Source organism: Trichosurus vulpecula, chromosome 7 (genome assembly GCF_011100635.1).
Source record: "Trichosurus vulpecula isolate mTriVul1 chromosome 7, mTriVul1.pri, whole genome shotgun sequence".
Lineage (NCBI taxonomy): Eukaryota > Metazoa > Chordata > Mammalia > Diprotodontia > Phalangeridae > Trichosurus > Trichosurus vulpecula.
Genome location: NC_050579.1, coordinates 213,221,390 through 213,364,913, shown reverse-complemented (window position 1 = coordinate 213,364,913; position 143,524 = coordinate 213,221,390). Strand labels below are relative to the sequence as shown.

General features: G+C 35.7%; 1 pseudogene; it reads right to left on the bottom strand.

Moving 5' to 3' along the window:
- Positions 1-41,031: 41,031 nt before the first annotated feature.
- Positions 41,032-133,939, bottom strand: LOC118857803 (annotated as a pseudogene).
- Positions 133,940-143,524: the final 9,585 nt, after the last annotated feature.

The window sequence follows — 143,524 nt, the reverse complement described above, 5'->3', positions numbered from 1 at the left end:
AAGAAACAATTTGAGTATTGTGCAAACCCAGTCAGAATAACCCAAGATCTGGTAGCTTCTACATTAAGAGATTAAAGGGCTTGGAATACGATATTCTGGAGGTCAATGGGGCTAGGATTAAAACCTAGAATCACCTACCCAGCAAAACTGAGTATCATGCTCCAAGGCAAAATATGGATTTTCAATAAAATAGAGGACTTTCAAGCGTTCTCAGTGAAAAGACCAAAACTGAATAGAAAATTTGTCTTTCAAACACAAGAATCAAGAGAATCATAAAAAGGTAATCAAGAAACAGAAATTGCAAGGGACTTACTAAAGTTGAACTGTTCTGTTTACATTCCTCCATGGAAAGATGACATGTATGACTCATGAGACCTCAGTATTAGGGTAGCTGAAGGGAATATGCATATATATATATATATATATATATATATATATATATACACACACACACACACACACACACATATATATATATATACACACATATATTATATATATATATATATATGTTTATGTGTATATATATAAGTGAATGTGTATATATATATATCTGTGTGGTGTATATATATATACATATATACATATATATACATCAAAGAGAGAGAGAGAGAGCAGACACAGGGTGAGTTGAAGATGAAGGGAAGATATCTAAAAGAAATAAAATCAAATTAAAGGATGAGAGAGGAACATGCTGAGAGAGGGAGATAGGGAGAGATAGAATGGGGTGGATTATCTTGCATAAAGGTGGCAAGATGAAGCAGTTCTGTGGGAGGAGGGGAGAGGGCAGGTGAGGGGAGAATGAGTGAACCTTGCTCTCATAAGATTTGTCCTGAGGAGGGAATACCATACATACCAATTGGGTATCCTACCCCACAGGAAAGAAGAAGGAGGAAGATAAAAAAAGGGGGGGATGATGGAGGGGAGGGCAGATGGGGGTGGAGGCAATCCAAAACAAACACTTTCAAATGGGGGCAGGGTCAAGGGAGAAAATTCAATAAAGTGGGATGGGTTGGGAAGGAGCAAATTATAGTTAGTCTTTCACAACATGAGTATTGTGGAAGAGTTATATATAATGATACACACATGGCCTATGTTGAATTGCTTGACTTCTTAGGGAGGGTGTGTGAGAAGGGAAGAGGGGAGAGAATTTGGAACTCAAAGTTTTAAAAACAGATGTTCAAAAACAAACAAAAAAAAAGTTTTTGCATGCAACTAGAAAATAAGATACACAGACAATGGGGCATAGAAATTTATCTTGCCCTACAAGAAAGGAAGGGAAAAGGTGAAGGGAGGGGGGTGGGATAATAGAGGGGAGGGCTGAGTGGGGAACAGGGCCACCAGAATATATGCCATCTTGGAGTGGGGGGGGAGGGTAGAAATGGGGAGAATATTTGTAATTCAAACTCTTGTGAAAATCAATGCTGAAAACTAAATATGTTAAATAAATAAATTTAAAAAATTAAAAAAAAAGAAAGGGAAGAGGAGGCAGGTAAAAAGGAGTGAGCGAATCTTGCTCTCATCAGATTTGAATTAAGGAGGAAATAACATACACACTCAACTGGGTATCTTACCCTACAGGAAAGTAGAGGGGAAGGGGATAAGAGAGTGGGATGATATAAGGGAGGGCAGATCAGGGGAGGAGGTAATCAAAAGGAAACACTTTTGAAAAGGGGCAGGGTCAAGGGAGAAAATTGAATAAAGGGGGACAGTTTAGGATGGAGCAAAATATAGTCTTTCAGAACATGATTATTGTGGAAATGTTTTGCATATTGATACCTGTGTGGACTCTATTGAATTGCTTGCCTTCTTAAGGAGCGTAGGTGGGGAAGGAAGATGGGAGAGAATTTGGAACTCAAAGTTCTAAAACCAAATGCTCAAAAAATAGTAATTTTTACATGCGCCTGGGAAATAAGATGTAAGGGCAATGGGGTACAGAAATCTATCTTGCCCTACAAGAAAGTAAGGGGAAAGCTGAGGGGGAGGAGTGGGGTGCCAGAAGAGAGGGCAGAGTGGGGAAAAGCACAAAGAGAATATATGCCAGCTTGGGGTGAGAGGAGGTAGATATGGGGAGAAAATTTGTAACTTGTAATCTTGTGGAAATCAATGTTGAAAACTAAAAATAGTAAAAAATAAAACAGATTGTGTTTCATTTCATTGTTTTTGTTGCTGTTTAGCATAGTTTGTGTTTCTATAAAACAACGAAGCAGCTGGTTACAGTGGAGGTATTGGAAATTAAAAACTATTAGAATGATATTAGAGGGAATCTTTGGGAGAGGAAAGAAGAAAATGGAATCAATGGTAAATGTAAAATGGATTCAATGGTAAATGTAGGTAACCTTGTCAAAGAGAAGGGCTGATTTTTCATTCGTGATAGGAGTATATGAGTAAACAGTGATGGAATACATCAAAGTGATGTGAGATGAGGAAGAATGGAAAAAGGAGTGTTATTAGCTAATTCTTTTTAGTGTATTATGATGAAAGTTCTCAGATGAGAGCGTTGGGAGACAGATGCCTTGGCAGACTTCAAAAAAGATTAAATGTTTTAAAACTACCTCTGTAAATAGTGGAAGAGTAAATTGATTGGGGATTTGTAGGATGCTTACTTTGCCTCAGTGAGAAAACCATTGAGGTTGGGAAAAATAAATTTGTGGTAGATTCAAGGAACATAGTACTCATGACTTTTCATTGCTCCATTAGAAACAGGTGAATAGGAAGAAATGAGGTACATGGAGCAATCTGAAGTTGAGCTTTGCCAAGACTGAATCAGTGATAGGACAATCAAAGAGACAAGGATTTCAAGAGTAGAGGATACAATAGATTTGAATTGACTCACCAAGATAGAGAAGGGAAGGAGTGAAATCAGTGCAGTAATGTTGGCCTAAAAACATGTCGGTGGTGGTAATGGAAAGCACAGAGAAAATGGTGTAAAAGATTAAAAATCGTAAAGTAAAGGAAAGATAAAATAATAAATCTTCATCGGAAAAAAAGAATTTTATAGTTCATGATCATAGAAATGAAACATTTATGGGTAGTGGCAAACTCAAAGGTATGACCATGTCTCTGTGTGGCTGAAGTAAAGTAGAAAAGTGGATCATAAGAACTGAGTAAGTTGAAGAACAGAGAAGTTAGAGCGGGAGAACATAAATATGTATTGGCTGAAGTCCATTAGCATGACGGTCAGAGTTGGAATGGATATAGAGAATATAAGTCTGTCTCTGAACTCATTGAGTAAGAGAGAAGGCAGGGAGGACTGAAGGCCTCAGTGAAGTATGAGATTATTAGTGTTGTTCTGTCATTTCAGAAATATCTGACTCATGACCCCAGTTGGTGGTTTTCTTGGCAAAGGTACTGGAGTTGTTTGCCATTTACTTCTTTACCTCATTTTACAGATGATGAGACTAATGCAAACATAGTTAAGCAATTTGCCTAGATTCACACAGCTAATGTCTGAGGCCAGATTTGAACTCAGGAAGAAAAGTCTTCCTGACTCCAGGTCAAGCATTTTATCCACTGTGCCACCTAGCTACCTCATTGTATGACTACCAGGATTTCAATTAATTAGATAAACTAGGATGGTGTAATGTTGAAAGAATGAGTTTGGAAATGGCAATGTGTACAAGGAATATACTACTATTTCAAGTAAGACCAGTGAGGTATGGATGATACAGTCATCACTAGAAAGGATACTGATTGGAGCAGCATAATTAATAGACAACCAGGCAAAAATGAGTGTCAGAGAATGGAGTGATGAATGAATAGATATTAAACCTATAAATAGATATTTATTATGAAACAAGCATTTCAGCAGGCACAGTGTAAGAGGAAGCTATATCTGTATTTGGGCATTGAAAGAATTGGATTCAAGGGCTTTGTTTTAAGAGATGTTGGAAATAGGGGAATGGGTGTATAATCAACAAGGGTTTCAAAATCACTTGTATGATGAGAGCATGAAGAGTGAAGTTATATTGAACATGTAGGAATTAGAAGAGGCAGTGCATCAATGGTGAAAAAAAAAGGTCTGTTTCAGGAGGCATATGAATAGACTATACAAATATCTCCCTCAAGTACTTTATAGCAGATGGATATTGTTTCCCATGGTAAGAGCAAGTGTAGAAAAAGGTATATCATAGGCACATCAAGAGAAAGGATCTGTACTGGAGAAGCCCCACGTGGGGCAGGCAGAGGATGTCTTGTCTCAGAGTAGTCTATGCCTAGATAATGCTAATTGGCTAGGTATTGTCCCAGAATTTAGCCTTGCCCAAGGGCTAGAGAAGGCTTTGGTAAATATTTATTTAACGTTCAGGGGATATTGGAGGCTACTATTCTAATATTGTTAAATAGAATGAATCATAAATTGGATAGTCTCACACTCACATTTTGTAAGTTGTTGTGTGTAAAAGTGTGAAATGAGTGACTTGCTCTCTATGGTTCTCAGATCCAGAAATCTTCCATCTTTCATATCTGCTTCTGTATGAAGGCTGTACCACCTGACTGTCAATAATGTGTAAATTCACAAACTCATAAAAGTAGGGATTTAGCTCAGAACCTACCACCCTCCCATCCACTCATATTATACCTCTTCTTTTTAAGCTTTCTGTATTCAGTGAAATATATTCCTATGACTTTGGGAAATGAAGTCTGCCTTCTACAGAAGTAATTAGTGTTTATTTAGATAAAATTTTATGATTATTATTCATTTTTATTCTCACAAAAACCCTAGGAGGTGGGTGCTATTATTATCCTCATTTGACATATGAGGACACTGAGACAGAGGTTAAGTGATTTGCCAAGGGTCCCAAAAGAATGTGTCTATATATTTGAACTCAGGTCTTTCTTACTATGAGTCCAACAGTCTATCCACCAAACCTCTTAGCTTGCTACAAATTCTCAGACATTACATTACTAAATGCATTTACTATTAGCATAGAATTAATGAACAAAGATATAGTACCTAGTAACTTAAAAATAACACACAATAAAACATCTCCCAAGAGATATTCCAATTCCATTGTTTATTCCTTAACTTCTCTTTTCTTTCTTATTTTTTTTAAATAAAGAACAGTTCACTTTGGGAGGGAGAGGATAAAGGGATATTTTAAGAAATGAAAGTGATGAAAAACTAAAGGGGAGTTTTGGGATTAAATATGGGGAAGGAAGTCAATGCAGAATTAGGGAAGGGATGGAAAAATGGGATAGCATCTTGTTGGAGTACCAGATTCTAGAGAATTTTTTTTGCTATTTGGTGGAAAAGGAGTCAAGACTTGAAAATAAATTTGTGATATACCTTCCCTTATTATGAAATATCAATCAAGAGTCTAGGTTAGGGTGGTGGAGTCAAGATGGTGGCTGGAAAGCAGGGACTTGCTTAAGTTCTCCTCCAAATCCCTCCAAACACATGTGAAATTGTCTCTGAACAAATTCTAGAGCTGTGGAACCCATGAAAAAGCAGAGGGAAGAAAGTCTCCAGCCCAGCACAGCCAAGATGGTCACTGGGAAGGTTCTATCACATGGTGCTAAGAGTGGAGCACAGCCCAGCATGGGCTGCACCAGGACAGACCATATTGGGAGTTGGCCAGAGCAAGCCTTAGGGCCCTGAATCACTGAGCTGTACCAGTTACCAGACTTCTTAACCCACAAATGCCAAAGACCACAGGGCAGGTTAGTGGGTAAACTGCTGGATTGATGTCACACCTGTCTGGCCCCAGCCTTGAGAGCAACAGAGGTGGCATCGTGGTGGCTGTGGCAGCAGCAGAAACCTCCTGTGGCTGCTTCCAGAGCTACAGTGTCAACTTCTTCCAGAGTCCCTGGCCACATGGTAGGAGGAATCTAGGAGCAGATCAGAGTGGGAGTACAAGGAACACTTTGCTGGTGGAGAGGCAGGTTATCTTACTTTGCCCTGCTTGGATCTGGGTCACAGCCCTGGTGAGTAGTTCTTGGGGAAGGAGGAGCACTGCTGCAGCAGAGCTTGCAGTGACAGTGGAGTAGAAGTAGCTTTGAAAATGGCAGTGTTTGGACCCTAAAGCTTGGGACAAAGTACTCTCTACTCTACAAGCAGATATACCCTGACTAAAAGCTCAGGGGTTAAATAGTTGGCTGGGAACATGAACAAGCAGCACAAAAGGACTCAGACAATAGAATCTTCTTTTGGTGACAAAGAAGATCAAAACATATAGCCAGAAGAAATCAACAAAGTCAAAAATCCTGGATCAACAGCCTCCAAGAAAAATGTGAATTGGTTTCAGGCCATGGAAGAGCTCAAAAATGATTTGGAAAAGCATGTAAGAGAAGTAGAAGAAAATTGGGAAGAAAAAAGAGAGTGATGCTAGAAAATCATAAAAAAACAAGTCATTGACTTGTGAAAGGAGACCCGCAAAATACTGAAGAAAATAACACCTTAAGAATATACTAACCCAAATGTCAAAGGGGTTCCAAAAAGCCAATGAGGAGAAGAATTCCTTGAAAGGCAGATTTAGCCAAATGGAAAAGGAGGTCCAAAAGGTCACTGAAGGAAATACCTACTTAAAAACTAGAATGAAGCATATGGACGCTAGTGACTTTATGAGAAATCAAGAAATTACAAAGGAGAACCAAAGGAATGAAAAAATGGAAGATGTTATAAAATATCTCATTGTAAAAACACCACTGACCTGGAGAATAGATCAAGGAGATATAACTTAAAATTATTGGAATACCTGAAAGCCACGATCAAAAAAAAAGAGCCTAGACATCTTCTTTCAAGGAATTTTCAAGCAAAAATGCCCTGATATTCTAGAATCAGAGAGTAAAATAGAAATGGAAGGAATCCACCCATTGCCTGTTGGAAAAGATCCCCAAAAGGGAAAACTCTTAAGAATATTATTGCCAAATTTCAGAGTTCCCAGGTCAAGGAGAAACAAAGATACTGCAAGGAGCCACAAAGAAATAATTTGAGTATTGTGGAAACAGAACTCAGGATAACACAAGATCTAGCAGCTTCTACATTAAGGGATCAAAGGGATTGGAATACATTACTGAGGTAAAAGAAGCTAGGATTAAAACCAAGAATCACCTACCCAGCAAAACTGAGTATCATGCTCCAAGTCAAAATATAGACTTTCAGTAAAATAGAGCCTTTTCAAGCTTTCTCAATCAAAGGACCAGAGCTGAACAGGAAATTTGGTTTTCAAATACAAGAATCAAGACAAGCAGGAAAAGGTAAACAAGAAAGAGAAATCAAAAGGTATTTACCAAAGTTAAACTGTTTTGTTTACCTTTCTACATGGAAAGATGAAGTATATAATTCATCAGACCTTGTCAGTATTAGGTTAGTTAAAAGGAATATACATACATACATATATACATACATATGTATGCACACACACACACACACACACACACACACACACACACACATATATATATATAGACAGAGGGCACAGGGTGAGTTGAAATATGAAGAGATGATATCTAAAAAAAAACAAAATAAAATTAAGGGTTGAGAGAGGAATATATTGAGAGAGGGAGAAAGGGAGAGATAGAATAGAGTAAATTACCTCACATAAAAGTGGCAAGAAAAAGCAGTTATAATGGAAGGGAAGAAGGGGCAGGTGAGGGGGAATGAATGAATCTTGCTCTCATCATATTTGACTTGAGGAGGAAACAACATACACTCTCAATTGGGTATCTTACCCTACAGGAAAGCAGGGGGAAGGGGGAAGAGAGGGGAAATGAGAGAAGAGAGAACAAATAGGTGGAGGAGGTAATCAAAAGCAAACAAATTTGCAAAGGGACAGGGTCAAGGGAGAAAACTGAATTAAGTGGGACAGGACAGAAAGAAAGGAAATATAGTTAGCCTTTCAGGAAATGAGCATTGTGGAAGTGTTTTGCATAATGATACAGGGCCTATGTTGAATTGCTTGCCTTCTTAGGCAGGATGGGTGGGAATGGAAGACAGAGAGAGTTTGGGACTCAAAGTTTTAAAAGTAGATGCTCAAAAAAAGAGTTGTTTTTGCATGCAACTGGTAAATAAAATAGACAGGCTATGGAGTATAGAAATCTGTCTTACCCTACAAAAAAGTAAGGGTAGAGGGGATCAGAAAAAGAGCCTAGATACCATCTTTGAAGAAATTATTAAGGAAAATTGCCTTGATATTCTAGAACCAGCGGGTAAAATAGAAATGGAAAGAATCTACCTATTGCCTCTTGAAAAATATTCCAAAATGAAAACTTCAAGGAATACTGTAGGCTGAATTGCAGAGTTCTCAGGTCAAGGAGAAAATAATGAAAGCAGCCTGAAAGAAACAATTTGAGTATTGTGGAAACACAAGCAGGATAACACAAGATCTAGCTAAGTTATTTTTTATTACTTTTCTTGTGTTGGCTCAGACTACCCATGAGCAATTATTTTTTTTCCAACTGTTCAGATCTGATATTATTTGTGTGAAGACTATTTTACAATATGTTCATATATTTCTTGGGTTTATCTTGGGAGGTATACATCCAAGTAGTTTATATTGTCAAAGGTTATTTAAATGGAATTTCTCTTCTGTTAGTTCCCAAGATGAATGTAAATTCCTAAAGTTGCTTACAGTTGCATTTGTATAGGACCCCATCCCCCAACAAATCCTATAAATTCTAGGTTTTTCCTCTTCCTTCATTTTTGCCCTTTCCTTCACTTAATCAATTTCTCTTCATTGTCAACCTCATCCATCACCATGGATTTTTTTCTTAGGGTAGATATGCTCTGTTATTCCCAATTATTCAAATAGGAATGGAAAATTGAAGGAAATAGAATGACAAATACTCTGCATATGGTCTACTTTAATCATCAACTTGTTTAGGATCTTTGTTTCCCCATGGGAATTCCCTTTATGCATAGGGATGACAAAGGGAAAATAATTAAGTAAATTGTCTTAGAGAGTTTTCTGGGCCTCAAAGAGGTTAGGTAAATTGTATATGATAATAGCTATTAGCTTTTCTAATTGTCAGATGTTAGATTTGAACTCAGACCTTTCTGAATCAAAGTCCAGAAGTCTATCAGTTGGACTTGACAATGATGAAGCATAAACATATACAGAAATTATAAATGCACTCATTATTTGTTGACAAAACCAAACACGTTAAGCTCAGTCAATTTTTCTCCAAGAAAAATTTGATTATAATGGAAAAATGCCAACAAACTTGAGTGGCAACATGTTGTAGCAGAAGGACGTAAAGTTAGGGTACCTGTATTCATATCGAATTTTATCCACTTATTAGCTATGTGACCTTCAGTAAGTTGCTTAAAATATTTAGGCTTCACTTTTCTCATCTATACAATGGAAATATTTTATTAGACTCATTAGAAGTTTTTTTTTTTAAATCAGCTCCCAACTTTGAATTTAAAGCTATACAAAAATTATGCATTTATAACATTTCCAAATCATTCCCAAAGTTTAAGGTTCATGAAATATGATATCTCACTCCTAACATTCCACTCAAACACAATGCACATTGTCCCAAGATGTTCTATAATAAAAGTTTCTCAGAAAAGTAACCTAGAAGAAGAAATCTAGTAGTCCAACAATTGCAGCTCATTAGGAATGACAAAGAAGGAAGAATAAAAGCTACCCCAGTACCTGTATGCCTAAATTCAAAGCCCTGAAAATCAAGACTCTGGAAGTCATTAAAGAGATGGAATCATTTCCTTTCTCATTTTAAATTCCCCTTACTCCTCTCATCAGAGATCATGTTTTTGTGAGATGGCAAGAAAGATGTTGTCATGCTTTGTTTCATCCTCAGGAAAAAAGAATCAGCTTTATACTGGGTGGTAAATATTATTTTCCTGGAGGACCACTAGAGATTTTGGATACAGAACTGAATTTTGTTTCTCTGTATTTCAATATTTATTCTCAAAAGCCAATGTTGAACAGACTCGGAGATGTGCTGTCACAGAAAATAGTAGAGTCCAGTCAAATTTTAGAGAAATCCTACTTCAAATTTAAGAGAAAAAAACATTATCATAGTCTTCAGATGACATAATTGAGTCTTAGAGCATTTGTGACTTTCCACAAAGCTAGTGCCTAAGCTATGTTATGACATTATGTTTTATTGTGATGAAATCCATCTGCTTTCAAATCCTTTTAACATTTAGCTTTAAAATCTTATTCCACGTATTTAGTTCAGGTAGATATTCAAACTCTGTTGGAGGCGAGTTGTGAGAAACCCAATTCATAAGCAGTTTGTATATACTTAGATGAAAGTAAAAGTTCAAATTTATGCTAAAGGAACAAGCTGACAGGCCTTTAAAACTACAGTTTTCTTTTGTACTTCAAATTTCAACCCTTCCACAGTTAGAGAAAGCTGCTTGTGAATTTCTTGACTGAGTAAGAACTAATGTCAGAGTTCGTTATTGAAGTGCATGGGTCAGTAGCTAGAGAGCAAGACTTGGTTTCAGGAAGACAAATTCAAATCCAATCTCAGACATTTAGTAACCACTTACCCTGTCTGCCTCAGTGACTGCAACAATAAAATGGGGGTGACAAGCCTACTTACTTCCCAAGTTGAGTGTGAGGATAAATTGAGATATTTATAAACTCTTTTGCAAATTAAAGTGATATATAAATAATTTGGTAGTGGGTCATGGGTCTGAAGATATAAATTAGGAAGAAATTTAGCTAACAAGTGTTGCATTACTCCAGAACATCATGATGTTCACTGTCATAGAATCTCAGAAGTGGGGAGAATTTTGGAAACATCTTTTATCTATGAATAGATGGAGATTCTCAAGAACACTTTGCACTTCTAAAAACCATTAATAATTCCCAATATCTTTTGTTTCAATTTGTTTACATTATTTATATTGGGTGTTTACTGGTAAAAATTTAATAACTGGCTCTTTGGAAAAAATAATATATTATTATTTTTTTCCATCAATTTCTTAAGTCTAGAAAATTGATAAGGCAATAAATAAAGCCCTGAGTTATAGCAGGTGCTAATTTCTGAGCTGCACATGCTCACACTGAAAATTTTACAATTAGCTATAAGAGCTGGTATAAGCTGGACCCAGCATACCCTTAACTATCAATATTTACCACATCAGAAGTAAAAACTGATTAAGTGTAAATTTTTTGTTAACTCATTTAAAAAAATGACAATGAATTCATTACAAATGAAAAGAAATATGATTTTTGACAAAATAAATATATTTCCAAGATCAAAAAGACATATTGTTTTGCATATTTTTGCAAATGTAAATTACAAATTGCTTTTGCACCATTAATGCAGATGTCAATAGAATTGTTCCAGTCTAAACCTCTAGATTAAAAAAAAAAGTATTCAACATACTATGAATATTTCAGCACCATTTGCATTTTTTCCCAAGCATTCACAGAAAAGATCTTTTTCCATTATTTAGTTGGTGCAATAACATGAATAAAAGCAAAACAGCAAGCCCAGCCATGTCTTTATATTTCTTCATGTGTAAGCCAAAAGCACAATTCTTTAGATGAGATACTGGTTCAGTCTTTTTGTTTGCATCTAAATCTTTAATTCACTGGTCATGTAGGCTCTAGAAAACTCTATAGTATACTCATGAAAAATGTGAATTACAAAAAAGGGAAGTAATTCATTGGTATCATTATGAAAATGGTTTTGTTCTCAGGAACCCACAGGAATCCCCACACTATAGTGAAAACTACTGCTCAACAGAATTGCTGAAAATGATCATTGAATTAGTACTTAAAAATCCAAAACATCTTGAAAGGAATTATTCCTTGTCATGTTAAGACAAGTTCATAATTATTGTTAGGTAGAATGAATGAATGCTTTTGTATCATGATAACTACTATTACTAAGTTTGTATTTACCTTTCTCTACATTCTGTGAGTCTATGTTAAAAAAAAAAATTAATCCCCTTTCTCTTACCTGAATGTAAGCTCTTTGGGGCCAGGGTTCCTTTTCTTTGTATTTCTTTCTTTTGTGTATTTGAATCCCCAGGGCATAACGTAGTGCATGTCTTGTAGTAGTCACTCATCAAAAACTTGTTGATTCATTGATTTCTTGCCAAGATTAATTTGGCACAACTCTGCAAGACCAAGCTGTATGAATAATCAAATGAAACTTTTCGTGTTTATTTTATCCAAATATTGTTCCTAAGCAACTAAAGAGACAGCTAATCATTGCAATTCAGAAAAAAAACCAAAATAACAAACCTTAATTATATAATGATATAAACAAAAAAGGCGAAAACACATTAAGTATTGTTTTTCACATGCAGCCAATTAGAAAGCATTTTGACATATGTGACAATGAAATAAAAATTCATACACAAGTTGAAAGCCATTACCTCTTAGATTTGCTTCAGTCTGTAACTTTTTTAGTTCAATTTTTCATTTATTAGTGATGAAAATGGTTTCTTTGGATTATTGCTAGGTAGTGTTGTTCCTTGTAGAGTGAAAAGCACAGTGGATTGAGAGTCAGAAGAAACCTGCTTCCATGTCCTAGCTATAACAATTGACAGATATGTTACCACAGGTAAAAGATTTAACCTCTGTTAGCTTCAGTTTCTCTTCTATAAAATGAACATAATAATTATTGTGTTTATGGGGTTTTGTGAAGCTCAAATACAAGAATTTACATAAAGTATATGTCTCGTCTTTTTTTGAATAATAATTTTTGAATGGAAAAATAAAGATTTGTACAGATACAAATTGAAGAAATATTAGAGAATGAGAAGCAAAAAAACAAGACATATAAAGACACATACCATCATGATCATGTAGGAAAAAAAATTCTTTCCTTTGTAAAAATGGGAAAATGTGGGTTCATTAAGTGTATTAGCAGATTAATATTGTTTTTTATACAACTGACTTTCTTTTTTCTATTTTCCTTTATTATTATTTTTTTGGAACAGCAGAACACTGGCTAACAGAAAGAAGAGCCATATATTTGGAATGAAGGTGATATAAAAAAATCATATCAATATTACAAAGAAAGAGTTTTTATAAACAAATCTCCATACAAATATTTTCTATTTACCAATATATTTTAAATAAAGGAATTGGGAAAACTGTCTGAAGCATAATTCGTTGTCTTTAAATTGTAGAAGGCTGGGGGTGGAGCCAAGATGGCAGCAGGAATGCAGGGACTTGCTTAAGCTCCCCTCCAAGTCCCTCCAAACACCTGTAAAAATGGCTCTGAATAAATTCTAGAGCTGTGGAACCCACAAAATAGCAGAGGGAAACAGATCTCCAGCCCAGGAGAACCTGGATGGTCATCACAAAGAGTCTATCACACAGTGCTGAGAGTGGAGGGCAGTCCAGCATGGGCCACACTGGGACAGACCAGACCCAGAGTCAGCCAGCTGGAAGATGCCTTGGGACCATGAAAAAGTGAGCTGTGGCAGTTAAAAGACTTCTCAACCCACAAAGAGCAAAGAGCAGGTTAAGGGGAAACTGTGGGATTGTGTTCAGAATGGTCTGGCTGCCAACTCTGGGGGTAGAAGAGGTCACACAGTGGTGGCAGTAGCATAAGCAGGAAGCTCCTGAGGCTGCCTCCAGAGTTCCAGCATCAGCGGCTTCCCAACTCCCTGGCTCGCACGGGGAGAGGAATCAAGCAGAAGATCAGAGTGGGAATGTAAAGAGCACCTTGTGGGCTCAAAGGCAGATTCTCTTGTTGTGCCTTGCTTGAATCTGAATTGATGTCCGTATTGGCGGTCCTTGGGGGAGGAAGAGGACTTGTGTGGCAGAGCTAGGGGTGATGATGGAGTAGAAGTAGCTCTGAAAACAGCAGTGCTTGGACCCCTAAGCTTGGGACAAAGTACTCTCTACCGTACAAGCAGTCATATCTTGACAAAAAGCTCAAGGGTCAAGTAGTTGGCTGGGAACATGAACTGACAGCGAAAACAAACACAGACTCAAACTCAAACTCTAGATTCATTTTTTTGTGACAAAGAAGATAAACTCATACAGCCAGAAGAAGTTAACAAAGTCAAAGAGCCTACATCAAAAGCCTCCAAGAAAGATGTGAATTGGGCTCAGCCCAAAAACACTTGGAAAAGCGGATAACAGAAGTAGAGGAAAAATTGGGAAGAGAAATGAGAGTAATGCAAGAAAACCATGAAAAACAAATCAATGATTTGCTAAAGGAAACCCCAAAAATAATGAAGAAAATAAGACCTTAAAGAATTCACTAACGAAATGGCAAAAGAGCTCCAAAAAGCCAATGAGGAGAAGAATGCCTTGAAAGGCAAAATTAGCCAAATGGAAAAGGTGGTCCAAATGACCACTGAAGAAAATACCACCTTAAAAATTAGATTGGAGTAAGTGGATGCTAGTGACTTTATGAAAAATCAAGCTATAATAAAACAGAACCAAAGGAATTAAAAAAAATGGAAGACAAGGTGAAATATCTCACTGGAAAAACCACTGAGCTGGAGAATAGATCCAGGGGAGATGATTTAAAAATTATATGGACTACCTGAAAGCCATGATCAAAAAAAGAGCCTAGACATCATCTTTCAAGAAATTACCAAGAAAAACTGCCCTGATATTCTAGAAGCAGAGGGTAAAATACAAATTGAAAGAATCCACCAATCACCTCCTGAAAAAGATCCCAAAAAGAAAACACCTAGGAATATTGCTGCCAAGTTCCAGAATTTCCAGGTCAAGGAGAAAATACTGCAAGCAGCCAGAAAGACAAAATTTGAATATCATGGAAACACAAAATCTAGCATTAAGGGATGGAAGGGCTCAGTATGTGATATTACCAAGGTCAAAGGAGCTAAGATTAAAACAAAGAATCACCTACCCAAGAAAACTGAGTATAATGCTCCAAGGCAAAATATGGATTTTAAATAAAATAGAGGACTTTCAAGCTTTCTCAGTGAAAAGACTAGAGCTGAATAGAAAATTTTGACTTTCAGGCACAAGAATCAAGAGAAGCATGAAAAGGTAAACAAGAAAGAGGATTCATAAGGGACTTACTAAAGTTGAACTGTTTTGCTTGCATTCCTACATGGAAAGATGATATGTGTAATTCAGGAGAACTTTCTCAGTATTAAGGAAGTTGAAGGAAATCTAGACAGAGGGCACAGGATGAGTTGAGTATGAAGGGATGATATCTGAAAAAATGAAATAAATTTAGGGGTGAGAGAGGACTATATTGAGAGAGGGAGAAAGGGAGACATAGAATGGGGTAAATTATCTCACATAAAAGTGACAAGAAAAAGCAGTTCTGTTGGAAGGGAAGAGGAGGCAGGTGGGAGGGATGAGCAAATGTTATTCTCATAGGATTCTACTTGATGAGGGAATAACATACACACTCAATTGGGTATCTTACTCCACAGGAAAGTAAGGGGAAGGGGATAACAAAGGGGGATGATTGAAGGGAGGCCAGATAGGGGGAGGATGTAATCAAAAGCAAACACATTTGAAAAGGCACCAGTCAAGGGAGAAAATTGAATAAAGGAGGATAGGACAGAATGGAAGGAAATATATTTAGCCTTTCACACACAAGCATTGTGGAAGTGTTTTGCATAATGATATATGCTTGATCTATGTTTAATTGCTTGCCTTCCTAGGGAGGGTGGGTGGGAAGGGAAGAGGGGAGGGAATTTGGAACCAAAAGTTTTAAAAGCAGATACTTAAAAATTATTTTTTGCATGCATCTGGGAAACAAGATATATAGGGAATGGGGCATAGAAATCTATCCTGCCTTACAAGAAAGTAAGGGGAAAAGGGATAGGTGTGGAAAATGGGGGTAAAGAAGGGAGGGCTGACTGGGGAATAAGGCAATCAGAATATATACCATCTTGGTATGGGGGGTTAGGAATGGGGAGAAAATTTGTAACTCAAAATTTTGTGGAAATCAATGTTGAAAACTAAAATATTGAATAAAATATATACATAAATTGTAGAATATTACAAATTTCACAAACATAGCAATGATCAAACTAATAAAATCTGAAGCAAGTGGTCTATAGGCCTACAATAAAATATTAAAACTGAAGAACATAGAATGATTTATAGTGCAATTATATTAAATGCCATAAGATTAATTTCTTTAATATATTTCACATTTTCTGTAACCTCAGTTATATGACTTCACATTTTCACTGTAATACCTTGGTATTTTAAAGCAAAATGTTAAAGTTGCATAAAAAGAAAATAAATATATGAGAATTCACATATCAAATTTTAACACATTAGCTCCCTTTCTTCAATAGTGACATGCTAACAAATAGATATTTTTAAAAAATAAATATAGTCCTTTGCATTCCTAAACTATCACTATCAATTTTATTTTCTTCCGGGATTATAACATAACATTTATTATAACTAATAATCATTTCTGGATTTTTTTGTTGTATTACTATTATTATTCATTTGAAAACAAAATTTATCATCAGTGTCATAAACTTCTTATTACCCTTGTGCTATACCTATATTCTTTTTCTTTTTGCTAGGGGTGAGGTAGGACAATTGGGGTTAAGTGAGTTGCCCAAGGTCACACAGCTAGTAAATGTGTCAAGTGTCTGAGGCTGGATTTGAACTCAGGTACTCCTGACTCCAGGGCCAGTGCTCTACTCACCACGCCACCTAGCTGCCCCTATTCTTTTAATATGTAGTTATTTTGACTTGCTAAAAGTAGTTCTCCCTTTATTTAAAAAAAAAAAAAAGTAGCCCAAAGTCAAAGTTGTTGTTAGCTGAGATAAGTCAAGACTAGCCAATTTCATGACTTATCTGAGGTCATCAAATACAAGAAATTAAAACCTTTATATCTCTTGTCAAAATACTCATTTTCAGATTGGGAGATGTGCTAGGAATATTTATATAGACGCTGGATAAAAATTTACTGGGGTAATTTTGTTTTCCTTTTGTATGCCTCATTGATCAATTTTTTCTCACCTGATAGCAATCACTTTATTTTGGAGTTCTTTTGGTGTTACTGAATATCCTTACTGAATGTGTTAAGCTTGCTATTTTCCAAACTAGCTACGGGCACAACTCGAATATTTTCTGTACTTCAGTTGAAAAACTTGGAAAGAAGTTGCTTTGTCTTACATCTATAACAATTTCTGCAAAGCATCTTTGGCAGGGCAGTATTTGAAAAGAAGATATTTCTACACAGACAAGAAATTTTCTCTTTCATAACTAATTTATTAAAAAAAGACATGCAATGTTACTTTGATTTTGGATCATTTACTGCAGCCCTCTCCTCTTCTCTTCCTTTCCTTTTTTCTCCTTTCCTCCCCTCTCCTCCCTCTTCCTTCCTTCCTTTCTTTCACCTGTTTTCTACTCACTTCTCCTCCCTTCCCCATTTCTTTCCCTCCAAACTTTCCATCTTTCCTTCCTTTTTCCTTTTTCTTTCATTCCTTCTTTCTTTCCTTCTTTTGTTTTCTTTTGATATAATTGTCTAAAAGCATAGTTGTATTTTTCATTTCTCTTTTTCATAAATCAAGTAGTTTGTTAATTTTCCAACTCTCAAAAATAATAATAATTATAAAAATAAAACAAGCCTATACTGCTTCCCATCTATTAACCTTCCATATCCACCTAGTCTTAAGTTCTTGCCAAAGGGTCCCAGTTTTCAAGATATTTTCAAAGCCAAAAAATGCAGAAAGATTTGAAATATAAATAATTTGAAACAAATATGATTGGTACCAGGCACATTCAGTTAAAATTTCCTTGAGGTCAGAGAACATATATAACCTAAGCCCCTCAAACCCCAAACCACTCAGTACAGTAGCATGTCCTGTATAGCTATGCATAGTATTGAATGGGACAAAACTTTCTGTAATCTGGTGAGGAAGATTCTAATTAATAATTTTCTACTTAATTAAGATTAACCATACTCAAAGGAAACCAGATTATATTGATAATGAGACAATCCAGATAAATGACTGTGTAGTAAAAATGGGTTCAAATAATATTTAACAATAATAACAATCAAAAACTTTCCTTCTTCGCTAGGACTCCAGTGTCAACAAAAGTTGAATGATTGGGCAACTGTTTTGCATTTTGTGAAAACTCTGCTCCAGGATTTGAAAAGCTTGGAAGGCTTAGAGCATATTTGTTGGGATTTAGTGCTAAAGCAGCTCCAAAGAAGAGACTCTGCAAACAGTTTCTTCTAAAATGAAAAATGGTTTCATAACCTCCAGAAGTTTTTATTGCTACTTAATCCAAATTATGTGTATCCAAACCCCCAAAGATGTCCTAAGCATTGCAAATTGGATGATAAAATTAATTTTAGTTTTGTAAAATATTTCATATTAGCTGACTTAGATTATCCATATCCACAGTAAGAGAATTTCCTTGTGACTTGCATGTATTAAAAACAATTTAGCTGCTTACAGCAGGGTGCTTTTGAAGCTGAGCTGGAAGTCTGAGTCCTGTAATAACCAGTTTGCTTTGTTGGGGCATAAGGGTTGGTATAATAATAATCTTCTAAGATGACAGAGCCAATGAGGATGATTCTAATCATTTAAAATACATGTGCCATTATTCAGAACATCAGAGAGGAGAATGAATAGATAGCTCAGGGCAAGTCTGCTACAATTACTGGAAATATAGCTCACAAATGCAGAGTCCATTGATAGGGAGTCATTAATGTCATCGTTGTATATGACAGATAGTACATTTTTATCAGCACATTTTAATGTGATGAAATAGAATTTTCTTTTATAAGAACAAACTTTAATAAAAAGTTATAACCATTTCTGCTCATGTTTTAATTTTATCTCTGTGTGGTATTGCATAAATGGAAAGCATAAAAATGAACAATAATTAAGAAGTTATAGTGTGCACTTTATTCATATTTTTATCATTGTTTAATAATTTTATGTATGCCTTCTATCTTGAAGACTATTTTTAAAAGAAATGAAACCTGAAAATGTTAACAATATATTTTGGAATGAAAAAGAGAGACAGTTAAGAGTCAGACTGAATATAATGAGAGCTTCTTGGTGATTGTGCTAGATTGAAGAAGTTTAGTAGGAATTTATAATAAGGCTGTAAACCAGAGGAATAATTAATAATAGTATGGCAGCTTATATTTGTGATAATATTCAAAATGTATCTGCAATACTTCACAAAATTCTCTGAGGTAGGTGATGTTTGTGTTCTCATACTCGTTTTATAAAGTTCAGAAGGATTGAAGAAATTATTAATGGTGACAGAGACAATAGCTGATATAAAAAGAAAGACTTTGGTACATAGAAAGTTGCTGCCTGTTGGGTGGGAAATGACTAGCCAGAGGATTTTCAACATCGTCTTCCCTTACCCTTTGGATTAGGTAATTACATAGTTATTCTCCTTGATATTTGGCATCTAGCAGAAAAAAAAAATATATTTCCTCTTTCAGAAAAATAAAAATCTTTCTAAGTATGAGGTACCATAATGTAGATACATGTCAGTATGATTGTGAAATCTGAAAATGTGAAGAGGATGGAAGGCAGATTTCTCCTATATGCTATAAAACACATTCTCCATAATATTGAACTTTATCATACCTGCCAACGAGGTTTGTATGTTGGAAGCTTTTCTACTGGCTAGTGAATATTGCTTTACTCAGAACCTTGCACATCTCCAGCTAATTCTTAGCATACACAGAACTTTCTTAGAGAATGCAAGAGGGGAATTCAGATTTAATCAAGCTCAGACTCAATCTGGCTCAGATTGTTCTGGCCTGCCTGCTTATCAATACAAGTGACATAGATGCTTGTGTTCTTGAAGAGTCTATTCAATATGGTGAATCTCCAATAAACTTTGTTTTTCTTTGGCTGTAAGAAGGCTTGGGTTGAATTCAGAAGTTGGGTTGGGTAAGAAGGCTTGGGTTGAAGTCAGAACCCTGTGTGCCAGTATTTTGGGGTCCAAAATACACCTAAACATCAATATTTTGGTTCCCTGAGACCAGAAAGACTGTTACTCTCAAGTTCATCTCCAGCCAAGACTGGAAGATAGGTAAGCCTCCCCCTCCCTATTTCCTTGTGGCCCTCCAAGGATCTTGGAGGTACTTTTCAGGTCTGACCTCTCAGATCACGTTAGGTCAGACAGCTAAGAGGCTGCTTTGTACTTAGCCTGATGTTCTCTGGTTCTTGGTCAGTGGTTGTTTTTGATGCTATGGACCCAGGAACAACTTCTGAAGCATGGAGGAAAAGGACAGAAGCCCTATCTGGAAGTTTATGCCCAACTGTTTCAATTTTCTCAGTGCTAGGGAATTGGGAAAACTTCAGGTCCCTTTCTGTGTTTTTTTTTTTGTCTTGTTTTGTTTGTTTCTCAAGGCTTACTCTCAGATCCTCCTTTACAGGAGGAGAGACTTCCAACCCTCATGCCTATAATAGGTCAATCCTTTTCAATTCCCCAAACTTTGCCTTTTGGTTGTCTTTTACAAAATTGAGGAATAGCTAGGTTTTTTTTTTTTCAAAGAACGTAAAAAGAAAAAGCTGGTGTTCTTTTGCAACACTATTTGGCCCCAGTATCACCTAGAGGACCACTAAGTGGGGCACATTTTAGGGACTTTACAACACAATGCTCTCTTGTAGTTAGAGTTATACTGTCCCTGAGAAGGAAAATGGATAAAAATTTCCTATGCAATGGCTTTTGTTGAACTCTATTGATACCCCATTCTCAGAAAGGATTGTAAGATGAAGATGCTGGTATCCACAGCTGCCCCAAAAAGGTGCAGAGAGTCAATTGGATATTTTGGATGACCCCTTTATTATGATCCTCAGGGTTTCAGCACCCCCACCCTGCCTCCATTCCCACCACCTTCCCACCTCCTATCCCCACCCCAATCTCCCCCAGAACCTCCTGCCACTCCCCAACCTCCCCTGATCCTCCTTGTGTCCCATGCCCCCGATCTTTGGCCACCCCTTCTTTCCCCTGATTTCTCTCCACTATTCCTCTAGCCCTACCCCCCTCATTTCCTGCCTTCTTTACCTTCCACATCTCCTACTCTGAATCTCCTCCCATGGCCCCTGTGCCCAAGACAACCCCTATTCAGGTTCTGGCCTTGTGCACTGCCCCCACAGCAATCTCTTTGGTTTCTCTCCTTCTAATCCCTTCCCATCCTCAGGTACCAGCTTATCTTTCACCTTGCCAGCCAGATTCCCAGGACTTGCAGTCTAATCCAGTTCAGCCAACACTCCCTAGCCCCTCCCTCACGAGAAGTGGGACTTCCTATCACCCTCCCTAAGGTCCTGTGGGTTTGTAAAAACAATTCTTCTTGCCACTACTGTGGTTGTGTAAGACCAATAACACCAGCACAAAGGAGGGCTGCTAGCACAGATTCTTTAATCTGCTTTTCTAAGGAAAGCAACTGTAAGGGGTTAACAATCTTACTTTAATTAAACATACATATAACATACACTTAGTTCAGGGGAAAAAAAAGCCAGCATCCTGAATTTTCAGAGAAAACACCAACAGAAATTACAAACAAGAATTACAAGCAGAGAGAATAAGAGAAATGAATAGACAGGCTTCTATCTGTCTGACTAAATCACAATATATAGTTGCCAGAGAGAGAAGCACCAACATCTGGGTTTTCAAAGCAGAGGGGGAAGGGAAGGGAATCTCTTAACTTCTACCCAGAGTCTCATATGGTCAAACCATGGGACCACTGGAAACACAAACCTCAGATCACATATGCACTTCTCAAGGCCTTGGGACTTAGCAAAAGGGTGTGGGGTCCAGGGCCTGGGGTTTTCTTGTTTCTTAAGCAGGTCATAAAACACTCTTGTTTCAGTCAAAGACTCCAGATTGAAACAAAGGTAAGACTCATCAAAGGCACTTGATTACCTCAGTTCTGAGAAGCATTCCAAAGCAAAAGACAACAAAAAGTCCCACTTTGCTTGCCATTACATTTGAAAGGGAAGACTCATCAGAGTTACCTGACTGCCTTAATACTGAGAAGCACTCCTAAAAAAGGGGGGGGGCAGAGCCAAGATGGCACTGGGAAAGGAAGGAATTACAAGAGCTTTCTCACAAATTCTGTCAGATAGGTCTAACAAGTGATTCTAAGCAAATTTAAGAGAGTTAGGAGCCACTTGTAGACCGGGAAGGGAAGGAGCACTGGGAATAAAGATTGGCACCAGACCAAACCAACTGGGAATAGAAGAAGAATCCACCCAGTGCGCAGGTCTGGGAGCTCTCTGGGGGAGCTAGCGCCAGAGCAGGAACAGTCCCAGGACTGAAGTACCAGCTATGGCCTCAATCAAGCAACAGGTCTCTCAGCTCAGGACCAAAGTCTGTTGGAGCACAGAGCCTGTGGCCACTGGAGCAGGGAGACTAGATGCCTTCAAACCACAGTCTAAAGGTTTGAATCTTGTCTTCTTGAACTTCTGGGAGCCATGATGTCCAGGGATATTGGCTCTCATCCCTCCCTTAAGTAAACCCAGAGAACACTACCTGAGGAGAAACAGAGGAACCAGAAGGAGCACTTCAGTAGCAAGAGAAGTTGGGGAGAGGGTACTTCTGTGGTGGTGGAAGGAGACTAGTGCAGGAAGAGAAGTGCCTCAGCAGCCCTCACCTCAGCAGAACGAAGAGAGCAACTGAGTGCCAAGGGGTGTAGTTAACTAAAATCAACACAAGGACCCCAGACTTGGCTTTGCACAGCTAGGGCAAGTGGCAGACACCAACAGAGGCAACAGCTGAGACCAGTCCTGCTGTAGGACAGGAAGAGGAGACTCCCAGCTGCCAGACCACCCCCCCACACACACCTCACAAAACCAGAGGTCATAGAACATAAAGTCAGTGAGCAGACCCACAGATTCAAACACAAGAACCATGGGAAAGAGCCTCAGAAACAGAGATCCACTTTAGAAGCTACGAGGGAAAAAAAAAACACCATGAAAAACTCGCAAAAAGCCAAAGACCATTGATTCATATTATGAAGATAAGACTCTGGGTAGAAGTCAAGAGTTCCCCTTCCCCTCAAAATGCCAATTCAGAAGAGCACAGCATGGGCATTATACCCACATCTGAAACTTTGAAAGGGAAAATGAGCTGATCTCCAGACCAAAAAGCATCTCAAGGAGTACTTTAAAAACCAAATTAGAGATGTAAAAGGAAATAAAAGGAAAATTTGGAAGAAAAAAATTCACTGAGGGAAAAAAAAATCTTTAAAAAGTAAAATTGGAAAATTGGTTAAGGAGAATCAGAATATAAATGGAGAAAATGTCTCATTGAAAAGTAAAATCAACCAAATGGAAAAGGAGATAGAGAAGATAAAGGAAGAAAACAATACATTAAAAATTGCAATTGGGCAAGTAGAAGCCAATTACTGTATGAGACATCAAGAATCAGTCAAACAAAATCTAAGGAATGAAAAACTAGAAGAAAACGTGAAATATCTGATTGGAAAAAACAAGTGACCTGGAAAATAGATCCAGGAGAGACAACTTAAGAATTATTGGTCTACCTGAAAGCTATGATGAAATAAAGAGCCTGGATAGTATCTTCCATGAAATCCTTAAGGAAAATGGCCCAGAGGTCCTAAAACCACAGGGTAAAATTTTCATCGAAAGAATCCATCAATCACGCCCTGAAAGAGATACCAAAATGAAAACTCCAAGAAATATTGTAGCCAAATTCCAGAACTATGAGATCAAGGAGAAAATACTGCAAGCAGCTAGAAAGAAACACTTCAAATATCATGGAACTACAGCAAGGATCATGCAGGATCTTTCAGCTGCTACATTAAATGACAGGAGAAATTGGAATACGATATTCTGAAAGGCAAAAGACCTTGGACTACAACCAAGAATCAACTATTGAGAAAAATTGAGCATAATTTTCCAGGCAGGGAGATGGACATTCAATGAAATAAGGGAATTCCAGACCTTCCTGATGAAAAGGCCAGAGCTCAATGGAAAATTACATCTCCAAATACAAAACTCATGACAGACATAAAAAGGTAAATGGGGGAAAAACCCTAGTTAATCAGTAAGGCTAATTAGTTACATCCTTACGTAGGATTATTGCATTTTATAAAGGTTATATATATATATATATATATATATATATATATATGTCAATATTGAGAATAATATAGTTATTTTGACAGTTGAAAGGGATATTCATAGACTGTGGGTATCAGTATAAAATAACTGACATAACCATAAAAATATAATTAAAAGATATAAATGTATCATTCTGGGAGAAGAGTTACGGAGGTAGTAAAAAGGGTAAATTACATCACATGAAGAGGCATAAAAACATATTAGAATAGAAGGAAAGAAGGGAGGGAGAATAGCAGTATTTGTGCTTTATTCTCATCAGATTTGGTTCAAGAAGGGAATAACATAACCTGACAAGTATAGAAATCAAACTGCTCCTACAAGCAGTAGGAGGGGGAAAAGGAAAGAATGGGCAGTGGGGTGGTCAGAAGGGAGGAAAGAAGTAGGAAGGGGAAAATGATAAGATAAGGGAGGAGAATCAAAAAGGAGGGTAAACTGAGGTAGGTGGAAGTCAAAAGCAAAACTCTGTTGAAGAGTAGAAGAGAAAAGGGAGAAATAAAAACATAAACAGGGGGGAAATAGCATGGAGCAAAAGACAGAGATAATAATCATAACTGTGAATGTGAATGGGATGAACTCTCCCACAAAACAGGAGACAGCAGAATGAATTAGAAACCATTATCCTACAATATGCTGTTTACAAGAAAGACACTTGAAACAGGGGGATTTACACAGGTACAATATATTGTGCTTCAGCTAAAGTAAAAAAAAATGCAGGGGTAGCAATCCTAATCTCGGACAAAGCAAAAGCGAAGATAGAGCTAATGGAAAGAGATAAGGAAGGACACTGTATCCTGCTAAAATGCACCATAAACAATGAAGCAATATCATTATTTAACTTATATGCACCAAGTGGTATAGCATGTAAATTCTTAGAGGAGAGGTCAAGGGAGTTACAGGAAGAAATAGACAGCAAAACTATAATAATGGGGGACCTCAACCTCTGAAATCAATAAATTTAACCTCAAAATAAACAAGAAGCAAGTTAAGGAGGTGAATAGACTTTTAGAAAAGGCAGATATGATGGACCTCTGGAGAAAACTTAACAGGTATAAAAGGGAATATACATTTTTTATCAGTGGTAAATGGTACATACTCAAAAATTGGTGATATAATAGGGCATAAAAACCTCACAATCCAGTGCAGAAAGGCAGAAGTAATCAAAGTATCCTTTTCAGATCATGATGCAATAAATTTTTCTTTAATAAAGAACCATGGAAAAATAAGCTAAAATTAATTGGAAACTAAATGACCTAATTCCAACAAATGAGTGGGCCAAAGAACAAATCATAGAAACAATTAATAACTTCATTCAAGAGAATGACGGTAATGAGACAACATACCAAAACTTATGGGATGCAGCAAAAGCAGTTCTTAGGGGAAGTGTTATATCTTTAAATGCTTACATGAATAGAATAGAGAAAAAGGAGATCAATGAACTCAGCATGCAACTGAAAAATCTAGAAAAAGAACAAATTGATAACCCCCAATTAAATACCAAATTATCAATACTGAAAATCAAAGGAGAGATTAATAAAATTGAAATCAAGAAAACTATTAAATTAATGAATAAAACAAGAGCTAGTTTTATGAAAAAAGTTTAATATTGATAAACCTTAGCTTAATTTGATTAAAAAAAAGAAAGAAGAAAACAAACTATCAGTATCAAAAATGAAAAGGGTGAATTCACCTCCAATGAAGAGGAAATTAAAACAATAATTAGGAATTATTTTTCCCAACTGTATGCCCATAAATTTGACAACATTAGGGATATGGATGAATATTTACAAAAATATAAATTGCCCAGGTGAACAGAAGAAGTAAAATTCCTAAACAAACCCATCTCAGAAAAAGAAAGTGAGTAATCCATGAATGAACTCCCTAGGAAAAAATCTCCAGGCCAAGAAAGTTTTACATGTGAATTCTATCAAACATTTAAAGAACAATTAATTCCTATACTTTATAGACTATTTGGGAAATTAAGTGAAGGAGTCCCACCAAATTCTTTTTATGACACAAATATGATACTAATACCCAAACCAGGAAGAGTCAAAACAGAGAAACTAAATTATAGAGCAATTTCCCTAATGAATATTGATGCTCAAATTTTAAATAAAATAGTGGGAAAAAGATTGCAGCAACTTATCAGGAGAATAAAACACTATGACCAGGTAGGATTTATTCCAGGAATGCAAGGCTGGTTCAATATTAGGAAAACTATTGGCATAATTGATCATATCAACAACAAAACTAGGAGAAACCATATGATCATCTCAATAGATGCAGAAAAAGCCTTTGACAAAATACAATGCCCATTGCTACTAAAAACACTAGAAAGCACAGGAATAAATGGAATCTTCCTTAAAATTATAAATAGTATCTACCTAAAACCATCAACAATCATTATTTGTAATAGGGATAAGCTAGATGCATACCCAATAAGATCAGCGGTGAAACAAGGATGTCCACTATCACCTCTATTATTGAATTTGGTACTAGAAATATTATCTGTAACTATAAGAGACAAAAAAGAAATTGAAGGAATTAGAATAGGCAAAGAAGAAATCAAATTACCACTTTTTGCAGATGATATGATGGTTTACTTAGAGAGTCCTAGAGAATAAAGTAAAAAAACTCCCATATTTCCCCATGGATTAGAAACACCCTTTTTCAAAAATTTGGGCTCTAAAAACTGGGCGCGTCTTATACCGTGGTTGTAGATTTTTTTTACTTGCATTTCCCACTTTTCCTGCTTGTTGTCTTTGTGCTCATTGTTTTGCATTTGTTACTGCTATATTAGGTTACATTTTTCCATGTTCTGCTCAGAAATGCCTCAGAAAATATTTTTGTACAGTTCTGAATTCAAGATAAAAGTGATCCATTTCGCAAAAGTGAATGTAAATCTTGCTGTTGAACCTAAGTTTGGTGCTCCCCCAACTGTGAAAACAATCCAAGACTGGCTACAGGAAGAAGAAAACCTACTGAAAACACCAGGGCAGAAGGCCATGAGAGGCAAGTCATGAAAATGGCCAGATTTAGAGAGGGAATTGAAGATATGGATTGAAAAGCAAAAGGCAATTGGAATTCCTGTATCCACAAGGATGATTCAGCTCGATGCAAGAAGAATTGCTGATGGAAAAGAAGTTACCGATTTCAAAGGAAGACACAATTGGTGTTTCATGTTCATGAAACAGCATGGACTGAGTATGTGTACATGCACCAGACTTGCCCAAAAGATTACCTTGTAATTCCCTTTCTGAGTATGATCCATTGGCTCCTTTTAATTGTTAAATAGGATTCAAAGCACTCTAATTGCCACCATATTTTCTGTACACCCTGCCTCCAATATACCTTTACAAGCTTATTATGAATGACATTCCTTCAGGAACTCTATGATCCAGCCAAATTGCCCTTTTATGCTTTTCCTCACAGATTAAATTCTTATCTCTGAGCCTTTGCACAAACTATCCCCCCATGCCTAGAATGGATGGATAGCCTCCTCATCTCCACCTCTTGCAAGCCTTAGTTTTCTTCAAAGGTTATCTCAAATAATTCCTCCTATATTCCTCCTATACTTTTGTTTTTCCATCCAATTAGGAACATGGTTTTGGGTGTTATGGCAGGATGCTTCAGAAAAGGGAAAAGCTTGAAGCAGAAACAACAATTATTAGCATGTAATAATATGTATTAACAAAATATGATGTATAAAGCATTAAGAATAGAGAGATAAGACACTGGACTTAATCAAGGAATCTAATACTTAAGTGATTGTTTTGGATATAGGATCACAAATCATCTGACTAATTAACTCCCTTCCCTTGATATGATCAAATTAGTTAGTGAATCACATGATTTAAGGCTCTAAATGAACCTGACTGGTCTTTCAATCCAACCCATACACCACTATGGCATGCCCACCCCATGGGCATCAAGGAAACTAATACTTTGGAGTTTTTTTTTTCTTTCTGATATCAAGCTCTAAAAACGTCTATGTATTAATACTGGTTTTTCAGTTTGGGAACAAAGAGAAGTATAATCCCTCTGTCACAAGAAATCCTTACAGATACATAAGGATGGCTATCATATTCTCCATGATGGTTGTTGATGACAGGTTAAAAATGCTGAGTCTTCTAATGATCCTTGTGTCATGATCTCAAAGCACTTCACTGTTCTGTTTGCCTCCTCTGTAAAGACCTCAATTTACCAAATGTTTTAAACAAAGGTGCCTAGCACTAAACGCAATTCTCTAGATGATGTCTGACAAAGGAATAGTACCATTATCAAAGCCTCAAACTACAGTAAGACATTTGGGACAACCAGAATATATCTTTGTCATTACCTAATATTGTTATCTATAGTTAAAGATAGAGTGGGATAGATATGCATATAGATTTACACACACACACACACACACACACACATATATATATATATATAAACACATAAACACATATATGAGAATATGAGCACATATCTGCATCAGTGGTTTGTATGCCTACATATATCTATATGCGTACTTATATGTATATTTGCAAATAATACAATTTCCATATATGTATCAAATAATCTTTTCTATATTTGAACAAAGATATATCATGATATCAGAGTCTGAAAACCACTTCACCTATATGTTAAAATAGAAGAATGCTGCCATTGAGAATAGCAATATCACATTCCATGTAATAAACTGAATCAATGTTAGAATTGAATTAAATCCATGATACATCCTCTTTGTTTGAGTGTCACCTTGGGAAATTAAGATCCTGGACCAACAATAAAAATCCATTCTATTCACAACCATGAAGATACCTGCTTCAACAGCTGCCATGTGCACTAAGCATAGAAAACAATTCTATAGAGATAGCTGCTGATTTTTTTTTCTTTTGTTCTAAAACATGTTTGAGATGATTACTGTTGTGTTCAGTTTTTTATCTGTTTTTTTTTTAACAAATTCACTTACATTTTTTCTACATTCATTTCATCAATTTCACTTCTGAAAGAGGTCATCAAGCAAGGATATTGTATCTCTTGGTCACAATTCTCCTTCCTAAAATTCAGTTGACTTTCATTCCATTTTGCTGAAATGTGTATGGTTGTGCTGAGCTCCATTAATTTCAAGAGAATCAAATAGTAAAAAAAAAAATTTAAGGCGAACAGCTATTACATCTTCTGGATTTTTGTTTTGTTTATATTTCTTATCTTTTGAATTAGGAATGAAATGAGCAATGTCATTAATCATTTTTCCCAAAACAAAATATGCAGCTTTTTGCTTATATTCTTTTGTTGTCTATTGTAGTTGTAATGCTAACCACATAGTTTATTTTGGTCAAATCCTGAAAAAAATAATGTCTTTCAAACCCATCTTGGTCCTCATGCAGAAAATGAATCATCATAACACATGGGCCTTTGACTCTCCAAGATATGCCCCCCTAAGCGTGAGTCAACAACAAACTTTTCATAACTGCTTATTACGTGTCAGAAATTGTCTTAAATGATAGATGGTACAAACAAAAGGAGGAATTATGCCTGCTGTAAAGGAATTTACATTCAAAATTTTGAGTGATATATAAACAAACAATCTACTTAAATGCCAAGTTTAGACGGAGTAGACAGAAGAAGTTGTTTGGAGGATAGTGGTGGTAGAAGAGCTGGGAAGATCTCTTTGAGGACTTTGGATTTGAGTTTAGTATTGAAAAAGCCAGGTGTAGCAACCATGTGTGCAGCTGTTTGTGAATTTATTTTGCCTGAATGCTGGAGGTGAAGGACTTAGCAAAACTACAGATTTAATATCATATGAATTTGTTTAAAATGATATGAATATGTTTAAAATTAGGGGGAAACATACATTGTCAGAAAAGATTACAGGTTCAGATACAGGGGGCATCTTATAACTTCTATTATTTTCATTTTTAAAATGTTTTATTTTATTTCCCACAAGTAAACAATTCTAACATTCTTTTTCCAAAACTTTGAGTGCCTAATTCTCTGCCACCTACATCCCTGTATACACTTTGATAAGACAAGACACTTGACATAAATTGCACCAGTGAAGTCAAGCAAAATATATTTCCATATTAGATATATTGCAAAAGTAATCACAGATAAAATATACACCAAAAAACATAAAGTTTAAAAAGTATGCTTGGGGGGCAAAGCCAAGGTGGTGGCATTAAAACTGGAATTCACTGGGGCTCTCCCCGAAATCCCTCCAAACACCTGTAATGACTCTAAACAAAATCTAGAGGCACAAAACTGAGAAAATGAGAAAGTGAATCAAATCTCCAGCCCAGGAGAGCTTGGATGATCCCTGGGAAGGGTCTATTGCATGATTCTTTGAGCCAAGTGCAGCCTAGCATGGGATGCACTAGGACAGACCAGACAGCCAGTGCATGCCTTAGGACACTGAATCAATGGTAGGTGTGGTGGTTTCTTTTTTTTTTTTAAATTTAAATTTATTTATTTAACATATTTGGTTTTCAGCATTGATTTTCACAACAGTTTGAATGACAAATTTTCTCCCCATTTCTACCCTCCCCCCCACTCCAAGATGGCTTATATTCTGGTTGCCCTGTTCCCCAGTCAGCCCTCCCCTCTATCACCCCCCTCCCCTCTCACCCCCTTTTCCCTTCCTTTCTTGTAGGGCAAGATAAATTTCTATGCCCCATTGCCTGTGTATCTTATTTTCTTGTTGCATGCAAAAACATTTTTGTTTGTTTTTGAACATCTGTTTTTAAAACTTTGAGTTCCAAATTCTCTCCCCTCTTCCCTTCCCACCTACCCTCCCTAAGAAGTCAAGCAATTCAACCTAGGCCACACATGTATCATTATGTATAACCCTTCCACAATACTCATGTTGTGAAAGGCTAACTACATTTTGCTCCTTCCCAACCCATCCCGCTTTATTGAATTTTCTCCCTTGACCCTGTCCCCTTTCCAAAGTGTTTGTTTTGATTACCTCCACCCCATCTGCCCTCCCCTCCATCATCCCCCAAACTTTTATTTTTTTTTATCTTCCTCCCTCTTCTTTCCTGTGGGGTAAGATACCCAACTGAGTATGTATGGTATTCCCCCTCAGGCCAAATCTGATGAGAGCAAGGTTCACTCATTCCCCCCTCACCTGCCCTCTCCCCTCCTCCCACAGAACTGCTTCCTCTTGCCACCTTTATGCCACCTATACTTCTCAACCCACAAATACCCATGGCAGTGCAGCAGGTCAATGATAAAACTATTGGACATAAGTAAGAGATGGGTGCAGTCCAGCTCCAGTCCAGGGTGGCATAGGTGACAGAGGGCACAGTGGCAGGAGGGCAGTGACTCTTCCCAAAGGCTAGACTCACAGACAGTGAGGGGAATCAAGTGGCTGATCACAGTGGTAGTGCAGGGATCTCTTTGCTGGTGCTGACACAGCATTCTTTTGCTTTGCCTTGCTTGGATCTGGGTCATAGTCTTGGTGGGTAGTCCTTGGGTGAGGAGGAGCGCTGGTGTAGCAGAGTTTGTGGTGGCTGTGGAGAGGGAGTCTTCCTGGTGGTAACAAGGCTGAAAGAAGGGATTGCACTCACAGACCAGAGCAGAAGCCAGGAGAGGAGTATCATACTACCTCAGAATATAATTGGTTCTGAAAACAGCAGCACAAAACCCCTGAAGGATGGGACAGACCAGTCTCCACTCTGAAAGCAGTCATAACCTGACAGAGAGCTCAAAAGTCAAGTGTTTGGCTGCGAAAATGAGCAGGCAGCAGAAAAGGACTCAGACTATAGAATCTTTTTTGGTGACAAAGAATATCAAAACATACAGACAGAAGAAGTCAAGAAAATCAAAGAGCCTACATCAAAAGCCTCCAATAAAAATATGAATTGGTCTGAATCCATGGAAGAGATCAAAAAGGATTTAGAAAACTAATTAAGAGAAGTAGAAGAGGGGCAAAGTCAAGATGGAGGCTGGAAACCAGGGACTAGCGTGAGCTCCCCGCCGAGTCCCTCCAAAAACCTATAAAAATGGCTCTGAACCAATTCTAGAACTGCAGAACCCACAAAACAGTAGAGGGAAGCAGGGCTCCAGCCCAGGACAGCCTGGATGGTTTCTGGGTGAGGTCTATCCCATACAGAGCTGGGAGCTGGGATCGGAGTGGAGCAGAGCCCAGCGTGAGTGGCACGAACCAACCAGACCAGGAGCCGGGCGGAGTGTGCCCTAGCGCCCTGAATCAGTGAGCTGCGGCAATTACCAGACTCTTCAACCCACAAACACCAAAGACAGTGGAGAAGGTTAGTGGGAAAAGCTGCAGGAGTGAAAGGAGTTTGTGGTTCAGCCACCGCCCCCAGGGCAGTGGAGGTGGGGCACCTACAGAAGTTCAACTACAGTTGCCCCAGGACCATCTCTTGGGAAGAATTAAGTGGCAGATCAGAGCAAGAGTGAAGAGCCTGCTGAAGATCTAAGTCAACGCCTGGTTGGGGGTTATTGGGGAAGGAGGAGTGCTGGGGTGGCAGAGCTGGCACATCCACCCAGATGAGGAACATAGTTCTCTAAACTCTACAAGCAGTCATACCCCACTGAAAAACTCAAGGGTCAAGTTAGTTGGCTGGGAATATGGCCAGGCAGCAAAAACGCACACAGATTCAGTCTCAGATTTTGTATTCTTTCTTTGGTAACAAAGAAGACCAAAACATACAGCAAGAGGAAGTTAACAAAGTCAAAGAGCCTACAACAAAAGCCTCCAAGAAAAGCATGAACTGGTCCCAGGCCATGGAAGAGCTCAAAAAAGGATTTGCAAAAGCAGGTTAGAGAAGTAGAGGAAAAATTGGAAACAGAAATGAGAAGGATGCAAGAAAACCATGAAAAAACAAGTCAATGACTTGCTAAAGGAGACCCAAAAAAATACTGAAAAATACACTGAAGAAAATAACACCTTAAAAAATAGACTAACTCAAATGACAAAAGAGCTCCAAAAAGCCAATGAGGAGAAGAATGCTTTGAAAGCAGAATTAGTGGAATGGAAAAGGAGGTCCAAAAGACCAGTGAAGAAAATACTACCTTAAAAACTAGATTGGAGCAAGTGGAAGCTAGTGACTTTATTAGAAATAAAGATATTATAAAACAGAATCAAAGGAATGAAAAAGTGGAAGACAATGTGAAATATCTCATTGGAAAAACTACCGATCTGGAAAATAAATACAAGACAGATAATTTAAAAATTATTGAACTACCTGAAAGCTATGATCAAAAAAAAGAACCCAGATATCATCTTTCAAGAAATTATCAAGGAGAACTGCCCTGATATTCTAGAGCCAGAGGGTAAAATAGAAATTGAAAAAATCCACAGATCGCCTCCGCAAATAGATCCCCAAAAGAAAACTCCTAGGAATATTGTTGCCAAATTCCAGAGCTCCCAAATGAAGGAGAAAATACTGCAAGCAGCTTGAAAGAAACAATTTGAGTATTGTGGAAACATAACCAGAATAATCCAAGGTCTAGCAGCTTCTACATTAAGGGATTGAAGGACTTGGAATACAATATTCCGGAGGTCAATGGAGCTAGGATTAAAACCAAGAATCACCTATTCAGCAAAACTGAGAATCATGCTCGAAGGCAAAATATGGATTTTCAATAAAATAGAGGACTTTCAAGCTTTCTCAGTGAAAAGACCAGAGCTGAATAGAAAATTTGACTTTCAAACACAACAATCAAGAGAAGGATGCAAAGGTAAACAAGAAAGAGAAATCACAATGGACTTACTAAAGTTGAACTGTTTTGTTTACTTTCCTACTTGGGAAGATGATATGTATGATTCAGGAGACCTCTGTATTAGGGTAGCTGAAGGGAATATGCATATATATATATATATATATATATATATATATATATATGTGTGTGTGTGTGTGTGTGTTTGTGTGTAGGTATGTACATATGTATGTGTATACATATATAGACAGAGGGCACAGGGTGATTTGAATAGGAAGGGATGAGAGAGGAAAATATTGAGAGAGGGAGAAAGGAAGAGATAGAATGCGGTAAATTGTCTCACATAAAAGTGGCAAGAAAAAGCTGTTCTGTAGGAGGGGATGAGGGGGCAGATGAGTGGGAATGAGTGAATCTTGCTGTCATCGTATTTGACCTGAGGAGGGAATACCATATACACTCAATTGGGTATGTTACCCCAAAGGAAAGAAGGAGGAAGAAGATAAAAAGGGGGGATGATATAAGGGAGGGCAGATAGGGGAGGAGGTAATCAAAAACAAACTCTTTCAAAAAGGATCAGGGTCAAGGGAGAAAATTCAATAAAGGGGGATGGGTTGGGAAGGAGCAAAATATAGTTAATCTTTCACAACCTGAGTATTGTGGAAGGGTTTTACGTAATCATACGCATGTGGCCTATGTTGAATTGCTTGACTTCTTAGGGAGGGTGGGTGGGGAGGGAAGAAGGGAGAGAATTTGGAACTCAAAGTTTTAAAAAGAGATGTTCAAAAACAACCAAAAAACTGTTTTTGCCTGCAACTAGGAAATAAGATTCACAGGAAATGGGGCCTAGAAATTTATCTTGCCCTACAAGAAAGGAAGGGAAAAGGGGATGGGAGGGGAGTGGGGCGACAGAAAGGAGGGCAGACTGGGGAAGAGGGCAACCAGAGTATATGCCATCTTGGAGTTGGTGGGAGGGTAGAAATGGGGAGAAAATTCATAATTCGAACTGTTGTGAAAATCAATGCTGAAAACTAAATATATTAAATAAATTAAATTAAAAAAACATCTATGCAGAGCTTCTATATCAATATTGTTCCAATGATTGAACGCCAAGAAAAATGCTAACTTTAGGGTATATATACATTTCTTCAGGGTCAGATGGCATCATAAATATGGGACACAACCCAATGTGACTTAGGCCTTCCTGTGACTTGAGCAGATCATCAAAGACTCCCAATTCAATCAAAGACTCTTGATTTCAAGAAAGGCAAGTCTCAAAGGTACTTGACTGCCTTAGTGCTGTGAAGTATTCCAAAACAAAAAAAAAATAGCAAAAAGCTCCACCCTGCTCTCCACACACACACACACACACATATATATATATACATATATATATATGTATACATATATATACACATACATGCGCACACACACACACACACACACACACACACAAATATATTTCCTCTTTAACCCATTCCTGATGAGAGTAGGGTTCCAGAACTACCAGCCTTCCTCCTCCTTCTAGTTCCTCTTTGTTAGTTTTTCCTCTCACACCTCACTTGTATATTATAATTACTCTTTTTACCTTTTCCTAAACTGTTGCTTTTTGAATTACACTGTACTAACCTAACCTTTCTTCTAAATTACTCAATTACTACTTACAACTGTAGACATACAATTTACATTTCTTCATAGAAAATGTAAATAGTCTGTCATTACTGTTTCCCTTGTAATTAGTTTTTGATGTTTACCTTAAATTTCTCTTGATCTTATGTATCAATTTGGCTATAAAGTTCAAGTCTTTTTGCAATAAAATTCTGAAACTCTGGTAATTCATTTAAAATCCATTTTTTTGCCATTCAAGATTATTTTACTTTGCAGGGTATGACATTTACTACCACAGCCCTTGCAGCCCTTGTTCTTTTGTTCTTGGATGTGTAGTGTTCCAATACCTACAGTCTTTCAGTCTTGCTAAGTCTTGTATGATTTCAATTGTGGCTCTGCCATATTTGATTTTTTTTTTGTTGCTCATAATATTTTTTCTTTAAGCTGGGGATTTCAGAATTAAACTATGATATTCCTGTAGGTTTTCCTTGTAGGATCTCTTTCAGGTGGTGATCACCGGATTTTTTTTTCTATTTCTACTTTCTTCTTTTGTTCTAATGCTTCAGGACAATTTTCTTCATTTCTTTTTTGTTGTATCATGATTCTTTTATTGATTGTATTTGTCAGGCAGTCTATTTTTGTTTTTCCTCTTCTTAGTCTGTTCTCTACATCAGCTGTTTTTCTTATGAGATTATTTCACATCCTCTTCTATTTTTCTCATTCTTTATATTTTGTTTTATTAGGTCTTGTTTTCTTATAACTTTGTTGGATTCTCCTTGCCTATTTCTAGTTTTCAAGGAGTCATTTTCTTCCTTAAGATTCTGGATCTCTTTTTTCAGTTGGTTGACTTTCGTCTTGTTTTTCTTGAATTGTTCTTATTTTTATTTTTTTTCCTCAATTTCTTAAATTTCATTCCTAGAATTTTTTGTAAAATCTCCTATGAATTTGTTCTGGGCAGGAGACCATTTCACCTTACTCACTGGAGTAGGATAGGCCTTTTTTTTTTTCTTCACTATCCTCCCCTGAAGATAAACCCTGATGTTCTCTATTCCTATAGTAACATAGTAACTTTCTTTAGTTTTGCTCTTTATCCTTTGCCTGCTCATTTTTTTTTTCACTTATAGTAGCTTATTATTGTAATGACCTCTAGTCCTGGAGTGTGTGTGTGGTGGGGGGGAGTGAGGAGGGAGGGTGTCTCCGGCCTCAGATCCTCCTTCACATCACCCTTCTGGCCTGGATCCAAAAGCAAGGAGTCCACCCTCTTTTTAGTGCCATTGACAGCAGGGTCCCTGTGCCACTGCTTCTGCACTTACTAGGCATGTGCTGATTCATTCTTACCCAAGTCCATGTCTTGTTAGCGCAGCTGGACCTGGCATCTCTTATTAGCAGACGTTCACTCAATCTTCCTTTACTCAGACACCCAACTCATAACACTGTCTGGGAGGTGAAAATTCCTGTCTGGGACTGAGGCTACCTTCCAACCCACTTAGCCCCAGGGCTTTCTGCTTGCTCTTACAGCAAAACTAGCCTAGAAGCATTAACACTTCCCAGGAATCAAAATTCAGTCCCAGGATTTTTCTATTGAATTTCTACAGGCAGATCATTGTCCTGCCCTGAATCTTGCTTATTGTTACAGATCTACATTCACCCTGAGGTGCTTTCTATCTGGTTTGTAGGAAAAATCTGAAGGGCTTGAAATTTTCTTACCTACTCTGCCATCTTTCCAGAATACTCTCCCATAATTTTCTTATATCTATCTCATTTGTATTCCCAATTATTTTTCTTCTATTTCTTGAAGCTGGTACTGAAAATTCTTTTCCAGCTCTTCAGAAATTTATGTTTTACTTGTTTTTAATTTCTGAGTTTGTGTCTTGATGCTCCCCATCACCATAGTAACTTTTTATGATCAAATTGTTTCTTTATTTTTTTGCTAATTTTTCCTAACTACTTCTTGTTGTTTAACTTTCTGTTAAAGTTAGGTTCCGTTTCCTAATTGGAGGAACCTCTGTCCCAAGCTTCGTGTTTGCAGTGCAGCTCTTTGAGGAACTAGTTCTTGCTGTCTTTAAGTTTTTCATGTGTCCAAGTTGGTGTAATCTGTGGAATGGTTTGGTCATTTCTCTTCTGGCCTGTGCTCTGGTCTTTACCCACAAATGGACCTAGTTTTCCTGCAGCTCCAAGTGTTAGCAATCTTCTTGGCACTGTAAATATAACCATTTCCCCTGTTCTCCTACATCCCAAAACACTAGTGTTTCTTTCTGCCTTGGAACTGAAACCAGGACACCTACCCCCTTTCTCTTTAATTGTAAAGACACTTCTCCACCTTCAGATTGTGATCAGGGTTCCTGATCCCTGCAGCTATAATCAGTAGTGCTCTAGTGCTTCTCTTCATCCTGGAATTGTGACTCCATTCCAAACCTAGCAATAGCAAAGGGTGCCATTTAATTTTTTTTTTCTAATCAATTGTCCAAATTTCTCACTTTGTGGGCTGAGTACTCCAGAAGCTATTGCTGCTGCTTTCTCCAAAGCATGCTGCTGGCATTGTATTGAAGCCTACCCTGTTCTCACTCTGGTGAGAAAGACTTTTCTTTGAATCTATATAATTATTATCTGTGTGATCCTGGTCAAGTTGCTTAAACTCTCTCATAGTCAATCTCCTCATATATAGATTGGAGGAAACAACATCACCCACCTTCCAAGCTTGCTGTAGGATCAAATGTAATACATGCATAAGGTACTTTGCAAACCTTAAAGCCCTACATAAATGCTAGGTATTATCATAAAGGGGAGGGGGGAGAGTCAAGACTTTGACAAATTTATCCTAGATAAAAAAAATAGTCAAAAGGAGAAGTTGGATTGTAACACAGGCCTGAGTGCTCTTGGGAATGTATGTGTTAAACAGTATATCATTCTAGAGGCAGGGGATAGAGTGGGTCTTTGAAGAAGATCTGGGTCCAAATTTTGCCTTTGGCATTTATTAGCCATGTAGTACTAGACTAGTCACTTAACATCTCAAAGACTCTGTTTCCTTATCAGTAAAATAGAGACAGTAATATTTGTTTTATTTGTCTTCTAGGGTTATTGTGAGGCTGTAATGAAATGATATATGAAATAAGTCTTCTAATCTTCCAAATACTGTGTAAATTTAGGTGGTTGTTGTTACTATTATCATTACTGTTATTATTAATTATGAGTTATTATTTGTAACTGTACGTAGGCAGTGAAAAAGTAGACACTTTCTTTTTGCTGTTCTCCCTAATGCTCCTTTCTGTGCTCTATTTTTCTTCTGAGCTTCTCTTCTCCGTGTAAGGTGCTCATATTCTTGTACTACACCTTCTTATCCTACCATCACCCTAGATTGAAGGTATTGCCTTGTTCATTTAGCTGCAGGAAAACTTATGTATATTAATTTCATTCCTTCCAGGCCTTGGAAGACGATTGGCTAAAGTATTACACAAATTTATAATGAAGCTAGTAAGTGGTACAGTGGATAGAGTACTGGACTTGGATTCTGAAATACTTGAATTTGAATCCTGGCTTAGATACTTGTTCCAGAAATTGGTCTCTTTTCATTAGCTAAATCTAATGCTTCATGTCTAATATTTTTAGTATTGCTTGGTGAAGTAATATCTGCTTATTCTCAGAACATCTGAGAAATAGTACAAAAATCTACAGACATATGATTGGAGTAAGGGGACATCACTTCACCAGTCAATGATAAATGGTGATAAAATATATACAGCAGTTTTTTTTTTTACTGTAACTAGACGTGTTTTGCCTCAGAATAAAACCTATGAAACTATTGAGATTGAAAAGCAAAATTAAAAGCTTCTCTATGTACAACAATCAAACAAACTTTGGCATCAATCTAAAGTCAATATAGTATCAAAGGAGTTATTGAGTCATGAAGATTTCTATGTGGAAATACATTAGTTTGTCACTATACTTAAAGGGCAGATAGGTGGCACAGTGGATAGAGTTCCAGGACTAGAGTCAGGAAGACCTGAATTCAAACCTGGTCTATCAAAACAAATAAGCCCTTTTTCTGAAGTGAGCCAGTAGGTGGCACAGTGGATAGAATGTCAAGCCTGAAGTCAGGAAGACTTCTTCCTGAGTTTAAATCTGGCCTCAGGCACTAACTAGTCATTTTGCCCTTGGCAAATCATTTAACCCTCTTTGTTCCAATTTGCCTCAGTATAGACGAGGACATCTCTGAAAGTTTGTGGATTAAAAATGGCAAAACCACTCTGGTACCTTTGCCAAGAAAACCCCAAATGTGGTCACAAGGAATTTGACATTATTGAAACTACTGGGCACAATGGCAATTTCAGGACTAGGTTGTTGCCAGCAGAAGTTACAGAAGGATGATAATTGTTTACATGTGGTATCACGCAAAACATTTTTCCACATTAGCCATATTTTTTTTAAAAAAGCAAGAAAAATAACATGAGAAAAAATATACTTCAATTTGCGCTCAGAGTTCATGTTTTCTCTCTGGAAGTGGATAGTATTTCTTCATCATGAGTCCTTTGGAATTGACTTGAATGATTATATTGATCAGAGTACACAAGTATTTCACAGTTGATTAACATTGCAACTTTACTATATCTGTGCACAATAGTCTCTCAGTTCTGCTCACTTCATTTTGCATTAGTTCATCCAGATCTTGCCATTTTTTTTAAACCAGCCCCTTCATTATTTCTTATAGCACAATAATACTCTGTCACAATCATGTGCTACATCTTGTTAAGTTATTTCCAGATTGATGAACATCCCATTGTTTTCCAATACTTTGCTAATGCAAAAAGAGCTACTATAATTATAATATTTTACTTGTTTCTTTCTGGCTGCTTGATAGATTTTCTCTTTGACCTCTGAACTTTGGAATTTGGCTGTAATAGTCCTAGGAATCTTCATTTTTGGATCTTTTTCAGGAAGAAATTGGTGGAATCTTTCTATTTCTATTTTATACCCAAATATAAGATATTGGGAGAGTTTTCCCAGATATTTTCTTGAAATCTAATATTTAGGCTCTTTTTTGGGCCATGCTTTTCAGGGACCCCAGGAATTCTTAAATTAACTATCCTTTATCTATTTTCCAGGTCATTTGTTCTTCTATTGAGACTTTTCACTTTTTTTCATTCCTATGAGATTTATTGTTTCTTGATGTTTCATGGACTTGCTTGTTTTCATTTACCCAATTCTAATTTTTAAGGAATTATTTTCTTCAGTGAGATTTTGTACCTCATTTTCCATTTGTTCTATCCTGCTTTTTAATGAATTGCTTCCTTCTGTGAATATGTGTGCCTCTTTTACAATTAGACCAAATCTGTTTTTTAAGGTGCTATTTTCTTCAGTTTTTTTGTGCCTCTTTTACCAAGCTGTTAATTTTTTTAAAAATATAATTTTCTTCACCACTCTCATTTCTTTTTCCGATTAATTCCTCTAAAATTTTTTTCCCGTTTTTTTTTTATTTTTCTAGCAGACAATTTACATAAAATCCCCCTTTAATTTAATGTGACAACTTCCAATGATAAGCTACTTAAAGAGCAGCTTTGGTCAAGAATGGAATGAAATAGTCAATCAAGAAGACATCACTGCTGATTTTTTTAAACCAATACATTCATCAATTATGTTCAAAAATAAAACAAAAACAAAGCATCTTCAAGGTATATTTTCTCAGTTTTGACTTGGGGCAGGGTCTTTTCTGTCTTTATGCAAATGCTGGAGCTGCATTCTGTCAAGTGTCTGTCATACTAGAGAATGGAAATACAGCTTCACACGATTTGTAGCCTCTGGATTGAAGACTCTAAAGTCCTGAAATCCCAGATTATCATTACTCTGTCAATGCCACAAAAATTGCAGCAGTCTTGCTTGTCTGCTTCATAAATAGACACTTAGGTGATACTGTTTTGGTGTAGCATGTCTAGAGCTGTGTTGTGATCCTCAATCATGTCTCTCTTGTCCATGTCATGGAAGCATTTCATGGCAGAGATGTTGCTCTGGATGCTCTGTTTTGGAATATCTAATTTTGTGGTCAAGGAGCTATGATCATCGTAGTTAAAATGCATTGGTCAGGAGTCCTGGCCAGCAGGCACCACACTATTCTCAAAGACAAACGATATGATCAGCAATGGGAGGAACTCTGTTTTCAGCTGTGAAACCATCCATCATGTTTTTGGAGGCATCAGCAACTGATACAGTACTATCATGGCTGAACCAAGTAAGGCAGTTCTCACTCCATGGACCCAACCACCACTTCTGGTACCACCAAACTCTGACATCAGGTGACCAAAAGTCATTTGGTACCCCATGGAATACTGGTTGACTTTTCATCAACTTCTTTAATGTAGGCAGAAAAAAAAAACAACAAAACTTTACATTTGAAGTCACAAGATGCAACAGCCAGCAAACCACTGTCAGGGTGCTAGTCCAAACTAGGGACAGTAGAATAAATTGGCTTTTTTATGTGTTTGCTCACCTATCAGTCATTTTCAAATTCAAAGTAGCACACAGAAATCATTCGGGCTCCACTACCCATGGCAAATTTATTCTCCACTGCAGACCATTTCACAAAAGGGGCTGCACGGTTAATCTTCAGGGTAACCAGGCTTGGTTTCCAGATGCCATCTTTCTGACTCCAGACATAAGGCATAATGGTCTCAACTACAAGTTACAATTCCATCCCTCTTGACAGCCCAGTTAAAACCTGTGATGTGTCCACTGTGTTCCTTCAGTCCATGGGCTTCCACCTATTGGATCCTATTCTTCTTATAAATGTGGACTTCATGATTATTAGAGCTAAGGGCAGTCTGAGTACAGTCTTTGTTCCAAGTATGGCAGGTGATTGGATCTAGTAAAAATTGATGTAAGGACACTATTCTTAGTATTTTCAAAAAGAAAAAGAAACTGGGATGGGGAGGGTTTGTACAGGCCTGGAATGGAGGATTCACAGACTCTGGTCAGTTGATGTGAATAAGCTCTAGCCATGGCTGGAGGAAGGTGGAGGCCAGGAGGGCCCTCTACCAATCTTTTCACTTCCTTCTCCTCTTCCGTGAATTTTTTTAAGCATGGTTTAAATGAGCATTTTTGAAGCTTTGTTTGTAGTTGTTTTCTCATTGTCCTCTTCTGAGTTTATATCTTCTTTTTCCTTTCACTGTAGCTGCCTTTTATGGTAAAATTATTGTTGTTATTTGCTCACCTTTCCAACCTGTCTCTTAACTTCAAAATTTGTGTAAAAAATGTGCACTACTTAACTGGACAGTGAGGAGGCACTGTTGCAAAATTTAGGCTTTTTGTGCTGTTCTTTACAGAACTAGTTCTGGGGCTGTGCAAATTTTTCATAGTTTCAAGCTGATGTGATCCTGGGAGAGGTATTGTCATTGCTTTTCTGTTATGTATGCTTATGTAAGTTCCCATGCAGCGTAAAGCACAATCAATCTCTTTGCCTTGGAACTGCGACTAAATCTCCTCCTTCCTTGTGAGCAACCCCCAGTCCACTCTTCTACTCCAGAACTGTAACTTTTGTTGGCTCAGCCACTCTAAAATTTCATTTGAAACATTATTTTAAAGTTGTTTGGAGAAAAATGGAGTTCAATTTAGTTGCTTCTAATCCACCAGCTTGGCTCCAAAAAGATTATGATGAAGGTGCCTGAATTTAGTGATCAATATAGATTATCAAAAGGGAAGAGGGAGATAGGGAAACATATCACTGAAAAAATATAAACATTCAGCACCTGTCAAATACCTAGCAATATAAGATGCAGTGGCTAAAATTATATATCAGGGGTTCCTTATATTTCATTTACTGATAACCAATAAATAGCTATAAGCACAGATCTAAAGTTATCCTAGAGGTATCAATCAATGTAGTATAATGACACCAGACAATTAGCGTGTACAGGAACAGTTAGCCGCAATTTCTTAAACATTATATTAAGTCATAAAACATTCAAAATATTATTTTCAATAGACACTGTCAATTAAATACTCATCAATTCCAAGCTACATTCACTAACAAATTTTGAAAATCTTTACTTTGAAGGGAGACTAAAAACTTGGACTAGAAAATCAAAGTTACATATTATCCTTGTCCTCTCTGCTGCTGGAGATGTATCCAGGATGTTTGCATTGGGATTTCAAGCCATCAGTTTACACTGTAACATCTTTATCTAATTGCAAAATGTAGTTCTTGAATTAACCTGTTCAATAGTTTATAGAACATTGAGTACAAAGAAATAATAAAAACGGTAGTTACCCGTCTCAATCTTATTTTGTTTTAATCATATATAAAATGTGACAAAATGTGATTATTATTGTAATTACTAAGTTGTTTTAATAAGTTTTCCAATTTAATTTATTTCATACAAAACTATTGCAGTATGCAGTATAGATTTTTTTTAAATTGTCAATAAACTATCAAATTACTTTCTTATTTTTCCAGGAAATTTAGGATTAGAATTAAATAATCTTTCAAATATCTCTTTGCTACAGATCTATAATTTTATTATCCTATACCCAACATTATATTTGAGGCTAAAGGGATTTTTAGTTTCCGACAATATTTTTCCTAAGTATCATCATCTGAAGCAAGTAACATTCCCCAAAGCCTAGTTAGAGAAAGGCAATTTAAAAATTCTGATGAAAGGAAATCAAAAGAAAATCCCAGCACAGATAGCCTCAGAAATCATGAGTGATGTATGATACTGCTTATCTGAGCTTTTACTTTTTCTTCACAAATGCTTAAGAACTTGGGGGCATGATCATTAATTATTGTATACTTTGGAAACTTGAATCTGCACTTTGCATCTCATTAAAATTCAGTGAGACCTGTTCCTCCTCAGTCTGTCATGCATATATGGAATATATGAGCACTGATGGATTGCAAGCTATCATGTATATAATATTATTCCTTCACCTTTTGCAGCAGTGAGTCATTCTGCCAGCAGATTATTGTCTTTATTAGCTACATGTCATTTCCATGCCATGGAAGCTGGCATATAATTTAAACCACAACAAAGAATTATACCTTCATCAGTTACATTTTTTTATTATTCCTTTGCAGTAAAATGCATTCATTCCCTCCTGCCCCATGAGTTTAATTACCTCATCTTAACTTGGTGACATAACAATGAAGTTTATGTCAATGCTTTTTTATAAATAGGTATGGTAATACAGATGAAATGGGGAATTTAGTTAATACCTGAGCATATAAAATGGAAGTGAGGAATATTCAAAATGAGAAAGAGGAGAAATTCATTAAACTTATATTTGCATATATTTTTATTTTATAAATTTATATTTATAAATACATTTATATTTTTTCTTGAGATTTTGAAACCATTCTTTGTCAGAATGAATTCATTATATTCATCCTTCTTCCCACACTTATCATAGGGAGCTCCCTGGGACACTGAGAGGTTAAACACCTTTTCAAGGGTACTACAGGCAGGATGCATCAGAGATAAATATGAAACCCCATTTTCTTAATTCCAAGACTTGGTTTCTACTCAGATGATCATAAAGCATAGTTCATATTTTGACATTTATTTATTTATTTTAAAGTGTGAAAAGTACTTAATATATACCATCTTGTTTTGATCTCCCAAAATTTTTGTGAGATACCTATGACAGGCATCATTACCATGTTACACATGTGTTAACAGGTTTGTGGCAGTAAAGTATCATCTCAAAAATAGTAACTGTCCAAAAAAAGGTTCTAAATTAGCTGTTCTCTCTCCACGTTTGGCACTATATTCATTTTGCAACACATAATACTACTTTGCCCCCAATTTTGTTTGCATAGATGACCTTGCCTTCTGTTCTGTCCAGCCTAAGCCCAGTCATTTCACACAACAATATTTACTTTCCTCAATGGCACTGAATATGTAGTATTATGAGATTTGAAATCTTTTGTCTGAGATTGCTAGGCTTCACATTATCAAGATGACAGGGATACCCCCACCACATTGACTAGACCAGTTTCAAAAACAGAGATGTAAGTAGAAATTTTGGGGCTTGACAGAATTCTAGTTGAAGGAAATCTAGTCGGGGAAAGGAATTCACTTGGGCTTTATAAAGATATTGGGATCCCACCCCAGGTGGTGTTCATGCATAAATTATTGATTCTAGAAGTCCATGACACCCTGGACATGTCAATGAAAGGCCAAATATTACCGTTAGGCTCAGAAGTGACATGAGGTAGTTCATTCCACAGAGAATCTACCTTGTTCTTCTGTGTCACAAAAATGACTCTTCAAACCTTGTATTCCAATGTGAAGCAATTTGAAATGGAAAGGAGGTGAGTAAGTTGTAAAAGAAACTGGTGGTAAGTGAAGAGTAGTTATGAGAGAATTAGAGTTGACCATAGAGAACTAGAAGACATGCAACTTGTGCCTAGAGGATCTGTGTAGTAACAAAGGAATCAATCACTCCTGGAGGTGCATAACATAGCACTAAATCAAGGTTGCCCTATCCTAATTATAACTTTTTTCTAAATATGTCTTGATCTCGCAATTATCTTTTAAATTAGCATGATAAGGGTTACAATTGCTTACCCAATGAAATAATTAGGGGCATCTCTGAATGACACATGGATTCCGAATAGACAAGATTATAGCTCGCTGATGGATTTGTTATTCCAGCTATCTCTGCTTATGGTGATTTGTGAAAATACGTTTCATAAGTAGTTTTCTTTTTCTACAGAACTCCAAGGAAAATACTCTGTTAATGCAAATTGGCACCTGACATGTAACTTGTAGTCTTAAATAGTTTCTTTTTTTTGTGGAGAAGAATTATGACCAATGCAATGAATCATGAGAAAGAAGAAAGAAAACCAAAAAAACCCCAAAACAAAAACAATAGATACAAAAAAGGGGGAAAAAGGCAGGCATGAAGTGTGCCTCAATCTGCATTCATACTTCGTAGTTCTTTCTCTGGATGTAGATAGTATTCTCCATCATGAGTGCTTTGGAGTTCTCTTTGCACCTTGTGTTGCTGAAAAGAACAAAATCTGTCAAGGTTAGTCCTCACAGCATCCATATATCTGTGGTTGTGTATAATGTTCTCCTGGCTCTGCTCCGCTCACTCAGCACTATGTTGGGTAGGTTTTTCCAGGTTGTCACGAAGTCCGTATCTGCCCATTTCTTATAGCTCAATAGTATTCCATTAACTTCATATACCACAGCTTGTTCAGCTCTTCCCCAATTGATGGGTATCCTTTTGATTTCCAATTATTAGCTACCACAAAAAGAGCTGCTATAAATATTTTTGTACATATGGGTCATTGTCCCACTTGTGTGATCTCTTTGGGATACAACCGTAGAAGTGGTATTGCTGGGTCAAAGGGTATGAACATTTTTACAGCAATTTGGGCATAGTTCAAAATGGCTCTTCAGAATGGCTTGATCAGTCCACAACTCTACCAGCAATGTAACAATGTTCCAATTTTTCCACTTCCCCTCCAGCAATTATCATTTTCCTGTTTTGTCATTTCAGCCAATCTAGCAGGAGAGATGGAATATCTAAGACTTGTTTTGATTTGCATTTCTCTGATCACACTTTCAAGCATTTTATCATATGCCTATAGATATCTTTAATTTCTTCCTCTGAAAACTGCCTGTTCATATCCTTTGACCATTTCCCAATTGGGGAATGACTTGTATTCCTATATATTTGGCTCAGTTCCCTGTATATTTTAGAAATGAGGCCTTTATCAGACATGCTAGTTGTAAAGATTTTCTCCCAATTTTCTGCTTCCCACCTAGTCTTTGTTGCATTGGCTTTTTTTGTACAAAAACATTTCAATTTAACATAATCAAAATTATCCATTTTGCATTTTGCAATGCTATCTCTTGTGTCATGAATTCTTTTCTTTCCCATAAATCTGATAGGTAAACTATTGCTTGCTCTCCCAAATTGCTTATAGTATCCTAAATCATGAACCCATTTTGACTTTATTTTGGTATATGGTGTAAGATATTGGTCTATGCCCAGTTTCTGTCCTATCATTTTCCAATTTTCCTTGCAATTTTGGTGAAATAGTTAATTCTTAGCCTAGAACCTGGCCTCTTTGGGTTTATCAAACAGTAGATTGCTATAGTTGTTGACTTCTCCATCTTGTGTTCCTATCCTAGTCCACTGATCCACAACCATTTCTTAGCCAGTACCAGGTAGTTTAGAGGACTGCTGCTTTATAGTACATTTTGATATCTGGTATGGCTAGGCCACCTTCCCTAGCATTTCTTTTCATTGATACCCTAGATATTCTAGACCTCTTGCTCTTCCAGATGAAATTTGTTATTATTTTATCCAATTCTGTAAAATAATTTTTGGTAGTTCAATTGGTATAGCACTGAATAGATAGATTAATTTAGGTAAAATTGTCATTTTTATTATATTAGCTCAGCCTAACCATGAGCATCTGATATTTTTCCATTTATTTAGATCTGATTTTATTCTCATGAAAAGTGTTTCATAATTATGTTCATATAGTCCCTGGGTTTGTCTTGGCAGATAGACTCCCAAATATTTTGTAGTGTCTACAGTAACTTTGAATGGAATTTCTCTTTCTATCTCTTGCTGTTAGGCTTTATTAGTAATGTATAGGAATGCTGAGGATTTATGTGGGTTTATTTTATATCTTACAACTTTGCTAAAGTTGTTTATGATTTCAAGTCGTTTTTTACTTGATTCTCTAGGATTCTCTAAGTAAATCATCATATCATCTGCAAAAAGTCCTAATTTAGTTTCTTCCTTGCCTTTTCTAATTCTTTCAATTTCTTTTTCTTCTCTTATTGCTACAGCTAACATTTCTAGTACCAAATTGAATGGTAGCGGTGGTAACGGACATCTTTGTTTCACCCCTGATCTTATTGGGAATGCATCTAGCTTATCCCCATTACAAAAAATTCTTATTGATAGTTTTAGGTAGATGCTATTTATAATTTTAAGGAAGGCTCCATTAATTCCTATGCTTTCTAATGTTTTTAAAAGCAATGGGTGTTGCATTTTGTCAAAGGTTTTTTCTGCATCTATTGAGATGATCATATGGTTTCTGCTTATTATGTTGTTGATATGGTCAATTATGCTAATTATTTTCCTAATATTGAACCAGCCTTGCATTCTTGGAAGAAATTCTACCTGGTCATAGTGTATTTTTCTAGTGATAAATTGCTGCAATCATTTTGCTAATATTTTATTTAAAATTTTTGCGTCAATATTCATTAGAGAAATTGGTCTATAACTTTCTTTCTCTGTTTCAACTCTACGTAATTTGGGTATTAGTACCATATTTGGGTCATAAAAAGAATTTGGTAGTACTCCTTCTTCACCTAATTTTCCAAATTGTCTACAAAGCGTAGGAATTAATTTTTTTTTAAATGTTTGATAGAATTCACATGTAAAACCATCTAGCCCTGGAGATTTACTTCCTAGGGAGTTCAGTGATGGCTTGCTCAATTTCTTTTTCTGAGATGGGGGTATTTAGAAACTTTACTTCCTCTTCTGTTAACCTGGACAATTTATGTTTTCATAGATTTTCATCCATATCTGTAAGGTTGTCAAATTTATGGGAATACAATTGGGCAAAATAATTCCTAAGTATTGTTTTGATTTCCTCTTCATTAGAGGTAATCTCACACTTTTCATTTTTGATAATGGTAATTTGATTTCCTTCTTTCCTTTTTTTATCCTCTGCTTTACATTTTTTCTTTCATATCTTTTTTTAATGTAATTTAAATTTATTTATTTAACATATTTAGTTTTTAGCATTGATTTTCACAACCAACTAACTTGACTCTTGAGTTTTTCAGTGGGGTATGAAAATAGATCCAGGAGAGACAATTTAAGAATTATTGGTCTACTGGAAATTCACAATGAAAAAAACAGCCTTGAGAGTATCTTCGAAGAAATTATCAAAGATACCTGCCCAGAGGTCCTAGAACCAGATGGGAAAAAAGTTATTGAAAGAATCCAATGATCACCCCCTGAGAGAGATCTCAAATTGAAAACACAAAGAAATATTATAGCCAAATTTCAGAATTACAAAATCAAGGAGAAAATATTGCAAGCAGCCGAAAAGAAACAATTCTGATATCATGGAACTATAGTCAGGATCACACAGGATCTCTCAGCTTCTACATTAAAAGAGAGCAGAAATTGGAATATGATATTCCAAAGGGCAAAGGAGCTGGGACTACAACCAAGGATCAACTACCCAGCAAAATTAACCATAATTTTTCAGGCAAAGAGATGGACATTCAACAAAATAAGGGAATTCTAGATCTTCCTGATGAAATGGCCAGAACTCAACGAAAACCTTGATCTTCAGATATAAAACTCAATAGATACATAAAAAGATAAACAGAAGGAAAAAAAACCCACAAACCTTATTAATTAATAAGGCAAAATTTTTTACATCTTTATATAGGATTATATCATCTTGAGAATAGTACCACTATTATAACAATTGAAAGGGATACACATAGACAGTGAATGTCTGTATAAAATAACTGATATAAGGATAAAAAGTATAATTAAGAGATGTAAAGTGCATGCCTTATGGGGGGGGGGCAGAGGAAAAATGGCAGCTGGAAAGCAGGGACTAGCGTGACCTCCCTGACGAGACCCTCCAAAAACCTATAAAAAATGGCTCTGAACCAATTCTAGAACGGCAGAACCCACAAAACAGCAGAGGGAAGCAGGGCTCCAGCCCAGGACAGCCTGGATGGTCTCTGGGTGAGGTTTATCCCATACAGAGCTGGGAGCTGGGAGCGCAGCAGAGCAGAGCTCAGCCTGAGCGGCTCGGACCAACCATACCAGGAGACGGGTGGAGCGGGCCCTAGCACCCTGAATCAGTGAGCCATGGCAGTTACCAAACTTCTATACACACAAACACCAAAGACAGCAGAGAAGGTTAGTGGGAGAAGCTGCGGGAGAGGAAGGAGTTCACGGTTCGGCTACTAGCCCCGGGGGCAGCAGAGGTGGGGCAGCTACGGCTGTTGATGCTTCCATTCCCAGGCCCACCTGGTGGGAGGAATTAAGTGGCGGATCAGAGCAGGAGTGCACAGCCTGCTGAAAATCTAAGCCCAGTCCGGGTTGGGGGTTCTTGGGGAAGGAGCAGTGCTGGTGTGACAGAGCTAGCACCTCCCCCCCCCCCAAACGTGGAACATAGAACTGTTTAGTCTACAAGCAGTCATACCCCACTGAAAAACTCAAGGGTCAAGTTAGTTGGTTGGGAATATGGCCAAGCAGCGAAAACACACCCAGATTCAGTCTCAGACTTTGGATTCTTTCTTTGGTGACAAAGAAGACCAAAACATACAGCCTAAAGAAGTCAACAAAGTGCACGAGCCTACACCAAAAGTCTCCAAGAAAAATATGAACTGGTCCCAGGCCATGGAAGAGCTCAAAAAGGATTTGGAAAAGCAAGTTAGAGAAGTAGAGGAAAAATTGGGAAGAGAAATGAGAAGGATGTGAGAAAACCATGAAAAACAAGTCAATGACTTGCTAAAGGAGACCCAAAAAATACTGAAAAATACACTCAAGAAAACAACACCTTAAGAAATAGACTAACCCAAATGGCAAAAGAGGTACAAAAAGCCAATGAGGAGAAGAACGCCTTCAAAGGCAGAATTAGCCAAATGGAAAAGGAGGTCCAAAACACCACTGAAGAAAATACCACTTTAAAAATTAGATTGGAGCAAGTGGAAGCTAGTGACTTTATGAGGAATCAGGATATTATAAAACAGAACCAAAGGAATGAAAAAGTGGAAGACAATGTGAAATATCTCATTGGAAAAACCACTGACATGGAAAATAGATCCAGGAGAGATAATTTAAAAATTATTGGGCTACCTGAATGCCATGATCAAAAAAAGAGCCTAGATACCATCTTTCAAGAAATTATCAAGGAGAACTGCCCTGATATTCTAGAGCCACAGGGCAAAATAGAAATTGAAAGAATCCATCGATCACCTCCTCAAATAGATCCCAAAAAGATATCTCCTAGGAATATTGTTGCCAAATTCCAGAGCTCCCAGATCAAGGAGAAAATACTGCAAGCAGCCAGAAAGAAACAAATTGAGTATTGTGGAAACCCAATCAGAATAACACAAGATCTAGTAACTTCTACATTAAGAGATCGAAGGGCTTGGAATACGATATTCCTGAGGTCAATGGAGCTAGGATTAAAACCAAGAATCACCTACCCAGCAAAACTGAGTATCATGCTCCAAGACAAAATATGGATTTTTAATAAAATAGAGGACTTTCAAGCTTTCTCATTGAAAAGACCAGAACTGAATAGAAAATTTGACTTTCAAAGACAAGAATCAAGAGAAGCATGAAAAGGTAATCAAGAAAAAGAACAAAAAAAAAAAGAAATTGCAAGGGACTTACTAAAGTTGAACTGTTTTGTTTACATTCCTACATGGAAAGATAACATGTATGATTCATGAGACCTCAGTATTAGGGTAGCTGAAGGGAATATGCATATATGTATATATGTTTATATCTATATATATATATATATCTATATACATAAGTTAATGTGTATGTATGTATATATCTATGCGTATATATATGGACAGAGAGAGAGAGAGAGAGAGAGAGAGAGAGGGCAGACACAGGGGGAGTTGAAGATGAAGGGAAGATATCTAAAAGAAATAAAATCAAATTAAGCTATGAGAGAGGAACATATTGAGAGAGGGAGATAGGGAGAGACAGAATGGGTTGGATTATCTCGTATAAAGGTGACAAGAGAAATCAGTTCTGTGGGAAGAGGGGAGAGGGCAGTTGAGGGGGGAATGAATGAATAGTGCTCTCATCAGATTTGGCCTGAGGAGGGAATACCATACATACTCAATTGGGTATCTTACCCCACAGGAAAGAAGAGGGAAGAAGATTAAAAAATGGTGGGATAATGGAGGGGAGGGCAGATGGGGGTGGAGGTAATCAAAAACAAACACTTTGGAAAGGGGACAGGGTCAAGGGAGACAATTCAATAAAGGGGGATGGGTTGGGAAGGAGTAAAATATAGTTAGTCTTTCACAACATGAGTGTTGTGGAAGGGTTATACATAATGATACACATGTGGCCTATGTTGAATTTCTTGACTTCTTGGGGAGGGTGGGTGGGAAGGGAAGAGGGGGGAGAATTTGGAACTCAAAATTTTTAAAAACAGATGTTCAAAAACAAAAAAAAAGTTTTTTGCATGCAACTAGAAAATAAGATACACAGGCAATGGGGAGTAGAAATTTAGCTTGCCCTACAAAAAAGGAAGGGAAAGGGGGATGGGAGAGGAGTGCACTGACAGAAGGGAGGGCTGACTGGGGAACAGTGCAACCAGAATACACCCCTTCTTGAAGTGGGTGGAGGGAGGGTAGAAATGGAGAGAAAATTTGTAATTCAAACTCTTGTGAAAACCAATGCTGAAAACTAAATATGTTAAATAAATAAACTAAATTTAAAAAAAATAAAAAAAACGATTTAAAGAGATGTAAATCGAGGGTTATGGGAGGAGAGGTAAGGAGGTATTAGAAAAGGGTAAATTACACCAAATGAAGAGGCACAAAAACACATTTTAGTAGAGGGAAAGAAGGGAGGGAGAAGAGCAGTATTGGAGCTTTACTGTCATCTGATCTGGTTCAAGAAGGGAATAACATTTTCCTGTTTTGTCATTTTAGCAAATCTAACTGGAGAGATGGAATACCTAAGCATTGTATTGATTTGCATTTCTCTAATCAGTAGTGATTTCAAGCATTTTTTCATATGCCTATAGATATCTTTAATTTCTTCCTCTGAAAACTGCCTGTTCATATCCTTTGACCATTTCTCTGTTGAATTCTCAAGGAATTACTTGTATTCCTATAAATTTGGCACAGTTCCCTGTATATTTTAGAAATAAGGACTTTATCAGAGACAGTAGTCATAAAGATTTTCTCCCAATTTTCTGCTTCCCTCCTAATCTTTTTGCATTGGATTTTGTTATACAAAAACATTTCAATTTAACATAATCAAACTTATCCATTTTGAATTTTGTAGTGCTATCTCTTGTTGTGTCATGAATTCTTTGCTTTCCCATAAATCTGATAGGTAAAATATTCCTTGCTGTTCCAAATTGCTTATAATATCAGCCTATATTCCTAAATCATAAACCCATTTTGACTTTATTTTGGTATATGGTATAAGATACTGGTCTATGCCCAGTTTCTGCCCTACCATTTTCCAATTTTCCTGGCAGTTAGTGAATTAGTGAAATCTTAGCCCATCAGCTGGATTTGTTGATTTTATCAAAGAGTAGGTTGCTATGGTTGTTGACTAGTGAGTCTTGTGTACCTATTCTATTCCACTGATCCATGACTGTGTTTCTTAGCCAGTACCTGGTAGTTTTGATGACTGCTGCTTCATAGTACAGTTTAATATCTGGTATGGCTAGGCTACCTTCCCTAGCTTTTCTTCTCATTTATTCCCTAGATATTCTAGACCTCTTGTTCTCCCAGATAAGTTTTGATATTATTTTATCCAGCTTTGTAAAATATCTTTTTGGTATTTCAATTTGAATGGCAATGAACAGATAAATTAATGTAGATAAAATTAGATAAATTTAGATAAAATCATTTTATTATATTGGCTCATCCTAACCATGAGCAACTGACATTTTTATATTTATTTAGATCTGACTTTATTCATGTGAAAAGTGTTTCATAATTATGTTCATATAGACCCTGGGTTTGTTATGGCAGATAGATTCACAACTATTGTATAGTGTCTACAGTAATTTTGAATGGAACTTCTCTTTCTATCTCTTGCTGTTGGGCTTTGTTAGTAATGTATAGGAATGCTAAGGATTTATGCGGGTTTATTCTATATCCTGCAACTTTGCTAAAGTTGTTTATTATTTCAAGTAGTTTTTTACTTGATTCTCTAGGATTCTCTAAGTAAATCATTATATCATCTGCAAAAAGTGATAATTTAGTTTCTTCTTTGCCTATTCTATTCCTTCAATTACTTTTTCTTCTCTTATTGCTACAGCTAGCATTTCTACTACCAAATCGAATGGTCGGGGTGATAATGAATATCCTTGTTTCACCCCTGATCTTATTGGGAATGCATCTATCTTATCAGCATTACCAATAATGCTTGTTGATGGTTTTAGATACATGCTATTTATAAATCTGAGGAAAGCTCCAGTTATTCCTATGCTTTCTAGTGTTTATAGTAGGAATGGTTTTTGAATTTGGTCAAAGGCCTTTTCTGCATCTATTGAGATGATCATATCATTTCTGCTTGCTTTTTTTTGCTTATATTATCTATTTTGCTGACGGTTTTCCTAATATTGAACTTCCCTTATATTCCTGGAATAAATCCTACTTGTATGTAATGTATTATTCTAGTGATAAGTTGCTGCAATCTTTTTGCTAATATTTTATTAAAATTTTTGCATCAATATTCATTAGGGAAATTGGTCTATAATTTTCTTTCTCTGTTTTGACTCTTCCTGGTTTGGGCATTACTAATGTGTAATAAAAATAATTTGGTAGGACTCCTTCTTCACCTATTTTCCCAAGTATTTTATAAAGTACAGGAATTAAACGTCTTTAAATGGTTGACAAAATTTATGTTTAAAACCAACTGTCCCTGGAGTTTTTTTCTTAGGGAGTTCATTGATGGCTTACTCTATTTCTTTTTCTGAGATGGGGTTATTTAGAAATTTTACCTCCTCCTCTGTTAACCTAGGCAATTTATATTTTTTTAGATATCCATCTGTATTCCTAAGATTATCAAATTTATGGGCATACAATTGGTCAAAATAATTCCTAATTATTGTTTTGATTTCCTCTTCGTTGGAGGTGAATTCACCCTTTTCATTTTTGATACTGGTAAGTTGATTTTCTTCTTTCTTTTTTTTTTAATCAAATTTACCAATTTTTTTCAGTTTTATTGTTTTTTTTTCATAAAACCAGCTTTTTGTTTTATTTATTAATTCAATAATTTTATTGATTTTAATTTTATTAATCTCTCCTTTGATTTTCACTATTTCTAATTTGGTATCTAATTGGGGATCTTCCAGTTGTTCTTTTTCTTGCTTTTTCAGTTGCATGCCCATTTCATTGACCAACTTTTTGTATATTATTCATGCAAGCATTTAGAGATATAAAACTTCCCCTAAGAACTGCTTTTGCTGCATCCAATAAGTTTTTGTATCTTGTCTCATTATTGCCATTCTCTTGAATGAAGTTATTAATTGTTTCTGTGATTTGTTCTTTGTTTGACCTACTCATTCTTTGGAATTAGATTATTTAGTTTACAATTAATCTTAGCTTATTTTTCCATGGTTCTGTATTACAAATAGTTTTTATTGCATCCTGGTCTGAAAAGTATGCTTTGACTACTTCTGCCTTTCTGCACTGGATTATGAGGTTTTATGCCTTAGTCACGGTCAATTTTTAAGTGTGTGCCATATACTGCTGAGAAAAAGTACATTCCTTTAAGTCCTCGTTCAGTTTTCTCCAAAAATCTATCATATCTGCCTTTTCTAAAATTCTGTTCATCTCCTAACTTCTTTCTTGTTTATTTTGAGGTTAGATTTATCAATTCAGAAAGGGGGAGGATAAAGTCTCCCATTATTATAGTTTTCCTGTCTATTTCTTCTTGTATGGCCCTTAACCTCTCCTCTAAGAATTCGCATGCCATACCACTTGGTGCATGTATGTTAAACAATGATATTGCTTCATTGTTTATGGTGTATTTTAGTAGGATGTAGTGTCTTTCTTTTACTCTTTTAATTATATCTAGCTTTACTTTTGCTTTTTCTGATATTAAGATTACTGCATCTGCTTTTTTTTTTTTTACTTTAGCTGAAGTTCAACATAATTTACTCCAGCCATTTACCTTTATCCTGTGTCTATCTCCCTGTTTCAAATGTGCTTCTTGTAAACAGCATATTGTAAGATTATAGTTTTTAATCTATTCTGTTATCTGCTTCCATTTTATGGGAGAGTTCATCCCATTCACATTCACAGTTATGATTACTATCCTTGTCTTTTTCTCCATCCTATTTCCTCCCTGTTTTTGCTTTTCTTTCTCCCTTTCCCCTTCCACTCCTGAAAGTTTTGGTTTTGACCATCTCCTTCCTTAGTTTACCCTCCCTCTTGTTTCCCCTCCCTGATTTTACCATTTTCCACTTCCTACTTCTTCCCTCCCTTCTGGCAACACCCTCCCTTTTTCCCCCTTTCCCCTCCTACTGTCTGTATTATATGTTAGATGTCTATACTTCTCAGGGTATGTCATTCCCTTCTTGAAGCAAATCTGATGAAAGTAAATTTCAAATACTGTTCTTCTCCCTCCCTTTTTCCCCTCTACTATAATGTGTTTTTGTGCCTCTTCATTTGATGTAATTTACCCTTTTCTACTACCTCTTTACCTCTTCTACCAGAACCCTCTTTTTAAATCTCTTAATTATGTTTTTTTTAATCCTTATGTAAGTTATTTTATACAGACATCCACAGTCTATGTATATGTCTTTCTATTGTCATAATAACTGCACTATTCTCAAGATTGACACATATAGGTGTATATATATATATATATGTGTGTGTGTGTGTGTGTGTGTGTATACATATGTTTATATATGTATATATACACACATCTATATATATATATATATATATATATATATATATATATGTGTGTGTGTGTGTGTTTATATATATGACATACATAAGATGTTATAACCCTATATAAAAATATAAATAATTTGCCCTTATTGATTAATAAGTTTTGTGGGGTTTTTTAACCCTGTTTAACTTTCAATGCCTTTCTTGAGTTTTGTATTTGAAGATCAAATTTTCCACTGAGTTCTGACCTTTTCATCAGGAAGGGCTGGAATTCCTTTATTTCATTGAATGTCCATATCCTTTCCTGAAAAAAACAAATTATGCTCAGTTTTGCTGGGTAGTTCATCCTTGATTGTAGTCTCAGCTCCTTTGCCCTTTGGAATATCATATTCCAATTTCTCCTGTCATTTAATGTAGAAGCTAAATTCCTGAATGATCTTTACTATAGTTCCAGGAGAGTTGAATTGTTTCTTTTTGGCTGCTTGCAGTATTTTCTCCTTGACTTTGTAATTCTGAATTTTTGCTATAATAATTCTTGGAGTTTTAAATTTGGGATCTCTCTCAGGGGGTGATTGGCGGATTCTTTCAATTTTCCCCTCTGGTTCTAGGACCTCGGGGAAGTTATCTTTGACAATTTTTTCCAAGATGCTGTCAAGGTTCATTTTTTTTATCATAGATTTCCAGTAGACCAGTACTTCTTAAATTGTTTCTCCTGGATCTATTTTCCGTGTCAATTGTTTTTCCAATCAGATACTTCACCTTTTCTTCTATTTTTTCATTCTTTACATTTTGTTTTCCTACTTCTCAGTGCCTCATAGTGTCATTAGCTACCCCCTAGCTAAATTCTAATTTTTTATGAGTTGCTGTTTTCATTTTGCTTTTGAGTCTCTTTTTCAGTGTGGAGATTTCACTGTTCAGGGTGTCATTTTCTCTTTTTAGATTCTGAATCTCCACAGCCATTTTGCTGATATTATTTTTTAAAGACTTGATTTTGTCAGGTTTTTTTTTTTTCATTTTTTCCATTTTTTCTTTTACCTCCCTAATTTGGTTTTTAAAATCCTCCTTTAGCTTTTCCAGTAATGCTTTTTGGGATTGAGACCAGTTCTCATTCCCTTTTGATGTATCAGAGGTGGGTATAGTGTCAGTGCTATCCTGTTCTGAATTGCTATTTCAATCATCCTTATCTCCATGAAAAGAATCAATGGTCATTGTTTTTTTTTTTATGTTCTTCTTCATGTTAGGTAGCTTTTTTCCTGGATTTACAGTGGATTTCTGCTTTTGGGGATCAGGACTCTCTGTCCCAGCTTTCTCATTCTGGGTATTGTGAGTCTAAGTACTGGTTTTTTGTGTTATAGGCTTCAGTTTCCAGAGGTGTGGGGGAGGGGTCTGGCTGACTGAAGTCTCCTTTACCCATGGGGATGCTCTCCAGTACTGTTCCTCTTCAGCAATACTGTAGCATATTATTATCCATTATACTTCAAAATAAAACAAATAGATCCATGTAGGCATATCTCCTGGTTTATTTTTCAGGACCCAAGATTGTAGCTTGGCTATGTCTAACAACTTAACCACACTGAGAATATCTTATTCATCTTGAATTTAATTTCTTTGGTAGTCATTCCATCTTAACAAAATTAACAATTATCCTCTTTGAGGAAAAGAGTAACTGGTTCTTCTCACTATCATCCTTTGTCAATATCTACCTACAACTTTTTTTGATATTATTTTGATGAACTATTATAAAATCCGTCTCCCCATTTCTAATATGTACAAAACAACAGCCAGATTCCTTCCTCTCTAAAACAAGTTGTTTTATAGAATCTTTAAGGCAGCTAGGTGGTGTAGTGGAGAGAACACAGCATATCAAGTATGTGAGTATAGATCTAAGCTCAGACACTTTTTAGCTGCATGACTCTGGGCAAGTACTTAAGCCTTATTTCCTTCAGTTCTTCATTTTTAAAATGGCGATACACTGGAAAAGTAAATGGCAAACCACTGCAATATCTTTGCCAAGAAATCCCCATGATCAAAGTACATGGAATCCCATAAAGTCAGATATGATGGAACAATTCAACAACAACAAAGGTTATGTTTACTGATTCTTAAGGTTCCTCATACTTCTGCTTCAGCTATAAATTCTATTTTATTGGTCAGAATCAAGTCCAGAAAATTTTTATCCTTGTTATTTCTTCCACCTTTTTGTTTCTTGCTTTAGTCTTACTCTATAATACTCATTAAGTCCTAAAATAGATCACCTGAACAATTTTTACAGAAAGAGAGCTTCAGAGGCTCCTAAAGTGGACAATAACACCCTTTTGGAGGTTCTGGAACAATCCAGGGGTTGTTGCAGTAGTCTTGAGTGCAATCAGGATTAATTCAGTAAAAATAAGGGGGTAGGGGAAGCATAAGGAAAGAAGAGAAGAGAAGAAAATTTTGCAAAACTGTTCATACATGTTTCATCTGTAACTGAGTTAAAGTTATAATGATTACTTTATTTTCCAAGTAAATCCATAGAATGCAAGTTGTAATGTGTGGTGAAGTCAACAGCTCTCAATAAACAAATGTTGGCAGGGCACTGTGGCCCATTGTTGGGAAGTCCAGGATGCATTAGCAGGAATATGTTATGTAATTACATCATCAATATTTCAATGAAGGGGAAAAATGCATAAATTTACAATAAGTTACAAAATTTAATATTCATCATTTAAAAAATATATATTTCATATTTTTGGAAGTGATGCAAATTAAAAAAAAAACTATTGAAGGGTTGAAGAAAGTAGATTTCCAGGGGGAGAGGTGCTGAGTAAAATTTGTCAAGTGTGGTATGCCAAATAATTTTGGGAATTTCTGATTCTAAATAGTGTTTGTAGAACTGATATCACCCATCACAACTCTAACATGCCTCTGGGCTCTCCCTGTGGTTCCTATCATAAATTCCTTATCTACTGGTTAAAGTGGCCTTGTGAGAGGTCATAAGTCTAACTCACCTATTTTTTACTCTATTAATACTCTAAAAAGAGTTATCAAATTAAATAATGAATGAAAAAAAATCAAAAGAGAAACAACTATAAGTTTATTTTTCTGGTCAAGGAATGCACAAGAAATAGAAGCTGCCAGCACTGGAAGGGCAATCCTGACAGAGAAACCAGCAGGAATGAAATTAAGCTGAGAAGAAATTCTTGGCAGAGATAGGAAATGGGAATCTTGAGGCTGTGCCATGACACTGGGAAAGCCCCAGGGATGTAGGGAAAATCTTTTCTTTAGAGTGAATCAGAAGTATTCTCTTTACGTTATCACTCTACTAGAATTCTCTCTAATATTTTTCTTCATGCTTCAGCTTTGTGGTTCTTAGATTTGCTTACATGGCTACATCTTAATATACCATGCTATTATTCTCCTATTAGAAAGATAAAGATTAACTTGTAATTAGTGAATACATAGGTGCTCCTTGATACTAGGAGAAAGCAAATGTACATTACTCTCTCCAGAACAGTGCACAATTTTCTTTGCCTTCCACGCTTGATTGGATATATATCCTTAGCCCTTTCTTCTTTTTGGCAGTTCTTTTAATGACATCTTATGAATATCTATTGTGATAAGGTACTGATTGGCCACATCAGTTCTACATGAAGCTCAGTTTCTGGGGGAGCCATAGAGGCATAGTTTATGTAAAAGAGGCAAACGCTTTTATTCATGATCATATAGTGGAATCCTCCCAGTTGATATTGACTGTCTGTGTATCTCTGCCATTCCATAACATAAAAATGAATGAGAAAGCAACCCATAAGCAACTGTGATTATTTATGCTGTCTGATAACTCCAGGCGAGAATCCAGGAGCAAAATAGAGGTCTGCGTACAATGTTCACAGATCTAATCAAGACCTTGAAACTGTCAGCAGTGAGGTCACAGATCATGGTGAAATTTTGTTGCCTGGAGAATTTTATCAGTATTACACATCAGTTTTAAAATGGCATGTTTCCACAAGTTCTGGATAGTAGATGATGTTTTCATACTTTTCCTGTCATCAATGAAGTGACACAGGAGTGTGTGCTAGCTCCTGTGCTTTTTAACATCATGTTTCCAGTGATATTCAACACTATTCAACAAGGACCAAAATGGTATCAAGGTCAACTACAACACTGATGGCAAATGATTTAACCTGAGAAATTAACAGGCCAAGACTACAAGCCAAGACTAAAGAGGAGAGCGAGTTGGTAAGGGACTTTTTGTTAGACTGTCTGCTCAATGCAGCTTCTGAGAGTAAAATGCAAGAAAGTATAGATCGTCTCTCTGCTGCTTGTGCCAATTTTGGCCTAACAATTAACACCAAGAAAGCACAGTTTGTCCATGAGCCAGCACCACACCATCTATATGTGGAACCATCGGTTACAGCAAATGGAGAAATTTTGAAAGCCGAGGATAAGTTCACTTACCTTAGCAGTATATGTTCCTGGAATGTACACATAAATGATAAGGTTGATGCACACATTGACAGAGCTAGTTCAGCATTAGAGAGGCTCCAAAAGAAAGTTTGGGAAAGAAGAGGTATTAATATTCCTGCCTAACTAAAGGTCTAGAGAGCTGTTGTGCTGACCTCATTGTATTCCTGTGAAACCTGGACAGTATGCCAGTGCCACTATGCCAGTATTCCAGAAACTTTTACTGCTTCCATTTAAATTGTCTTAGGAAGATTCTGAAGATCACTTGGAACCATAAGTAACTGGATACTGAGGTCTTAGCTCAAGCTAAGCTACTAAGAATTCAAACTCTCCTGCAGAGCAACTTCCAAGGCTGGCCATGTTGTTTGAATATCAAATGCACATTTGCCTAAAAGACTATTTTTTAGAAAATTCACCCAAGGCAGGAGATCAAATGGAAGTCAGAAGTGATACAAGAACACTCACAGTCCTTCTTAATAACTCTGGAATCAATTGTGAGACACAGTTGGAAGGTTGGTTCAAGACTGACCAGCATGGCATGACCATATAAAGAAAGCTCTGTGCTTTTTGATCAAAGCAGAATTTCAGTAGCTCAAAAGAAATGCAAATTTTAAGAACATTCCCATTCCAAATGATCGTAAATGCTATTTGTGCTGGACCTATGGTAGGGCCTTCCTGACCTCATATTGGTACGATCAGCTACAGTCAGACACTGCACATTGACCATGACATCATGCTGTCATTTTGATTCTCTTCAAACACAATGTACAAAAATAACCAACCAAAACATGAAACCTTATCCCAACATAATCAATTCATTCTCATGCCTCCTGCCTATGTAGGATGATTCTAACTGTCCTAATAATGATAACATTCAATTTTTCCATATAGGAATATAAACAATTTAACATTATTGAATCCCTCATTTTACTTTTTAGTATTCATCTTTTATTCTTCTTTTGAGCCTTGTATTTTAAAGTCAAGTCTTCTTTTCAGCTAGTTATTTCATAAGGAATCATTAAAGGGTCTCTTAATGAGATTTCATATTTTCTCCACTGAAGAATTGTATTCAGTTTTCTTAGGTAGCTTATTCTTGATTATAATTCTAGCTATTTTGCTGTGCTAGTATATCATGTCATATACCTTTGACATAGTAACTGTGAAATCTTCTGTGAGTCTGACTCTGGTTGTACAATATATGAATGACTTCTTTCTGGCTGCCTAGAGTAGTTTCTCTTTGACCTGGGAGTTCTGGAATTTGGCTATAATGTTTCTGGGAGTTTTCATTTGGAGAGCTTTTTCACCTAATAACCAGTGGATTCTTTAAATTCATACTTTACTTTTTGTTTCTGTGATGTTGGAAGAATTTTCCTGTATAATTTCTGAAAATATGATATTTAGGCTCTTTTTTTTATCATGACTTACAGATGATCTGATGACTATTATATTATCTCTCCTCTATCCATTTCCAGGTCATTTATTTTTCCACTGAAAAACAACTATTTTTTCTATAGTTTTTACTCTTTTGACTTTGTTTTCTTATTTCTTTATGTTTCATGATGCCATTTCCTTCTACTTGCTCAATTCAAATTTTTAAGAGTTATTTAACTCTGTAAGCTGTTGTACCTCTTATTCCATTTTGCCAATTCTGCATTTTACATAGTTAATTTCATTGTTGAAGCTTTGTTCTTACAATTTTACCAATTTTTTTTAAAGTTTGTATTTTTCAGTATTTTTGAATCTCTCTTTAGGAAATTATTAATTGCCTTTTCATAATTGTCTTCCCTTACTTTTATGTCTTAACCCATTTTTCTTGAACCAGTTTTATTTTATTTTAAAATAATTTTAATCTTTTCCAGAAATTTTTATTGGGATTATGTCCAATTAACATTTTTCTTTTGATTCTTTCCATTTATCTATTGATTTCATTATCTTCTTTGTAATTTGTTTCTTGATCATTTGTATCACCACAGTAGTTTTGTGTGGTTAAGTCTTTTTATTTTTTTTTCTTTTGTTTGCTCAACTTTCCAACCTATTTCTTGATTTTAACTTTATGTTAAAGTTAGGCTTCTTCCCAGCATGGGAAGAATGAGGACATGCCCCAACCTTCAGACTTTTTTGTACTGCTATTTTCAGAGGTAAATTCTCAGTGTTTGAAAGTTTTCAGTGCTTCCAAAGTGGTGAGATGTGGGGAGAGTTGTAGTGACTGGCTTCTGGTCTGGGCTCTGGTGCTTAATCCAGATAGACACCTGGTCCCTTGGGATTGCAATGGTTACTGCTCCCCAGGGCCCCACTCCCTTGGGACTAGATGTTATCATGTTCCTCATCATTCCTCATCTTTCAGGATGGAAAATAACACTGTTCCTCAGAGCCCTCAGTCCCTCACGACTAAAAGATATCTTCCCTTCCGAGGAACCGTGACCCAAAATTGGGTATAGGGAAAAGAGTAGCCCAGTAACTTCTGCTTTTGTGTCTGTTACTAGCACAGGGATCCCCTCTAATAAATTTCTTGCCAATTGCCAGGCACTCTTATCATCTCTGACTTGAGAACTCAGGATGCTGCTGCTGTTGTGGTGTTATAGGTGGCATGTCAGTCTTCATCCCCATGTCATAAATCTCTCCTGCTGACCTACTAAGTTGTACTTTGCTGTAGGAATGTCTCCCTATGACCTTTTGATGGTTCCAGGACTCCAGAATTTGATTTGATATGTTATTTTAAAGTTTTTTTATAGGATAATTTTGGAAGAACTTGGCTAAGTGCTTCCTCTACTCCTCTATCTTGGTTCCCCCTTAGAAGTCTTTGAGGCATCATTTTAAAAAGGTTTGGAGGGTAGTTTTGGGAGAGATCTGCTGAGCTTCTGTCTATACTCTGCTATCTTAGCTCCATCCTCTGGCTTTTCTTTCTAAAAATATCTCAAATGCCTCTTTTGATTAAGATCAGATTTTCAGTTTAAGTCACCCTGGCCTGAATCTGGAGCTCCATTGCTTTTGGGGACACATTAATATATTTTTAGTGAATGAAGTTTAATTTTGCATTATTCAAACTTTCTTTCCTTTTTTATTTGTTATTGTTTCTATTGATCACTTGCAGAACTTGTTTCCGAATAGCATTGTTAAATTCAATCACCATATGTCTTAGAGTTTGCAGCTTTGTAGATTTTTTGGTTACAATCTGTGAATTCTTTAAACCAATATTCATTTCCTATGTTCCAATATTCTGTGCACTTTTCTTTTATTATTTCCTTCATTATGGTTTTAAAATGGTTTTCTTTTGTCCTTTTGTCTTCTTCTGTAAAACCTATCATCTTCGGTTTGTGTCTTGAAATTCTATCTTCCAACATCAGTATGTTTCCTGGGGAAAGTAAATGTGGTTCTTTTTAATGTTACTGTTTCTTTTTTTTTACTTCTCATAGATACTTTTTAACTTTTGTATATTATGTTCTTAATAAACTTATTTAAAATTTTGTCTCTAATAAATAAGATATAAAATGGTTCCCTTCAAAATATTTGAGACATGCTTTTAGTACATTTGTGACTTCCAAAGCTAGTTTGCTGATGAGAAAAACAAAATCAGACAAATGTGTCTTGGTAGGACTCTGGCTGGTGGTACTTTGGGCCACCTTCCTACTTTGTGTATATCTTGCCTATAGAATGTAAGATTCTTGAGAAGAAAGAATGTCTTTTTTTACCCTCTGCATCCCTAGAACTTAGAAGAACTACCAAAAAAATGGGATTTAAAAAAATATGTATTTATTTAATTTATTAAATATACTTAGTTTTCAGCATTAATTTTCTCCCCATTTCTACCTTCCTGCCACCTCCAAGATGGTGCATATTCTGGTTACCCTATTCCCAAGTCAGCCCTCCCTTCTGTCACCCCACTCCCCTCTCATCCCCTTTTCCCTTCCTTTCTTGCAGGCAAGATAAATTTCTAGGTCCCACTGCCTGTGTATGTTATTTCCTAGTTGCATGCAAAAACATTTTTTTTTGTTTTTGAACATCTGTTTTTAAAACTTTGAGTTCCAAATTCTCTCCCCTCTTCCCTCCCCACCTACCCTCAGCAAGCAATTGAAGATAAGCCACATGTGTATCATTATGTAAAACCCTTCCACAATACTCATGTTGTGAAAGACTAACTATATTTTGCTCCTTCCTAACCTATCCCCCTTTATTGAATTTTCTCCCTTGACCATGTCCCTTTTTGAAAGTATTTGTTTTTGATTACCTCCTCCCCCTATATGCCCTCCCTTCTATTGTTGCCCCTTTTTTATCTTGTTCCTCCTTCTTTCCTGTGGGGTAAGATACCCAATTGAGTTTGTATATCCTTCCCTCCTCAGGTCAAATCCTATGACAGCAAGATTCACTCATTCCCACTCATCTGCCACCTCTTCCCTTCCTACAGGACTGCTTTATCTTGCCAATTCTATGCAAGATAATTTATCACACTCTATGTCTCCCTTTCTCCCTTTCTCAATATATTGTTCTCTCATCCTTTAATTTGATTTATTTTTAGATATCATCAATTCGTGTTCAACTCACCCTGTGCCCTCTCTCTCTCTCTCTCTGCCTCTCTCTGTCTCTGTCTCTCTCTATATATATGTATATATACATATATGTGTATATATATATACATATACACACACATACACACATATATATATGTGTACATATGTATGTACATATGTATACACACACGTATATATATATATTCCCTTCAGCTCCCCTAATACTGAGGTCTCATGAATCATACATATCATCTTTCCATGTAGGAATGTAAACAAAACAGTGCAACTTTAGTAAGTCCCTTGTGAATTCTCTTTCTTGTTTACCTTCTCATGCTTCTCTTGATTCTTGTGTTTGAAAGTCAAATTTTCTATTCATCTCTGGTCTTTTCACTGAGAAAGCTTGAAAGTCCTCTATTTTATTGAAAATTCATATTTTGCCTTGGAGCATGATACTCAGTTTTGCTGGGTAGGTGATTCTTGGTTTTAATCCTAGCTCCATTGAAGTCCAGAATATCACATTCCAAGCCCTTTGATCCCTAAATGTGGAAGCTCCTAGATCCTGTGTTATCCTGATTGTGTTTCCACAATACTCAAATTGGTTCTTACTGGCTGCTTGCAGTATTTCTCCTTGATGTGGGAGCTCTGGAATTTGGCAACAATATTCCTAGGAGTTTTCATTTAGGGATCTTTTTGAGGAGGTGATGTGTGGATTCATCCAATTTCTATTTTACCCTCTGGCTCTAGAATATCAGGGCAGTTCTCCTTGATAATTCCTTGAAAGATGATATCTAGGCTCTTTTTTTGATCATGGCTTTCAGGTAGTCCAATAATTTTTAAATTATCTCTCCTGGATCTATTTTCCAGGTCAGTGGTTTTTCCAATGAGATATTTCACAGTCTTCCATTTTTTCATTCCTTTGGTTCTGTTCTATAATATCTTGATTTCTCATAAAGTTACTAGCTTCCTCTTGCTCCAATATAATTTGTACTATAGTATTTTCTAGAGTGGTCTTTTGGACCTCCTTTTCCATTTGGCTAATTCTGCCTTTCAAGGCATTCTTCTCTTCATTGGCTTTTTGGAGTTATTTTGCCATTTCACTTTGTCTATTTTTTAAGTTGTTGTTTTCTTCAATATTTTTTTCAGTATTTTTTTTGGGTCTCCTTTAGCAAGTAATTGACTTGTTTTTCATGGTTTTCTCACATCATTCTCATTTCTCTTCTCAATTTTTCCTCTACTTGTCTAACTTGCTTTTCCAAATTCTTTTTGAGCTCTTCCATGGCCTGAGAACAGTTCGTGTTTTTCTTGGAGGTTTTTGATGTAGGCTCTTTGACTTTGTTGACTTCTTCTTGCTGGATGTTTTGGTCTTCTTTGTCATCAAAGAAAGATTCCAAAGTCTGAGAATGAATCACCATCCATTTTTGCTGCCTGGCCATGTTCCCAGTCAACTTACTTGACCCTTGAGTTTTTTGTCAGGGTATGAATGCTTGTTGACTAAACAGTACTTTGTTCCAAGCTTGAGGGGATGTGCTGTTGTTTGCAGAGCCATTTCTATACCAACATCTCTGCCACACCAGCACTCATCCTCCCCCAGGAATCACCACCCAGGACCAGACTCAGATCCTTAGCAGGCTCTGCACTCCCACTTAGATCCTCCCACTAGGTGGGCCTAGGGCCTGAAGCAACTGCAGCTGTAGTTCTGTAGCTGCATCACCCCTGCCACGTCTGGGTTGGTGGCCAAACCACAAAATCCTTTCACTCCCCCCAGCTTTTCCCACTAACCTTCTCTGTTATCTTTGGTGTTTGTAGGTTGAGAAGTCTGGTAACTGCCACAACTCATTGATTCAGGGTGCTAGGGCCTATACTGTCCAGCTCATGGTCTGGTTGGTCCTGCTGCCCCCACGCTGGCCTCTGCTACCCTCGGCTCCCAGCTCTGTGTGCAATAGACCTCACCCAGGGACCATCCAGGCTGCCCTGGGATGGATCCCTCCTTCCCTCTGCTATTTTGTGAGTTCTGCAGTTCTAGAATTTATTCAAAGCCATTTTTATAGGTTTTTGGAGGGACCTGGAGGGGAGCTCATGTGAGTCCCTGCTTTCCAGCCTCCATCTTGATTCTGCCCCCAATTTGTGCATTTTTTAGTAGTTATTTGAAGTCAGGGATTTTATTACCATTCCTTTTCTGAGATTTTTTTTTCTTCTCATTCATTCATTGAAACTTTTCTATGTAACTTGGCAGATAAAGGTAAGATACATTTTTTATAGCACACCTTACTTAGTTTAAGGTTCTTTAATCAGATGCATAAAATAATAGAAGAATACATTCTTTCCTGTCTTTGTTATGTACTTTTCATTCCTGTTCAGAGATGTTCAGCTAGATTGATAGACAGACAGATAGATAGATGGATAGATAGATAGATAGATAGATAGATAGATAGATAGATATGTATATTCATATATGTGTATATGATTTCTTTCCTTATTTGCCAAGTTCACCTTCCACATATTAATACTTTGGCTTTTCAGAACTTTAAAGAGTCAAGTTGTATGCAGCTAAAAAGAACCGTTTTGTTTATCACAAGTAAAATTGACTCTAACAATGTATACATCCATAAATCATGCCCAAGATTTTGTTTTGTCACAAAGTGAAGGAAGCCAAGAGTGAATGAATAACAGTATATTTTTCAATCAATAGAATTAATGTTTTTTTGTGCACTTTTTTTTCTTTCTTAATCTCTTTCCTAGTACATAGACAATAAATGCTTGTTGATTGATTGATTGTGGTCATACGAGATAATATATGAATCATTTAAATATGGTCTACAAACTCGATCTGGTTCCTGGTCATGAAGTATTGACAAAAAAAAAAAAAAAAAACACTTTCAAATTTTCTTAAGACCATCTTGTGAAACTTGCATCCAATCTTTTAAGCAAGTTCAGGTCTACCTACATAACACATCATTTGCAACCTTATGAAACTTTGTCTAAATTTGAAAATTTGATACTGATATTTCCTCATAATCCTGTGAGATAATGTATCAAAAAGTAATTATGTTCTCATGAAATTCAAAAAGACAAGAGATAATCCTAGTGTGCTAAGCAATTAATGAATTAATTAATGAATTGTCAAGTTACAAAAGTTATCATAACTGTCATGTACAGCTACTATGTGTCAGATACTATTGTAAGCATTTTATAAATATTTTCTTATTTGATCTCATAAGAACTCTGTGAGTTAAATTTTATTATTATCCTCATTTTACAGATGGGGAAACTGAGGACAATGGAGGTTAGGATCGCATAACTGAAAGGACTTTAACTCAGGTCTTCTTAACCATTGGCCTGTTTCATTGTGCCACCTAATTGTCATTTTTCCCATGAGTAATGGAAAAAATATAGATCATATATTTTCTATAGAATGATCCACAAACCACAAAAGAGTATCACACAGCTACAACATCATCCAAATATATACATATGTATTTATTTAATTTTCCTTTAAAAATACTGAATACTTTTTTTACCATTTACTCCCTATTGTAAAGTTTATGAAAATTTCATAATTAGGGAAATCTGAAAAAGAATGCAAACTTGTCAAGGCAAAGTATTAGCATTGCCTATAAAAAAAAGTGACGGCTAAAAAAAATTATAATTGCTTTCACTTGACATTTGGGTTTATTTTTCTCTAATTGTATAAATCTTTTCATATAATATCTAATGAATGAAAAGAATGTTAAAACATTCACTCCATTTGATAATGCTACTGAACAACTTATAGGAAGATATTTTTCTCAGTAATAGCACAGATGTTCCAATCTCCACTTGCATTCAATGCCAGGATATGTCTACCGGGGGGAAAAAAGCAGGATAATTTGTGTAAATCATAGAATGTTAAGTATATTATGTATTAAGTATATGTCTATTAGTGCTAGACAAATAATGTATTTTAAACTCCTGCATCCCACTGTCTACCCCATAGCAAGAGAACTGGATTACCCTAATAAATGAATAATGATCAACTTAGATTCTTTGCCACACATCAGCAAGGGGTTTTGGAAGATAAATTTTATCTGACATTTAGATTTCCCTAAGAAGTGGAGAATTTGACTATCATTTTCTCTATTGGAAATTACATTATACAGATCACTTTTACTGCTGACTACAATTACGTTTTCTGCTATATTCACCATATGTTCTATATTTGAATTGTGACATATGAAAATCAATATGAATTAAATATTAAAATGGCCATATTAATAGTACAACAAACTCATACCCCTCATAGAATGTCCTCTTCAGCAAACCCATAACAATCCATATTTACTTCAAATAAATTTGGTGAACTGCTGGATACATTGGTATATTAGAGTAATATAATTAATTATCATTCTGACTGGACTATCTGTCTTCAAAAATACCCATTTGGGTATGGTTGCCCAATCTCCAAACTTACATATGTAATGATAACACTAGGCTCTACAGCTTTTTGAAATGATTACTCGCATCTATTTTATTGCTGTTCCCTAATGTGAGTATGTTTGATACATACATACATACATACATACATACATACATACATACATACATACATATATATATATATATATATATATATATATATATATATATATATATATTTAGTATCAGATGTTCTCGGCTAGTAATCCATGGAGAGACCATGAGCTTTCTACTTATCCATTTTGTCGTCTCATTTGTTTCCTGCTTGGTCTTCAATACTTGTTCCTGGATTAAACAATGAAACCTTCCATTCATCACCAGAACCAATGGTTTCAGGAAATCACATCCTTGTTCTGTGATGTTTTTAATTAGTATGCATCTATTCTGGAATATTTCTCTCTTCCATTTTACTTCCTTATTATATAGACCCTGATATTTTTGAAATACTTTATGATTTTACTTTTCTACAGCTAGTTATCACAAATAATTAAGTAAAACGAAAAGCTACCAAATGGACCTACTTCTGCATTTTATGTGATCTTCTTCCTAGTTCTGTCCCTCCCTATTTTTTTTAACTTGGCAGTGAAAAAACTTTGGTTTGTCTAATTAAATGGTATTGTGCTGTCTTCTCATGGAAAAATTTCCTGTGAAAGTGCTGGATGGTGATTACCACTTCACTATTTTTTAAATGTTATAGATCACTACTTAGCACTATGCCTGGCACATAGTAGGTGATTAATAGATGCTTACTGATTGATAAATTATTCTGTTTTTTTAAAATTATTTATAGAATGTCAATTTTATTGAATTATCTAAGCATAGTTAAATGTGTGAGTTTTGCCTGAGGAATGACAAAAATCTTGCTGAAAAATGAAAGTATAATCAGTTACTAATTGATTACGAAAATAAAACATTTTGTATTGTAAGTATATCCTTATAAATATTTTAAAAGTAACCACTAAAACTTTTTAAGAAGGAGAGTTACATAATCAGAACTGTGATATTATGTTGTGAAGCTGTTCTATCTTCTTTTCATCATTAATTTTTTAAATTAACTCTGTTTTCAGTGTCTGTGCCTTTGCTGACTGAAGGTTCATTTATCCTAATAGAATATAAGCTATGTGAGGGTAAAAACTGCTTCATTTTTTTCAGCTTTAAAGACTCAACGCTTAGCACAAAACTTCTCACTTAGTGGACATGTAACAAATATTGGCCACTTAGAAGTCTGAATTCTAAGTTGTATTACGATACCATTATTTTGAAACTATCTCTAAGGTTAACTTTGGTTAGGGTAAATAAACTTCCAATAATCATCACGTTATTGCCTGAGTCCTTATCCATCATGTTTTCTATTAACATGATCATCCACTAAAAAGGAGTGATATATATATATATATATATATATATATATATATATATACACATATATATATATACAACTAGCCATTTATGCTAATTTCATTTTATATCATATTAAAACCATTTACCTAACAATAAGACAAAGAAATAGCATTACATATACTGACAAATTGCACACAGCCAAGACTCAGGCTTGGATCGCTCTTACCATCAGCTCCTGTCACACATCGTGCTGAACAAAGATAGAGAATATCACTCAAATCTTCTGACTAGTTCCATTTCAAATTTATATAACATAACCTCGATTAGGCCCTCACTGATGCTAGGCATTCCTATTATATCTCCCTTATCAACTCACTATCCCACTTTACAAAGAGGCTTTTTCAAAATTTTTGATCTTTCCTCAAAACTCTCATCAAGTCCCCTACCCTTACTCAGCAGAAGACCAAGCCTCTTATTTAAAAAAAAATGAGCCTATGTGCCATGAGATCCTTCTTCTCCTCGCTTACTCATCCTCTATCACTCAGATGCCTTCTGCCACTATCTCCTCTTTTGCCCCTCTACCAAGTGAAGAAATGTCCTTACTCATTATGAAGGCTAACCCCTCTACATGTTCAAGTGATTCCATTCCATCCTGTCTCCATCAACACATTGCTCCCTCTTTCATACCCAATCTTTTACCTATTTTCAATTTTTCTCTGTCTACTGCCTCATTTCCCCAAGCAGATCAAAGCAGATCAAAGATCCTGTGCTAGCAGTCCTCCTGTGTGCCAGTGTTATTGGCCTTATACCTCCACAGCAGCTGCAAGCAGGACTGTTATTACAATGCACTGTATTTACAAGTTTCCTGGCACATAGAACATCTTTAATAAATATTTATTGATTGTTTAAAATGTATTAATAATCAAATTTATCACAATTCACATATAAACTTAGATCACATTGTTCTACCAAAGCACTCCATAACTTAAATGAGCCTGATAAGGATGCACATGAATGTAGAAATGTATGTATTTAGGGTAATTCACAATTGTAAAGTGCTGGCCACAAAATTATTTGTCTACTCTGTAACATGTATCTCACACAAAATGCCCCCTTTTCAAAGCTCGATTACTGATCTTCACCACTCTTATTTGTGGAAATACACTTCCCAAACATGTTGCTATTTTTTAATAATAAATTAATTTATTTTTAGTTTTTAACATGCACTTCCACAAGATTTTGATTTTTTTCCCACACCTCCCCCCCAAGATGGCATGCTGTCTAATATAGGCTCTACTTGTATATTCATATTAAACATTTTCACATTTGCAATGATGTAAAGAAGAATTAGAACTAAAGTGAAGAACAAAAAGAAGAAGAAACAAAGGAAAACAAAACAACAGGAGGAAAGGAGAACAAATAGTATGCTTCCTTCTGCATTCAGACTACAAAGTTATTATTCTGGATATGGATAGCATTTTCCATCATGAGTCTTTTGGACTTTGCATTGCTAAGAAGGGCTAAGTTTGTCAAGGTCAGTCATCACAAAATGCTACTGTTACTGTGTACAATGTTCTCTTGGTTCTGTTCATTTCACTCTGCATCAGTTCATATAAGCCTTTTGAAGTTTTTCTGAAGTCTTCCTGCTCATCATTTCTTATATTAAAGTAGTACTCCATTATGTTTATGTACCACAACTTGTTCAGCCACTCTGCAATTGATGGACATCCCTCAATTTCCAATTTTTTTTTCACTACCAAAAGAGCTGCTATAAATATTTTTGTATATATGGTTCCTTTTCCAGCTTGTGTGATTTCTTTGGGATACAACCATAGAAGTGGTATTTCTGGGTCAAAGGTTATGCACAATTTTATAGCCCTTTGCACATAGTTTCAAATTGCTCTCCAGAATGGTTGGATCAATACACACCTCCACCAACAATGTGTCAGTGTTCTAATTTTCCCACATCTTCTCCAACATTTACCTTTTTCCTGTTTTATCATGTTACCAATCTGACAGGTGTGATGTGGTGTCTCAGAGTCATTTTAATTTCCATTATCTATAATCTATGTTGATATAGAACATTTTAACATAACTGTAGATAGCTTTAATTTCTTCATCTGAAAACTTCCTGTTCATATTCTTTGACCATTTATCAATTGGGGAATGACTTCTATTTTTATACATTTGACTCAGTTCTTTCAGTATTTTAGAAATGAGGTCTTTATCATAGACCCTGGCAGGAAAAAAAATATATATTTCTCAGCTTTCTGCTTTGCTTCTTATCTTAGTTGCATTGGCTTTGTTTATTCAAAACCTTTTAAATTTAATGTAACCAATTTGATCCATTTTTTTTTCATAATGTTATCTATCTCTTGTTTGGTCATAAATTCTTCCTTTCTCCATATATCTGACATTTAAACTGTTTCTTACTCTCTTAATTAACTTTTATTATTATTTTTTATATATAAATCATGCATCCATTTTGACTTTATCTTGGTAAAGGGTGTGATATGTTGGTCTACGCCTGGTTTCTGCCATATTATTTTCCAGTTTACCCAGCAGTTTTTGTTAAATAGTGAGTGCTTATGCCTGAAGCTGGAGCCTTTGGGTTTATCAAATAGTAGATTTCTATAGTCATTGACTGTTGTGTCTTGCATACCTAATCTATTTCACTGATACACCACTCTATCTCTTAGCCAGTAAAAAAATAGCTTTGATGATTGCTTCTTTACAAAACATTTTAGATCTGGTACAGCTAAGCCAACATACCTTGCATGTCTTTTCATTCATTTCTTTGATATTCTGGACCTTTGTCCTTCCAGATGATTTTCATTATTATTTTTTCTAATTATTTAAAATATTTTTTTAGTAATTTCATAGGCATGGCACCGAATAAGCAAATTAATTCAGGTAGAATTGTCATTTTTATTATATCACTCTACCTATAAACAATTGATATCAGCACCAAATTTGCATCATAAAAAGAATTTGATAAGATTCTTTCTTTGTCTATCTTTCCAAATAGTTTATATAGTATTGTAATTATCTGTTCTTTAAATAGGTCATAGAATTCAATTGTAAATCCATCTTACCTGGGCAATTTTGTCTTAGGGAGTTCATTGACAGCTTGTTCAATTTTTTTCTGTGTTGGGGTTATTTAAGTATTTTATTTCTGCTCTTAATCTGGGCATTTATCTTTTGTAAATATTCATCCATTTCACTAAGATTGTCATATTTATTTGCCTACAGAATAGTGCAAAAAGCTCCTAATTATTGTTGTAATTTCCTCTCCATTGGTGGCAAATTCGTCCTTTTCATTTTTGATACTTTTGATTTGGTTTTCTTCTTTTTTTAAATCAAATTAACTAAAGGTTTATCTATTTTATTGTTTGTTTGTTTTTTCATAAAACCAGCTCCTAGATTTATTTAGTAGTTAAATAGTTTTTTTAGTGTCAATTTTATTAATCTCTTCTTTGGTTTTCAGAATTACTAATTTGGTATTTAGTTGGGAATTTTTAATTTGTTCCTTATGTAACTTTTTTAGCTGCATGCCCAATTCATCAATCTCTTCTTTCTCTATTTTATTCATGTAAGCATTTAGAGATATATGATATTACCCTAAGAAATGCTTTTGCTGCATCCCATAAGTTTTGGTATATTGTCTGATTATTGTCATTCTCTTCAATGAGGTTTTTGATTGCTTCTGTGATTTGTTGTTTGACCTACTCATTCTTTAGGATTAGATTATTTAGTGTCCAATTAATTTTTACTTGATCTTTCCATGGCCTTTTGATACATATAATTTTTATTGCATCATGATCTGAAAAAGATCCATTTAATATTTCTGCCTTTCTGCACTGGATTTTGAGGTTTTAATGCCCTAATAAATGATCAATTTTTGTGTAGGTGCCATATTCCAATGAGAAAAAACGTACATTTTTTCTATCCCCATTCAATTTTCTCAAGAGGTCAACTGTATCTAATTTTTCTAAAATTCTATTCATCACCTAAACTTCTTTCTTGTTTATTTTGTAGTTAGATTGATCTAGTTCTGAGAGGGAGAGATTGAGGTCCCCTACTACTATAGTTTTGTGATCAGTTACTTCCTGCAACTCCCTTAACATCTCTAAGAATTTGGATGCTATACCATTGGGCGCATACATGTTTAGTATTGATATTACTTCATTTTCTGTGGTACCTTCTAACAAGATGTAGTTTCCATCTTTATCTCTTTTAATTAGATCTATTTTTGCTTTTGCTTGGTCTGCCTTTTTTTGTTATTTCAGCTGAAGCATAACATATTCTCCTCCAGCCTTTTAACTTTACTCTGTGTGTGTTACTCTGCTTCAAATGTGTTTCTTGTAAACAACATTTTATAGGATTTTGGTTCTTGATCCACTCTGCTACATGCTTCTGCTTTATGGAAGAGTTCATCCCATTCACATTCATAGTTATGATTCCCATCTATGTCTTCCTCTCCATCTTATTTTTTCATGTTTATGCTTTTCTCTATCCTTTCTCCATTTTCATCTTCATGATAGTTTTGCTTTTAACCACCACCTCCTGCAATCTGCTTTTCCTTCTCTTAGCCCCTCACTTATCTTTCCATTTACCCTTAAAACTTTTTCCCTCCCTTCTATCCACACCCTCACTTTTCTTTCCCCTTTTCCCCTCCTACTTCCTATGGGATGAATTGGATTTCTATACCTAACTGATTACGTTATTCATTCTTTCATGTATGATTTTTATTATTTAATATTTTTAGTTTTCAACATTGATTTCCACAAGATTTTGAGTTACAGATTTTCTCCTCATTTCTACCCTTCCCCCCACCCCAAGATGGCATATTTTCTGAATACCCCTTTTCCCAGTCTGCCCTCCCTTCTGTCACCCCATTCTCCACCCCTTATTCCCTTTTCCTTTACTTTCTTGTAGGGCAAGATAGATTTCTATACCCCGCTGCCTGTATATCTTACTTCCCAGTTGCATGTAAAAACAACCTTTTTTGAGCATGTCTTTTCAAAACTTTGAGTTCCAAATTCTCTCCCTTCTTCCCTACCCATCCACCCTCTTTGAGAAGCTAACCAATTAAACATAGGCAACACATGTATCATTATGCAACACACTGCAATACTAGTCATGTTGTGAAAGACTAACTATATTTCCCTCCATCATATTCTGTCTCCTTTTATTTAATTTTCTCTGTTGACCCTGTCCTTTGTCAAAAGTGTTTGCTTTTGATTACCTCTTCCCCCCATCTGCCTTCCCTTCTATCACCCCTCTCTCCTATCTCCTTCCCCACTACTTTCCTGCAGGGAAATATACACAATTAAATGTATATGTCATTCTTTTTTTTTCAGAGCTCATTTTTATTTATTTAATATTTTAGTTTTTAACATTGATTTTCACAAGAGTTTAACTTACAAATTTTCTCCCCATTCCTACCCACCCCCCCACCTCAAGATGGCATATGTTCTGATTGCCCTGTTCCCCAGTTAGCCCTCCCTTCTGTTATCCCACCCCCCTATCCCCTTTTCCCTTACTTTCTTGTAGAGCAAGAAAAATATCTATGCCCCATTGCCTGTATATCTTATTTACTAGTTGCATGCATAAAATGTTTTTAACATCTCCTTTTAAAACTTTGAGTTCCAAATTCTCTCCCTCTTCCCTCCCCACACACCCTCCCTAAGAAGGCAAGCAACTCAACATAGGCCACATGTGTATCATTATGTAAAACCCTTCCACAATACTCATGTTATGAAAGACTAACTATATTTTGGTCCTTCCTATTCTATTCTCTTTATTCAGTTTTCTCCCTTGACCCTGTCCCTTTTCAAAAGTGTTTGCTTTTCAATTTGGAACTATGCCCAACGAGATATAAAAATGTTCATACTGTTTGACTCAGCAATACCACTGCTAGGGTTGTATCCCAAAGAGATCACACAAGTGGGACAAGGACCCATATGTACAAAAATATTTATAGTGGCTCTTTTTGTAGTAGTTAAGAATTGGCAATCAACGGGTTGCCTATCAATTGTGGAATGGTTGAACAAGTTGTAATATATGAAGGTAATGGAATCCTATTGTGCTATAAAAAATGGGGATGCTACGGACTTCATAACAACCTGGAAAAATCTACACAATATAATGCTGAGTGAGCAGAGCAGAACCAGGAGAACATTATCCACAACCACAGATACATGTATTCTGTGAGGACTGACCCTGATAGACTTTGCTCTTCTCAGCAACACAAGGTACAAAGACAAATCCAAAGGACTCACAATGGAGAATATTAACTACATCCAGAGAAAGAACTATGAAGTATGAATGCAGATTGAGGTACACTTTATGCCTGCCTTTTTTCCCCTTTTATTCTCTCTCTTTTGTTTTAGTTTTTGGGTTTTTTTGGTTCTGTTTCTTCTTTCTCATGATTCATTGCACTTCTCATAATTCTTCTTCACAACTCAATTAGGGTGTAAATAAGTTCAATGTGGAGTTATATGTAGAAGATATATTGTATTCCATGCCATCTTGGGGAGGGAGGGGAGGAGGGGGAAAGAAAATCTGAAACTCAAAATTATGTAGAACTGAGTGTTGTAAACGAAAAATTTAAAAAAAAAAATAAAAATGTATTTGTTTTTGATTACCTCCTCTCCCTGTTTGCCCTCCCTTCTATCATCCCCCCTTTTTTATCTCCTCTCTCCTTCTTTCCTGTGGGGTAAAACACCCAATTGTGTGTGTATGTTATTCCCTCCTCAGGTCAAATCTGATGAGAGCAATATTCCCTCTTTCCCCCTCACCTGCCCCCGCTTCCCTTCCTACAGAACTGCTTTTTCCTACCACTTTTAAGTGAGATAATTTATCCCATTCTGTATCTCCCTTTCTCCCTTTCTCAATATATTCCTCTCATCCCTTAATTTGATTTTACTTTTTTAGGTATCATCCCTCCATATTCAATTCACCCTGTGCCCTCTCTCTTCATATTCAACTCAAACTGTGCTCTGTGCTCTCTCTCTGTCTCTCTGTCTCTCTCTCTCTCTGTCTCTCTCTCTCTCTCTCTCTCTCTCTATATATATATATATATATATATGTATATATATATGTATGTGTGTTTATATATATATATATATATATATGTATGTATGTATGTATGTATGTATATTCCCTTCAGCTACCCAAATACTAAGGTCTCATGAATTATAGACATCATCTTTCCATGTAGGAATGTAAACAAAACAGTTCAACTTTATAAGTCCCTAATGTTTTCTCTTTCTTGTTTACCTTTTCATACTTCTCTTGATTCTTGTATTTGAATGCTAAATACCTGCTCTGGTCTTCTCACAGACAAAGCTTGAAAGTCTTCTATTTTATTGAAAATCCATATTTTGCCTTGGAGTATTATACTCAATTTTGCTGTGTAAGTGATTCTTGGTTTTAACCCTAGCTTATTTGAGCTTTGGAATATCATGATCCAAGACCTTCAATCCTTTAATGTAGAAGCTGCTAGATTTTGTGTATCTTGTTTGTGTTTCCACGATACTTGAATTGTTTTTTTTCTCACTGCCCTCCTTGATCTCAGAACTCTGGAATTTGCTACAATATTCCAAGGAGTTTTCTTTTTGGCATCTTTTCCAAGAGGTGATTAGTATATTCCTTCAATTTCTATTTTACCCTCTGGCTCTAGAATATCAGGGCAGTTTTCACTGATAAATTCTTGAAAGATGATATGCAGGCTCTTTTTTGATCATAGCTTTCAGGTAGTGCAATAATTTTAAAATTATCTCTCCTGGATCTATTTTCCAGGTCAGTGGTTTTTCCAACGAGCTATTTCACATTGTCTTCCATTTTTTCATTCTTTTGATTCTGTTTTATAATATCTTGATTTCTCATGAAGTCACTAACTTCCACTTGCTCCATTACTAATTTTTAAGCTAGTATTTTCTTCAGTGGTCTTCTGGACCTCCTTTTCCATTTGGCTAATTCTGCCTTTTAAGGAATTCTTCTAATTATTTGGTTTTTTGGACCTCTTTTGCCATTTAGGTTATTCTATTTTTAACGTGTTATTTTCTTTAGTATTTTTTGGGTCTCCTTTAGCAAGTCATTGACTTGTTTTTCATTATTTCCATGAATCACTCTCCTTTCCCTTCTCAATTTTTCTCTACTTGTCTTACTTCCTTTCCAAATCCTTTCTGGGCTCTTCCATGGCCTGAGCCCAATTCATATTTTTCTTGGAGGATTTCGATGTGGGTTCTTTGACTATGTTGTTCATTTTTTAAGCCAAATGTGACAAAAGTAAGGTGCAAACAATGCTCATCCCCTCCCTTCTTTCCCTCTACTGTAGTAGGTTCTTGTGCCTTTTCACATACCTTTGCCTCCACCTTTCTTCTTTTCCTAGAACAATCCCCTTCCACCATTTAATTCAATTTTTTTTTATCATCGCATCAAAATCAACTTGTGTCCATGCCCCTGTCTATGTACTCCTTTGAAGTGGTATAATAATAATAGAGTTTCAAAGAGTTACAATTATGATCTTCACTTGTTGGGAGGTAAATCGTTTGACCTTATTAATAATATGTTCTTGTTGTTTTTTTTTTTCTTTCCTGTTTACATTTTTATGCCTCTATTCCATCTTGTATTTGAATATCAAATTTTATGTTGAGCTCTGGTCTTTTCATTACAAATGTTTCAAAATCCCATAATTCGTTTAATGTCCATCTCATCCCCTGAAAAATTATGTTCAATTTTGCTGGGTAGTTTATCCTTGGTTGTAACCAAGCTCTTTTTCCTTACAGAATATCATATTCCATACCCTCCAATCTTTTAATGTAGAAGCTGCAAGGTCCTGCGTAATCCTATTTTCCATGATATTTAAATTGTTTTTTTTTTTGCCTGCTTGCAATACTTTCTCTTTGACCTGGTAATTTTAATATTTTGCTATGATATTCCTTGGTGTTTTCCTTTTGGGATTTCTTTCAGGGAGTTATTGGTGGATTCTTTGGATAACTATTTTACCTTCTGGTTATTAAGATCTCAGGCCAGTTTTCTTTTATTATTTCTTGAAAGATTCCTTCTAGGTTCCTTTTTTATCATGGTTTTCAGGTAATCCAATAATTTTAAAATTTTCTCTCCTGAATCTATTTTCCAGGTCAGTTGTTTTACTAATGGTGTATTTTACATCTTCTAGTTTTTCGTTTTTGTTTCTGCTTGACTGATTCTTGATATCTCGTAAAGTCATTTGCTTCCACTTGCCCAATTCCTGTTTTTAAGGAAGTGTTTTCTTCTTTTCAGTTTTGTATCTCCTTTTCCATTTGGCCAATTTTACTTTAGGAGCTCTTGCCTTCAGTGAGTTTTTGTGCCTCCTTTTCCATTCGGCCAACTCTACTTTTTAAAGAATTGTTTTCTCCAGTCAATTTTTGTCCTTCCTAAGCTATTGAGTCTCTCTTGTATATCTCTCATTTCTTTCCCCAATTTTTCCTCTACCTATCTTATTTGTCTTTTAAATTCCTTCTTGAGCCCTTCCAAGAAGGCCTTTGTGGCTTAGGACAAGTTCATATTCTTTTTTGAGGTGTCAGATGTGGGTATATTGACAATGTCTCTTGGCTTTGAAAACCCAGATGTTGGTGCATCTCTCTCTGGTAGCTATATATGTATTGCTGTGGTCAGACAGAAGCCTTTCTGATGATTTGTGTTTATTTGCTAGGTTTATATAATTTTTGCTTGTAATTTCTGTTTGTGTTTTCTCTGAAGTTCAGGGTTTTGACTTTTCCTCCTGAACTAAGGAATGATATATGTATCTTCAATTAAAGTGAGATTGTAAATCTCTTAAAGTTGCTTTCCTTAGAAAAGCAGACAAAGAATCTGTGATAGCAGATCTCCTGTGTGCTGATGTTATGGGTCTTACACCCCGACAGCAGCTGCTAGCAATATAATTATTACAGCAGTATGCTCAAGACTTGATTACAGGCTTTGTGTTCTGGGGCCTCAGGTGCTGGCACGTGGAGGCTATAGAGGTCTGGCAGCTTTCATGGTGCTGAGCTGGGGTCACAACACTGGGGTCCTCAGGGTGGGGGTGTATGTGGGGATTCTGGGCCTTGGGGGATGCCTGCTCACCCAGACTTTGCACTCGAATGTTTGGCTGCTGGAGGATGTCTGCCTGCTTCCTGGAATTGGCCTCCTGGAATTATGCTGAAGCACTGGGAGATTTAGCTGCTGGAGAATGCTAGCACACATGGTGATTTTCCAAGCTGGTATCTGCCATTTCCCCTACCTATGCTGAGGCGCTTGTTGGAGGGCAGGTGGGCGGGGATGTCCTAGTGTTAGTGTTTGCCTGCTCCAGTAGCATGGGGCTCAGTATATCATCCTGGTTCTCTGGGGTGGGCCTTACTACTGGCTTGCTGGGACTCCTCTCATCCTGTGCTCCTCTCCCTCCCTCAGAGTGAGAGAGGCCTTTCCCATTAGTTCACCAAGCTTCCTGGGCTACAAGACTTCTGTAACCCCATTTTCTACTCTCTCAGCTATTCCAGGTTTTTTACCTGTGGCTATACTTTCTGGGCTTTCAGAGATCAATAGTGAAGGGTGAGAGCAACTTACATCTTACTCATCCATCTTGGCTCCTGGAAGCAGAATACACATTCTTGTCAATTCATTTTCAGTCTGCTTATTTACATTTGGAATTTTCTTGGCAAAGATACTGGTGTAGTTCGTCATTTCCTTCCCTGGCTCATTTTACAGATAAGACTGAATTACAGTGATTTAATTGACTTGTCTAAGGTCATACAGCTGGTAAGTGTTTGAGGCCAGCTTTGAATTCAAGTAAATAAGTCTTCCTGACTCTACACCCAGTGCTCTATCTATTGTGCCACCCTCTCAAATATAGCCTTTACAATTTTTTACCATTAACAAAACCCCTAAAAAGACATTTGGAAAGTGTTAGCTTTTAAAATGACTAGCATTTCTCTTTGAATCAGAGAACTATCAGAATTCAGAAATCTCTGGGTTGCACAGACCATAGCAGTCAATGCAAGGGCATTGTGGCCTAATCAGAATGGAACTCAAAGAAGTGCAGTTCAGGGTTAGTCTTTAATCCAGCTCACCAGGGTACTGAAGTAACTTTAAAATCCTTTCTGCTTTTCCTATTCAAGCTACATGTGGCAGCAGAGAGTAACAATCATTTATGAAAATCTTTACCTTTTTTTCTAGCTAGTCTAGATGGTACTGTAGGGCAATAGCTGTCACAGGAGCTACAGGCCAATGAGGTCAATTGTCTCTCTGACCAATCAAGGGTCACTCAAGTGAAGCTTTCTATTGCCTTATTGCCTCTAACTTTTATAATTCTGACATCTACCACTGTTCTCTTATTGCTGTTTTTCAGCCTCCCCCAACCCTACCTTTTCCTGGTATGTTTTCAATTTTTCCCTGTTATTTGGATTCCTATTCTTTTCCCTTTATGATCAGTCTGTCAGTTGATAGGCATTTATTAAGTGCCTATTTTATGTCAAGCACTGTGCTAATCACTGATGATGCAATGAGAGACAGCCTCTGATGTTAAGAAGCTCACAATCTAATGCGATCTGTCTGTTTTCTATTTGATGTTTCTTTAATGTTCAGTGCTTATTTTAGTCCATGGTTTAAATTAGAATTTTATGACTCTCAATGACTCACCTTCTACTTTAAAAAATACCACTTTCTTAATTTACCCTATTAAATTGATGGTGTCTTGAAAATTATATCCCCCTCTCCAAATATTTATATCATGCTAATTTTAGGTTTACATTCTTCAGTTATAAAGCATTTATATGCAAATTGACCAAAGTACCCATTATTCTTTGTAGCTCTCTGATGTCCTTAGTACAGTACCCTATTCCTTCAGTGCATTTGTAATTTTTTTCTTTACATTCATGATTATCTAATTCAATAAATACAATATTTTTGCCTCTTATTGACATTACTCCATTGCCACAAAAGTGAAACATCATTCCATTGCTGACAAAGAGATCAACTCCTTCACATCAATACAATGGATCATTTTCTCTCCAAAAGGTTCAAATACTTTCTTAAATCTCTTTTGTTATACACATGAGATACACAAACAATAAAGATTCTATATTAAGACATAGTTCCTTTTCTACTTGTATTAAATATCAAACTGTTTATAACAGTAGTAATATCCCACATCATTTGACAATCAATATAAATTCCATTCTTTTACACAAAATATTTTTCTGACTATTTCATCACTAAACTACTCTGTTTATTTTAATGGGACACAGTACCTTAAATAGTTTTTAATTTTTAGAATAATCACCAGATTATAGAAATTAAAAAATGGAAGGGACTTTAGAAGGATCTAGTTCAAAATTACACAATGAGCTTAAGAAAGAATATTAGCTATTGTATGCTTTCACACTTCCTGGAAATTCACTAAGGTAAAACTGTTTTGATTTTCTCTTTGGGCTTTTCAAGAAAATTTTTCTCTGGATAGACCTAAGACCTACCAAAAACTTATACAGGTTATACAGAAGTTTATTTCCTGTTCCACATCATTATTATTCAAATACTTGAAGAATGCTCTCATGTCTGCCTTAAGTCTATTGCTCTCTGGGCTACATATCAACGTATGAGACATAAATTTTAGGAGTTATATCAAAATGTTGACAATGTCCCATTATCATTTGTTGTAACTCTTACTATATGAAATGATCAGCAAGAAAAAAAAAAAACTAATTTAAACTTCCAGTTGGAAGATCTATTTATAAAAAAAAAAAATGATGTCACTTTAATAAAATGGATTTCCAATTATTACTCACATGTTTTCTCTGCATTTTTATATTTTCAAGAGTTAAATATGGAGATTTATATTAATAAAATTAAAAATTATGACTTAAAGTAGGTCCAAGCAGCCTAATTTTCAGGTTAAACAATTATTCAATTGCAAATGATTCATATATTTAAATAAATATCACATAAATTGTTTTCTTTGACATGTTTTTGACACACATATATATGTATATATACATGTATATATTAAATTATACATTTCATTTTCAAAGTAATTCTTTAAATATTTAGATTGTATTACCCTCCCTGTATTGTGTGTAGACAAAATGAATGATGATGTATGAAATTGTGAATGATTCATCTATTCATTGAGTAATACTGTGTCTGAATTAAATATTTCCTCAAAGTATAATGTATATCATTTGTTGAAATGTGAACAAAAAGAAAAATACATTCTAATTATGGAATTTTATAAGAATTTCAGGAAAATTCTACATGATGAAGATAGGATAATGACTGATGATTAAATTTACCACCTGTCTCAATTTTGTAGAGGAAAATAGAATGCCTCTTTTATATTCTATTGAAAAAGCTTCCAGTATAATTCCAGTTTATACAGTACAATAAAGTCTCAGCTATTTGGAGTTCAGCCTTCAAGAAACCTCAGAATTCTGGAACAGATCCACAAGCAGCAAAATCAAAATAAAACTAATGAAACTGCTTGAAGAATGAAGGATCAGAAGCTTCTAACAAACAAAAAATTATTATGTTCAACGTTGTATGACTGGTCTATTTCCCATGTGTATATGTAAGAGTGGTGTGATGAAAGAGTTATACCTATGAAAAGGAAGACTTTTGAAAAAAATACATTTTATTTATTTCATTCAATTTGTCTCAATTACTTGTAAAAATTAACATTTTTTAAAAATTAATTTCCAAATTCTCTCTCTCCCTTGTGTCTTTACCCCACCCACTGAGAATGCAAGCAATATTATAGAGATTATACATGTAAAGGTGTACAATATTTATCATAATAAATATAGTGCAAAAAACCCCACATACTCATGCACAAAACAACAAATAAATTAAAAAGTATCCTGAGGCAGATAGCATTTTTTCATCATGGTTCCTTTGGAATTATGTTAGGTCATTATCTTGATCAGAGGATCTAGGTCTCTGACAATTGATCATCATTACAGTTATTATTGTTACTATATACAATATTCTCCTGGTTCATTCATGTCATTCTACATCAGTGAATATGAGTTAATTGTTTTTTAGTTTTAATTTTATTAATCTCTCCTTTAATTTTCAGGATTTCCTTTTTGGCATTAAATTAAGGACTTCAATTTTTATCTTTTTTCAGTTTTCTCCTCAGCTGCATGCCCAATTCATTTATCTCCTTTTTGTTCACCTACTTTTTATGTATGAATTTAGAGATACAATTTTCCCCTAAGTGTTGTTTGACTGCATCCCACAGATTTTGAAATATTATCTCATTGTTGTCATTCCCTTTAATGAAATTGTTGATTATTTCTATGATTTGTTGTTTCATTTATCCATTCCTTTTGTTTAATATTTTATTTTCACCAATTACATGTAAAAACAAATTTAACATTTTTTAAAACACTTTGAGTTCTAAATTATCTTGCTTCCTTCCTCTAAGCCCCCTCACTGAGGAGGCAAGCAATTTGATATAGGCTATACATGTGTAGTCACACAAAACATATTTTCATAGTAGTCATGTTGTGAAAGAAAACACAGACAAAAAATTCCAAAAATATAAAGTTAAAAAAGTTTGCTTCAATCTGTATTCAGACCCCATCTGTTATTTCTCTTGGGATGGATAACATTTTTCATCATAAGTCATTCAGAGTTGTCTTAGATCATTGTATTGCTGGCAGTATCTAAGTCATTCACAGCTGATCATGTTACAATATTGCTATTATTTTGTACATAGTATGTGCCACTTTGAATCAGCTTCTGTAAGTCTTTCCACTTTTTTTCATAGAGCATTCTGCTCATCATTTCTTATGGCACTATAATACTCCATCACAGTCACATCCCACAATTTGTTCAGCCATTCATCAGTTTTTGATCATCCCCTCAGTCTCTCATTCTTTGCCAGCAGAAATGAGTTGCTATAAATATTTTTGTATATATAAGTACTTTTCCTTTTTGTTTTTTATCTCTTTTCTGCATACAGACATAGTAGTGGTATTGTTAGGTCAAATGGTATTCATGGTTTTATAGCTCTTTGGTCACAGTTCCAAAATGCTCCACAGAATAATTGATTCATTTCAAAACTCCACCAAAATGCATTAATGTTTCATTTTCCCCACATCCCTGCCCCCAACATTGGTTATTTTCTTTTTCTATCTTATTAACCAATCTAATAGGTGTGACACAGTGTCTTAGAACTGTTTTAATTTGCATTTCTCCAATCAATAGTGACAGATTTTGGCTCTTTTTTTTATAAATTTGACTCACTTCTAACTATTTCTGAGAAATGAAAATTTTATTAGAGAAAATTTCTTCATTTTTTCCTCAGTTACTATTGCTGACTGCATTTCCCTCCATCCTATTTTCCCCTCTGTTTATTCTATTCTCTCTCTCTCCTTTCACCCTGTCCCTCTTCAAAAGTGTACTTCTTTTGAGTACCATCTCCCCCAATCTGCTCTTCCTTCTGTCATCAACTCCCTTTTGTATCTTCTTCCCTTCCTATTTTTCTGTAGGGTAAGATAGATTTCTATGCTCAATTGAGTGTGTATGTTATTCCCTTTTTTAGCCAATTCCAATTAGAGTAAGGTTCATTCACTCTTTCTCACCTATCCCCTTTCTCCCTCCATTGTAAAAGCCTTTTATTGCCTCTTTTATGTCAAATAGCTTTCCCCATTCCTTTTCTCTTTCTCCAACCGAATTCCTCTCTTACCCCTTATTTTTATATATCCCTTTAGGGTAGCCAGATGGTATAATGGATAAAGTCTTGACCCTGGAGTCAGGAGGAACTGAGTTCAAATTTGGCTTCAGGCTCTTACAATGTGTGTAACACTGGGCAAGTCACCCATCCTCAATTGCCTTTCTCTCACACATGAAAATACCATCCCTTCATATTCAATTCATACTGCAATTTCTGTCTATATATACTCCTCCAAATTTCTCCAATAATGAGAAAGTTCTCATGAGTTACAAATATCACCTTCCCATGTAGGAATGTAACATGTTTAATCTTATTAAGACCCTTTTGATTTCCCTTTCCTGTTTACTTTTTCATGTTTCTCTTTAGTTCCATATCTGAAAATCAGAGTTTCCATTCAGCTTTGGTCATTTCATCAAGAATCCTTCAAAACCCTCTATCTCATTGAATATTCATTTTTCCCCTGAAGGATTATGCCCAGTTTTTGCTGGGGTAGGTGATTTTTATTATAAGCCTAGATGCTTTGATCACCAACATATATGCCAAGCCATAGTATCCTTTGATGTAGAAGCTGCTAAAGCTTATGCCATCCTGACTGTTATCCAGGTTACTTAAATTGTTTCTTTCTGGCTATTTGCAATAGGTTCTCTTTGATCTGGAAATTCTGGAAATTGTGTATAATATTACTGAAAGTTTTCATTTGAAATATCTTGTAGGAGGTGATCAGTGGATCCTTTTAATTTCTATTTTAGCCTGTGGTTCTAGCATATCAGGGCAGTTTTCTTTAATAATTTCTTGAAAGATAATGTCTAGATTCTTTTTTTTAATCATAGCTTTCAGGTAGTCCAATAATTTTCCAATTATCTCTCTTTGTTCTGTTTTCCAGATATGTTATTTTTTTTTTCTTTTTCAAATGAGCTATTTCACATTGTCTTCTATTTTTTTTTCATTCTTTGATTATTTTTATTGTTTTGATTTCTTGTAAAGTCATGGCCTTCAATTTACACAATTCTAATTGTTTGAAGGTTTTAAAAAATTCTATATTTATTTTCTCATTTTATTTTAATAATACGATATATCCCATTATATCTCCATTTATATATATATATATATATATATATTTAAATTAGATTTTTTTATTTTTAGTTTACAAGACTTAGTTTTACATGTTCTTGAGTTTCAAATTATCTTCCCTCCCCTCCTCTCCCCCCTCTGCCCCAAGATGGCATGCAGCGTGATATAGCTTCTATGTAAACCTTTGCATTAATCTTATTTACACTATAGTCAAGTTGCAAAGAAGATTTAAGACCAATGAAATGAATCATGAGAGAGAAGAAAGAAAATCAAAAAAGAGAGTAAATAGTTTCCCTCAAACTGCATTCAGATTCCACAGTTCTTTCTCTGGATGTAGCTAGCTTTATCCATCATGAGTCCTTTGGAGCTATCTTTTGAGCCTTGCATTGCTGAGGAGAGCCCAGTCTATCAAGGTTAGTCATCACAGAATCAATATGTCTGTGTTTGTGTATAATGTTCTCCTGGTTGTGCTCCTTTCACTCAGCATCAGATCACATAGGCCTTTCCAGCTTATTATGAAGTCCATATCTTGTAGCATGATAGTATTCCATTACATTCATATACCACAACTTGTTCAGCCATTCCCCAAGTGATGGGCATCCCCTTGATTTCCAATCCTTTGCCACCACAAAAAGAGCAGCTATAAATATTTTTATACATACAGGTCCGTTTCCCACTTGTGTGATCTCTTTGGGTCAAAGGGTATGCACATTTTTATAGCCCTTGTGTCATAGTTCCAAATTGCTCTCCAAAACGGCTTGATTCCACAACTCCACCAACAATGTATTAATGCTTCAATTTTCCCACAGTCTCTTCATCATTTATCATTTTCCTGTTTTGTCATGTTAGCCAATCTGACAGGAGAGATGTGGTAACTGAGAGTTGTTTTGATTCGCATTTCTCTAAGCAACAGTGATTTAGAGGATTTTTCCATATGCCTATAGATATCTTTAATTTCTTCCTCTGAAAACTGCCTGTTCATATCCTTTGACCATTTCTAAATTAGGGAATGACTTGTATGCCCTGTAAAGTTGGTTCCCTGTATATTTTAGATATGAGGCCTTTATCAGCGACATTGGTTCTAAAGATTTTCTCCCAATTTTCTGCTTCCATCCTAATCTTTGTTGCGTTGGCTTTGTTTATACAATAACTTTTCAGTTAAGCATAATAAAAATTATCCATTTTGCATTTTGTAATGCTTTCTATCTGTTTTTGGGTCATGAATTCTTCCCTTTCCCATAAATCTGACAGGTAAACTATTGCTTGGTCTCCAAATTGCTTATGGTATCAGCCTTATTTTGGATTTATTTTAGTATATGGTGTAAGATATGACTCTATGCCCAGGTTCTGCCATACTATTTTCCAATTTTCACAGCAGTTTTTATGATATACTGAATTTTTAACCCAGAAGTGGATTCTTTGGTTTTATCAAAGGGTAGATTGCTATGGTCTGTGACTTCTGTGTTTTGTGTACCTAAACTATTCCACTGATTTACCACTGTGTTTCTTAGCCACTACCAGGTATTTTTGAGGACTGCTGCTTTATAGTATGGTTTAATGTCTGGTATGGCTAGGCCACCTTCCCCAGCATTTCTTTTCATTAATTCCCTTGATATTCTAGACTTTTTGTTCTTCCAGATGCATTTTGTTTTCATTTTATCCAGCTCTGTAAAATAATTTTTGGTTGTTCAATTGGCATAGCACTGAACAAGTAAATTGATTTAGGTAAAATTGTCATTTTTATTATATTAGTTGGGCCTAACCACAAGCAACTGATGTTATTCCATTTAATTAGATATGACCTTATTTGTGTGAGAAGTGTTTCATAATTTTGGTCATATAGGCCCTAGGTTTGTCTTGGCAGGAAAATTCCCAAATATTTTACAGCATCTACAGTAACTTTAAATGAAATTTCTCTTTCTATCACCTGCTGTTGGGCTTTGTTAGTAATATGTAGAAATGCCAAGGATTTATGTGGGTTTATTTTATATCCTACAACTTTGCTAAAGTTTTTTTGTTATTTCAAGTAGTTTTTTTTATTTGAATTTCTAGGATTCTTCTCTTAATGCTAAAGTTAATATTTCTAGTGCCAAATTGAATAATAGAGTTGATAATGGACATCGTTGTTTCACCCTGTATCTTAAGAGAATGCATCTAGCTTATCCCCATTACATATAATGCTTACTGATGGGATTCGGTAGATGCTAGTTATAATTTGAAGGAAGACTCCATTTTTTCCTATGCCTTCTAGTGTTTTTAATGAGAATGGGTGTTGTATTTTGTCAAAAGCTTTTTCTGCATCTATTGAGGTAATCATATGGTTTATGCTAGTTCAGTTATTGATATGATTAATTATGCTGACAGTTTTCCTAATATTGACCCAGCCTTGCATTTTTGGGATAAATCCTACCTGCTTATAGTGTATTATTCTCCAAATAAGTTGCTACAAACTTTTTGCTAATATTTTATTTAAAATTTTTGCATCAATAGTCTTAAGGGAAATTGGTCTATGATTTCTTCTCTCTGTTTTGACTCTTCTTGGTTTACATAATAGTACCACATTTGTGTCATAAAAAACATTGGTAGGACTCCTTCTTTGCCTATTTTCCCAAATTGTCTATAAAATATGGGAATAATTGTTATTTAAATGTTTGATAGAATTCACATGTAAAACCATCTGGCCCTGGAGATTTTTCCCTAGGTAGTTCATTGATGGCTTGCTTAATTTCTTTTTCTGAGATGGGGTAATTTAGGTAATTAACTTCCTTTTGTGGGCAATTTGTATTTATAAATACTCCTCCATTTCCTTGAGGTTATCAAATTTATGGGCATATAATTGGGCAAAATAATTCCAATTATTGTTTTAATTTCCTCCTCATTGGAGATGATTTCACCTTTTTAATTTTTGATACTGGTAATTTGGTTTTCTTCAATTTTTAATCAAATTGACCAAGATTTTATGAATTTTATTGTTTTTTTTTTCATAAAACCAGCTTTTAGTTTTATTTGTTAGTTCAATTGTTTTCTTGATTTCAATTTTATTAATCTCTCCTTTGCTTTTCAGTATTTCTAATTTGGTAACTAATTGGGGATTTTTGATTTGCTCTTTTTCTATTTTTTCAGTTGCATGCCCATTTCATTGATCTCCTTTTTACCTATTTTATTCATAGAAGCATTTAGAGATATGAAACTTTCCCTAAGAACTGCTTTTGCTTCATCCCATAAGTTTTGGGGTGTTGTCTCATTATTGTTATTCTCTTGAATTAAGTTACTGATTTTTAAGGAATTATTTTCTTGGAGGAACTTTTTATGCTTCATTTTGAATTTGGCCAATTTTACTTTTTAAGGAGATTTTTATTGTATGCATACATACGTATGAATGTATGTATGCATGTATGGATGCATGTATATAGTTGTATATATACATATGTATGTGTAAATATGTGTATGTGTGTGTATTTTGCTTTTGTTTTGTCTTTGATCATGATTGTTAACCCTGCCTTTTTTTTTTCATCTGAAGAAGAATAGATTCTGATTCATCTCCTTTTTTTAGGTTTTTTTGTGTCTCTCCATTTCAAGTGTATTTCTTCTAAAAAATATATTGTTGGATTTTGGTTTCTGATAAATACCACAATATATTTCCATTTTATGGGTGACTTCAACACAGTAACTTCCACAGTTATAAGTTCTAATTATGAATTAATCTCTATCCTATTTTCTACTGTTTGTCCTTCTCTCCTTGTTTTTTTTTTTTTTTAATTCTCTCTCTCCTCTAATGTCAGGTTTCTTTCTAATTACTACTTTCCTTTATCTGACATCTCTTTTATCACACCCTTTTTTCCTATCTCCTTCTTTTCCTACTTCCCTATAGAGTAACATCTATTCCTATACATAATTCAAGGTGTGTTTTTTTTGTGTGTGTCTGTTTGTGTGTGTGTGTGTCTTTCAATATGTGTATGTATCTATAAATATTTTCCTTCTTTGAACTGGTTTAGATGAGAATGAGATCCAGTCACAATTTCCTTCTCCACTGTAAAAGCTCTTCTTCGTGGTTCCTCTTGTATAATAGATAATTTCCCTCATTTTTCCTCTACCTCCCCTCTACTCCCATGGTATCCTCTTTCTCCTCCAGTGTTTTTAACACCATCCCAACATAATTGACTCACTTCCCTGCCCCCTGTCTATTCAGAATCCTTCTAACTATCTTAATATGACAAATATCTTAGAACTTATGTGTATCATTTTCTCATATTGAAATGTAAACACTTTTACCTTATTGAGACTCTTATGACTTCCTTTTTATGATTATCTTTTTATATTTCTCTTCATTCTCTTTTTTGAAAGTCAGATTTTTAATTCATTTCTGGTATTCTCATCACAAATGCTTGAAAGTCATCTATTCCATTAAATATTCTTTTTACCCCTTGAATGATTATATTCAGTTTTTTCTGGGCATGTTATTCTTGGCTGTATTAGTAGTTCTTACAGGTTTTTTGACTTCTATAATATCATTTTCAAAGCTTTGTTCTCCTTAAAAATTTAAGTTGCTAAATCTTGTGTAATTCTAACTGACCCCATAATATTAGAATGGTTTCTTTCTGCTCTTTGAAGTATTTTCTCTTTGATCTTTGAGTTCTGCATTTTGGCTACATTATACCTTGGAATTACTATTTTGTAATCTTTCAAGAAGTAATCAGTGGATTCTTTCAATTTGAATTTTAACCTCTTTTTCCAAGATATTGAGCCAAATTATTCTTGGTAATTTCATGAAACATGAGTCTAGGTGTTTCAGGTAGACAGAAAATTATTTATTTGCCTCTCCTAAATCCATTTTACAGTCAGTTTTTTTGTTATGAGATATTTCACATTTTTTTTTAATTCTTTAATGCTTATTATGGCTTTTCTTTTATAGTTTCTTGAGGTTTTATGGAGTTGTTAGCTTCCACTTGCCCAATTCCAATTTTTAAGGAATTATTGTATTCATTGAGATTTTGTAACCTCCTCCCCCCAATCTTTGTAAGAAGTTATTTTCTTTCTTTTATTTAATATTTTTGTTTTCAACATTGATTTCCACAAGATTTGATTAACAAATTTGGTCCCCATTTCTATCCTGCCCCCACCCTAAGATGTCATGTATTCTGAGTGTCCTTGTCCCCAGTCTGCCTTCCCTTCTATCATCCCACTTCCCCAAAATCCTTATCCCTTTTCCCCATACTTTCTTATAGGGAAAGAGATATTTCTATACCGCATTGTCCATATATCTTATCTCCCCATTGCATGTCAAAACAATTTTTTTAAACATTTGTTTTTACAACTTTGAGTTCCAAATTCTCTCTCTTCTTTCCTCCATGCCCACCCTCCTTGAGAAGGCAAGCAATTCAACATAGGCCACACATGCATTATTATACAAAACACTTTCATGACAGTCATGTTGTGAAAGACTAAGTATATTTCCCTAAGTCCTATGCTGCCCCCCTTTATTCACTTGTCTTCCTTGATCTTGTTCTTTTAGAAAAGTATTTACTTTTGACTCTCTTCCCCCAACCTGCCCTCCCTTTGAACACCCCACTTGTCCCCTTCTACGCTACTTTCCTGTAGGGTAAGGTACGCAATTGAGTGTATATGTCATTCCCTCCTTAAGTCGAATCCAACGCAAGCAAGATGCACTCATTACCTTTCACCTGCCCCCTCTTCCCTTCCAATATAAATGTTTTTTTCTCACCACTTTTATGTGAGATAATTTACCCCATTCTATCTTTGCCTTTTTCCTTCTCCCAATATATTCCTTTCTCACATCTTAATTTTATTTTTAAGATATCACCCCTACATATTCAACTCACCCTGTGCTCTCTGTCTATATAGATAGATAGATAGATAGATAGATTGATAGAGTACACAGGGTGAGTGTATATATATATGCATATATGTACATATATACGTATATATGTACATATATAAGTATATATGTACATATATATATGTGTGTATATATATATATATATATATATATATATATATATATATATATATATATACACACACATATATTTGTGTGTGTGTCTGTATACTTGTGCATTCCCTTCATCTCCCCTAATACTGAGAAAGGTATCATGAGTTATAAATATCATCTTTTCACTTAGGAATGTAAACAAAACAGTTCAACTTTGGTAAGTCCCTTATGATTTATCTTTCCTTTTTGCCTATTCAAGCTTCTCTTGATTCTTGTATTTGAAAGTCAAGTTTTCTATTCAGCTCTGGTATTTTCATCAAGAATACTTGTAAGTCCTCTATCTTATTGAAAGTTCACTTTCCTCCCTTCAGTATTATACTCAGTTTTACTGGGTAGGTGACTTTTTGTTTGAATCCTAGCTTCTTTGACCTCTGCAATATCATATTCCAAGACCTTTGATCCCTTAATATAGAAGCTAATAGAAGATATGTTATCCTGATTGTGTTTCTGCAAAACTCAAATTGTTTCTTTCTAGATGCTTGCAATATTTCCTCCTTGACCTGGGAACTCTGGAATTTGCATACAATATTCCAAGGAGTTTTGTTTTTGTGATCTTTTTCAAGGGGCAGTTTGTGGATTGTTTCAATTTCTATTTTACCCTCTGGCTCTAGAATATTAGGGCAGTTCTTCTTGATAATTTCTTAAAAGATGACATCCAGGCTTTTTTTTTTTGATCATGGCTTTCAGGTAATCCAATAGTTTTAAAATTATCTCTCCCGGATCTCTTCTCCAGGTCAGTCATTTTTCCAATCAGATAGTTCATATTGTCTTCCATTTTTTTCATTATTTTGTCTCTGTTTTATATTTTCTTGATTTCTCATAAAGCCATTAGCTTCCACTTGCTCCATTATAATTTTTAAAGTAGTATTGTCTTCAGTGGTCTTTTGGACCTCCTTTTCCATTTGGATAATTTTACTGAGGCATACTTCTCCTCATTGGCTTTTTGGAGCTCTTTTGTTACTTGGGTTAGAAGATTTTTAAGGCGTTATTTTCTGCAGCATTTTTTTTTTTGATTCATGATTTTCTTGCATCACTCTCACTTCTCCCAATTTTTCCTCTACTTCTCTTACTTGATTTTCTAGATCCTTTTTGAGCTCTTCCATGGCCTGAGACCAACTCACATTTTCCTTGGAGGCATTTAATGAAGGATCTTTGACTTTGTTGACTTCTTCTGTCTGTATGTTTTGATTTCCATAGTCAACAAAGAGAGACTCTATAGTCTGAGTCCTTTTATGCTGCTTGATTATGTTCTCAGCCAATTACTTGATTTTTGAGCTTTTTGTCAGGGAATGACTGCTTTTAGAGTGCAGAGTGATTTGCCCCAAGCTTCAGGGGTCTCTACTGCTTTTATAAGAGCTATTTCTATTCTGTGGTGGTACAGTTCTCCTCTTCTTTCCCATGCTCTGCTCTATGAGTGCAGGCACTTCTTTCTGCCATGTAACCATCAGGATATCTCTCTCTCCACAGCCCCCACAGCACTTTGTCACACCAGTGCTCCTCCTTCCTCAAGGACTGCCAACCAGGACTGCAACCCATATACAAGGAGGGCAAAGCAAGAGAACTTCCCTGAGTGCCAGCAAAGCTATCTCTACACTCCTGCTCTGATCAGCTCTTTGATTTCCCCCCGCCACTGTGTGGGCCTGAGGCTTGAAGCAGCCACTGCTGTGGCTGATGTTGCTGCTGCTACTGCCACTGCCTCCACTGTAGCCACTTCTGCTGCCCTGGGGTAGCAGATGGACCATGCACTTCCCTTACCCAGATCCAGCAGTTTTCCCACTGACCTGCTCAGTTGTATTTGGTGCTTTGTGGATTGAGAAGTCTGATAACTACCACAGTTCAATGAGTCAGGGCCCCTGTGGCCTGCTCCACCCAGTCTGCTGTGGCCTGGTCTCTCCTGGCCTAAACCATGCTGGACCATGCTTGGCTCCCAGCAATGTGCAATAGAACCTTCCCAGCAACCATCCAGGCCATCCTAAGCTGGAGACTTGTTTCCCTCTGTTGTTTTGTGGGTTCTGTAGCTCTAGAATTTGTTTAGAGTCATTGTTAAAGGTGTTTGGAGGGATTAGGGGGAGAGCTTAAGTGAGTCCCTGCTTTCAAGCCACCATCTTGGCTCCACCCCTAAGAGTTATTTTTGTTAGTGAAGTTTTGTACATCTTTTATCCATTTGGCCAATTCCATTTAAGGGGTCTTTCTCCAGTCTTTTTCATCTGTTTTAACATTCTATTTTCTTTTCATATTTTTTTTTCTTTTCTTGATCTCTTTTATCTAACTTTATCTCTACCACTCTTATTAGCTTTTGCAATCCATTTTGAACTTTCTTCAGGAATTTTTGTTGAGTTTGTATCCAAATCACATTTTTCTTTGATGCTTTGCTTATACCCATTTTGACTTTATTTTAAAGTCTGTGTCTTGATATTCCCTGTCATCATAGTAGTTTTGAAGCTTTTGGTGCTTCCAAGGTTGTGTGATCTGGGGAGAGGGATGATCACTGATGTTCTGGTCTGTATTCCTGATGTTACTGAGAAAGAGACCCTGATCACTAGGGATTGCAAAATAATGTTCCTTGGGCCTGTTATTCCCTTGGGACCAGAAGTTATATTTCTCCTTTGAATTCAGAAGTGATATTGATATTCAGAGGCCTATGTTCCTTGGGACCTGAAGTGATATCATTACTCAGGGTCTGTGCTCCCTTTTGATGATGATTTTGTTATCAATATCCACCAGTTGGTTATGAGCTTCTCCAACGGCAGTGATGTGAGACTTAAATTTCTTTTAATGGGAAATAATTTATGTGGCAATGATGTTGAAGATGCAAGAGCCATGAATGAAGTAGATTTCTTATTCACAGATTCACTGTTCACTGTTCATACTGCTCCCAAAATATCCCTCTCTTTTATAACTCTGAGGACTAATCAATTATGTATTCCTAAGATCTTGTGCTAAATGAATCTCATACAAGAAATAACTGGTCTTTACATCTGGGGAGGCAGTTACCCAGAAATCAGAATTTGAACTCAGGTTGGCTAATGAGAGACTGCATTTATCTAAAGTATCTATATTCCTTTTTAGTGAACATAAAATAATTTGAAATCTTTTATTTTTTTGTTGGAGAGGGGAAGAGTTGAGCAATGGAGAAGCCTGGCTTTAAATCCTGCTTAAACCTCCTCCCAAAAAGTATGTACCTCTTCATAGTGGTTTTCATTCCACCCCTCTAACTTAATATTGGCTTTTGAGGTGTTAAATGTGATAAAACAATAAATACCATCCCGTTTTTATTAGGAATAATTTATGTTAATAGTAAGATAGAAGTTGAATAGTTGGACCATTAATGAGATTCTGGTATATTGGTACTTATGTCTTCCTCCTATAATTTGGCATCCAGGATTTTATTGATGCCTAAAGATAGATAAGTGCAAGAAGAAAACAAATTTTCTGAAGTTAATTCTGCCTAATTAAGTGTTATACAGGCATTTCAGAATTCTATCTTTAAATGCAAAAATAGCATGTATTTGCTAAAAGAACTAGATGTTGTTCTCTACTAAAGTAATAGAAAGATAAGAATGATAATAAGGTAACATTTATATAGAGTTGTATGCTTGCAAAGTGCTATGACATGGTTGGATACGAAGTTGGAAATAAGACTTCAATTTAAGATTCCTTTCTGTCACTTAACCTCCCTGAGACAGACAGATCTTTTCTGTAAAATGAGGGAATTATACTAGATGGCTTTTAAAGGCCTTTCTAGTTTTGATTTTATAAATCACACAAATTTAAGTCAGAAAGAGATCTTATCATTGAGTAATACTTCCTCCCTCTCTCCTTAAATTCATGAAGAAACTGAGGCCCACAGAAGCTAAATCACTTAGCTGAGATTATATAAGTAGCAAGCAGGACATCTGGGATTCAAACTCATGCCCTTTGATTTCAAAGTCAGTATTTTCTTTTCTACACCATGCTTCCCCATAAATTTTATGCTCTTCATGTTTTCTGTGGTCTCTATAATAAATATGCAATAAAAATAGATTTCATACACTTCTTTAATTGCTGAAATGCTCTTAACACAGTCAATCTCCAAAACAGGTTTATTCTTTGACCTACAGAAAGGCTGTCTTTTTTTATTCCTCTCACTCAACTTAACTTTGGCATGAAAACTCCTCTGGCAACTTTACACTCAATTCTATTTCTTTTTTTCCTTTTATTGAAAGATTTCATGAACTGCCCCCAAGCAGGTCAATTAGAAAGGTGACTTTCTTCCTGAGGGCTAGACACAATCTCTGCAGCATTTCTCTAATTTTTCTTCTAGCTATCTCCTTCAGTCATTTGCTGAGTTCAGCTCCCTTCCTAATGAAAAAAAAAAATGTGAGAAAAGAAAGGTGTATCAGTCTCATTATTTTGACACAGATGAATCTGTGATCCCATTCATGTAGCTACTACCTCTACCAGTTCAGATTGTCATTTATTAGTGTCATTGGATCCTAGAGATATCAAACCTTATGTCATCTAGCTTTCCTAAAGTCAGAGCCGAATCTTATTCTTACCTTTTTACTCCTTTTATTCTCTCTTCATTGGCTCTCTCTTAGTTTATTCAAGGTGCAGAAAGGTGGTGCAGCAAATGAAGTGCTTTTCTTGGAGTCAGGAAGACCTGTTTGAAAGTGGATACCTTGATTTGCTTGAGTTCCTACCCCAGTCATCATCCAGGTAAGGAGAAGAATTGTATGAGGACTGATTGTATTGGCTTGACAAACTAATAATCCTTTGTGGTGACCAAAGGTAAAGTTAACTGGGCTCTCAGAAAATCTGCAACTCTGGAGCCAATTAAGCTCATACCAGCTTTGAAGTAGACCCTGAGCCATTTGGTGGTTTGTGGATCATCAAAAGGCATCCTTATCTCCAGAGACTCCCCTAATTGTTGGTCCTGGTGCTCTAGGACACATCCTGTTCTTCATCTTCTTGTCTTATTGTCTGTGCTCCAGTTCTGAACTATAGACTGCTTATCACCAAAAAGTCATTTGATTTGTGTATCAAAGGGCCACAACTCTGACCCCTGGAATTCTTCATTTCCATCATTTCCTGGGGCTTCCTGCCTAAGTTGTTTTCAAACTCCTAGCTTTTATCTTTTCTTTGTTTAAAAGTTGTATAAATACATCACTGGTTCTGGCTGGGCTTTGAACATGTCATAACAGATATTGTTTCAGCTTACAAGCTTATTCTCTGACAATAAATGCATTTATAATCTATAACCTGTGATCAGACTCTGGTCATTCCAGGTTCTCCTTTAGGGACTTGAGGTTTTTTTTTTCTGTTTTAAAAGTTCACAGGGGTTTTTCTTTAACACCTGAGTTCAAATCTGGCCTTAGACACCTACTAGCTGTGTGACCTTGGGCAAGTCACTTAACCCTGTTTGCCTCAGTTTGTTCTTCTGTCAAATGAGTGGGAGAAGAAAATAGCAAAGCACTACTGTATCTTTTTTCAAGAAAATCCCAAATGGGGTCAAAAGAGTCAGACATGCCTGAAAAAAACTCAACAATTTCATTAAAAGCATTTTACCTATATTATGTGCATGTTCTTTATCCTGTACCTTCTAAGCTTAGGAGTAACAAAGACAAATTCTTGATTTATATAAATACAATATTAATCCCACTCCAGCTAAGAGCTATATGAAATATATTTGCTGTACAAACAGACCTTGAGTCCCACATGCCCTCTGGATATAAAACTACATATTCAGTAAGCCACACTCCATTCTCCTTCCAACTCTAATATTTTTGCATGTATTTTCCATTGATTCTCTCCAAATATCACTGAAATATTAGACATAGATCTCTTGCTTTGTTTGTGGATAATTAACATTCTACAGAATAGTTGCATATAAGCTCAGTGTAAGCTCCAGTTGGAGCATACAATATATAATATATAAACACGATAGATAGATGGATAGACAGGCAGACAGACAGATATGTAGGTAGATGACTTGTCTAGAAATTAAAATTCTTTCTGGCTTCAAAAATTTAGAGGATTATACTTTTGCTCTTTCCACAAAAAGACTATTTTACTCCAGACCAACACATGTGGTGATTTGGCTCATTTTTTGAAAGTCTTGTCCTTTAATGAGAGGAAATAGACTCTTTGTTTCACATTCTTTGGTTTCTTACACCCCAATCCCAGATCCTTCTGTACAACTATTTAAATCTTATATTTTCAAATGTTTATAGTTTCACAAAAGTGTTGAAGAAAAAGAAAGATATTCAACACGACAATATGAATGATGCTTAGGACAATGATTTCTTTTCTCCATAAAAGGATGGAAGGAAAGAAGTGCTTATCAAATGCCAACTGTGTGTCAGGTACTGCACTAAGTGCTTTTCAAATATTATGTGCTTTAGTCCTTAAAATAAGCGATGGAGTTAGGTTCTATAATCATTCTCATATTTACAAATGAGGAAATTACGAAAAATAGCAGTTACGTGAGTTGTCGAGCTCACACAAGTGTTTGAGTCTGGTTTTGAACTAGGTCTTCCTTACTTCAGGAACAGTGCTTTATTCAATGAGCCATCTAGAAAGAAGGGTTCTCACAAGCATTTATTAGCAAAGATTCAACACAGTGTGAGTTACATATAACACTTATACTCTCCTTGCAGGTTGAGATTAAAAATTATTTAGCAAAATACAGAGGAGGTAAATAAGGATTTTTGTATTTTACTTCGGCTTACCATGTTGAATCAATGCGCTCTAGGTCTATATCTTATATCAAGGCAGTACGTATATGAGGTCTTCCCCCATTAGTGTAATTCTCTCCAATATTGACCATAGCCCCTACCTTACTTGCAGATGTCATTTAGCTCCATTTAATTGGCCAGGGAATAGCAGAAACTCTTTCACTCATAGGTTTGCCCCCAACCCTGAATATGCCCATATCAACTTTTATTTTCAATTACTGTTGCTCAGTGTATTAACACACAATTAAAGAGAAAGCAAACATCCTAGATTTGAGCTCACCTATTTGGGTACCTCAATTTATCCCCCCTCTATAACTGTTATATGATAAAAATTAACATACCACCTTAATGAGAGTAAAAGTGACCTTACTGCCTACCCTTCATGGGAGAATTTCTTACCTATCATCCTGGTGAGTCAAAGGAAAAGGAAAAGTCAGAAGTTTTCTTTCCTTTTTAATTCACACAGAATTCCCTTCATACAATACCTCTCCCTACTGTCACAGTGTAGGGGAGTAACTCAAGATTTATTGCATCATAACAAAGCATCAAATCTTTTCAGTACTTCATTGGCCACAAGTGATCAGAGTAGCTCTCTGCATGTGTTCCCATTATACTTAAATAAGGACAAAAACTGACCAAAAAATTCACCAAATTGACAGATGTTACAAAGTTGAGAGGGTCGGATAACCCACTTGAAGATAGAAGTAGGACCCTCAAACACCTTGACATTCTACATTACTGGACTGTACTAAAACAGCATACAGAGTATTTTATTAAGCAAATAAAATGTAGTATGGCATAAAATAATTTCTGGAGTCAAAGAACTGCAGTTCAAAACCCAACTCTATTATTTACTACCTGCAATAACCTAAATAACTAAATTATTCTGGGCCTCACTTTCCTCATTTTAAAAAATGACAATATTGGGGAAAATGTTGTATTTGGATTGAAGACATCCTATCATAAGTAGAAAAGTACGCTAGATTTCAAATGAAAGGACCTGGGATTAAACCCCAGCCGAGATACTTACTTTGAACCTGAATCCCTTTAGGAAGTCACTTCACTTCTCTGCATTTCAATTTCCTCATTTATAAAATGGAGATTGGACTAAGTGACCTCTAAAGTCCATCCAAATCAATATCAACAATGTAGAATGGTGTGTATTTTACCTCTCTAAACCTCAGTTTTATCAGCCATAAAATGAAGAGGCTAATTTGCACAGCTTTCAGTATCACTATCAGCTCAATCTCCTATCACTCTCCACTCACTCTCCTATCCAAGGTAGGCTTATGTGCCACACATTACTCAAGAAAGTCCTACAGACCTTGCCTCAGAAAACCTCACCTTAATGAGGGAGGTTCCTAGCTCTGTTTGAGGCAGTAAGCAGAAACCCATAACTCTCTAACATATATATGTGTATATACATACATGCATATATATGTATATATACATATGTGTATATATGTATATATATATATATGTGTATATATATGTATATATACATATGTGTATATATGTGTATATATATACATATGAACTGTAGCCCCATACCTTATAAACTTTTTATATAGAATATTGACCAGCAATTGCTCACACAAAGTTCTAATGGTTAAAACATAAGAGATCTTTGCCTGCAGAAAGTACATCAGATAGAACACAGACTGTACTCTTCCCAGAGAATGCATCTCAGAACATACCTCTTCTAAGAAATAGCTCTCTCTCAAAACAAAACAAAAGCAAAAACACATCTAGCTCTCTCCTCTAAACTTTAGGATGTATTGAATTTTCTCCCTGTCTTTCATGCAACTGAAGCTCTTTTAAGAATGTGTTATTATAGTCTTCATTAAATTATAAGCTCCCATAGGTAAAGCTTTAGTCTTTGATGAACATTTTCTTACCTCTTGAAGTGATTTTGTATTCAGTAGATACTTAATAAATGTTCAGTGCATTGCACTGAATTAAAAAAAAATGTATCTGGAAACCTCTGAAAAGGATCAGCATGACCTCCTTGCTCTGCTATGGTTTGGGGTTTTCTACTAAATAATAATGTCTGCTTGAAGGATGTCAAGTTCTTGACCCTTTCAGGAAATCATTCAATCAATTAATGGATTTTTATTTAGTACTTACTTTGTGCAGGGCTAAGTGTTGGGGACACACACACACACACACACACACACATACACACACACATACACACACACATACACACACACATACACACACATACACACACACATATACATACACAACAAACAGAAAAGAAAAGATAGTCCCTGCCTTAAAAGAATTTAACAGTGTAAGGGAAAATCACCTTTTGAAGATATGAAATTTTGTGTTTGTTATGTTAAACTTTGGTCTGAATTATAGTATGTTTGCTGAAGAACCTTTCACTGTTTCAATTCCTTTGGTGCTGTCTTTAGCCCTTTAACATTTAACACTTCCTTTAAAATTTTCACACTCAGTTCACTTTTTGGTGGGAACTTTTCAGAAATCATTTCAGTGAGTTAGGAATGTGCTTACTAGCACTTAGTGCCTTCTAGGCAATTGGACTAAATTCCACCACTTATGAGTTCTATGGATACTGTTGAATTGGAGCAACAAATATCAGCAACAATGTGGATATAGGGTGTTCCTAAAGTTGGGACACATAGGCAAAAATGCATATTTTCAAGAAATGAAATGGAACAGGGAGGGGGTGGAGTGAAGATGGTGGCTGGAAAGCAGGGACTTGCTTAAGCTCTCCCCCAGGTGCCTTCAAAACCCTGTAAAAATGGCTCTGAACAAATTCTAGAGCTGCAGAACCCACAAAATAGCAGAAAGAAGCAGGTCTCCAGCCCAGGAAAGCCTAGATGGTAACTAGGAAGGGTCTATCACTTATAGTGGGGAGCAGAGCAGAGCACAGACCAGCCTGGGTTGTGCCAGGACCAACCGGACAGGCAGCTGGACAGAGCAGGCCCTAGCACCCTGAATCATTGAGCTGTGGTGGTTACCAGAGTTCTCAATCCACATATGCCAAAGACAACAGGGAAGATTAGTGGAAAAACTGCAAGATCAGACTGAAAGGAGTGCATGGTCAGCCATAGCTCTGTGAGTGTGGAAGTGGTACAGCTCTGGGACTGCCTCCAGAGCTACAGCTGCAGTTGCTTCTGGCCCCAGGCCCACTCTGTGGGAGGAATTAAGTGGCAGATCAGAGTGAGAATGCAGAGCCTCCTTGGAACTGGGTCACTATCTGGGTAGGTGGTTCTTGGGGGAGGAGGACCGCTGGTGTGGCAGAGTTTGCTGAATAGAAGTGCCTCTGAAAACAGCAGAGCAGCCCCTAAAGCTTGGGACAAAGTACTCCCTACTCTACAAGAAGCCATACACTGACAACAAGCTCAAGGGTCAACTGGTTGGCTGGGAACACAAACAGGCAGCTAAAATGGACTCAGATTCAGATTCAGACTTTGAAATCTTTTTTGGTGACAAAGGAGATGAAAACACAGAACCAGAAGGAGACAACAAAGTCAAAGAGCCTAGATCAAAAGCCTCCAAGAAAACATATGAGTTCGTATCAGGCCATGGAAGAGCTCAAAAAGGATTTGCAAAACCAAGGTAGAGAAGTAGAGGAAAAATTGGGATGAGAAATGAGAGTGATATGAGACAATCATGAAAAACAAGTCAATGAGTTCCTAAAGGGCACCCCCCCCAAAAATACTGAAGAAAATAACACCTTAAAATTAGACTAACTCAAATGGCAAAAGGGCTCCAAAAGCCAATGAGAAGAATGCCTTGAAAGACACAATTAGCCAAATGAAAAGGAGGTGCAAAAGACCACTGAAGAAAATGTTATTTTAAAATTAGATTGGAGCAAGTGGAAGCTAGTGACGTTATGAGAAATCAAGATATAATAAAAAAGAACCGAAGGAATGAAAAAATGGAAGCTAATGTGAAATATCTCATTGGAAAAACCACTGCCCTGGAAAATAGATCCAGGAGAGATAATTTAAAACTTATTGGACTACCTGAAAGTCATGATATAAAAAGAGCCTAGATATCATATTTCAAGAAATTATCAAGGAGAATTGCCATGATATTCTAGAGTCAGAGGGTAAAATAGAAATTGAAAAAATCCACCAATCACCTCTTGAAAAAGATCCTAAAATGAATGCTCCTAGGAATATTGTCACCAAATTCCAGAATCCCCCTGTCAAGGAGAAAATACTTCAAGCAGCCAAAAAGAAACAATATGAGTGTTGTGGAAACACAATTGGGATAATACAAGATCTAGGAGCTTCCACATTAAGGGATCAAAGGGCTTGGAATATGATATTCTTGAGGTCAAAGAACTTAGGATTAAAAACCAGAATCACCTACCCAGCAAAAGCTGAGTATACTGCTCCAAGGAAAAATACAGATTTTCAATAAAATAGAGCATTTTCAAGCTTTCTCAGTGAAAAGACCAGGGCTGAATGGAAAATTTGACTTTCAAACACAAGAATCAAGAGAAGCATGAAAAGATGAAGAAGAAAGAGAAATCATAAGGGACTTACTAAATTGGAACTATTTAGCTTACTTTCCTACATGAAAAGATGGTTTTTGTAATTCATGAGACCTTTCTCAATAATAGGGTACTTGAAAGGAATATACAAGTATACATACACCTATGTATAGGTATATATGTATGTATGTATGAATATATATATACACACATATATATACATACATACATATATATATACATATATATACATATACATATATATATATACATATATATACATATACATATATAGATATATATATATATAGATAGATAGATATATATATATATATATATATATATAGACAGAGGGCACAGGGTGAGTTCAATATGAAGGAATGCTATCTAAAAAAATTACATTCAATTAAGAGATGAGAGAAGAATATATTGAGAGAGTGATAAAGGGAGAGATAGAAGGGTAAATAATCTCACATAAAAGTGGCAAGAAAAAGCAGTTCATTGGAAGGCAAGAGGGGGCAGGAAAAGGGGAATGAGTGAATCTTGCTCTCATTGGATTTGACTTGAGAAGGGAATAACACACACATTCAATTGGGTATCTTACCCCACGTGAAAGTAGGAGGAAGGGGATCAGAAAGGGGGATGACAGAAGGGAGGGTTGATAGGGGGAAGAAATAAACAAAAGCAAACACTTTTGAAAAGGTATGGGATCAAGGGAGAAAATTGAATAATGGGGGACAGGATAGGATGGAGGGAAGTGTAGTTAGTCTTTCAGAACTTGACTATTCATGGGAGTGTTTTGCATAATGATACATTTGTGGCCTCTGTTGAATTGCTTGCCTTCTTAGGGAGAGTGGGTGGGGAGGGAAGAGGGGAGAGAATTTGAAACTCAAATTTTTAAAAGCAGATTCTCCAAAAAAAATTGTTTTTGCATGCAACTGGGAAATAAGATATACAGGCAATGGGACCCAGAAATCTATCTTGCCCTGCAAGTAAGTAAGAGGAAAAGGGATTGGGTGGGGAGGGGGAGGAATGTGACAGAAGGGGACTGGGGAAAGGGCAATCAGAATATATGCCATCTTGGAGTGTGGGGAGGGTAGAAATGGGGAGAAAATTTGTAACTCAAAATCTTATGGAAATCAATGCTGAAAACTAAAAAATATTCAATGATAAAGTATGGAATTAAACATTAAAAAGTTATGAAATGAATGAAATTTTCAACATTTTATTTAAATGGAATATTAACAAATAACACCTTCAATACGGTTGCCATCATTTCACGATGCAAAGATTAATGTGCTTTGCAAAATTCACATGAACTCAATGCAATAACTCCACATTCCTTTCAATTTTAACACATTCACTCATGCATTCAATCAAGTGTGTTGCATCTGTAATTTTCATTGAGTATACCCTCTCCTTTTGCATCCCCCAGAAAAAGAAGTCAAGGGGGCCAAGGTCTGTTAATCTTCCTAATATTTCAAAATATGCATTTTTGCCTATTTGTCCAGACTTTAGGAACACTCTGTACAATAAATACAATTTGTACCTTGTGTATACATGGACAAGTCATGGGGTCAAGAAGACATGAGCTCAACTATCAATGACATATACTAGCTGTTTTAACCATGGGCAACTACTTTAAGCTGACTCAACAGCCCTTCTTCTTCAAAAGAAAAATAAAATGTGAATTTGACCATAATCATAACTGACATTATTAAACCACTTCATATACATTATCTTTGTAAACCACATTAAATACTTTATTTTGATTGAGCTTCTAGAAGACGCAGTGAGACAGACACTTTCAATTACTATTATCCCTACTTTACAAATAAGGAAAATGAGTGAGAGAGAGGTTAAGTAACCTGTCTAGGGTCAAAAAGCTAGCACGTACGTGAAGCAAGACCTGAAACCAGGTGTTCTTGATTCAAGTCCATGATGCTACTCCCTGTTTCTTGATGCTTCTGATAATATAAGAAAAACTATTTATACTTCGCTCACAATATTTGTAGCTGGATAAGTATAGTACTAATATTTTTTAATAATCATTTTCCTACCAGACTTCTTTTTTACGTGTGAAGTTTTAGGGGAAAGCATAGAGAAGAGAAAGAGTTTTTATTTTTTTCCTATTGGAATATGATTAAAAAATCTTCTTCTTTTTTCTCCTTAGTTCTCAAAGAGGACTACGGCATAAGGAAGACACTATCATGACTTGTATGTGAATTGGATTTAAGTGAAAGAGGGCTGTACAAAGTCACCAGCCTCACTAACTCCTCCAGCACCATCTGAGGCCAGCATGAAGATACAGATCAAGATGACTAGAGGTTTCCCTAGATGCAGTGGGAGATGGTTGGAAGCTACAAATGAAAGAAACAGCTACCTTGCTTCCACATTTCTGTCCTTCACATATGCAAATTGTCTCTGACACACTTTCCTGTGCATATCTTCATTGGTATAAATATTTCCAGTAGAATGTCTAGATATAAATCTAAAGATATATCTAGAAAAAAACCCTGAGGATTTAAAGCATGCAGATGTACTCCATTAATTTATTTATTTTCAATTTTATTAGATTTGTATTGTCCTTTGAGTAAATAAAAAAAGAAACAAATAATATCTTCATTTACCTCTTCCTTCACCTCTAAATCTCTTTCAGGGAGTTCTTTCAGATGCAACAATGAGGAAATCCTCAGATTACTACAAAGCCTAGAGCAGAGGTGCTTGGCTGAGCTGTTTGCGAATTAATGCTTTAAAACTTTAAAGAAAACTTTAAGACTTTAAAACTGGTATAGCGGCAACAGGGGAGTATACTGGGTAGAGTGCTGGATTTGGAGCCAGAGAAATAAGGGTTCAGAGCTAGCAAACTACATAAACAGTGGCAAGTCACTTAATTTTTCAGAATCTCACCTGTAAAATGAGAATGATAATGCATTTATTTCCTGCTTCACAGTGCTACCATAAATTTCGAATGAGATCTATGTGTAAAGGGATTTGCAAAGTTTAAAGCACTATATAATTGTCAGTCATTATTGAACAAACACTGCATTTTGTTTCCAAGCAATCTAGTTTGGAATATTAGCACTTCTACTTACCTGTATGAGATGTGAGCGAGTAGTTCAATTCTCTGGGCCTTACTTTCCTCATCTGTATATATTTGTACCTGAGTGTTTTCATGAACTCTAGGGAGACTTTAGGACCGACTAAGTCTTCCATAAAGAAAGAAAGTTAGAACATAAAATCTGTCCTCCTAGTATAAAGGATATGTATGTGTGTGTGTGTGTGTGTGTGTGTGTGTGTGTGTGTGTACACACATCTATTCATATACATATGCATATAAATTTACATATATGTATAATTAGGAATATATTTGTGTGTTTGTATAGTATACATATATGCTGTGTGTGAATTACATATATTATGTATGTATATATGTATTCAGTATGTTCCATCTCTGAGACAAATTATTGTATGGTCCTGGGAAAGGGTTTAACCTCTGCACTCTAGATAACACCATAAGAACATATGTTGCACAGAATGTTTCAAGGATAGAGGCATTGAGATGACACAATGGATCTTAAAATCAAGAAGACATGAGCTCAGCTTCTGCCTCTGATATTTTATTAGCTATTTTACCCTGAATGAGTGCCTTGACCTCTCCAAGACTCACTTTCTTCATTTGTAAAATGATATAGTATGAATAATAAAATTTAAAACACTACACCCATTTAACATGGTTGTTGTTAGGACCAAATGAACTAATAGTGGAAAAGCGCTTTTTTTGTGTTGTCTGATGGGATTATTAACCTTTCCTGGTCTCCATTCTTCCTTCTTTTTTATTAATCTTATGGTCTTCTGACACTCAGGTGATTCCTTACTCAAAGCTTCGTTTTAAAAGAATCAAAACCCAAAAATACACTATTCAAGGAGGAAGAAGAAAAGGAGTACTTTTACAGAAAAATTTTGAAAGTTCCAATACAAATTAATTCTCTAATATTTATGGTGTCTAAGCATAAGCTATCTAGGAGAGTCATGTGACAGAAGATAGAGGATTCAGATGTATCTCAGAATAACAAACAGAAGCTAGTAACTATACTCAATAAGTAATTTATCAGTTATATAGATATTAAAAATACACCAAAAGAGCTAAAAGACTATAAGTGTGGAATACTGTTTGATATCAGATTTTTCAACATGTTGTTTAGTTTTGCTTAACTTTTCTTTCTTTAATTTTTTATTGTAAGTGATCACTCTCAGGGAGAAGCAAGGAAAAGGATATGTTGGGAAAGATAGGTTACATTAAAAAAAACTATCGCTAAAGTTGAATAAAAAGTAATTGCATCAGCAAAAGAGAATAGGAGCTACTGGTATATGTAAAGGAAATTACATAGCAGGGATGAGTTGAGAAACTGTACCACTCACTAACATGGATGAAAACTCCTTTTTCAGTAGAGTGTAAGAAGACCATTAGAGAAAGTGTGAGAAATTAGTATCCCAAGAAGAAAAACCAGAAGATTAATAAAAAATGAAGGAAAAATGCATACCAGGAAAGGTTAATGAAGAAAAATGACTAAACATAAATTAAAAGATACTTTTTCAAAAAAAGTGAAACAAACCTTTAAAAAGTTCTCACAGAAATTAAGGATTAAAGGAAGAATCACTGCAAAGAAAGGTTAAATAACTTGATCAGAGTCATACAACTAGTAAGTGTCTGAGGCTGTATTTGAACTCAGGGCTTCCCAACTCTAGGTGTGACCTTGTTGTGCCTAGATACTAACTGTGTTTTAGGTACTGACTGTGTCGTTAGGCTTTGGGGAGCATACTAACTAATAAACACATAGTTAATTCATGGCACACAGGGGCAGTGTAGAATAAGAAACTATCCTTCAAGTCAAGAAGACCAGGTTTAAATGTATATCTGAAAATTACTGTTTATATAACCCTTATTAAGCCACATGCTCTCAGTAAAACTAGGCATATATCTAAAAGTTACTGACCTATATTAGTTTCTAGAAGGAGAATTTTCACCTGAGAGTTCTCCTTAGTAATGAAAGCACAGCTCAAGTCCCTATCCTTATATCCTGAACAACAGCAACTTCCACACAAACCAGGATTGAGAATGTGATCAGCATGAACAACACTTTTTCCATGAATAAAATAGTTAACTGATGTGTTAGCTCTTTCAGAACATTTGGAATTATATTTATAAAAATGAAATGATACACAAGGAAAATGAAAGTATGCAAATCAGGTTTATTTCTGAAATAAATTTTTTATCTAAAAATGTTATTGAATTTGCACTCTGTTGAAACTATGACAACAGGTTCAGTGGAATAATATTAAGGGCAGAAACAGAGGGCAAATTCTATAAATATCTACTATGTAGAAAGTTGAAGACAAATTACAAAAGAGAAAACTGCTAAGTAGCATCACATTTGCCACAGTAATAAAAAAGGTCAAAAACCTATCCTAGATGTGTTGGAAACATAATCAGAAGCAATATTTCTCAAGCAAAAAAATAACAAATTTCTCTGGATACATGTAGAGAATAGCATCATATTGACTAAGGGGCAGATTGTCCCTAAACATAAAGGAACTTCACTAAAATTACATTGTGCTCCAGTGCTTCAAGAATTTGTAGTTGTGTTAACATGACTGCCAGATTGCAACCTCTCTACGGCTGTGTAGATGTCCTGTAAAATGTTGTATACATAAATTCACTATTCTCTCACAAGCCCAAGGTTTAAATTCCAGCATTTAGTTTGATTGGCCTTTTGACCAAACACAATCCATCAATCAAATACTCAAAATACTTCTATATTGATAAGACCTGTCAGATGTATTTATTTATTTTTGTTTGTTTGTTTTTCCTTTTTTTCAAATATGTTGTCACAACTTCCAGGAAACCAGAGTAATCACTGTCCCTACAGTGAGCACTGGAAAAGGACACTTGCACCCCTGATTGCATCGCAAACTGTCGTCTCAGACCCTATGATTCTCTCTCCCCAGTTACAGTCTGCCTCCCTACTGCCTGCAAACAAGTCCCTGTCTCTCCGATCTTCAAAACAATTCTCACTTGATCCATCTATCTGTGCTATCATCCTGTATCTCTCCTCCCTTTGTGTTCTTAAGAATGATGTCATATAAGCCATTTCTCTTCCTTTCATCCTTTTCTTAACACTAGAATCTAACCATCAACTTCATCATTCCACCAAAACTACTCTGTGAACTTTACTAAGTGATCTTTTAATTACCTAATCCAATAGATTTTTCTCTATCCCTATCCTTCTTCATGTCTCTGAAGCCTTTAACACTACAGATCATCCTCTTCTTGAAACTCTCTTTTCCTTAGGTTCTTATAATGTTAATATAATTCGAAGATCTTCCTATCCATTAATAGCCCCATGTGACCCATCTGAGTCACATAGAAGTCTAAGTTACGTGGAAGTCCAAGTCACATGAACCCGTGGTAGGAGGAGCAGGAAGGGGTGGAGCGGGAAGGGTGGAGCAGAGCTGAGAGGGAATGAGACATAGCAGTAAGAGCTGGGAGAGACAGCAGGACAGAGCAGCAGCTAGCATAAGTGAGAGCCGGGGACTGATTTTGTTTGAGGGTGTTCCTTTGTGGGAAGGCCCTAAGAGATAGAAAGCTTGGGGATGTTGATACCCCCTGCATTGATAATGGGTATAGATTTTTTTGTTGCTATGGTGGATTTGACTTCCTAGTTTTGGGATTTGGCTTTCTGATACTTGAATACATGTTTTGATTCTGTCTTCCATGAAGCGAGTCTGTTATATTTTGTGATTAAGAACTGCACCACCATAATCATAGCAGCTGTAGCAGCTGTGGGTATCACATTGGTGTGGCAGTTCTAAGCATGCTCTTCTCTCTTTTTTCTCTTCCTACATTTCTAACCCCTCTTTCTCAGTGTCCTTTACTGGATTTTTACCCAAGCCATGCCCACTAATCATGGATACTTTGCAGGTATCTGTCCTGTCCTCTTCTCTTCTTCTCTGAAATTATTTCACTTGGTGATCTTTTCATTTCTCATGGACTCCATTATTATTTCTATTGTGGTGATTTTTAAGTCGATTCATCCAGCCCCAATCTTTCAGCTAATCTCCAATCTCTTATCAGCGAGTACATATTAGACAATTGAAACTGGATGTTCCACAGACATCTTATACTCAACATATCCAAAATTTAACCCATTATCTTTCAAAATCTTCCACCTTTTCAAAATTCCCTGTTACTTTCAACATGATCCTCCTATTCGTACAGGCACACAACCTAAGTAACATCCTCAACTCTTCACTCATTGGAGTATGAGTTATTCAGAAACAGGGACTATCTCTAGTACTTAGCACAGTGCCTGGAACTTAACAGGTACTTAGTAAATTATTATTTACTGATTGACTGACTTTACAGATAGAAATACATAAATTCATGCATATATGGATTTTTATTTTTTTAAATATACATTCACTAGGCATATTTAGAGAGGATCTTGTTCTTCAACCTTTTTTTTTCTAATTTAAAGAATAATGTTTCCCTCCTCAGCTTAGAAAACTTCAAATATTTTTGTGAATATTTCCAAATTAACCCAATTCTTAGGGGTAATTCCACACCTATGATGTTGTTGATGAACAGAATTTCTTATGAGAAAAGTCCTCTATCACTACAGCTTAGTAACTCTCATTCAGCCTATATCCTTGGGAAGTTGTCTGGGTACACTGAGGGGTTATGCAATGTGTGATTTGCCTAGGTCCTCACAGCCAGTATGTGTCAGAGGTGGGATTTAAACACAGATCTTTCATGACTTAGGTCATCTCTTTAACTCTGCCTAACTACCTATTAATTGACTCTATTTTATGGCTAATTAGTAGCACAAAATTATAGCAGAAAAATGAGAAGCTTGAAATAGAAAACTCATTTATTTGGTGAATCTAAACTTAGCCTCCTGGGGGAAAAGAATCCAAAAGGTCTATTATAAGTAGGTTAAATAGACCTTAGAATCACAAAGCGAAACATCTTAACAAGGGGTATGGATTGTCATACAATCAATTTGGCTACGGTGTATCCATATTGACTGAGTTTACTTGCTGTAGCAAATCATTCTGAGCATTTTTCTACACTGCAAAATTGTAAAATGATCCACCTTCAATATAATTCTTGAAAATTAGCCTTGTAAAATAATTTCAGCCAAGACAGTATTTTCAAGTTTGAGCATTAAGTGGATAGCGATGATGATAGTGATTTTTATACATTGCTTACAGTTGGTAAAGCATTTTAAATATATTATCTCATTTGAATAACAGAAAAAAAATTTGTGAAGTTAGATATTACTCACTTTTCTTGTGCTTATGAAGTCAATTTTACCTCCCTAAATTTGACTCAGTTTTATAGTCTGGCAAGATCATTTTGGATATGAGCAGTCTTCTTTTGTGTTAGTCACTTCTCCCAACTTTGGGGAGCCTTCTGAATCTTTCTGGTGTATCTTTAGCAAGTTTTGACAAAGAAAATATAGCCAGGATTACGAAGAAAGCTGGATATTGGCAAATTTTTACAGCAAGTTTTTTTTTTTCTGAGAAAGGCTTCATTTCTCCTCAAATATATAAAGAACTAAGTCAAATTTATAAAAACACAAGTCATTCCCCAATTGATCAGTGGTCAAAAGATATGAACAGGCAGTTTTCAGATGAAGAAATCAAAGCTATCTATAATATGTGAAAAAATATTATACATTACTATTCATTAGAGAAATGCAATTGAAAACAATTCTAAGTTTACCACCACACACCTATCAGATTGGCTAATGTGACATAAAAGGCAAATGTCAAATGTTGAAGGGATGTGGGAAAATTGGGATAGTACTGCACTGTTGGTGGAGTTATGAACTAATCCAATCACTTTGTAGAGCAGTTTGGAACTATGTCAAAAAGACTATAAAATTCTCCATACCCTTTAATCCAGCAATGCCACTACTAGGTCTTTATCTCAAAAACATAAAAAAGGTAAAAAGACCTATATGTATAAAAATATTTGTGCCAACTCTTTTTCTTTTCAGTGGGAAAAAAATTGGATGTTGAGATAATGTCCATGAATTAGAATGACTGAACAAGTTGTAGTATATGATTGTGATAGAATTGTATCATGATATAAAAAATGACAAGCAGGATTATTTCAGAAAGACCTGGAAATACTTATATAAACTGAAGTAAAGTAAAACGAGAAGAATTTGGAGACCTTCATGCATAGTAACAGCAATATTGTGCAATGACAATCTATGAATGACTTAGCTGTTCTTACCAATAAAATGATCCATGACAATTCCAAAAGACTTAATAAAAATGCTATGTACTTGTAGAGAAAGAACTGATGGAGTCTGAATGCAGATAGAAGCATACTTTCTTAAAAAAAAACTCTCTTTTTTTTCTTTTCTGTCTATGCTTTCTTTTAAAGCATGATTATACATGTAAAACTCATTTCAAATTGTTTGCCTTCTTAATGAAAATGGAGGAGAGAAAAAAAGGGGGAGAAAATTTGGAACAGAAAATACTAAAAACAAATGCTAAAATTGTTTTATATGTAATTAGAAAAAAATTTAAAAATACCTGATGCAAACAGGGTTCCAAGTGATTCATCAGAAAAAGGTAAAACATTGAATCAGAACCAAAGAATTTTGCAATTCATTGTATTCTGGAATCAGAGAATAAGAAAGCCAATGCTATTAGGAAAAAGAAAATAACAATTTTTCAAGAACCAAAGGATACCAGTCTAGATGAGGATGTTTTAATCGTATTTTGGCTCCCAGATCATGCACTTCCAACACATTAATCAAAGCTACATAGGAATAGGATGAAAAAGTTAAAAGAATGAGGCAAAATTGAATGTACATGCAATACTATTTAACCCTTAAACATTAGTTTTATATCAGGTTCTCATCACCTGCGTAAATAGCCTTCTGGTTGGTCTACCTGTGTCATCTCTCCCTACTCTAGTCCATCTTCTACTCAGATGCCTTATTGATCTTGTTTAATTGTAGATCTGACAATGTTACCTATTAAACAAAGTCTGCTAGCCTATAATCCCTAGAATCAAATATAATACATGTTCTACTTGTCATTTAAAGTACTTCATAAATTGGTCACTTCTTACACTTCTATGTAGTCTATGATCATATGACACTGGTATCCTAGCTGTTCTTAGACATGTCATTCCATCTCATCATTACTTACATTCTCACCAGTTGCCCACCATTCCTAGAATTGTCTACCTCATCTTTGCCTTTTTATTCCCTTCAAGTATAATAAAATTTCACTCTCTTTAAGAAGTCTTTCCCAACCACCCTTAAAGGCAATCACTTCCCACTATTAATTATCTCAAATTTATCTTGCTTTTGTCTTTGTCATATTTTTTTCCTGATGTATCCCCTCTTAGACTCTTAGAGTCTGGATAATAGTTAATTGGGAAAAAATAAAATACTACTAAAAATTCAACTGAAAGATGCACCTTGTTCAAGTCCATTGAAAATCATTGTTAGATTACCCAATGACTGATAGCAGTTAAAGAATTACTAGAATTGTAATTTGGGAACTCCATTATAAAGGAATTAATAGATTGATAAATCTTTATTAGTAGATATCATTTATTGATAGAAAATGTTGAGTACACATATTTTTAGGGCAATAAAACAAGTATCAGATTAATTTAGATATTAAAAGACTTTTTCTAAAGGTTAAGTTACTCTTTCCACTCAGTGCATAAGTTTCCTTTTTCTTGAACTAAAGGCTAAGTTTCTCTCCCTAGTCTTAGTGGACAAGTTCCTTTTTTCTTGAACTCCCTGAAGACCTTTGTTAGTAGCTGGGAAATTGTTAGTCTACAGGTCCCTTAAAAGGTAACATTTGTAATTGCAAATGCACCGCTGCGAGGCAAGATTTCTAAGGCCTTCTCACTTTAACAGACAGGTTGATAGACACAGGCCCTAATCAAGTACAATATTAGATTTCATTGCTGTCCCACCCTAGAAACTTCTTGTTATGCCCCTGGCATGCCTATACTCTAAATATTGGCAATAACTTCCATTTATTTTAGGAAAGCCTGGGAGTAGTAAACTAGTCGGAAGACCTGCCTTGTCCAATTATGTTGAAAACTATGTTGAAAATAATTTTCCTAAAATTGCTATAATTCATAACTCCTCTTTGGTTATTTTAAAAATAAGCATTCTAAATAATTCCTGGGTCTCTCAATACTAGATCAGATAATCTGATTTGATTATAAATGCCAGCCTTGCAAATAAATCATTATACTTGGAAGTCTTTTACCTCAGACTTTTCTATTTCAGACTGTATATTTAAAATTCTACAAATGTAAATATGTGACCTCTTCTGAAACTTGTAGTTTTAAAATTTTTTTTTGAGTAAGGGAGGAAGGTGACTCAGAGGTTATGAGACTTTCCAACATCATGCAAAATTGTATGTGGTCTTTAATTTAGGTCATTATGATTCATAGGCTGAATCACCTACTCACTGTGCCACCTAGCTGCCCCACATTGGGCCAATTTCAAATTAAGAATACTATCAGAAGAATGATGGCATTAATCATGAAATGAAATAGTAAGGAAAAGAGATAGTGGCCTATATTAACTAACCAACAAAAAAATTCTGATTTTTGTATTCAAAGCTTCATCTATTTGAACATATTTGCTATCATTTCTCAATTCATAAATAGTTGATATTGATCATTATTTATTTAGTAAGTATATGCTGCAGGGAAGCACAACTATTTTCTCTGTAAACCTCCCAAAGAAGTGAACTGCTCAACTTTGATGCCACCTCTTGGGAGGTATTTTAAGGTGAAATATTGAAATCTATCACTAATGTCCTTAATTTGACTTACCACTTAATTATGTTTCTCTCTCTATGTCATCATTTATTTGATTGATAGCATTATAGATTTAGAGTAGGAAGGAATGACATTCATTCCCTTTCTCTTTTACAAATGAGGAAACTGAGACCCATATAGGTTAATTGACTTATCCAAGGTAAAACAAATATTAAGTAACAGAGTTAAAATTCAGAAGTAGATCATCTGACTTCAAATGCAGAAACCTTTAACGAAACTATGCTGGTTTATTTAATTAGTATTTATTTTCAGAGTTATATGAGAAAAAGTCTTTGGGACAATGAGATGAAAAGGAAGATCATTTTCCTCTAAGCATTTAAGAGGAAATATACTTCAGGAAACTTTTTATTCTCTTAAAAGTATTAACAACAAATCAACATTTTAAATATCCAATAACACTCTTCCCTTTTCACATGATATTGCCTCTCTCCCCCCACTTACAAAGGCAACTTTCTTCCTTGTCATGGGAAAAGGTGTACCTTATGAAATAAGGACAAAATAAAAAAAATGTATATTTTTCTCTCTATATCCTTGGTTGTACATGTGTCTCTGTAGCCACTTAGTGAGTGGCTGAGGGTAATCTGATTACGTGCTTATTTTGTTCAAGGACACTGAAAATAATCTCCACTAGATACTGGACATAATTGGACATGATTAATGTAATTTGGCAGAGTATGTTCAAAAGAGGACTGGAATAGCAAAATATTGGTGTTATGACCTGATTGAGATAAGGTTGTTTTCCATTCTACACAGGAAGCCTGTGTCTTGTCTGGCAAAATCCAATTTTTACTACCATTATTTCTCTACTTTCATCAATTTAAAATTCCCTTCAAACCAAACAACAGTACACAAAATATTATTGGTAATTTGGGCTAATTCTCTTTCAGAAAATAAAATCAGGAGAGGGTTTGGAATTCAGTCACCAGAATTGTTCACTAACCTGTTAAAAATTTTAAAACCGAATGTGTAAAAAGGACAGTTTCACCTCCCAGTTTTTATACTGTAAAAGACAATTATGTACCTCTCTGTGGTAAATTCAGAAGAATGGAGAACATGAAAGGAAAAATGAGGAAGTCAATGTTAAGGTTTGCTTCATCCAACTATGTATTTTCCAAAATTATGGTCAATAACATGTCAATTTTACAAGATAGGACAGAAATAGATCATGGGAAGGACAGAATATTTTTTTTTCTCACCTAAGGGGATGCAGAGGACTTAAATGAATATTTGAATAATTCAGAATAAAAAATTGAAATAAAAGAACCAAATTGATGCAATATTGACTGTTGCATTTTTCTTAGTGGTATAGATAAATGCTTGAATACTTAGCATAATTTTATATGTAAATTAAAGAAAGTGAAAAAAGTACTTATTACATTTTTGTGTAAACATTGGTTCAAAGTCATTTTTTAATTTTTTTTAAAATGTTTTTCAAAGTTTATTAATATTAGGAAGGGAAACTCGAGGGTACACTGATATGTGGAATGAAGGATTTTGATATTTGTTCCTGTCATTCAATTACTGGAGAACCAAAAAGCATTGAGATGCAAATGAACAGTATTATGGGTAAACTTTCTCCACCATTAAAAATGTTGTTCTGTTTCCCTGTATACTGACTACATTTTGGAGAATGACATAACCATTCCTCAGTTTAAATAAGTTCCTTCTACTTAACTTACAAGACCATTCATTTCTTTTTCTTTTCTAAAGAACTTAAACTTTACTTAGTGGTGCATTTCTCTCTCTCTCTCTCTCTCTCTCTCTCTCTCTCTCTCTCTCTCTCTCTGTCTCTCTCTCTCTCTCTCTCTCTCTCTCTCTCTCTCTCTCCTTCCCTCCCTCCCTCTGTGTGAGTGTGTGTTTTGTTGTTTTTTCATCTATTTTTTTTTTTACTTTACCCCTTCTTTTTGTCAGCTCCAAGCGATTGACAATAAGGAGAGTATCCTAACCCTGAGAAGAGAAAGTCAGTCAAATTAACTTTATCTTCTGGTTGTGGTTAAATTTCAATGATTTTCTTCTACTTATTCATCCTTTTGACTTTGTTTACCATTTTATGATGCATCATAGAGCCATTAGCTTCCACTCACCCAATTATAATTTTTAAGAAATTATTTCACTCAATGAGTGTTTCTACCTCTATTTCCATTGGGCCAATTCTGGTTTTTAAGGAGTTCTTCTCTTCAGAGGATTTTTGGGCTTCTTTTTAACATTTGGTCATTCTTTTATATAGGTGATTTTGTTCAGTATTTTTGTACCTCTTATCAAGCTGATAAGTCTCTTTTCGAAATCTTGCATGGTTCTCATTTCTTTTCCCAATTTTTTTTTTCCTTTTCCTCTCTTATTTTATTTTTAAAGTCCTTTTAGAGCTTTTCCAGGAATACTTGTTGGACTGAATCTAAAAGAATAACAAAATGTTTAATGGGAAAAAGGATAGGTGTTTCTAAAGTAATCATTTTTTTAAAATTTAGCATATTTTTAATTTCAAGTTTTTTAAATATAAATAAAGGCTACATTTTATACTATTATACATGCATATTCAATATATTTCCCCTCTACAAATCAAAAATATTATTCAAGACCACAAAGACAATGCTTTCTCTCCTGTACTAATAGTGCAGGTGATATTAATGATCCTTCTTATTAGCTACTTTTCTTCAATGCATAAATCTTGTTTGGCCTCACTTTATTAAGTGTGAAGTAATTTGTTCCACTCTGTTGACTGAGGCAGTTTTGAGGGTGCTACTCTAAGTAAAAGGAAACCTGGCTTGGACACAATCATTCTGATATTATTTTATACTTTATTAATGGACAATGGTGTTTTTCTCCAAGTGATAGGAAGGAATATGTAGAAGTAACCCAGTACATACAATCAAACAGCAATAACAAAAATAGAATAACTTATTAACATAAAAGTCTAAGAGTTCTTTTTACCGTCTCTTCAGTTATGCTCTATCCACCAAAAGACAGCGTTTAAAAATCTGATTTTACATTAAGGCATGTAAACCACCTTCTATCAATAGTTAAGATCAAATTCTCCCATTTGTACTAATATATTTCTGGAGAAGAGAAGAATACAGAAGAAGGATGGCAATAAAAGGAACATTTCCTTTTATTATTAACAAAGACAGACCTCAAGAATGCTAATGAGGAAGTTGGGCATTTGTAAACACTTTTGGTATGAAAAATGACTTTCACATGATTTAGATACTTACATATGAGAAGGGATAGAGATTGGACTTATGGCTTCATTTATATAGAGAACTCTGGGATGAAAAAAAATCTTCTATCAATGTAGGACAGCATCTCTTCTGAAACTATAGTACTGAAGAATTGATGTTTGAGCGCTGAGATATTAAATGACCTACCCAAGATCACATATCCTGTAGGTGTCAGAAGTAGGACTTGAATCCAGGTCTTCCTGGATTGAAAACCAGTTCTCTAACTGCTACACTACATTGTCTCATAGACTGGAAAATTATTATATTCTGGCATAGGATCCTAGCTCTAAAGTTTTAGGGAATTCAGAGATGGTCCTTAGTTAAACTTGACACTGGGCAATTCCTCAGTATTTTAGGTTCTATATTTTTTTTAAATTTATTTATTTAACATATTTAGTTTTCAGCATTGATTTTCACAAGAGTTTGAATTACAAATTTTCTCCCCATTTCTACCCTTCCTCCCACTCCAAGATGATATATATTCTGGATGCCCTGTTCCCCATTCATCTCTCACTTCTGTCACCCCACCCCCCTCAAATCCCCTTTTCCCTTCCTTACTTGTAGGGCAAGATAAATTTCTATGCCCCATTGCCTGTGGATCTTATTTTCTAGTTGCATGCAAAAGTTTTTTTTTTTTTGTTTTTGAACACCTGTTTTTAAAACTTTGAGTTCCAAATTCTCTCCCCTCTTTCCTTCCCACCCACCCTCCCTAACAAGTCAAGCAATTCAACATAGGCCACATGTGTATCATTATGTATAACCCTTCCAACAATACTCATGTTGTAAAACACTAACTATATTTTGCTCCTTCCCAACCCATCCCCCTTTATTGAATTTTCTCCCTTGACCCTGTTTGCTTTAGAAAGTGTTTGCTTTTGATTACCTCCACCCCCATCAGCCCTCCCCTCCATCATCCTCCCGTTTTTTATCTTCTTCCTTCTTCTTTCCTGTGTGCTAAGATACCCAATTGAGTATGTACGGTATTTCCTCCTCAGGCCAAATTTGACGAGAGCAAGATTCACTCATTCCCCCCTCACCTGCCCTCTCCCCTCCTCCCACAGAACTGCTTCCTCTTGCCACCTTTATGAGAGATAATCCACCCCATTCTATCTCTCCCTATCTCCCTCTCTCAATACATTCCTCTCTCATCCCTTAATTTGATTTTATTTCTTTTAGATATCTTCCCTTCATTTTCAACTCACCATGTGTCCTCTCTCTCTCTCTCTCTCTCTCTCTCTCTCTCTCTCTCTCTCTCTCTATATATATATATATATATATATATATATATGTATATATATATATATGTATATATATACACACACACACAAACATATATACATACATGAACATTCACTTATATATATACATAAATAAACATATATATATATATATATGCATATTCTCTTCAGCTACTATGATATTGAGGTCTCATGGATCATACACATCATCTTTCTATGGAGGAATGTAAACAAAACAGTTCAACTTTAATAAGTCCCTTATGACTTCCTTGTTTGCCTTTTCATGCTTCTCTTGATTCTTGTGTTTGAAAGTCAAATTTTCTATTCAGCTCTGGTCTTTTCACTGAGAAAGCTTGAAAGTCCTCTATTTTATTGAAAATCCATATTTTGCCTTGGAGCATAATGCTCAGTTTTTCTGGGTAGGTGTTTTCTAGGTTTTAATCCTAGTTCCATTGACCTCCAGAATATTGTATTCCAAGCCCTTCGATCTCTTAATGTAGAAGCTGCCAGATCTTGGATTATTCTGGTTGTAATTCCACAATACTCAAATTGTTTCTTTCTGGCTGCTTGCAGTATTTTCTCCTTGATCTGGGAGCTCTGGAATTTGGCAACAATATTCCTAAGAGATTTCTTTTTCGGATCTATTTGAGGAGGCGATCGGTGGATTCTTTCAATTTTTATTTTCCCTGTGGCTCTAAAATATCAGGCCATTCTCCTTGATAATTTCTTGAAAGATGATATCTAGGCTCTTTTTTTGATCATGACTTTCAGGTAGTCCAATAATTTTTAAATTATCTCTCCTGCATCTATTTTCCAGGTCAGTGGTTTTTTCCAATGACATATTTCACATTGTCTTCCATTTTTTCATTCCTTTTGTTCTGTTTCATAATATCTTGATTTCTCATAAAGTCACTATCTTCCACTTGCTCCAATCTAATTGTTAAGGTACTGCTTTCTTCAGTGGTCCGTTGGACCTCGTTTTCATTTGGCTAATTCTGCCTTTCAAGGCATTCTTCTCCTCATTGGCTTTTTGGACCTCTTTTGTTGTTTCAGTTAGTCTATTTTTTAAGGTGTTGTTTTCTTCAGTGTATTTTTCAGTATTTTTTGGGTCTCCTTTAGCAAGTCATTGACTTGTTTTTCATGGTTTTCTCGCATCCTTCTCATTTCTCTTCCCAATTTTTCCTCTACTTCTCTAACTTCCTTTTCCAAATCCTTTTTGAGCTCTTCCATGGCCTGGGACCAGTTCATGTTTTTCTTGGAGGCTTTTGGTGTAGGCTCTTGCACTTTGTTGACTTCTTTAGCCTATATATGTTTTGGTCTTCTTTGTCACCAAAGAAAGAATCCAAAGTCTGAGATTGAATCTGGGTGTGTTTTCGCTGCCTGGCCATATTCCCAACCAACTAACTTGACCCTTGAGTTTTTCATCGGGGTATGACTGCTTGTAGACTAAAGAGTTCTATATTCCAAGCTTGGGGGAGGGGGGATGTGCCAGCTCTGCCACACCAGCACTCCTCCTTCCCCAAGAACCCCCAACCCAGACTGGACTTAGATCTTCAGCAGGCTGTGCACTCCTGTTCTGATCCGCCACTTAATTCCTCCCACCAGTTAGGCCTGGGGCCAGAAACAACAGCAGCTGTAGCTGCCCCACCTCCACTGCCCCAGGGGTGGTGACCGAACCCTTAACTCCTTCCACTCCCGTAGCTTTTCCCACTAACCTTCTCCTCTGTCTTTGGTGTTTGTGGGTTAAGAAGTCTGGTAACTGCCCCAGCTCACTGATTCAGGGTGCTAGGGCCCCCTCCTCCGGCTCCTGGTCTGGTTGGTCCGAGCAGCTCACACTGCACTCTACTCTGCTCTGCTCCCAGCTCCCAGCTCCCAGCTCCCAGCTCCTTGTGGGATAGACCTCACCCAGAGACCATCCAAGCTCTCCTGGGGTGGAGTCCTGCTTCCCTCTGCTGTTTTGTGGGTTCTGCAGTTCTAGAATTGGTTCAGAGCCATTTTTATAGGTTTTTGGGGGGACTCGGCAGGGAGCTCACTGCTTTTCAGCCGCCATCTTGCTCTGCCCCCGGAAGTCCGCTAAGTTCTATATTTCTGTAGGTTTTTAACAGAGTAAACAATAGGAGATTTACCTAGTCAGAGCAGGGAAAGGATAGTCAACAAGAACATGCATCAAGTATATCACAAGATGATTTAGCTGACTGATTTTCTTCTGCCTCTATGATGCTCATGGTTCACCATTCAACCATCCAAGCATCAGAAAATGCCTGCAGCTCCTCATTTTTTTATCTCATGGTATCAGGAAGTAATATCAACACCCCTTGTTTTTAGTTCTTCTGGACATTAATGTTTGAGGATGGCTTCAATACCTTTTAAGAAAAACATTACTAGCCTAACTAGAAAGTTGTGTGGTGGGGGAGTGGTTCTTTTATTGCTTACACCACAAAGATGATTTATTTCTTGTCCCTTATTTTAAATATGAAGAAATTAAGACCAAGGAAAATTAAGTGATATGCCCAAGGTAACACATAAAGTAAAAGTCAGTTGCAGAATGTGATCCTACACCCTCTCAATAAATATTAAAAGCCTTCTGTATATCTTTTTTTTTTTCTTCATAGTCCCATAATTTGTATATGGTTGTATATATGTATATATGTGCTCCCATATACATACATACCCACACATAAATACATATATGCATATAGTATATGTAGAAAATGAATATATGTATATATGAGGAATATATAGAGAATGAATATATATATATATATATATATAATGAACATACATGTATATGCCTCTTTTTACCCCAAGGAAACATTTTCTGATAAAAGCTGCTGTAAAGATTTTGCTTCTTGTCATATCATTCCAGGTATTATGACTAGGTGCATATATATAAAAACATAGGTACATGTATGCTACATATATGTACAAATATACAAGTGTTATGACTATATATGTGTATATACATATGTATGTGTATATGTGTGTGTTTATATGTGTATATGGTAATGTTTTGTTAATTTGTGTGTGCATATAACTGTCTAAAATGGGGCTAGGAAAACTGAGGACAACGTACTTTTTATTGGTATTACAAATATGCTAAATGATCATCACCAAGAACTTTGTGGAAAAAAAAAGAAAAAAAATCCTGCTACAAATTACATTTGCAATCATGTGTTGCATTCTTATTGTCTGAATATATCACCTTATATAGTATTCATTCTATTAGTTTCCTAATCCACTCATATGACAGTAAGCTCCCTTGTTTAACACAGATTCATTTGATTTTCTTTCTTAAATTCAATAAACTGTGCAGAGCAGAGTGACCCAAAATCCCAGAAGGAAAGCATCTTGTGATCAGAAAGCAAAATGAAGGTGAAAGTTTTCTTTTTCTCATGAAGGAGAAGGATCCCTTGCTGCCCTCCAACACTCTAGGTATTTGAATAATTGCTAGTTTTTCCCTTAAAGCCAATATATTGTCTAGTCTTTTTCTCAAAATTCTTCCTTACTCACGCCTCACACTTTCTCCATTTTGTACATAATTCTAACACCATGTGAATTACCTAAATGTGAAAGTATAGAAACAAATTGTATCACAGTAGGGTTCTAAACCTTTATGGAATAATGGGATCCATTGAATAGCTTGAGCTTTAGGGAAAGAAATAACTCCAAGGGGAAACATAAGGTAATGGAAAGAGTACTACATTTTAAGTCAGAAAAAAATAGATAAAAATTTGGAACTTTTGCCTGCATTATCATTCAGTTTCCTTGCTCATAAAATGATGGAATCAGACTAGATCACCTGGCATCCCATCTAATATTATACCTAGAATTCAAATTTTTATGCAGAATTTCAGCATTTAGTGAATAAAACAGGAGGCTTATTAATGAAGGTCTGCTATCAATTATGAAAAATACTTCCAAATGACTGTTTATCAGATATGATATTTTTCCTGAATTTCCAAAAGATATTCCTCTGTAAATTCATCTCTCTCTATAAGTCTTTTCACTTCACATCATTTGCCTACTTAATCATTCATTGGTGTGGCTCATTCTATGAATCATTCTGCAAGAGTCCTTAAAAGATTAAAAGAAAGTAGCTATGGAAAAATTTCAAATGATGGAAAACTATTTTCTATTTTACATTTTAGAAATTCCCTCTAACTGCTCTAGAAATTGATGTTTTTTAACACATTTTTCAAGGAATACTTTTGTGACCTATACCATTTTCTTAATGAGACGAGACTTGCCTTCTTGTTGGTTACTACTTGCATTTAAATCTCATATGGATTTCAAGACTAAAATTTAAAAAAAAACATATTTTTTGCATATCATTAGAATGGGCAGCTATCATTCAGGAGACTGATTAAACTGCTAAAAGGAGATAAAGGACCCTAAATTTAATGTGTGTTCCTGCACAAAATCTCACTGGGCTCATCAACTCTGACAGCTTTACTAGGCTCCATTAACCATTAGTTAAATTAGCCATAACTTTTTAACGTTATTGGCTAATTGCTTTGTGAGTCTGAGGTAACTCTAGAGTATTCTAAAACTTCATATCTATACAATAAGCTTTTACTTCACAGCATGATATCACACTACTTAATTCTTAATTGATGAGAGATCTTCTGAAACAGTGTTCAAAAAATTACATTGCTGTCTCAGATACTAGAGACTAGAGGAAGGAGAGAAAATGTCATTGTCAGATTCACATAGAATGGATATACAAAAATCTCAAAAATATGAGTGAAGTTTTGAAAATTATATTTTTAAAAAGCCAGAAAGGAAAAAAAATGGATAAGTAAAATTTACTCTGTATTGTGATATAAAGATTAGTTGTTGTTCTTGTTGTGTATGTTATATTTTTCATAAGATCATATATTCTGACCTGGAATACCATCCAATTCTACTCCCTCCTTTTGTATTTGAGAAGTCTACCACAGGAAGCAGAGTCTGGGGTTGGGGAAGGGCCAGGATATCCCACCTCCTGGTCCTCTGAGTCTATAAAAGCTGATATATTTACAAGAAAAGTCAAATATCCTGTCAGCATAGAGAAACAAACAAAGAAAAAACATTTTTCTCTAGACAGTTTGATTCAGATGTTCTTTCTAGACCCAATCTAACTGAAAGTAATTTTAAAATATACGCATGCATGTGCGTGGACTTGCATGTGTGTGTGTGTGCTTGTGAATTTTGGAAGTAAAAATGGACTTTCCCTATACAGGAGTTCTCTCTATCTTTGAAATCACCTTATCCATTTTGTCTATACTTAAGAATCATCCATCACTGAAGACACATCTGTTAGAGACCTAAGCAGCCATTTTAGTTTGTATACTTAGCAGAATTGCTTTATGCTGCATACATGTATTTGCTATGGGCATGAAAATAATCCCAAACTTTAAGTTTCATATATGTTTATTAATAGTAAGATTATCAGACAGTTTTCTCATTGCCACTTCTGTTCCTTTTCTATCCATTTAAACGTTTTCATTTTGCCTTTTAGAAGGAGATGGGGCAGCAGTATTCTCTGACATCTTTTGCTAATTATAGAATTAATATGCACCAACAATTGTACAGTGATCCTAATATTAACCTCTCTTCTTGCACTATAACTGCTGAATATAGGAAGAAATTATCTTCATTTGGCCCTTATACAATGGTTTGTTTTGTTTTGTTTTATTTGTCAAAAGTCCTGACCAAGCTATTCTCCAATACCTGAAATATTACTTTAAAGACCCTTTCATTTGCTTACCTTTTTCATTTACCTCCAGACAATGGGGACTTTCTTAATGCCAATAAAGAACTAAATGACAAGCACCTACTTTCTACAAGGCACTGAGTTATTTGGTGAGGTTAAAAAGATACTGAAATAATTCTTGATGAAAATTTTAAAAAGGAAGTTGCCAGAGGCAGAAAGTTGACAGGAAGGAAATCCAGTACTTTTCATTGCCTTGAAAAAGCGTTGAGTCCCCCAAAGAATGAGTCTATTCACAAACTTTTTATAAAGGAGGTATTGTCAGTATATAAGCTTAAATGAAATGGAAAAAAAAAATATTTTGCTGTTGACCTGGGATCTTCCAGTGCTAGGTTTCAAGACTCCATGTTTGCTTAAGAAACAAGGGGGATCCTTAACTGAATTTGAAGAGAATGAGAAAGAACTGTTATCTTAAATTGCAACATGAATTCTTTCTGGGGAAAAGTTCTGTGTGGGAAAGGAATTTTTAATATATTTTACCTCTAAGTAAAACAGAGGAGATACTGCAAACTCTCTAAAGTACTAAATTCGTTATTAAATTATTTGTAAAAATAATAAAAAAAACTGTCAAAAGATGCACAAAAAGAAGCATTGGGTATACCCACTCTAGAAAATAAATACTTTCCTCATGAAATTAATAAATATGACTTGATATTCCAAATTTTGTTTGTTTAAGTTTTGCCATTTTTACATCATTGTCATCTCCTAAGCTATCCTTGCTATTGAACCATCCCTCATGAAAAAGAAAATTAGCTAAGCAAAACTTGGAAAACTATTGTATCTAATGGTTTAGGCAACAGTCAATAGCTACTGGTCTATAGACCTCTATGAAAACCAAGGAAGTGTGTGTTTCACCATTCATTGTGTGGTACCAATATTGGTCACAGAGATCATTTGAGTTCTGTCTTTTGAGAGTCATTTTTATATATTAAAAAAAAAAACTCTTATTGGATACATTGTTAATTACACCAAAAATTTTCACGTTTCACAATTCCTGAAATTCTCTTAATCTTTAATCTATTAATAGAAATTATATGCATTTATCGCTATCTACATTTACATCTACTTCTACTTCTCCTTGTACTTGTATCTCCCTAACATCTACATCTATTTATATCTCTCCAGATATTTGTATTTAAATAAATTATGATATTCAGATATTTATATATGCAGATATATATGTATATATAAACATTTCTTTAATCACTTTGTTAATATTCCATGTAATTTTTCTATATTCATTCATTAATGAGGATTTCAATCTTCATTATGGATATTTCTCTAAACTATTCTTTCTCTGATTCATTTCTTGTATAGCAGGATAATATTAGCTTCAAAGAATAATTTTGTAAAGTACTGTATACATCCAAATTAAAAAATAGGTTCATGTAGTTTAGGGATTATTTTTCCTTAATTTTTTGATTGACTTTAAATGAAAATTTATATAAACTATATTAATTAAACCATCTCTTTATGGATTTATTAGTGATTTCTTAAATTTCTTTTTCTGAGATGTGATTGTTTAGTTTCATTAGTTGATATTTTCTTAATTTGGGTATTTTACAATTTTAATATGCATCTATTTTAAGTTTTCAGTTCTCTTGGCATATATTGAACATATGGAATGAACATATGTATATGCATACATGTGCATAGAATGTATACATAGGAGTATGGTCTCCTACTTTGTCTCTGATTCCACACTTCCTTGAATTTCTTGAAATCCCACCTAAACTCCCATCTTCTATTGTAACCCTTTAAAAAACCTTCTTAATTCTTATTCCTTTTCTTTATTAATTATTTCAAATTTATTCTATATATACCATTTTAGTACGCATTTGTTGTCTCCCCCTTTAGACTATAAGCTCCTTAAAGGGCATGGACTGTTTTTTTTAATAAATTCATTTTTTGTTTTTAGGTTACAACAATAAGTTCCAGAAGATTTTGGGTTCCAAATTTTCTCTCCCTCCCTGTCCTCCTCCCTCCCTGTCAAGATGGCATGTAATAAAATGTAGGTTCTACATATACCTTCACTTTGAACTTATTTACTTAATGCTCCAGTTGTAAAGAAGAATTATAACCAAGGGAATAAATAGGGAGGAAGAAAAAATGAAACCAAAAAAGAAGGGGGATAAAAGAGAGCAAATAGGTTGCCTCAATCTGCATTCAGACTCCATAATTCTTTCTCTGGATGTGCATAGCTTTTTCCATCATAAGACTTTTGGAGCTATCTTTGAATCTTACACTGATGAGAGGAGCCAAGTCTACCAGTGTTAGTCCTCACACATACTGTTTGTCTGTAATCATGTATGATGATCTTCTGGTTCTGCTGCCCTCACTCAGCATCAATTCATCAAGTCTTTCCGGGTTGCAATGAAGTGAATCTGATCCTCATTTCCAATAGTGCAATAGTATTCCATTACATTCTATACCACTATTTTTTTAGCCATTCACCAACTGATAGGCATCCCCTTGATTTCCAATTCTTGCCACCACAAAAAGAGCTGCTATTAATATTTTTATGCATACTGGTCCATTTCCCATTTTTCTGATCTCTTTGGAAAACAAACCTAGAAGTGATATTGGTGGGTCAAATGGCGTGCACATATGTATAGCCCTTTGGGTATGGTTTCAAATTGTTCTCCAGCATGGCTAGATCAGTTCACAATTTCACCAACAATGTAACAATGTTCCAATTTTCCCACATCCTCTCCAGTATTTATGATTTTCCTCTATTGTAGTGTTAGCCAGTGTGACAGAAGAGATGTGGTACTGAAGAGTTGTTTTCATTTGTGTTTCTGTAATCAATAGTGACTTAGAACAATTTCAAATGTGACTAAAGATATCTTTAATTTCTCCTTCTGAAAACTTCCTCTTCAAATCCTTTTACCATTTCTCAATTGGGGAATGACTTGTATTCTAACAAATTTGCCTCAGTTCCCTGTATATTTTAGGTATGATGCCTTTATCAGAGACACTGGTTGTAAAGATTCTTTATCAATTTTCTACTTCCCTCCAACAGTTTGTTCCATTGGCTTTTTTATACAAAAAAATTTTCAATTTAATGTAATCAAAATTATCCATTTTGAATTTTGTAATGCTCTCCATCTTTTGTTGGGTCATGAATTCATCCCTTTATCATAAATAAGATAGGTAAACTGTTCCTTGCCCTCGCAAATTGGTTATATTATCAGGCATTATTGCTAAATCATGAACCCAATTTTGATTTTATTTTGGTATACAGTGTAAGATATTGGTCTATACCCAGTTATTGCCACATTGTTTTCCAGTATTCCCAGCAGGTTTTGTGAAGTACTGTATTCTTTTTTTAATTTACTTTTTAATTTAATATTTTTTTGGTTTTCAGCATTGATTTCCTCAAGATTTTGAATTACAAATCTTCTCTCCATTTCTACCATCTCCCTCACTCCAAGATGGCATATATTCTGATTGCCCCATTCCCCAGTCAACCCTCCCTTCTGTCACACCACCCCCCCATCCTCTTTTCCCTTACTTTCTTGTAGGGCAAGATAGATTTATATGCCCCGTTGCCTGTATATTTTATTCCCAGTTGCATGTGTAAACAACTTTTTTTGCAACATCTGCATTTAAAAGTTTCAGTTCAAATTCTCTCCCCTCTTCCCTCCCCATCCACCCTCCCTTAGAAGGCAAGCAATTCAACACAGGCCACATGTGTATCATTATGCAAAATCCTTCCACAATACTCGTGTTTTGAAAGACTAACTATATTTTGCTCCTTTCTATGCAGTGCCCCTTTATTCAATTTTCTCCTTTCATCCTATCCCTTTTAAAAAGTGTTTGCTTTGATTACATCCTCCACTTATTTGCCTTCCCTTCTATTATCCCCCCTTTTTATCTCCTTCCTCCTTCTTTCCTGTGGGGTAAGATACCCATTTGAGTGTGTATGTTATTCCCTCCTCAAGTCAAATCTGAGGAGAGCAAGATTCACTCATTCCCCATCATGTGCCCCCTCTTCCCTTCCAACCAATTGTTTTTTCTTGCCACTTTGCTCCATTCTATCTCTCCACTTCCCCTTATCTCAATATATTTCTCTCTCATCCCTTAATTTGATTTGATTTTTTTAGATATCATTCCTTCATATTCAACTCCCCCTGTACCCTGTGTGTGTGTGTGTGTGTGTGTGTGTGTGTGTGTGTGTGTATTCCCTACAGCTACCCTAATACTGAGGTCTCATGAATTATACACATCATCTTTCCATGCAGGAATGGAAACAAAACAGTTCAACTTCAGTAAGTACCTTATGATTTCTCTTTCTTGTTTACTTTTTCATGTTTCTCTTGAATCTTGGGTTTGAAAGTCAATTTTCTATTCAGCTCTGGTCTTTTCACTGAGAAAGCTTGAAAGTTCTCTATTTCATTGAAAATCCATATTTTCCCTTGGAGCATTATATTCAGTTTTGCTGGGTAGGTGATTCTTGGTTTTAATCCTAGCTCCATTGACCTCCGGAATATCATATTCCAAGCCCTTCGTTCCCATAAGGTAGAAGCTGCTAGATCTTGTCTTCTTCTGATTGTGTTTCCACCATATTCAAATTATTTCTTTCTGGCTCCCTGCATTATTTTCTCCTTGACCTGGAAACACTGGAATTCTTATAATTTCTTTTTGGGATCTTTTTCAAGAGGCCATCAGTGGATTCTTTCCATTTCTATTTTACCCTCTGGTTCTAGAATATCAGGGCAGTTTTCCTTGAAAATTTCTTGAAAGGTGATGTCTAGGCTCTTTTTTTGATCATGGTTTTCAGGTAGTCAAATAATTTTTAAATTATCTCTCCTGGATGTATTCTCCAGCTCAGTAGTTTTTCCAATGAGATATTTCACAATGTCTTCCATTTTTTCATTCCTTTGTTCTGTTTTACAATATCTTGATTTCTCATAAAGTCAATAGCTTCCACTTGCTCCAATGTAATTTTTAAAGTGATATTTTCTTCAATGGTCTTTTGGACCTCCTTTTCCATTTGGCTAATTCTGCCTTTCAAGGCATTCTTCTCCGCCTTGGCTTTTCGGAACTCTTTTTGACATTTGGGTTAGTCTGTTTTGTAAGGTGTTATTTTCTTCAGTATTTTTTGGGTCATTGACTTGTTTTCAATGTTTTTCTCACATCACTCTCATTTCTTTTCCCAAGTTTTCCTCTACTTCTCTAATTTGCTTTTCCAAATCCTTTTTGAGCTCTTCCACAGTTTGAGACTAATTCATATCTTTTTTGGCAGATTTTAATGTAGGCTCTTTGACTTTGTTGACTTCTTCTGGCTGTATGTTTAGATCTTCTTTGTCACCAAAAAAGGAATCTACAATTTGAGTTTGAGTCTGTGTTTGAGTCCGAGTTCATTTTCACTACCTGTTCATGTTCCCAGCCAACTACTTGACCCTTTATTTTTTTGTCAGGTTATGACTGCTTGTGGAGTAGAGAGTACTTTGTCCCAAGCTTTAGAGTCCAGGCACTGATGTTTTCAGATGAATTTCTATTGTACTCTCTCCCCAGGCTCTGTCACAGCAGTGCTTCTCCTCCTCCAAGAATGGCCAACCAGGACTGCAATACAGATCCAAGCAAGGCACAGCAAGAGAATCTGCCTTTGTGCCACAAAGCACTTCTTGCACTCCTGCTCTGATCTGCTGATAGAATCCTTCCACCTTGTGAGCCAGGGACTCGGGAAGCTGTTGATGCTAGCACTCTGGAAGCAGGGGTGGTCTAGCTGCTAGAAGTTTCCCCTTCCCCTAAGGCTGTGCTACAGCATGGGTAGTATCAGCAGTTGTCTGCCCTGGTGTCTTCCATTTTTCTTGGCTATGTGAAGGCACCTCTGTGTTCCTGGTATTGACCTTTGTTGGCTCCACCCCTCTGGGGCTCAGGAACTCTCACTGTTTGGCTACCGAAGAGCTACTTCTGGCTCCTCTATTTTAGGGTTTCTTTGAGGGAGTATTTTCTGGGTGGGGAAGAGTGGATGAGAGCCATTTTACCTGGTGATCATGACTCCCAGAAGTTCAGGAAGGTGAGTTTCAAACCTTTGGACTATGAGCTACAAGATTCAGAAGTAGTTGCTCTTGTGGCTGCAGGCTCTGATCTGCTGCCTCCCATAGTTTTGACAGATTCCCATCCCGGGCTGGGAGTCCTCGAGATCACCACCAGTTTTTTGCACCAAGTGTTCTCCCATCCTGGATTGTTGGCTAAGTTCCTCAGCAGCTCCTGCTTTGGTATGGTCTGGTGCAACTCCATATTCTGGGCTCTCTCCCAGCCTAGAGATCCATCCTGGCAACCCTGTGGACTCTCCTGACTTGGCAATTTGCCATGCGAAGTCTACTACTGGCTTCTAACTTTCTCAACTCTGCTCAGATTCACTTTTTTAGAGGTATCTGACAGAATTTGTGAGAGAGCTCTGGTAAGAAGCTGTTTTCATGCCACCACCTTAGCTCTGCCCCCCTTTCACAACTTCTTACAGCACAATAGTTTTCCATTACAATCATATAGCATAACATATTCAGCCATTCCCTAATTAGTGAACATTCCTACAATTTTAAATTCATTGTTATCACAAAACAATGGAATAAATATTTATTTTTATACATAGGGGATTTTTTTTCTTTTTCTGTGATCTTTTTGGGATACAGAACTAATAATGTATTGTTAGAAAAAAGGTTATACACAATTTGATAACACTTGGGCATATTTCCAAATTGTACTCCAGAAGGGTTGGACTAACTCACAACTCTTCCAGCATTGCAATAGTGTATCTAATTTTACACATCCCATTTCAAATATTTTATTTTCTATTTCTGTCCCATTAGCCAATCTAATAGGTATGAGGAGGCTTCTCAGAATTTTTTAAATTTGCATTTCTGTAGTCATTAGTGATTTTAAACATTTTTCCTATGATTGTAATTTTGATTTTTTTTTCTGAAAATTGACTGTTTATATCCTTTAACATTTTATTTATTAGAGAATGGTTCTTATTTTTGTAAATTTGCTTCAGCTCCGTAGACATTTGAGAAATATCTTTTTAGAGAAAATTGTCCCCCTCACAGTTTCCTCCTTTCTGTAAAATTTTGATTATACTATTGTAGTTTATGCAAAAATGTTTTAATGTAACCAAAATGATCCATTTTGACTCCTATAATCCTTACTGTCTTTTCTTAGGTATAAATATGTCCCTTTTCTATAAATCTGATAAGTGATTTCTTTTTCAATTCTTCTGTAATTTGCTTATGGTATCAACATTTATGTCTAAATCGTGTGCCCATTTTACTTTACCTTGGTATATAGTATGAGATGTTGGTCTATGCCTAGTTTCTACCCTACTGTTTTCTAGTTTCCTCAGAAATTTTTTAGAATAGTGACTTCTTGCCCCAAAGTTTTCATCTTCAAATTTGTCAACAATTTTATGAATTTACAATGATTTTATATAAAGACAAAACAAGAGAGAGAGACAGAGAGAGACAGAAACAGAGAGATACACACAGAGAGAGAAAGACAGAGAAAAAAAGGAAAGAAACAAACAAAGAAAGGAAAGAAAGAAAGAAACAAAGAAAGAAAGAAAAAGGAAATAGAAGGGAAGAGATAGAAAGAGAAATTAAGAATGAAATAATGGCTGTGATCCTGGATAAACAGAAGTATGGTGGTATCCTTAACAACAATAGGAGGTTAAGTAAAATGGAAGGGAGGAGTTTTCCATTTTGGTTATGTAGATTTTGAGGTACTTAACTGAAATTTAGTTTGGAATGACTATAGGCAGTTACTGATGTGAGCTGGGGTTCATGATTGAGAATAGAACTGTGCAAGTATATCTTTTGGGATCCAAATTCTATCATTCAATGCCTTAGCTTGCTCTCTTAGATTTTTGTCTTATAAACATCTTACAAACATCTCTATATACATACCTTCATGTCATTGTCTATAAATAAATAAACCACAGATCAAAATACTGATCCCTGGGGCATCCTACTAGATATTTCCTTTTAGAGGGTCTGTAAATGATTATTTCTTTTTGCTTTATGTCACTTAAGCACTTCAAAATCTAGCTAAACACATATTTTGTATCCCAATTATTTCTAAATTCTCAATGAGAAAAGTATAAACTATTTTATTCTATTATTTACAATGATTAAAATAAATTATACACACAAAGCATTTAAATGATCCTTTTAGTATTGGTACCATTGTGAAAAAGTAAAGAGGTCTGACCTATATCATGACCAATTTTTGATGAAGTCATGATTAATCTTTGTGGTTATTGGTTCCCTTATCTGGATTTTTACTGTGTCATTAATGCATTTTAGTACTTTCCCAGGAATTGAAGCTCCTTATCCTACAATTCTGAAACTCTGCTATCCATTTTTGCTTCTTAAAATATAAACATTTAATCTCTTCTAATGTTTTATTATCTCTTCTACCCAGTAACATCTTTTAAAAATCATTGAGAGGGTCTCAATAATCATACTTTTTTTCTTTCGGTTACTGAGGAAGTAGTCTCTTGTGACTTTAGCTGAGATACAAGTAGGTTCCAATTAGTGGGAATGCTAAATATCACACATATTCCAATTAGTAATATTTGAAGCTGTCATTTTGCAAAATATGGTCAGTCTCCAACTCAGAGGAAATGAGCATTTCAAATTCAAATAATGTTCATAATTTGAAGTGATTCATTCACTCATTCCCCACACCTGCCCTTTCTTCCCCTCTAACAGAACTGCTTTTTTGGGCACTTTTATGTGAGATAATTTACCCCTTTCTATCACTCCCTTTATCCCTATCTCAATATGTTCCTATCTCATACCTTAATTTTATTTTATCTTTTTAGATATTATTCTTTCATATTCAACTCCCCCTGTGCCCTCTGTCTATATATATATATATATATATATATATATATATATATATATATATATATATATATATATATATATATATCATCTTCTGCTATTCTAATACTGAGGAAAGTCTCATGAATTTCACACATCATCTTTCCATGCAGGAATGTAAACAGAACAGCTTAACTTTAATAAGTCCCTTATGATTTCTCTTTCTTGTTTACTTTTTCATGCTTCTCTTGATTCTTGTGGTTGAAAGCCAAAATTTTTATTTAGCTCGGGTCTTTTCAATGACAAAACTTGAAAGTCCTCCATTTCATTTACTGAAAGTCCATATTTTGCCTTGGAGCATTATAATTAGTTTTGCTGGGTAGGTGATTCTTGGTTTTAATCCTAGCTCCTTTGACTTCCAGAATATCATATTCCAAGCCCTATGATACCTTAATGTAGAAGCTGCTAGATCTTGTATCATCCTGGTTGTGTTTCCACAGTACTCAAATTGTTTCTTTGTGGCTGCTTACAGTATTTTCTCCTTTACTTTGGGATTCTGGAATCTGGCAACAATATTCCTAGGAGTTTTCTTTTGGGGATCTTTTTCAAGAGGCAATCAGTTAATTCTTTCCATTTCTATTTTACCCACTAGCTCTATAAAACCAGTGCAGATTTCATTGAAAATTTGTTGAAAGATGATGCCTAGGCTCTATTTTTGATACTGGCTTTTGGGTAGTCCAATAATTTTAAAGTTATCACTCCTAGATCTATTCTTCAGGTCAGCAGTTTTTCCAGTGAGATATTTAACATTATTTTTTCATTTCTTTTTCATTCCTTTGGTTCTGTTTTATAGTATCTTGAGTTCTCATAAAGTCAGTAGCTTCCACTTCCTGCAATCTATTTTTCTATGTGATATATGCTGTTTTTAACTTAATACATTTTTAGTTTTCAGCATTGATTTCCACAAGTTTGAATTACAAAATTTCTCCCCATTTCTACCACCCCCCCACTTCAAGATGGCATATATTGTGATTGCCCCATTCCCAAGTCAGCCCTCCCTTCTGACACCCCACTGCCCCCCCAATTCCCCTTTCCCTTTCTTTCTTGTAGGGCAAGATATATTTCTCTGCCCCACTGTCTGTATAGGTTATTTCCTAGTTGCATGTAAAAAATTTTTTGAACATCTGCTTTTAAAACTTTGAGTTCCAAATTCCCTACCCTCTTCCCTCTCCACCAACCCTCCCTAAGAAGGCAAGCAATTAATCAGAGGCCACATGTGTATCATTATACAAAACCCTTCCTCAATACTCATGTTGTGAAAAACTAACTATAATTTTCTCCCTCATATCCTGTCCCCTTTGATTCAATTTTCTCCCTTGACCCTGTCCTTTTTCAAAGATGTTTGCTTTTGATTACCTCCTTCCCCTATCTGCCCTTGCTTCTATCCCCCCCCCCCTTTTTATCCCCTTCCTCCTTCTTTCCTGTGGAGTAAGATACCCAATTGAGTGTGTATAGTATTCCCTCCTCAGGTCAAATCTGATGAGAGCAAGATTCACTCATTCCTCCTAACCTGCCCCCTTTCCCTCCCAACAGAACTGCTTTCTCTTATACTTTTATATGAGATAATTTAACCCATTCTATGTCTCCCTTTCTCCCTCTCTCAATACATTCCTCTCTCATCCCTTAATTTGATTTATTTTTTTTAGATATCATCCCTTCATATTCAACTCCCCCTGTGCCCTCTGTCTATGTATGTATATTCCCTTAAGCTACCCTAATACTGAGGTCTCACAAATTATACACATCATCTTTCCATGTAGGAATGTAAACAAAACAGTTCAACTTTAGTAAGTCCCTTATAATTTTTCTTTCTTGTTTACCTTTTCATGCTTTTCTTGATTCTTGTGTCTGAAAGTCAAATTTTCTATTCAACTCTGGTCTTTTCACTGAGAAAGCTTGAAAGTCCTCTATTTTTCTGAAAGTCCATATTTTGCCTGGGAGCACTATACTCAGTTTCACTGCATAGGTGATTCTTGGGTTTGATCCTAGCTCCATTGACATCTGGAATATCATATTCCAAGCCCTTTGATCCATTAATGTAGAAGCTGCTAGATCTTGTGTTATTCTGATTGTGTTTCTACAATACTCAAATTGTTTCTTTGTGGCTGTTGGCAGCATTTTCTCCTTGATCTGGGAGCTCTCTATTTTGGCAACAATTTTCCTAGGAGTGTTCTTTTTGGCATCTTTTTTCTGGAGGTGATAGGAGGATTCTTTCAATTTTCATTTTACCCTCTGGCTCTAGAATATCAGGACCGTTCTCCTTGATAATTTCTTGAAAGATGATATCTAGGCTCTTTTTTGATCATGGTTTTCAGGTAGTCCAATAATTTCTAAATTATCTCTCCTAGATGTATTCTCCAGCTCAGTGATTTTTCCAATGAGATATTTCCCATTGTCTTCCATTTTTCTGTTCCTTTGGTTCTGTTTTACAATATCTTGATTTCTCATAGAGTCACTAGCTTCTACTTGCTCCTATCTAATATTTAAGGTGGTATTTTCTTCAGTGGTCTTTTGGATCTCCTTCTCCATTTGGCTAATTCTGCCTTTCAAGGCATTCTTCTGCTCATTGGCTTTTTGGAGTTATTTTGCCATTTGAGATAGTCTGTTTTTTAAGGTGTTATTTTCTTAAGTATTTTTTTGAGTCTCCTTTATCCAGTCATTGACTAGGTTTTCATGGTTTTCTCTCATCACTCCCATTTTGCTTCCCAATTTTTCCTCTACTTCTCTTACTTGCTTTTCCAAAACCTTTTTGAGCTCTTCCATGGCCTGAGACCAGTTCATGTTTTTCTTGGAGGCTTTTGATGTAAGCTCTTTGACTTTGTTGATTTCTTCTGGCTGTATGTTTTGGTCTTCTTTGTCACCAAAGAAAGATTCCAAAATCTGAGTCTGAATCTGAGAGCATTTTCGCTGCCTGTTCATTTTCCCAGCCAACTTCTTGACCCTTGAGCTTTTCATTGGGGTACAACTGACTGTAGATTAGAGAGAACTTTGTCCCAAGTTCTAGGGGCCTTGTGCTGCTGTTTTCAGAGCTACTTCTACACAGAAATGTATGCCACACCAGCATTCCTCCTCCCCCAAGAACCACCAACCCAGACCGTGACTGAGATCCAAGCAGGGTCTGCATTCCACTTAATTCCTCCCACCAGGTGTGCCTGAGGCAAGAAGCAACTGCAGCTGTAGCTCTGTAAGAAGCCTCAGAGTTGCATCACCTCTGCTGTGGTGAATTCCTTTCACTCTGTCCCCACAGTTTTTTCCTACTAACCTTATCTGTTGTCTTTGGTGTTTGTGGGTTGAGAAGTCTGGTCACTGCCACAGCTCACTGATTCAGGGTGCTAAGGCCTGCTCCACCCATCTCCCCATCTGGTTGGTCCAGGCGAGGCCCACACTGGGCTGTGCTCTGTTCCACTCCAAATACACTGCAATAGACCTTGCCCAGTGACCATCCTGGCTGCCCTGGACTGGAGCCCTGCTTCCCTCTGCTATTTCTTGGTTTCTGCAGTTCTAGAATTTGGTCAGAGCCATTTTTATGGGTGTTTGGTGAGTCCTAGGGGAAAGCTTTAGGCAAGTCCCTGCTTTCCAGCTGCCATCTTGACTCTGCCCCCCTCCAATCTAATTTTTAAGGTAGTATTTTCTGCAGTGGTCATTTGGACCTCTTCTGCCATTTGGCTAATTCTGCTTTTCAAGGCATTCTTCTCCTTATTGGCTTTTTGAAGCTTTTTTGCCATTTGAGTTAGTCTATTTTTAAAGGTGTTATTTTCTTCAGTACTTTTTGGGTCTCTTTTAGCAAGTCATTGACTTGTTTTTCATGATTTTCTTTCATCATTCTCATTTCTCTTCCCAATTTTGCCTCTACTTCTCTTACGTGCTTTTCCAAATCCTTTTTGAGCTCTTCCATGGCCTGAGATCAATTCATATTTTTCTTGGAGGCTTTTGATGTAGGCTCTTTGACTTTGTTGACTCCTTCTGGCTGTATGTATTGATCTTCTTTGTCACCACAAATGATTCTAGAGTCTGAGTCTGATTTTGGGTCTGACTCCTTTTTCTCTACCTTCTCATGTTCCCAGCTAACTACTTGACCTTTGAACTTTTTGTCAGGGTATGACTGCTTGTAGAGTAGAGAGTGCTCTGTCCCAAGCTTTAGGGGCTGTGCTGCTGTTTTCAGAGCTACTTCTGCTCCACTGTCACCACAAGCTCTGCCAAAGCAACACTCTTCCTCCCCCAAGAACTGCCAACCAGGACCGCAACCCAGATCCATACCGGGCATAGCAAGACCTTCACTCACACTCTCGTCTGCTGCTTGATTCTTCCTACCTTGTGAGCCGGGGACTCTGGAAGCAGCTGACATTGAAGCTCTGAAAGCAGCCACAGGACCTTTCTGCTGCTGCCGGCACCACCACCACACCACCTCTACCAACCCCAGGGCTGGGGCCCAGATCAATCTCTCACCTGATATAGCAGTTTACCCACTATCCTGTTCCATGGTCTTTGGCATTTCCGTTTTGTTGAGAAGTCTGGTAACTGCCATAGCTTAATGAATCATGGCCCTAAGGCTTGCTCCTGTCAACCCCTGGTCTGGTCTGTCCTGTCGTAGCCCATGCTAGCTTGTGGTCTTCTCCCAGCACCATGTGATGGATCCTTCCCAGCAACCATCCAGGCAGTCCTTGGCTGGAGACCTGCTATTTTGTGGCTTCCAAGGCTCTAGAATTTGTTAAGAGCCATTTTTCACAGGTGTTTGGAGGGATTTGTGGGAGAGTTTAAGCAAGTCCCTGCTTTCCAGCCCCCACTTTTTCCAAGTTTTAAGAATTGCCTTACGCAACTCAAATTCCTCCCCAGGATTAGGGTTTGGGATTGTTTCACCTATGATTTAAAGACCCAGACTAGGACATTCATCCCCTCTGTGAGTCCAGATCATGAATGTCTTATATAAAAATAACCTATGCTGTAATGAAGTTTAAGGTTAGTTTGTATTTGGAGATGGGATCTTAAGGCCTTACTGTCCTTTAGATGAACTCATCACTGTCCTAGTCTTATTGTACTTTTTCCCTTTTTATAACATCCTCATTAGTGGTCTCAAGGTCTCTCTTCAACTTATTTTCTTTTGCCCTATACCCACCTCCCTATATATATATATATATATATATATATATATATATATATATATACACATACATACATACACACACACACACACACACACACACACACACACCTGCACACAGAGGGAGCTAAAAAAGATTAGTATGGAATAATAAAACTCAAGGATATCAAGGGAGCTAATAAAAATTGTGAATGAAACTAGCCTAGCTGTACCAGATGTCGAAGTGTATTATAAAGTGATAATTTCTGAAACAATCATGTACTGGCTAAGAAACTGAGTGGTGGATCAGTGGAATAGATTAGGTAGACATACACAATAACAAAAACCCATAATAATCTTATCATTAATAAATCCAAAGTTCCAAGCCTTGGGGAAAAGAACTCATTCATTATTTGAGAAACATTGCTGGGGCAACTGGAAGATATTTTTGACAAAACAAGGTATAAACCATCATCTCATATCATATATCAAGGTAAGTTGAAAATGAGCACAAGATTTAGACACAAAGGTTGATATCATAAGCAATTTAGGGGAGCATGGAACCATTTACCCATCAGATTTGTGCATAAGTTAAGAATTTATAAGTAAACAAGTAATAGAGCACCACTACATGTAAAATGGATAATTGATTATATACTGAATTTTAAATTTTTGGTGCAAATAAGATTAGAAGGAAAACAGAAGACTGGGAAATAATTTTTACACCAAAGAAAGATGTCATTTCTTAAATATATAGAGAACTGTTTCGAATTTATGTAATTCCCCAATTGCTAAATTGTCAAAGGATATGAATAGGTGGTTTTCAGAAAAAGAAATCAAAGTTTTCTTTAGTCATATAAAAAAGATGTTCTTGATAGCTATTGGCTAGAGAAATACAAATTAAAACAACTCTGAGGAAACATCTCATACCTATTAGATTTTCTAATATGTCAGAAATAGAAAATGATTATTTTTGGATGGGATGTGGGAAAATTGGAACACTAATATATTGTTGGTGTAGTTGTGAAATGCTCCAACCTTTCTGTAGCAAAATTTAGAACTGTGCTCAAAAGGTTATAAATCTGTGCATACACTTTGAACCAGCACTAGCACTACAAGGACAGTATCCCAAAGAGATCATAAAAACAAAAAAAAAAAAGACTTATTTGTACAAAAACATTTGTAGCTGATCTTTTTATTGTAGCAAAGAATTGGAAATTGTGGAGAGGTCCATAAATTTGGAAAGGGCTAAACAAGTTGTGGTATATAATTCCAATCAAATATTCTTGTGCTATAAGCAATATCAAGCAGGGTGCTTTCGGAAAAAATAAAACAGAGATATGAATTGATGCTAAATGAATTAAGCAGAACCAGAATAACACTGCACATTGTAAAAGCAATATTGCATATTGATCAACTGTGAATGACTTAGTTATTCTCAGCAATAACAAAGACCCAAGGCAATTCCAAAGAACTCATGATGCAAAATGCTACCTATCTTTGGAAAAAAAAAGTAATAGAACTTCTATGCACATCAAAGAATCCCTTCTTTTTTTGTTTTTCCTATTCAATGTTCTGTTTTATATGACTAGTATGGAAACATGTTTTGTATTATTGTGCATCTGTAATCTATACTAAATTGTTTTCCATGAGAAGGAAGGGGAGAGAGAGATAGAATTTGGAATTTAAAGTGTTTTTTTAATGAATGTTAAAAATTGTTTCTACATGTAATTCAGAGTAAAATACTATTTAAAAATAAAATGTAATTATATTCACTAACAGTTTTATGAATGTAAACTTTATAAGGACAGCTACTAACTTGATCATATTCTCTTTCTACTATGAAATACAAAAAATATGCATGACTTT